Raw genomic sequence first — 111,437 nt, forward strand, 5'->3', positions numbered from 1 at the left:
TTCATCAAAATTTGCATAATTTCTATCACAAAATCAATTAAATTTTTATCTAAAATATTTTCTTAGTGAATTCTCAATTAACAACTCATTTACATATTATCAATTTAGATGTGACAAGCATAACTTATCATAGGATTTCACTTGTGTGACATTTTGGTGGGAATATAACATAAAATTACCCAACCACAATGTGGCACGTGGATTTCTCATTTTTAAATAAAATAAAAAGGTCTCGTGAATGAGAGAAGAAAGCAAAGAAACCTATGTGTCACATTGTAGTACGGCAATGTCATGTGACATTTCCACCACAATGTCACACAAATGGGATCCCTTGTCACGCTGTCAAAATCCTATCTTGAAATATATAGATGGAAAAATCAATGATTTTAGAAATAAGGTGCTAAAATACTGAATTTATAAATAGATAGACCAAAATCGAAAATGAGATAAAATAGAGAACCAAAGTTACATTTTAAGAAATCATTTATTTATTATTTGTTAAAACAGTGGTTGATTGCATAACATTGCTCTTGGAGTCAGTCTTGTTTGTACCAAGTGGGCACCCAACTGACCATTACAATATTCCCTTTGACAATTGAATCTATTCAACAATCAACTTCTAAATCTGGTCATCTCATTGCTCATAATTGCATGGTTCCAAAATCATGCACGCCACTATATATAAATATAATATATGAAGAAGGACAAAATTTCATCATTTTAAGCTCCTAACTATTTTTATTATACTTCATTTGCACTCACAACTCCATAACAGATTCAAAAGCCCAAAACAGCACCTTGCATTAAGGTAAGTGTTTCTCCCCTCTTAAAACTTTGCCACCATATCATTCATACTTTCTTTTGTCTCAACTCTCCGATTCTATATAAAGAGGCTCTAGTAGTATCTATATAGTTCGTTAAAGTCTGGTTAAGAATTGTTCCGGTCAACATTCATAGTCTGTTTCTCTTTGTGCCTCATTGTTTTTATTTTTATGGGGTATCTATATGTGTTTCTTCTTTGCTTTTCTATATTGTTATATGTTACTTCTGCATTGAACTTTGAGGGTTTGGCTCTGTTGTCACTTTTGAGCCACTGGACTGTTGTGCCTGCTAACATAAGTTCCACATGGAATTCCTCTCATTCCACTCCATGTTCATGGAAAGGAGTGGAGTGTAGTGATGATTCCCTAAATGTAACATCTCTAAGCCTAAGTGATCATTCAATTTCAGGTCAATTAGGACCTGAAATTGGAAAGTTGATTCACCTTCAATTACTAGACTTGTCAATCAATGATCTCTCGGGTGAAATTCCTATAGAGTTAAGCAATTGTAATATGCTTCAGTACTTGGATCTTTCTGAAAACAATTTCAGTGGTGAAATTCCCTCAGAATTAAGCAATTGTAGCATGCTTCAGTACTTGTATCTTTCTGTAAACAGTTTCAGAGGTGAAATTCCTCAATCCTTGTTTCAAATTAATCCTTTGGAAGATTTGCGTCTCAATAACAATAGTTTAAATGGTTCAATTCCCGTTGGTATTGGAAACCTTGCTAACCTTTCTGTGATAAGTCTTGAGAGTAATCAGTTGTCAGGAACAATTCCCAAATCCATTGGAAATTGCAGTCAATTGAGTTACCTAATTTTGGACTCGAATCGATTGGAGGGAGTTCTACCGGAGAGTCTAAACAATCTAAAAGAACTTTATTATGTAAGTCTCAATCATAATAATCTTGGAGGGGCCATTCAATTAGGGTCGAGAAATTGCAAAAATTTAAATTATTTGAGTCTTTCATTCAATAATTTTACTGGTGGTATTCCATCAAGTTTAGGTAATTGTAGTGGTCTAACAGAGTTCTATGCTGCAATGAATAAATTAGATGGAAACATACCATCAACCTTTGGTTTGCTTCACAATCTTTCTATTCTGGAAATTCCAGAGAATCTTTTGTCTGGGAATATACCTCCACAGATTGGTAATTGCAAGTCATTGGAAATGTTACATTTGTATACCAATGAACTTGAGGGAGAAATTCCTAGTGAATTAGGAAAATTGAGTAAATTACGCGATCTTAGATTGTATGAAAACCTTCTGGTAGGGGAAATTCCACTTGGCATATGGAAAATTCGAAGCCTTGAACATGTTCTTGTGTATAATAATAGTCTCATGGGGGAGCTACCTGTGGAGATGACTGAGCTCAAAAATCTCAAGAACATTTCATTGTTTAACAACCAATTTTCTGGAGTTATACCTCAAACCTTAGGAATTAATAGCAGTTTGGTGCAGTTGGATTTCACGTCTAACAATTTTAATGGTACTCTCCCACCAAATCTTTGTTTTGGAAAGAAATTAGCGAAGCTGAATATGGGTGAAAATCAATTTATTGGAAGGATAACTTCGGATGTTGGAAGTTGTACAACTCTCACAAGGTTGAAACTTGAAGATAATTATTTTACTGGTCCTCTTCCTGATTTCGAAACGAATCCGAGTATCTCATACTTGAGCATTGGCAACAATAATATCAATGGAACAATTCCATCAAGTTTGAGTAACTGCACAAACCTCTCTCTTTTAGATTTGTCCATGAACAGCTTAACGGGTTTTGTACCCTTAGAGCTTGGAAACCTTCTGAATCTCCAGAGTTTGAAGCTTTCTTACAATAACTTAGAAGGTCCTTTGCCACATCAACTTTCAAAGTGTACCAAAATGAGTGTATTTGATGTGGGATTCAATTTCCTTAATGGTTCGTTTCCATCAAGTCTTCGGAGCTGGACAGCATTGACCAGTTTGACTCTCAGAGAGAATCGTTTTAGTGGGGGAATCCCGGATTTCTTGTCAGCATTTGAAAATCTCAACGAGTTAAAACTCGACGGAAATAATTTTGGAGGAAACATTCCTAAATCAATTGGACAATTGCAGAATTTGTTGTATGACTTAAATCTTAGTGCTAATGGACTAGTAGGTGAGCTTCCAAGGGAGATTGGAAACCTGAAGAGTTTGCTAAAAATGGATCTATCTTGGAACAATTTGACAGGAAGCATACAAGTTCTCGACGAGCTCGAATCATTATCCGAATTGAACATTTCATACAATTCTTTTGAAGGTCCTGTACCAGAACAACTGACGAAGTTATCAAATTCTTCTTCATCCTTTTTGGGCAATCCCGGCCTGTGTGTTAGCCTTTCATTACCCAGCAGCAATTTAAAACTATGCAATCACGATGGCACAAAATCAAAAGGCCACGGCAAAGTTGCAATTGTAATGATAGCACTTGGATCCTCAATACTTGTTGTGGTCTTGCTTGGACTAATTTATATATTTTTAGTTAGAAAGTCTAAGCAAGAAGCCGTTATCACTGAGGAAGATGGTTCTTCAGACCTTTTGAAGAAAGTGATGAAAGCTACAGCGAATCTAAATGATGAGTATATTATAGGAAGAGGAGCTGAAGGAGTTGTTTACAAAGCTGCAATAGGTCCAGACAATATTTTAGCAGTGAAGAAGCTTGTATTTGGTGAAAATGAACGAAAACGAGTAAGCATGTTAAGAGAAGTTGAAACACTTTCAAAGATTAGGCATAGAAATTTGGTCAGACTGGAAGGTGTTTGGCTAAGAGAAAATTATGGTCTAATCTCATACAGATTCATGCCAAATGGAAGCCTTTATGAAGTTTTGCATGAGAAGAATCCGCCGCAATCCTTAAAATGGAATGTCAGGAATAAGATAGCTGTTGGAATTGCTCAAGGATTGGTTTATCTTCATTATGACTGTGATCCTGTCATAGTTCACAGAGACATCAAAACAAGCAATATACTTTTAGATTCCGAAATGGAGCCTCATGTTGCTGACTTTGGTCTTTCTAAGATTTTGGATCAGTCTTCCAGTTCTTCCTCAACACAATCAGTAAATGTTTCTGGTACACTTGGTTACATTGCACCAGGTAATTCTTCTACACTATCAATAAGATGATTGCATCTTTTATTTGCAAATTCTTTTATCTTCATAATTATTATATGGACTAATGCTTAAATATTGTTATATGACAGAGAATGCATATACAACAGTAATGGGAAAGGAGTCTGATGTATACAGTTATGGAGTAGTTTTGCTTGAGTTGATATCAAGAAAGAAGGCAATAAATCCATCATTTATGGAAGGAATGGATATAGTTACTTGGGTGAGATCTTTGTGGGAGGAAACAGGAGTTGTTGATGAAATTGTTGATTCAGAACTTGCCAATGAGATATCTAACTATGATTCTAATAAAGTGATGAAAGAAGTAACCAATGTGCTTTTGGTGGCTTTGAGATGTACAGAAAGGGATCCACGCCGGAGACCTACAATGAGAGATGTTATAAAACATTTGTTGTAGTCTTGTAGATGATACACACACCAAATATATACACAGCTTGTAAATCACGGAAACATTTTATATAGTAAATGGTTTGTTTCTTATGAACAATTGTTTCTACTTTATCATACGAAGTTTTTGTATTATCGTACCAATGTTTGATTAGAAGTTATATTTTTAGATTTTTGTAAATAAGTTCATTAAATTTGTAAAAATGTCACCCTTTTTTTTTAGTGACATGTTAGTAATTAGTTGTTAGAATAGTTTTTTTCTCCTTTGTCCGGGTTTGTACCCAGGATTTCCAACTCGTGAACATAATAATGAAGATACTCGTGATACAAAAAAACCAAATTTAATGACTCGCACATAAGTGACCGCATCAAGTAATCAGTTCTGGAGAGATGGATTGCCTACATTATCAATATTGAACATGCAGATTTCTATCTAAAAGGTATATAGTAATAGTACACAACTACGTTGAGAACAACTTTTTTTTTTTTTTTTTTAGAATAAGCAGGACAAGTATTTCAAGTCTCCATTCCATACCCTCTAAAGATAAATAAATGTGGTTAGCAGGTAAGGGAATAACAATATGCCTAATTCATTCAATAACCTCGATTAAACATTTTCCTTTGGTTTATGATTTATTGTTCAATTTTTCAGCCTTATAAATATTCCACTGAAATTCCGTGACTGATGTCATTTGTGCAGTTACAGTGGCTGCTAAAGAAGACCAGGCTTCATCTGGCTGCTCATGAACCCAACACATGATGAAATATATCTTCCTTTCTTGGATTTTCTGATTTCACCTCCTTTTCTCCTTCATGAATCAGCCGACGCATGTCGCAAAGGGCACACACCATAGCAGGGTTTCCCAGTGAAGGTAGACTGCTCACATCATCGATAACACCTAAACCAAATTGCAGTCCCCCCATGTGTACTGTAAGGTGGAGAGCATACCTTCTCCAAGAAATGAGTGAGAGCTTCCAGTACAGTCTCTGGCTGACCACCTTGACTCAAAACTGAGGACAGACTCAATACAAACATGACTGACCCTATGGGATCTGACCTCCAATCACCATTGCAGAGGCAACGAGTGAAGCAGTAGCTGCATAATATATCCACTAGGTGAACAGTTAAAAGGGGTGATGGTTCCTAGAAACTAAGCTTACTTAGAGGAGGTAGCGGAACTTCAGGGCCGAGAGGAATTTCACTGAATTCGTTACTTCCAATTTCATCTACCGGTTCCTGCTCTGAAAGAGGTTGAAGAAGTTGAGTTCCTTCCTTACTGAGACGGATTTTTCTGGCGGAATGCTTTGACCACCATGGATCCCATGGTGAGACCATCTTGCTCAATTCCCCGGAAGCAATAGCTCTATGAAATCGTTTCTTCTCTTGAAGAGATAAATCGTCAAAATCGATTTCTTGTCCTGTAGGGAAATGAAAATAAAATCAGTCTCACCCAACCGTTGGATAGACAAAAATTTGTTTTACTTGTGGTGTCGGGGTAGAGTAGTTATAAGACACACTCAATAAAGGATATGTATTCAATAGGAACATACCAGACATTATGTTTTCCATCGTCTCCTCGGACAAAGCTGAATCTTCAAAAGCTGAGAAACAATCAGATAGAAATTTAGTACCCTTCTTTATTGGTATACTTGGGGATTAAAAATTATGACCTCAAAAACTCTTTCAACATAATCAAACACAAAACAATAAGAGTTCACTTATGATGTGATAATTTATTTACAAAATTACATCCGATAAGTGATTAACAATGCTAGGCAGCGGTGATTCTAAAATCTACATAGACTAAATGCTTCATTGACTGTACATCATTCAGCATTATGAAAACCATCTTCTAAAAAATTAACTTGTTTACAAAGTCACAAACATTTAGTGGTCCTATAACAAATAAAAAAGGCAAGCAGATGTTTTTCATTGACAGAATAAAATAAATAAAAAACAAACTGATGGCAACTCCCTTTAAATCGGTAGTGCAACGCTTTTTTTGTGGAATCCGCCTCTTGAAATTTACTACATTAGATCCATAATGAGTCTGACTGTTAGAATGGCACGAGGGTTCTCACGTGACATGGCAACCGCAACAGGTATACTGGGACAATGGGATGACAATGCCATGCTGAGAGAGGAGGGTAGCCCATCTTATTCATTTGGGGATATTTCAGATTTTTGTCAACCTAATATTGAAAATAATAAAAGGAAACCCTTATTCTATGAAAGGGTCGGATGAGCAGTGGGATAACACGCCTAAAAAACCTCAATTGATCTTCGCTCTCGAGTTTCTCTCTGTATCTCAGCCAGTTGCCCCTCTCTGTAAAACCCTACCCATCTTATGGGGATAACACAAAGGAAAATAGGCGTCATTGTAATAATTATCGGTCAAGTGCTTCTAATGATGCATGTTTCGTGTATGGTAGGAGTAAGTGAATCCTACTTCCTTAGTCCCTGTCACTGAACAGTGAGCACTGCTAACTGCAGTTCTTAGAGCTTTATAGACTAGCGTCTGGTAACTATGTCAGCTAGAAATAACCGACAAAGTGACAGTTACAAAATTAAATTCAGTTACAATCAAATTCTCTCTTTAACACTAATTCAGTTAAATTTTCAAATTCTCTCTTAATAAGGATGTTGTCAAGCAGATGATGCATGGGCATGAGGCCATATTTTCATTGTGAATTTTGATACTTCATGCTTCTTTGGGCTCCTTGTCTTGAAAACATGACATTTTGATTTCTCTTGGACAGTAGTCCAAGGTACGCTATGACATGTGAGTAGGAGGAGCTACAGAATGTTGATCTTCAGACAAAGAGGGAGATGGATAGTGATGTGGGCTTATGCTGCCAGTCCCACAGAGTCATAGGAAAATCAAACCAGAAACTGGACTCATCACGCAGCAAGAGAAACCTGTATTATATGTGTGTATGATTGGTGACATTGGCCACTCGTTCCACAAGACAGCTTTGATTACAACAAACTCTGAAATGAAGAAGAGAAGGGGGGGAGTCTGGATTTGGAGATTTGAGTGAGTTTTGCTGCGTTAAAAGTTATTGTTAGCCCATGATGTTCTATTCCTCTGTCACCACATTAGAAGTTATAGTGCCACCGAGGCATGTTCGCTATGTAACAAGCAATCTTGCCTGGACTAATTTGAATGACAGAAACATCTCTTTGGAACCTCAAGAGGGGATTCTCTTTCCATTGCAGGACTAATAGTACAGGGGCATAATCCTTCAAGTTCAGGGACCGATTTGGAGGTTTAGTCAAATGTTTCACTGAAATTTAGGTTTTAATAGAGCCCAATGCATTGAATAACGAACTCTACATTTTGGGATAAAGCTAGGAAGTTATTTAATTGAATGTCATTATCATAAGTAAAAAATATATGAGCTCACCAACCAAGTGATAATCAAGGGCTGCTCCGCCGCACTCAAACAATTGGTTAATGATACGAACCCAGCTGCTGCTCTTACACCTGAGTCTCTAGTATTCAGGGTTTAGTCTCAACCTAGGCCTACTTTGTAAGTTTTAGTACTTAAGTATTCAACGAATGACTTAAAACCTTCTACTTCTCAATCACTAATCATAAACCTGAATTTATACGATGCGTTTTAAAGCTTACCAAAGATATTACATCCCATTGACATGATATTCTCATAAGTCATGAATCTAAAGTACTAACACCAAAACTAGGTTCTTATCCAGCTACCATACATTCCAAAAATCACCAATTTAACAAAGAAGCAGTATATACTCATGGTACATAATCAAAAGTTTTTATCACAAGCAAAAATGGTCATATATTTTTCTGCCCAAATGCTAGAATTCACCAAGAAAGACTCCAATCCAAATAAAAAACAGACATGAGCATCAAAGGTTACTTTCATCATATATTAATCCAACATCAAAATAACATTTTACAAACATATCTTATATGCATACCGTGGACAAATTAGAAATACAAAAATAAGCCCTTATTCTTAGTTCTTATATGAGATCCAATGAATCACAAACTAACGAAGAGTGCAACACTTCTCTTCTCTCTTCCATTTCCAACAGGTTTCTCACTCCTTTCTTCTCTCTCTAGACATGTCATCATTTTATTTCTCTCTGTAGCAATTTGATCCCTACACTCATATCATGAATTCCTTTGAATCAAACAACCACCATGTTCTTCCCGATCCACCAAACCACCCCATCAAATCAAAATTCAAAAAACTCGCATTTCAAACAATCCCCTTATTGATCTTATTCACAGCAATCTTATTAGGTTTCACAACAACAAATTACTACAAAATTCTTTACTTTAAATTCTCCCTCAAATCAAAAACCCTTTTTACACCCCCAAAAACACTTTCCACACCCTCCCATTGTCTCCTATGGATGGCTCCCTTTCTTTCAGGTGGTGGGTATAGCTCAGAAGGTTGGTCTTACATTCTATCTCTTCATGGTCATACAAAAATTCAGTCTTTTAGGTTAGCAATTGAGCATCATGGTGATCTTGAATCTTTGGATTTTTGGGAGGGTTTGCCACAAGATATGAAGAATTTGGCTGTTGAATTGTATCAAACAAAGTGTAATATGAATGAGACTGTTGTGATTTGTCATAGTGAACCTGGTGCTTGGTACCCTCCATTGTTTGACACCTTTCCGTGTCCGCCGTCTTTTTACCGTCACTTTAAGGCTGTGATTGGTAGGACTATGTTTGAGACTGATAGAGTGAATGTTGAACATGTCGAGCGGTGTAATCGAATGGATTATGTTTGGGTTCCTACTGATTTTCATAAGGCTACATTTATTGAAAGTGGTGTTAATGCTTCCAAGGTGGTGAAGATTGTTCAACCTATTGATGTGAAATTCTTTGATCCTGATAAGTATAAGGCGTTGGATCTTGATTCGACGGGGAAACTGATTTTAGGTTCTGAAGTGAAGACGGGTTTTGTGTTTTTGAGTATCTTCAAGTGGGAGTATAGGAAAGGGTGGGATGTGTTGTTGAAATCATATTTGAAGGAATTTTCAAAAGACGATAGTGTTGTTTTGTATTTGTTAACAAATCCATATCATACGGAGAGGGATTTTGGGAACAAAATTTTGGATTTCGTTGAGAATTCTGGTTTTGAAGAACCGGTTAGTGGTTGGGCTTCGGTCTATGTTATTGATACACACATTGCACAAAGTGAATTGCCAAGGGTTTACAAGGCAGCAGATGCTTTCGTTCTTCCTTCACGAGGCGAAGGATGGGGAAGACCTCTGGTGGAAGCTATGTCAATGTCATTGCCGGTGATTGCTACGAATTGGTCAGGACCGACTGAATTTTTGACAGAAGATAACAGCTATCCATTGCCTGTAGATAGAATGAGTGAATTGATGGAAGGTCCATTCAAGGGACATCTTTGGGCTGAACCTTCTGAAGATAAACTTCAGGTTCTTATGAGGCAAGTGATGGATAATCCGGCTGAGGCTAAAGCCAAAGGTAGAAAGGCGAGGGAGGATATGATAAGACAGTTCTCACCTGAGATTGTGGCAGACATTGTTGCAGACCACATACAAAACATACTAGGAAGGTAAGAAGAACTAAAGAGTTTCTGGTTTTGTTTCGACCACAGCTTTTTTGCTCCGAGTCCAGACTGTTTTTATGATTCACTCATAAGGAGATTGAGCTTTTAAGAGGGACATAGTGTAGAGTGTAGACTTCTCAGGAATGATTGAGCTACAAGCAACTTTTAATCACTGAAAAATAGTTTAATCAATACTTAATTCTTTTTGTTTCTGACAATTTTTATGGAAATGGTGTATGCATTCTTGGACGAACATTAAACTGTTTCTCATCGATTATGTCAATCATTTTGTAACAATAAATGGCTATTTATAGCCCAAAGTTTCTAACTTGGTCTAAGTTTTGTATAATGATAACAATGTATTGTTCTTAAAGACTGATAATCTTTATGGCTGATTGTTGATGAATGACAGTACATGAATGTTGTGGCTGAATTTAATATGAAAGGCAACAAGTTGATCAAAAATGAATAATGGGTTTGTGAAGAGATTTGAAGATTCCTAATGAAGTTCAATCTATGACGACCGGAAGGCCTGTGTAAATCAAATGATTTTCCAAAGCCGTTCATAAATGGGCTACTGAGGAAACACAAAATTACTGAACTTCAAGTATTTACATAAATTTCCAGATTCTTCGAAAAGATACCGGTGACACCAAAGCTTATGTAGCCATATTTTAAAATCAACAAAAGAAAAATGATTTGAACGGTTGAAACATGAAATGGTTAAGGACACTATCATGCTTGAGGGCAAACATATTTGCTGAAAACCGCTCTCTTTCTAGCTGGATTAGGCTCCATATTGTTCCTAAATTTTTATTTAAAATTGTCAGCATTCCTGAAGAGAAAACAGATGTTGAAGTATATCAGATCCTTCATGAATCGCTCCGGGAAGTTATTTTTCCATCACTATGAATGAAGAGAATAGTTGTGACTAGCATAGTTTGGTACCAACTGGGATATGTTTTTTTATGATAAGTACCAGCTTGGATCTTGAATGTAGATTCAGAGCACCTGATCTTTACTAGCAGATTCTTTTGGGACTTAGTGCAGAGGGTTAGAATTTAATTTCTGTTTTGCTGTCTTTTATTATCTATTGTTAAACATAAGAAAGATAGTGAAGTATTCACCCATACTCTTATCTTATGTCTACACTAAATTTTTTCATTTATATAACCTGTTTGGGTATTGCTTTGATTTACAAAAACCAGTGTTGGAAAAAGTACAGTAGCGCTTGCTTGGAAACAATGGAGTTAAAGAAAGATATAACTGACTTGAAAAGATTGTGAATCAAAGAATACTTTATTTTCCAAAAAAATAATAATACTTTAGTTTGAGAGTAGAAACTCTCTTAAACAAATACTTTAAAAAAATACTGACATTGGTAAGTGAGACTATGATATTAACAAACACATAGGAAAACATTTCACTGCTTGTTGTATACTTTATAATCAGCAATTTCATGGACATATGAGAAGCTGAAATCTTAACTAATTCAGAGTGACAATTTGTTTTGTTGAAGTAGGATGCAAAGGGCACAAATATTAATAACTCGACCAATCAATCAAGATTTATCTCTGCCTTCAATTGAAATCAGATCAAAGTTGTTCAGCACTGTTTAAATAAATACTAACTTCATAGACATTTGTATACAAAGAAAGTCTACTGTAAAGCAATGATCAAAATCGTGTTATTGTGTTCCCAAAGGAACTTAAGATTTGTAGGCTAAGTCATCACAAATTCATTCTCATACACTTTCTGATACTTAACAATCGTGTATCACCTTTCTTCACAAAAACAAAAATGGACACATCCATGTAAATACAGTAAATATCCCCCTTATCTACCTGTCCGTAAAGCCAAGAGGAGAAAAGGAGAATATCTCTGTCTCGGTAATTATCTATGAATGTGATACATTATTTTAAAGCAACCCGCAGAATTATCAATGACGCCTCTCACTTGGAAGCTAAACATTTTTCAACAGAGATGAGATTATTGGAGATGTGGAGCAAACGATGCAAGGACTTCCTTGTAGACAGGCTTCTTGAAATCCACTGCCTGCACAGAGAAGGTAAACTAAGTCATGAGCTTATGTTGCATATGGTACCAAATCTTAACTGGTTTTGAGCAGGTATTAAAAATGTAATCATAATAACATATACTCACAAGCTTGAGTACTTGTTCTGGTGATATCCATGACCATTGCCCAAACTCAGGTTTCTCGGTACCATCGCCCAAAAGATTGATTTCTTGATCTTGCCCAGTGAACTTAAAAAGAAACCTGTGTATATCAGAGTGTAAAAAACATTATTAGGAAGGCGCAAACGAAATGTCCCTAATTATGCCTTTGCAATAACAAAAATACCCTTTCCCCCTGCATGAGTACACAGTTATACTGATTTCACATTATATAATTTAGTTGTGCTGTTTTTATGAGTTTTATTTCCTCTAGACTGAGCATATTTAAATGATTACCACTTTTGCGCCTGCCCCTTCCAATCAGTTCCCCACTGAAGATTTAATCTCTCCCTGACTTTTGGTGGGAAGTCATAAGTTAACCAGAAAGGTGCCTACAACAAAAAGCCATCAAGACGAACTTCTCTAAACAATGCAGAAAAGAAAAATGTTTTACTTTGGATTTTATGATGGATTGAATACTCATAGTACTAGTGAATGGATTAACTGACATTGGTAAATCAGACAAGTGAGACTATGATATTAACTGACATTGATAAATCAGACTAATGAGACTATGATATGATGTTATATTGATGTGTGGCAAAAAAATAAATATTGCAAATACCTAGGACAAGGTATCCTCCTGGAAAAAACTAGTAAATAACAAAACTTGAAGAAACTTTATATGCATATAATGAAATAACTACTTTAAACCACTCATAAAATTATCAATCAGAATTACAAAAGAGAACCCAAAAAAAGCACTCTCTAAATGAGATTAGATAACAAAAACACACTGAAAGACCTTTTATTCAAAGATTCATGCATCATACCCCAATGAAAACAAGCAAAGTTCCATACATATAACACCTTAAGAAGGCTTTATTTGCCTAGTTCAGTACCTTGCAAGCCTCTAAAAGTAACAAATAGTAACTAAGATAGGATGTAGCTAGGTATTAAACAAAGTGCTGATATGGGTATCCTAAAAGGTATGAGATACAAAAGTTTAACTAGATTTGTGTTAATCAATTGGAATCTGTCTATTCAACGAAAAGTCTTCTCCATGCAAAATTTTACATATCTGTACCCTACCATTTTTTTCCCCAAATCCATAGAAAGAGGACATGATCTTTATTTGAGGTGAAATATAATTTGACACTTTCAAAACCAGAAATATAAAATTTGTACCTCTGCAATGATTTCTGCTGAAGTAACACCAGTCTCTTCTCTCAGCTCCCTAATAGCTGCATTTCTCGGATCCTCACCTTCATCAATACCACCCTACATTAACATGATTACAAACTTATATACATCATCATTTTTTTTGCAAGAAAAAATATTCATAACTTAATCCATTTATTTCAATTAATTGTATAAAAATGAATCACCTGTGGCATTTGCCATGAATTCGGAATATCCAACCTTGAAGCCGAAAAAACCTGCATAACAAAAATCATCAATCATTAGCTGAAACACTATATGGACACCAGACACGACAGTGACACTGACATGTGACACACCAGTAGTAATTTAAATTAACAACGTAGCTGAATCTAATCACATGTGCTGTGTCGTGTCAGTGTCAATTTCTCTTTTGACACTGTTGTACATGGACACGTGTCCGACACGGGATACGCCTTCCATCAAAAGTGTTAGTAATGAGTTTATTAATGTTAGGCTTTTAGAGAGAGAGAGAGATTGAACCTTCTTTTGATTATTGATGAGACAGATTCCAACGTTCTTGCGGTAACCTTCGGGAGGAGCTTCCATCGTTGACGTTGAATAACGCCAGGCTGCAGAAAGTGGCAGCGAAGGTAATTTGGCGTATTTGGGAGGGTATTTCGGAAAAGATAAATGGCTTGCAGGAGAATAAGCGAATCGGCATAAAACCATTATTACTTACACAGCAAAGAAAAAAACAAGGTAACGACCAAACGTGAAAACGAAGCATTTTCATATGGGCTTATACCTTTTGGTCTTTCAAAATCTACTTTTGAGGTTTCTTTTTTACACCTACAATTTTAAAGTCTATGTGACCTTAAGGACATTGAATAAGAATTCTGCTCTTCAACCTGCACATTTTGCTCAGGCCCTGCAGGCATGTTCAAAATACCCATGCGTTAACTAGCGTAAGTGTAAATATATGTGTTAGTTAACTAACGTTACGCAACTTAACTAGCGCATGTGTAAAACACTGTGTGAGTTAACTTGCGCAGCCATTAGCACATGCGTGAGTTAACTTAACTCACGCACAGTCTGTGCATGAAACCAGAACAGGCAGAAACCTCTATTTTTTCCTAATTTTTCAATCCATCTTTCATACATTCATTTAAGAATAGACTTTTCATCATTCATTCAATAATACATTCAATCAAGCAACTCATAATTATATTAAGAAAAATAACGGAATAAAACAAAGGAATAAAATACAGGAATAAAATAACGAATAATGTCATAAAAACGCTAAAAAGCGCAAGTGTACTAGGATTACAACCAAATCCAACAAAATGTCAAACAAAAAAACCTACACAAGTCATATTGGTCCATCCCGTGGACTCCTACTCCTCCTCTACGGAGCCGGCACCTGCTTCAGCATGCTCCACTCAGATTGTATGTCCTGCATCAAGCGCATAACCTCCTCTGGATTCTGAAACACAACAGGATGTCCCATTGCACCGTCCACTCTGGCTCTGGTGTTGCTGATGAACTGGTATGGATCTGGAGGATGTCTGACCCACTGCTGCTCAACAATAACCTCCTCATAAGGAGGCACATGACAAGGAGGGGCAGCAACTGCATAGTCAGGAATGGCCGCAGGGGGTTCACAATAGGATGTGATACTCTAATGAACCATCTCATGTACCCCCTAGTATGAGTTCACGGCTGGTTATCCGAAACCGGATGACCCCTATCCTGATGGCTGATGACATGTATAGCAAATTCCGTGAAGGCCTGGGCCACCTCATTCGCCACAATAAGCTCAATGTCTGTAGGAGCCCTGGGAATAGTCTGGACATACTCGTACTGCCTAAGAACCCGCTCTGGCAAGTGACGGACCATCCTGTCGCTGCCGGCCATGATCCATCCGGAGTACCAGCATATGTCATGAAAGGGCGTGATGTGTCGTCGTCTCTCGTACGACCTCCAAGTGACATGTGAATGGTCCAACGAATCGATGGCAGCTCTGTAGTGTCAAGGATTAGAAAAGCCCTTGGAGGTTTCCATTGACTCACAAGCGGGGAAACAGCAGGGTCGTAGTGATGTGATCCTAAGATGTTCTCCCTTTACAAGAATAATAAATTCATTATGGAATAAAAGAATCAAATTATTTTTGGTTCAAATTGTTATTTTCGTAGGTCATTATGTATCTGTCTTGTATTCATCATATCTAGAGCTCTGGAACTCCGATTGAGGTGATCTTTGAAGCGTTGGAAAGGGTACAAATTCATCTACATTTCATATGCTGGACTCAGAAGCAAAATCGGCATATATCATGGTGTAAAATGGGATTAAACTGGAGGACGTGATTAAATGAAGGAGCTGAAGCAAAAGAGGTGAAACACAATTAATGTAGTTGAAGAGCATAAAGTGGATGAGAGAGGACGCTGAAAATTGTCCAAAAGTAACAGCCACCTAAATCAAAACCAATAAATTTGTAACATTTCCTTGCAATAATTAGCCACATAAGAGTTATTTCATTAATCTTGATATAATTGTAAGCTTTTCAGCATTCTAGCCTATTACCTATATAAAGGGGGCGAAAATAATGAATAGGAGGTAGAATTTTGATAAAAAAAAATACACTTTGTGTGTTGTGAAGCTTTGCTTCTTTGTGGTTCTGGATTGAACCATGCATTGATCTTATCAAGAAACCACGTTTCTTGTGGCGATCCTCTATCGAATTAAACATCTTCCTTGGATTGGGAATTTGTTTGGTTATCATTTCTGTCTATTTCCACCATTCTTCACTTTTTATTCAAATACGATTTTTTTTGTCATTCATCAAGTGGTATCAGAGCTCTAGATATGATGAATACAAGACAGATACATAATGACCTACGAAAATAACAATTTGAACCAAAAATAATTTGATTCTTTTATTCCATAATGAATTTATTATTCTTGTAAAGGGAGAACATCTTAGGATCACATCACGTAGGCATCATCATCAATCCTCAGAATGATGTTCGAGAAGTGCGCCAAAGTCCATCCCTGCAAAAAAAAGAAACAAATATTTATATCACCGCAAGAATTATACAAACAACTAAACATTTACGATCCAATAAGTAAAAAAGAAGGAAAAACAAATATTACCACAAGCAATGTCATGTAACCACCACAAGAGGCCATAGATGAGTCGCAGGTAAGAGATAACTGCTCATATAGGAAAGAAAGTCCCATCCCACCCCATGACCAGTTGTCCAACTCATCCATATCTTGCAGAGCAAGCAGCCAAAGAAGATTAATGTTTTTGTTGTTCTTCCTGAAAAAAATGGTCCAGCCAAGCAAGAGCAACATAAATGCCTTAATGCAGGCCAACCTAACTCCAGCTCGCTCGTCTTGCTCCTCCTGTGTGTCAGTCACAAGCAGCTGGTTACACCAAGAGCGCCTCGTAGCACCTCTTTAGTACACCAAAACTGACGTGAGCGGTGTAACGCCCTATTTCTATTAAAGCGATAAAACACGCGAATAATATAAATATTCAAGAAATAGACGCCACGTCATCAACAAAAACAAAATCAACAGGCATATATAAAAATTCTCAACAGTTGCAGCGGATATAAACCATACACCTCAATAGTATACATGTCATGAGATCAAAATACATCATCATAAAATTCTTCAAATCCCGACAAATGGGCAAATCTCCACAACATAAATAAATCCAAAATAAACAATCTAGAATAATCATAAGACAGACATCCTAGATCAGAGCCTACCCTGAGACTCTAAGGAAACGATAACGAAGATAGTTCCCGATATCCGAGCAATCACCAAAAGCAACTAATCATACACTTCGTCTACCCATCCATACAGACAGGTAGGCGGTCAAAACCACTAGGGGTAAGCTTTACATCAATCATAATCCACATAAACAATTTGACATGAATGAATCAAATCAAGTAGCAATTAATCATGAGCAATTAACTTCCATATACACATTCATGCAACAATTCCAAATATCCCAACTTGCGCAAGGGTAATTTGGACTATGCTGCAAGGCGCGAGCGAAAACTGCAGGGGGAGAGCAAAATTCATTGAATAATATACACATAGATTGGGGTTTAAATCTCATATATCTCATTCAGTTTCAAAATGTAATTTTTTGTAACTTTACTATTTGAAAAGAAAAAAAAGATTGCATGGGTAAAATGAGGAAAATGTATTTATGGGTAAAGGAAATGAAAAATAACAAAATAGATCATCACATCATACGTAAGGTTAGAGACAGTCACCAACCTTGTTGAAGATTTACAGTGAAATTTTTGTATAATCTATTGGTTGAGGAATTTTGAACTAAAACCCCAATCATAAAGCTAAATGTCAACCACGATTGATAAATAGGATCAAAGAAGGATGTTTGTGGTAGAGGATCCAAATCCTAACATGAAAACTTCACCAACACATCTACGTGGAATTCAAGGGCAGAGTCGGGAATTTAAAGCGAGAGGGACTAAGTATAAGGAATATAATTTGATTAAAAAATAATTGTTTAGTAGAGACTAAAATTATAATTATAATTTAATAGGGGCTAAAATTGAAAGCTCATGACTTTATAAGAATTAAAAACATTTATGTAGCTTTGAAATTTATTTCGCATAGAATTTGGAAATGAAAAGTATATTTTCATGGTCAAACAAAAACAACAATTGACTAGCGAAATAAATAAGCTCAAGTGGCTATAGAGTTTCACCAAAGGAAGAAATGTTTAAGAAAACATAAGTTCGATTCTTGAGTGGAACAAATGTGTATTAAACTTTACTTTCTCATTGTTGAACTCTGGATCACTGTGATCCATTTACCATGAGAACCAGAAGGTTAACACAAAAAATAAATGAGATATATCATTGTTGGTTCATTTTATTTAAAATGTGTTGTGGAGAGAATCATGTTGATATAATTTACGAAATATGATATATTTTAAATTAATATGAAATATAAAATTAATGATATTAACTGTCAATTGATTTAGTAACATGGTAAAAAAATATACAGTTTTTTGGTAGAAAAAAATAACATTTTAATTAGATTAATTTGGGGACTATATCCTAATATATACTCAAGGAAACATTTTAACATGGCTTTTTTTTTTTTTTTTTTGCAAGGGATAAAGGAAAGGAACAGGAAAAGAAAAGCTGAAACAAAAGAAAAAGAAAACTGCCTAAATAGGCAAACAAGTAATCCCTGAGGAAGAAGGTTCCTCAATCGTCATTCCTAAGCAGATTGCTCATTCCATCATACGCAGACAGGTGTATTGTCAAAGCAAAATCTGAAGAAGCTCCTAGTTTAAACAAAAAATCAACGCATTGGTTACCCCTCCCGCATGTGTGAAAGATTGAAGTATTGTTGATGGATAACATGTCCTTTTATGTCTTGGATGAAAGTAGCATAAATGTGATGATTCTTCGCTAGACCGATAATGAGATTTATGCAAAGAATGGAGTCAGTATAACACACGAATTTCGGAGTATCCATGTCTCGAGCCAGTAGTAAACCGTGGTATATTTCAGAGATCTCAGCTGATAATATGTTTTCTGAATTAGGGATGAACCCAGAGAAACCATAAAGGTAAAAACCTGCAAAATTTCTAATGAGGCTTCTGAAGTCAGCTCATTGCGGTGTTCCTAGCCAACCGTAAACATTGTTTAATTGTACTTCTTAAAATAAAATAAATGGTTTGATTGTAGTATATAAACAAATTTATTAAGAATGTGGGGGGACCACACCACAGCCACTGAGGTCTTTTATTGGTCCCGTTCTCTAAAGAGTTTTTCTTAAAAAAAAATCATTTTAAAATACCTTTTATTGCCTCAGCACCTGATAAAGGGATATGCTCCGAAAATTGGTCATTGTGATGTTATCACTGCTGAAATATGGGCAATGTTGCATGGTATCAATATAGCTTTGGGTGAAAGGATCACATACCTTATTGTGAAAAGTGATCTTAAAGCTTTCATACACATGGTTTGCTAAGACATTGTGGATGATCATTGATCACAATTTCAACTATTATTTTAAACGTTGCAATTTCATTGGGGTTTCCTTCCCCATAGTTGTTATAATTTATTGTTGGTTTTATTTTATTTTTCTCTTGGGGCTTTAAGTCCTCTTTTGTACAAAAAAGAACAAGTGCATTTAGTTTATTAATTTTTTTTGTTATAATTTTGTTTATTCATTTAATGCTTGTGTGTATTTTTTTTTCCTCTTTGTATAAAAAATGTGGTCTTACAAAATAAAATGTTGATTTTAAAAATTAGTTTTTGGGAAAAAAATATTTATTTATTCTAAAAGCCTTTTTTAGCAATTATGTGAATCAATGAGTCTTTGAACGAAAGTACATTTATTATTATTCATTTAGTAGGCAGATATAAATTAACATTTTGATCATCAAAATAAATGTTAATAAAACAATTAATTGGACTCAAATGATTTTTATTTTTTTTGAAAGAAGGACTCAAGTGATTAACAAGTTTCAATTTATGATAAATCGTTTGAGAGAACTTGAATTCGAATCTTGATTAAAAAAGTTCTTGATCTGTACAAAAAAAAAAAAAAAGTTCTTGATCAGACTTTACATACATTTCGGTTAAAATCTGAATTACAAGGGAGGGCCTTCCTAAGAAAAAAGAGGCTTAAGCCAAAAAAAAAAAAGAGTAAAATAGTCTTGAAGAACACACAATCACGTATGCGTCTCTACTACTAGTGTTTTTGCGTGTTACATTCAACTCACTCTTTCTTGAATGAACTGTGCAATGGATGACATGAACGATGACATTCATTTGAAGCCAGAAAATATTGAATTTTTGTTGCCCCGTGATATTTTTGATGAATTATTTGTTGAAAAACCAAGAGCAAAGTTATTCGAATCACTAAGTGTCAATGTCGACTTAGGATCTCAGGAGGAGATCACTGCTCAAGATGAAATTCTTTTGCATGATTCATTTTTGCAGGCTCGTGCTATTATTAATGAATTGTTTCTTGAAAAACCAACAGAAAGCCTACTCGAATCACTAAGAGGAACTGTCAACAAAGACATTTGGAAGGAAATCTTTGCTCAAGCTGTCAATTTTGCACAAGATTCATCAACTCACATCGTTCTTAATGATGAGGTTTTTCCATTTCTTTTTTCCTTCTTCTATTGGATTAACTTTTACTACCACAACAACATAACCCAAGAATTTTCTCACAAGATTTTTTCGATGGTGGGGAGAAGTAGTAGGGTGACTTCTAGCTAAATGTATTAAAAATTTAATTTAAAACGATTTTATGGAAAACTTCATTATTTCATATCTCACCATTGATTGAAACGAATGAAAGTATTTATTTATTTATTTTTAACGCCAAATATTCAGATCTGGATTTCTTCCATTCACGAAAGTTCATATTTGTTGCAATCATGTGATATATTCCGTTAGATCAAGATCGATCATCCCAACTGTCTTTGGTAAATTTGGTCAAATTGTCAAAGTTGAAATGATCTTACGATGATCAGACGGTTAAGATACACACTTGTGCGATTGCTTGTAACCAAAATCTGAAGTGTTCTCCCTTTTATCATTTACTTTTATTCTAGTCAATAACGAGTTAAAGGTAATATCAAGTTTTATATTTTTGACAAGTAATCTAAATTATAAGGAAAAACAATTACTAATGAATGTGAATGATATAAAATGTAGCAAAGTAAAATAGAGAAGTGGACGAGAAAATTTATCTTCTATTTTTTGGTTTGATAATGAAATGGTAGAGTAAAGAAAAATTACGGCGGTCCATTACAAAAATTTCTTTCCATTTTTTTTTTTGGTTACTCAAAATTTCTTTCCATGTTGGTGAGGATGAAAAACTACAAGAAGATAATCTGATACAAAATACTAAAATATCCCCACTCTTGTGCTTCTTATCTTCGGTTAATCTTGTAGAATCTTAGTCATTTGATTAGTTTAATATTCATTTTCTTAAATTATAAGTTGTTTTAATAATTTCACACAAAATTAAGAAATGTAATTAGTTTTGCAGGGTTGAAGAACGATTGAAAAACAATATCTTGTAGTTAGGGTTTATGTTATTAAAAAAAAAAAGGGTCTATGTTCTTCAAGAAGTTTTTTTTTTTTTAATTGTTCATGTCCACAATTCTTTGTTTGCTATTATTTGAAAACTCGTGTTTTGGGGGACCAAGTGGTAATAATAGTTTATATATTTATGATTTGCAGATCCGTGAGAAAAATGAAGAGCATGTTGTGCCAAAATCAACTTGGGCGGAGATTGTTAAAGGAGAGCCTAGAAACTTCAATGTGAATTCAATTGGATATGAGGCCTCCTTTCCTCCATTAACATCCTCCGTAAATGCTGAAAAGCTTGATAAGAAAGGAATACCCCCAATTATGAACATGCACCAAACATGTGAAGAAAACAAAAAATGTAAGTTTATATTCCCTTTAATATAAAGTTATCTATTCATCTTTTGGTGTTTTTGTAAGAATAAGATTGCTATTAGGCCATCTTCTACAGATATTATATCTTTTTATATATTACTCGAATTTTAATTATATGGTTTTGCATGGTTTGTTTTACTGTAGGCAAAAAGAACAATAAAGGTCACCAGATGTCGGTTGGAAAATTTTCGTCAAAAAAAAGAAGAGATGTCAGTTGGAAATGAGAGTATGCAGAAGTAAAAGAAATCTCAATCCCAATAGCCAACATGAGATGTCATTACCCAATAAAGGTCGATAAAGGTCACCAATGTATTTTTTTTTTGTTGTTGATAGGAGTAAGTTGGGACCCGGATTCTCTGCTGCCGCATGACGGTGCTGCGTGATCTAGACCATCAATTTCATTCAACTATAAACAATCAACAACACAAGTTAATTGATGGATGGTTCAGATCAAGAGCAGGACAAAAGGCATAAGAGAGAGGCAGGAGAGGATCTGCTTCCGTAAGGTTGTAAACTTTTTATTGTAATTTGTAATGTTTTAATGCAAACAAAAATTCCAAACTCCATTTGCGGTTATTGTGATAGAAGCAAGGGTGCAAATATGTTTTATTGAAATTTGAAATGATAAACTTACTTCTTTTTTTCTTTTCTTTTTTTTTTCATTTTTTTCATTGCATGTTTATGATGTTCTATTTGTGGTTTTGATCCTCTATTTTTAAAATCAAATTTTTGATCCTTTAATTTTAACTTTTCTTTAGTTTGGGTGCTCCACTTCGTTTTGAAATCAATTTTGTTGATGTGTCCTTATCACTAATGACGTGGTGGTGCCGGATAAATATATTATACATGTCATTATTAATTTGTTTGATTAAATAATTCCTTTCTAAAAATGATACACAATCAATTTTTCACCATCATCATCTTTATCATCATATTCATCAATAAACTCAATTTTTAAAATCACCTACGTCAAAATCATATTCAATAAACCTAAAACATCTTCAAAATTCCAAAATTCTTAATACACCATAAATTTACTAAATCTAGAAAAATTCCTAAACTCAATCTCTGTTTTCAATTCAATTCCACCACACCTCCATCAATTGTGACGGAACCCAAATTACCCTTTGAAACATTGTTTTTACAATAAACTCAAAATCTCAATGATGATTTGAAAGAACAAAAAAACAACCCTTCATGACTTTTGCAATTGTGACGGAACTTAATGAACTTAAACACCAACTGTCTAGTCTTCGTTAACAACAGAGAGCGATTGAAGACCACCCAAATTTCTCCGTTAGCGGAAAGAATAAGACGAACAAGAAGTGTCACTTGTGGATTACACTTCCTAATCAGACAACGACATTCCATAATCAACTAAAGAAGGCTGAAACGAAAAATAAGAACTCCAACTCCATTCACCGCAACCTCCTCCATAGACCCGACAATTCCTTGATTATACTTCTTCTTCTTCTTCTTCTTCTTCTTTTTAACTCATTCATTTTCTTAAGGATAATTTGAGTTATATCATAATTGATGAAGATGCGGAGGACATTCAACTCCAAAGATTTGGTCCAATGACTTTGAACTTGGAGTTTGTGGGTTTGGCCTCACTAGTAGATATATTCAAATTTAAACTGATCCAAATAAAATTGTAAAATGATCCAAAAAAATTGAAAACCGCACAAAATTAAGTATTATTAAACATGTTTGGTTGTCCTTCAGTAAAAACCGATCATATCAAGTTTTGAATTAACCACATACATGTATTTTGATATTCTTTTTTGACAAGACATATATTTTGATACTTATATTTCTTTATTAATATAAGATATTATATTAATCTATTATTCTTTGGTTTTCAGTTTTTTAAATACTACTTTGTTTAATTTGTTTTAAATACAACTTATTAGTTTAATTTACTAATTTTTTTACAATTGCATATTTTTCATCACAGTCGATAATTTCTTTTAAAGAAACACAATCAATCATTGTCATTTCGTAATATTAGTTATTAATACTTCATCCGTTTTATAATACTTGTCCATTTTGAAGAATGATTTTGTTTTACAATACTTGTCACTTTCAAGTTTCAATGCAACATTAATTATTGTCTTGTCAATGATACCTTGCATATTTATTGCAGAGATAGAAAAAATATAATGAAATACTCCCTCCGTCCCTCAATACTTGACCTACTTGACCATTTCACACAGATTAAGAAAAGTGTAAAGATGAAAGAAAGAGAATGATATTTTTACTGAATTGCCCTTGTTATTATTTTGAAACTTTTACTTTTAAGTAATGATTACTTTCTTTGTTCTACTACAAACTTTTACATGGAGACCACAAAGAGTATTTATAAGGGGTAAATTTATCAAATTCTGCTTAAAAATATGAGAATGTCAAGTATTGTGGGACAAATATTTTTTTCAAATAGGTCAAGTATTGAGGTACGGAGGGAGTAATAAATGGTTAATGGTATTATAGAAAACACATATATAATTTATCAAAAATAACAAAATTTATTATCCTTTGGGGGCCGTTTAATTCTTCTAAAGTTTGTCCTGACCTCGGTTCCTGTCTATGCGCTTTCTTTTTTCAAAGCTCTGTCAGGTATCATTTCTCTCATTGAATCTATTTTTAACAAAATTTTTTGGGCAGGGTGTGAGGTTAACAGGAAAATTTCCTGAATTGCTTGGAGCTCTATTTGTCTTCAAAAGGAGGATGGAGGGTTAGGGGTGAGGTAGTTGAAGGAATTCAATATTGCCTTGTTAGGCAAGTTGTGTTGGAGGATGTTGGTGGATAGAGACGGGTTGTGGTATAGAGTTTTGGTGGCGAGATATGGAGATGAGGCAGAGAGGTTGGAGGTTGGGGGCCGGACTGTTTCATCTTGGTGGAGAGAGATAGCGAAGATTAGGGATGGAGTGGGTGAGACTGATGGGGGCTGGTTTGTAGAGAGGGTATCGAAAGTTTTAGGGGATGGAGGGAATGCTTTATTTTGGTTGGATAGATGGGTAGGAGATGTCCCCTTGTGTAGGAGGTTCGCTCGCTTATTTGATCTTACAACAAATAAGTTGAGCACGGTGGCAGATATGTGTGCTCTTGGTTGGGAGGAAGGTGGTGATGCGTGGAGTTGGAGGAGACGTTTGTGGGCGTGGGAGGAGGAGTTAGTAGATGAGAGTAGAATTTTATTGATTAATGTTGTTGTGCAGTCTAATGTTTCTGATAGGTGGCAATGGGAGCTAGACAAGCATGCCGGATCACAGTCAGGGATGCTTATCATGCTCTAACATCCATGGCAGCCCCCACTCTTGACGCGTCAGCGAACCTTGTCTGGCATAAGCAGGTTCCTTTAAAAGTTTCCATTGTTGCGTGGCAGTTGCTGAAAGACAGGTTACCAACTAAATTCAATCTTCAAAGGCGCGGTGTTGCTCAGGTCACAGACATTATGTGTGTTTCAGGGTGTGGTAAAGAGGAGTCGACATCCCATTCGTTCTTTCATTGCAAAGCGTTTGGTTCTCTTTGGCAGCAGATTATATTGTGGATTGGAGTGTTGGGTGTCGACACTGACAATGCCCGTGATCATTTTTATCAATTTATCCATTATTCAGGTTATTCAAAGGCTCATCGATCTTTTTTACAATTATTATGGCTTCTTTGTGTGTGGATGGTGTGGAACGAACGAAACAACAAACTGTTCAAAAACACTGAAACACCTATTGAGCAACTATTATATAAAGTTAAATTCCATTTGTTGTGGTGGCTTAAAGCCAATAATACCATTTTTGTGTACAGTTCTCAAAGTTGGTGGTCAAACCATCTACATTGTTTAGGTGTCGAGTGACCTTTATTTTATAATTATACGTTGTGATTGTTTGTTTGTCGGGTTGGATCCTTAGTACACCTTGTACTAATGTGATTTCATCACTGTTGGCAATATATTCCATTTTGATTTCTTAAAAAAAAAAAGATTTATTTGGTTTCTTGGTTACTGCGATTTTTCCAAAATGGACATATATTTTGCAACACTGAAAATTTATATTATATTTTATTGCAACCGTATTATTTTACTATATTTTCAGATTGGTATTTAAACACCCATATACCAATGTAAACTAACAAGTCAAAACAAAAATGAATTGAACAACATTAAATTTTTGCATTTTTATCCATATCATCATTAACAAAAAAAGTTAATGATGTTTTACCTCATGTAAATTTTTTTTTTTTGAAATATCCCTTAATAGGTCATAAAAAAAAGAAATTTTTTGTTTTTTTATGACCTATTAAAGAAGTATTCCAAAAAAAATAATTTACAAGAGGATAAATAATAATAATAAAAAATTACAGATAAACAACTGAAATGACATATATTACAAGATAAAACACCTTAACCCAAAGATTAATTTCTATTATTATCTAAAGAAAAGAAGAAGAAAAATCCTAACAACATTGAAAAGAAAAAAAAAACAAGACACTCTGTCAAAGGAAAGAAAGACAGGAAGTTTTGTGTTGTATCTACCAAATCCTTAAACTAGTGCGGGACCCACTGTTCTAACATTCTAACATCATACACAACTGCTACCAAATTCAATAACTTGCGATTTTGTTCATCTTTGTCTGAAACAACTACAAAGAAGAAGAAGAAGAAGATGGGTATAGCAATGGGTGGTACTGATTCACTGAGCGTAAAAGCAGCTATGATGAGAGAGTCTCTTCAAAAAAGCCAAACAATTACAGACAACGTTGTCACCATTCTTGGTTCCTTTGACCACCGTCTTTCTGCTCTTGAAACCGCCATGCGTCCAACTCAGGTCAATTTCACCTTTCTTCTTTAAAAATTTGATTTTTGGATTTGGGTTTTTGTTGAATTGACTTGTGTTTGACTTGGTCAAGTAGTAATTGAATTTTTGGGATCTGAAGGGTGTTTTGTGGATTTGTGGTTTTTGAAAGTTGGATTTTTTTGATCTGGGTGTTGCAGATTAGGACACATTCTATTAGGAAAGCTCATGAGAATATTGATAAGACTTTGAAGGCTGCTGAGATTATATTGTCTCACTTTGATCAATATCGTCAGGTTAGTTTTATCATGATTATGGTTTTACTGGTTTCTATGCTGATTTATGCTGTATATGATTCAATTTAACTTCCATGATCTGTTTCTTACAAAATAGGTTTTTGTTTGTTTACATTTAATTTGTTCTTGTTGATAGATTTAAAGTGAAAGATAAAATTCTATGTTCATTGCCAATCACTAAAGGATGCATAGTATTGTAAATGTTAGTTCAGGTTAAAGCAATTATCTTTTACCAACCTAGTGTTGAGACTTGAGAGAGTTGGTAATGTGACTCTCTCTGAGGAAAAGAACCCATGTTCTATTTCTAAATGAGTTTGCTCTGTTGGAAGACATCCCAATATCGTTTGAAAAGCCAGATATCTCGATGCCAACTCGGGAACTAGTCCCGCGGCAGGCCCAAAGGGTCTAAACTGTGGGGATACCTTGAGAGACCTAGTAGAGGTCGAAGATTCTAATTACAGCGGTTTAATATAAAAATGGAGAGGAAGAAAATGGTCATAACTATTGTTAAGAGCTCAACCAAAACCGACCAGGAAGTTGAGGATTGCACTCACTAATAAACTTGTGTTCAGACCATCTCTCATCCAATGCGGGGCTCTTACCTGCTCGCCCATGCCCTGAATTGGACATATGGAGCGTGACCCGAGTGGTCCGATAATGGAAACCGGATAGCAGCTGCCCCACTCAATGGATCTTTAATAGGCTCTGATACCATCTTAGAATTTTGGGTTGGGCATAACCCAACCTTACAAAACCAAACAGTTGCTCTATGCGCCCCTTGGATTGCCCAACCCCTGGAATAAGCAGATCGGAAGATTGCTTCCGGTGCCAAAAAAGCCGATCGGATCTCCTGATAGGTTTTGTGCGATTGGAAGTTACATTTCGATAAATAAAGGGGATTTTGAGCAAAATTGTGGGGTCCATATAGCGATTTCCACAAAACCGACTTGTAAGTTGAGGGCTTCCCACGTTTTGTAAACACTACACAGGCCATATCGCTAGGCAATATGGGACTGAATCCATCCCTTCACACCCAACACAATGAAGGTGTTGGAAGCTGTAATGAAGGCAACCCAACTGCCGCAATAGGGGGCCAGTGGTGGACCACAATGAAGGCGGAACTTCCAACAACTTTTTTAAGTGCACAACTCAAATATTTTGTTCCTGCTGTGCTGATTACTATCATTTTAGCTTTATTTCCAGGTTTGTCTTTTACGGGAATCATGCATGTTACTTGTATTTTTTAACCAATTGCAATTTGTAAATTTGAAGGCCTGACTCTAGTCTCATTTGATCAGCTTGACTGGTTTTTGCATGATGTAATTTAGTTTTGTCTGGAAGAAAACTAAATCATTTTTCTTTATCTGATTCATTATTTGGAATTTTTTCATCAGAAGTTTTACATGTCAATAATTTATAATCAGCATCTTTAATTCCTAACCCATGTCATTTTGTAATATGCTGCCACATGCTTTCATTATTTCATCATTAAAACAGTGATTGGGGCCATTGTTACCATTTAATGATAAAAAAATGCATACATCAGATATCCAGTCTAGAGCGTGAAAGGGTTTGTTGAGATCCCACATATACTAGATATATGGCCAATTTAGTCCTTACAGGCTGGGACAATCTTTACATCTTGATCTAGTTTTTGGGTTGAGTTAAGCCTAGATAACACCCAACTTCCAAGGATTTTGCGAGATTTTATGCAATTTTGTGTTGGTTTTATGTTTTAGTTGATCCAAATTCCTGCAAAGTGGTGTAGTGGCCCACCCGAAAATTTAAATAGTTCAATTATAGGTCTATTTTGCGAGATTTTATACAATTTTATGTCGGTTTTAGGTTTTGGTTGATCCAAATTCCCGCAAATTGGTGTAGTGGCCCACCCGAAAAATTTAAATAATTCAATTATAGGTCTAATTTGCGAGACTTTAAACAATTTTTCAATAGTTAATTTTAGTGGCCCACCCTGACATTTTTTTCTGGCTCCGCCACTGATTTTCTTCATTACAATTACATTGCCTTTCGTCCCTTCCTTTTTCAATCTTCACTCCAAAGCCACATGCTTTCTTTCCTACCTTAATTAGTATGGTAGTTACCAAGTGGTTTAAATGATTCTGGTGAGCTAAACATCATACTTTAGCTTCGTATGATTTTATTCAGCTTAACTTCATCATCTAGCTCCAGATGATTTCGTTAAACTATACTTCATGCTATAGGGGCAGAAAATTTTTCCTGTCCATATTCTTCCAAAAAATCTGTTACTGGATGACAATTTGAGGGCACATCTTCTTGTTTTTGTAGGACATTCATATTTCATACATATATATGTTATCTTTTTTATCTATCTCCTTACGCCCCCCCTCACTCCTACAGACATACAATTACATTGTTTGATGGTTTCATTGATCCTTCAACAGGCAGAGGCAAAAATACTTAAAGGGCCACACGAAGACCTGGAAAACTATCTTGAAGCAATTGCTAAGTTGAGAAGCAACATTCAATTTTTTGGCAGTAAGAGCAGTTTTAAGAATAGTGATGGTGTTGTCAGTCATGCCAGTAGTTTGTTAACTAAAGCTATTTCTAAGCTACAAGATGAATTTAATCAGCTATTATTATCGTACAGGTTTGTATTTTGTGCTTAGTGGTGTTCATCTATTCGTCTGTTGGATGAAGTTCATTTGTTTGCATAAACTCAAAAATTAATCGGGCCCTCAAATTTCTTTTGTCCCACGTGACTACAGCAAACCTGTGGAACCCGAGCGCCTCTTTGATTGCCTTCCAAACTCGATGCGACCTTCTTCAGGATCACCTGGTAATGAGGGTGAACATAGTGGCAAGTCCAACCACCATTCTGACAACAATAACGCTGATGCTGTTGTATACACACCTCCCACTCTTATACCACCAAGAATTTTGCCACTTCTACATGATTTAGCTCGGCAAATGATTGAAGCTGGTCACCGACCACAGTTACTCACAATATACAGGTAATGCTTTGTTTAGTTGACTGTTGCATTGTAAAAGGAAAAAGTAAGATTTTCTTGCTGTAAAACTCTACAACAACAACCAAGCCTTATCCCACTAAGTGGGGTTGGCTACATGGATCAAATTACGCCATAGTTTTCTATCATAAACCATATTTTGGTCCAACTCATTGATGTAGAAATCTACATTTTAAAAAATTATAAATGTAACAAGTATGAAATTTAAATATTTAACATGTATAAGGATGTGAAGAATGTAGGAAATTATTAAGAAAAATCTTGTGAGTTAAGGAAGTGTCAACCCTAATTGGATGGGGATTGTTTGATCCCTAGTGATTAGTTGAGGAGCCTTTTTAGAGTTATAAAATTGTTAAAAAACCTAAATTAAGGTGTGACTTCTTTGAGGTATAAGTTGAATAAATTTGTCTGTAATGAATATTGTTATAGATTAGACACAATGTGTATCAACCTACAACAGTTTATATAGTCTCTGCCTGAAATCATGTAAGTAGCTCTAGGTACACAGGATCAGAATCATACAAGACACAATGTGTTTCTTATATCTAATATCACGATGAGAGTAAGAAATTAATGAGACATATGCTGAACCATGGGTTTTAACTACTCACAAGGATCGGCACACACATACCATGGGTTTTAACTAAAATTATTTGGGTTGACATGACATTGACTGCGGTACAATAATGAACATAGACACCTAACAGTAAAGTGAATTAAAGTGCTCCTATTATACACGTTTCCAACAATGAGAAATATTTTGTCTTCAACTTAATTAGCATTATCATCATTATTATCATGCAGGGAAGCCCGTTCTAACGTATTGGAAGAAAGCCTCCAAAAACTTGGAGTTGAGAAACTCAACAAAGACGATGTTCAAAAGCTACAATGGGAGATTTTGGAAGCCAAAATCGGAAACTGGATTCATTTTATGCGAATAGCAGTAAGTAGATTGTAAAATGGTACTTTGTTTGTTTTCTTCTCGTTAATTTTTAAATTGTGTTCAAATATGTAATTATGATTAGGGTAATGCTGATTGTGACGAAATAGTAAAATACGAATGGCAAGAATGAATATGCTTCATTGATTTTATACACACCCACCACATGAGTTCCATTAAACAAGGAGATAAACGTTTTTAGCTCTTTACAACAAACAACCCACATGTATATTCTTGCGTTTCTTGTCCGTTTTCACTCATAACAAATAGCATTTCTTTTATAATTATATTTATGTTAGAATATTATAAAATATATTATAATATCTTCTATATTCATCTATAGTATATCTTAGGATCAGTTTTTATATTACTTATCATTATTTTGATTTGTTCTTGATTTAGGATTGAGTCCGTGTATCGCTATAAATAGGGATTAGAATTGAGTTTTTTGTATCAAGCTACTATTCAGCCAGTATCAATAACATTCCGAGGTTCTTATTATTTTCTCTATTCCTTTTATCTAAAACCTCTCAACTTCAACAATATGAACAGGTGAAATTGTTGTTTGCTGGTGAGAGGAAAGTTTGTGATCAGATATTTGAAGGCTTTGATTCACTTTCTGAACAGTGTTTTGCCGAGGTGACTACAAACAGTGTTTCTATGCTACTAAGCTTTGGAGAAGCAATAGCCAAAAGCAAGAGATCCCCAGAAAAATTATTTGTACTTTTGGACATGTATGAAATAATGCAAGAGCTGCATTCAGAGGTATGACTTTTGACTTATGAAATCATAAATCTCAATGCAATATCACTTCTGCATTGTTCTCGTAAATTCCATAACCTCAATGGAATTTTTTAATTTTATATTTAATAGTCAATGCTGACTTTCTATTTTTGACAACTTGCAGATTGAAACACTTTTTAAAGGCAAAGCTTGCACTGCAATAAGAGACGCGGCAATGGCTTTGACAAAAAAACTTGCACAAACAGCGCAGGAGACCTTTGGAGATTTTGAAGAAGCGGTTGAAAAAGATGCTACAAAGACTGCAGTAACAGATGGAACTGTTCATCCTCTGACTAGCTATGTTATTAACTATGTCAAGTTTTTGTTTGAGTAAGTTTTTGTTTGTCATCTAATCCCAATTTCATAGCCACATCATGAGATTAATTCTAGCATTTCTTGCCGTGTGCACTCATTACAGAGATGTTTGTCATTATTTATTATTTCTGCATACACAATTAGATTAATTTTTTTTAAAAAATATTTTATAGTTCTGTGGTGTTCTGCTCATGGACATTTTTCAATGCTCATTTTATATTCAGATTAAGGAATATCCATATTTTTATTTCATATTTTTATACGGGTCTTGTTAACGAGTGCCCCCGGGGCACTCTTTAAGCTATCCAAAAATTAGCAATTATTCTTTAAAAAAGTCAAACATTTCGATTTCCTAGACATTGATTACATGCATTTTCATAATATACCTTACTAACTATGGTCCTTAAACATTACCCTTTTTATATTTAGGAGAAATTACATATTAATATTCAGTTTCTCTAACTTGCATAAGAAGGGTGCCTAAGCTCGTATACTCACCTGCACGTGTGTTGATAATTTTTTTGGGATCTTCATCGTGGTTCTTCACATATTGGACCTGATCAGAATTCTTTAAATTTTTGCAGCTACCGATCCACCTTGAAGCAACTCTTCCAAGAATTTGAAGGTGGAAATGATTCTTCCCAGCTAGCTACTGTAACTATGCGAATAATGCAAGCTTTGCAAATCAATCTAGATGGTAAATCAAAGCAGTATAAAGACCTTGCGTTGACACATCTTTTTCTCATGAACAATATTCACTATATTGTCAGATCTGTTCGAAGGTATGTCTTCAACATATGTTGGTTATTAATTTCTTCGAATCAATAGTTTTATTCTGCGCTGCATTGGTTCAAAGTTATTACTCTCCAAATCATTTCTATTTCAGGTCTGAAGCCAAGGATTTGCTTGGGGATGATTGGGTACAAAGACATAGGAGGATTGTGCAGCAGCATGCAAATCAATACAAAAGAAATGCTTGGGCAAAGGTGTTTTTCTAATGACACTTAATTACTACAGTACTACTACATGTCTTGCAGGTTTTTTAGATGTTTAGACCGATATTTTGCTAGTAGTAATACAGCAGGTGGTTGGGTAGATTTATTCATCTTATAATTTGGGTTGGGGGTGACAGGGTTGACTTATTCCCACATTGCTTAGAGATATGGCCGAAGTACTGCTTATAAAACCTGGACAATCCTCACCTTACAAGTTGGTTTTGTAAGGTTGAGTTAGGCCCAATCCAAATTTAAGATGGTATCAAAGTCTATCCTTGATCTGTTGTTGGGCTTCTCGCATCGTTCACGCTTCACACCCATTGGGCCTAGGTGTGAGGGTGTGTGCCGAAAATTATGCCTTAATTGCGCTATGCCACTAGCCGCCTAATTGTGGCATTTGGGCTGCCTTCGTTGCAGCCTCCTACACCGTCATTCATTTGTGTTGGGTGTGAAGTGAATGGGTGGATTTAGTCTCGCATTTACTTAGAGATATGACCTAAGTAGTGTTTATAAAGTTTGGATCGTCCTCACCTTACAAGCTGGTTGCATACGCGTAACTGTATAAATTTGTTACAGTATTTACATACTGTAGCGAATTCCGTACCCAAACTCAGAACTCAATGATTGAATGAGATCTGGTGATGAAGAGTAAATTTAGAAATATTAAGAGAGTTTTCAAGGAGATCATAAGTTTTGTGAAAATATGAGTTGTTTTCATTCAAGATCCTTAGGCTAGCTATATAGCTAAGGAATTTACGAAGTGATACATTGGAATATTCTAGAATCCTTTCCATTCACAACTTGGCAACTCAGCACATAAAACTAGATGAAAAATCAAATGAAAATACAAAATACTTGCAGTATTTAACAGAATTATACAAAAAGAACCTGTGTGTGTCTCCTTTCTATTAATTTTATTTGTTAAGTAATGTCTTCCTATTTAGTACATATTGATGTATCTGTGTTTCTTGTTTTGATCTTTGTTATAATTGCTGATATTTTATTCTTTTGCTTGGCAGATTCTTCAATGCTTATCTATTCAAGGACTTGCTTCATCAGGTGGTGGGAGTACTAATGCTGGTGGTGATGGTGGAACTGGAAGTAGCAGTGGTGCTTCAAGAGCACTAGTTAAAGAGAGGTAACCTTTCATTGCTTCTTTATGAACTTTTGATGAGGGAAAGTATTCGTCCTTTTGACATACTTTTTTGTATCATGTTGTCAGGTTTAAGCAATTCAATATTATGTTTGAGGAACTCCATCAGAAACAATCACAATGGACAGTTCCGGACAGCGAGTTGCGAGAGTCTCTTAGGCTTGCAGTTGCTGAAGTCTTGTTGCCTGCCTATAGATCATTCGTGAAACGTTTTGGGTTCGTTCTCATTTTAATCCACTTCCAATATTACTATGACATTGCTATTTATTAATATTGTATGATATATATATATTATTTAACAATGATGTGTAATTACAGTCCTCTAGTGGAGACTGGAAAGAATCCTCAGAAGTACATCAAATACACAGCAGAAGATCTAGATCGAATGTTGGGCGAATTTTTTGAAGGAAAAAACATGAGTGAAACCAAGCGATAATCGACAAGGAATGGTATTATTATATCTCTTGAGCATTGATTTAATAAGAGGGCTGAATGTTTTTTCTCCCTTAGATTATCTGTATAGTTCATTTGATTGTATACTAGTGATTGTAATTTTATGAATTTTTTTTTACTAGTCTTGAGGGCCAATGTGAATGTAACAAAATTTTAATCCGGGTTTTATTTCCACTTTTTTTTTTAGGGGTTTTAAACTTGATTTAAAGTTTGTGTTGCATATCATTTTTAACTGCCAAACTGTAAACCATGATAAATATATTTAAGTCGTCTGCACTAGCATTCCTTCCCCAAGCGTGTGAAAGTAATCTTATTTGAATTGCATTCATTTATTTTCTACGTTTAATCCTTGAATTAGAAATATAAAAAAAGAAAAATTTTAAACAAAGTCGTATTTTTATAAATTTAACTCAAAATAATGTGATCTTAAAAAAATACTATTTGCATTAAAACAAAAGTTTAGTTGTAAAATTGACTTTTGAATAATATAATATGATTTGAGCAAACGAATTAGAGTCGAATTTTGAGACAAAGAATACAGTCATAATCACATGTAATGAAGCTGAGTCGTGCCGTTTTATTTGAATTGAATTGATGAGTGCTGTATTCGAGAGATGGAGGCATGGCCACGTTGAAGGCCATGGCGCCACCAACACAACACAACACAACACATTCCTTTTCTTTCTCTTCCCGCGGTTCATGTTTTTTTCTTCTTATTAATTTAATAATAATTAACCCGTAAATCAAAATATATAAATGTACCACGTGACACGTTTTAGACACATCACTCCCTCAACTTCTCTCTTTCTTTCCAGAAAATTTGCAATGGATGCTGGTAAGGAGTTTCTAATTTCTTATGATTTTAATCATGATTATCATGATTCTCACAATTTCCGTTTTCTTGAATTTGAAGGAAAAGAGACTAGTTACAAAGAAGCATTTGATTCCACTGCCAAAAAGTCTATTGCTGATGGAATCATTCCTCACATTCTTCATCTGTAAGCACTCTCAATTCTCCACAAAAGTTAACGGATTGTATCTGTATCATATTCTTTGCAACACTATGATTATAATCTTTATGTAACACCAGGCCGAGGCAGACATATGGTTACATTTAATTACTTTCATTTTAATCAAATTATTATTGATATCTAATTGTTAGTTAGTGTCATGACTCAATGTCTTAGGTTTGATCCCCCTTGCCAATTTCGGTGGGCTAGTCCATTAAACGGCTCCCTCAAGTAGACTGTGAGATTGAACCCCTCAGATTAGTCAGTCTTTGGCCCCTGAGTTTTCAAAACAAACAAAAGACGTGTTAGTGTCATGTCCATGTCCTTGTCTTTACCGGTGCTTCATAAGCTATAATCAAATTCAAGTATAAGAATGAATTGTATTTTATTTATTTACTTTTTTTTTTTACGGGAATGGATTGTATTTTTAGTGTTTCTTAATAAGAAGTTCGTGAGAAGTTTATTTCCATAATGTAGCAAATTCCTGGTGTGCTATGTCTTATGGTTTGGATCATGCTAGGTTTTCAAGACTTGCCTTGTACTGCTTATAAATTCATACTGCTTATCGACTTTATTTTCAACTACTGTTGTATTCTTATTGTATGGACGTTGGTGTGGTATTTCAGATATGGATCATGTGCCACTGCTCGCGATTTTGAAATCTATGCCCCAGATGCTTCCTTTGAGGACCCCCTTATGCGTGCACAAGGGTATATGCATTTCTTTCTTTCCCTCTTTAATTTTCCCAAAACCGTCAAGACAAAATATAATGAATATTCTTGTACTTGTATGATGTTATATATCTGGTATGATGTTAAACAATGGGAATGGTTAAGCTTGTTGTTTCAAGTGTACCCACTGGAAAGCTTAATTACGAAATAAATTGGTTTTTTAAATAGCTTTGTCATTGAGATCTAATTTAGAGATAACTGCTCTGTGTCTGTACTAAAGATTTTCATGGAATCTTAATCACAAAAAAGGTTTGCTTGTTGTCTATGCTTCTTGATGGTGAAATCATGGGATAAATGCAGTCATATGTTAGAATATGAAATTGAAACAAAGTCTTTTTCTTTTACAGTGCTAACCTTGGCATGATATTAATGTTACAATCTGATTTACCATGATAAAGACTTATAGCCCCTAACCAAATCTAGGAGATTTTTTGTACAACCAAATTTTGATGTCCCAATGTGCATATAATGGTACTACAGAATGATAAAGAATAGGGAGGAACAAGTTGTCAATTTCTTGCCTAAAAAGAAAAAGTTATCAATTTCCATTCCCCTTTTCTTGTAAAAAATTTGCCAATATTTGGCATACTTCCCTTTTCCCTTATATGTATGTAACCCGTGTTTGCAATGAACCTGTCAAGGCCTATTTTTACATTCAGCAAGCCTAAGTTTTGGTGTCAATATGAAGCCTATTCTACACTCGTATACATTTGATCCCTATACCAGCATACTTGTGGCCTTCTGCAATAATATAAACCTATTGACGATAGCAGATAGCTCTTTTGTACTACTATTTTGAGCATGGTTCCAACTATTAGATCATTCAAATTCTGTTTTATTTATGGATAAACTGTCTAGCTTCCTTGTTTTTTGAATTTCCTGTACTCACCCATTCATGGAAGCAACGAAAATTGCTAAGTAGAAGGGTAGACTGACTTATATATTTAAAAAAAATGATACTGCAGGGTGAAGCAGATCAAATCAGCATTCTACTCTCTTCCTAAGGTTTTCATTACCTCTTGTTGATCACTATTTTGTCTCTTTCTTCATGTTGATCTTCATTTTGCTTTCAACTTGTTAGATTTCGTTTTCGATCTGCATCTAAATAGAACCCATCGCCATGGAATAATAAAAGTCTTGAGATGTAAATAGTTGTAACAAAACATGAATGACTGCCTTAAATCAGAAAGTTGATGTATATTTTCTTACACAAACAATTGTTCCATAATGACTTATTTAATGCGTGATAAAATTATCTTCTAAACAGTTTCATCATTTTCTTCTGAATATTTACATATTGCAAACGTCCTTTTATCTCCTTGTTTCTTAGCTGTTTAGTGAGTCAAAGATTGTGGAATACAGTGTTGAAGAAAATATAGTTTCACCAGGAAAAGGAGAGGTTAGTAAATCTGCTGTCAGTTAATGTAGTCTGCAAATCTTTTGTTCTTCACAAAGTACAAGTGCTTGCTTGATCTCTTAGTGGAAGATCCAAATTCATATTTCATGATTTTATGCAGATATTAATTGACAATAAACAACACTATAAAATCTTGGGGAAGGATATAGATATGGTATCGCTAATCAAGTTGTCTGTTGAGGAGGGTAAAGTTGTTCGCCACGAGGACTGGTATGTATTATTAATCCCCTTAACCTTCTGTTCTTTTTTGGAAAATGTAAGGGAAGAGTTAGAAAGACATGGAATAAAACCTTCAAAGGAAAATTTTTTGCTAAACTATTGTGTTGGGATGTCACTAGCTTTTGAATTTAATCTGAACTATTCCCACGAAGTATGCATTATAGATCATTCTAGGCACTATAAGCATAAGTAAATGTATATAAGTAAATATTTCATAAATTCTTACAACAACAAAAAAATGCTCTAGAATTGGTTACTATAATTCCTCATGGCTTAGGTATATATTTCGTCTATGGACAAAAAAGTAAATATTTCATCAATTCTTACAACAACAAAAAAATGTAAACAATAATAATTCCTCATGGGTGACTAAGTTTTGTATTTATATCAAATAGGTGGGACAAAAAACCAATTTCTAATCGAGAAACCGTAAAGCTGCCATTGCTTGGCCGAGTTGCAGAAATGACTCGGAGGGGATCTATGCTAGCAACTCACGTGTTTATGAGGTTCGGGAAGGATCCAACTGTTTGAATAACTAGGATTCATCAAAAATATCTTGAGCTTTATTATACACCGATCTGTACATGAGACTAGATACTTGGCGTTACCGGCAAAGTGGTGTGTTGTTTATTTGTTTTTGTAGTGTTAATGAATGCTGAACTTTTCTGTGGAACTTAACTTGTGGAATAAGTTTCAAATCCCAGATAAGTATCGATATAGTTATCTCCTATATGTATTTAGAATTCAAAGCATATTAATAATATTCTCTCTGTATATGGTGTCCTTTTTAGGCAAAGACCTGTTTGTGTTTACTTCTTGTACTTTGTTCTATAACTTTTGGCAATAATGGAGATGGGAGTGAAGTTTTGAAGGTTGATATAATGGAGATGGGAGTGAAAATGGATTTCCATCGTCATATTGTATGTTAAAGTATAAAAAGTCACTTTCAATTTACTTTAATGTTATAGGGATTGGTGAGGATGAATGAAGTCATGCTTTTAACATGTTCACACATATTTATAAAGTGATTTGCACTTATTGAACAAGCATAGTCTACATTGTCACCTCGAGGAAAATCTTGATTGAGCAGTTAAGAAGATCGATATTTAATATAGGGTATGTTTGTTTAGTTATTTTAGAAAAAAGTGATTTTTAGATTGTGCAAGAAAGTTACATTTCAGAAAACTGAATATTGCCTGAAAAAAGAAAATGAGTATCGATTATTTTAATAGTTTGATGCCTGAAAAATGTTTATCCTTATCTGAAGAAATCTTAATAGTAATTAATAAAAGTCACACAGATGCTATTTTTTTATTTGGACTTTCCTATGCCTATGTACCTTGCTAATTTTTATTTTTACTTGCTGCACAAGCAAACCAGAGTTTTAATTGTTCAATTTTTCAACTAAAACATTCCTCTAAAAAATTGTTCTACTAAAACATTCAATAATTGTGCAATTTTTCGACTACAAAATTGTTCAACTAAAACAGTCATGCTTTTATCATTACCATATTTGTTCTCCTGCCTGATCTTATCTGAATAGTTAATTATATGGAACTATGTCAAAATTTAAAACTAATCGTACGGCGTATGCACACTAGGGGTACATTTTGATGGAGAGTTTAGATGGGAAGGAGAGGAGAGAATTTACTTTTCTTTAACCATAAAATGTGCTTTTGCCCCCACCCCAAACCTTTCTTTTTGCTTTCTTAGTTTAACTTCATATTTATATTTTTTCTTTGTCTCGTTTTTTTATTTTATTTTTTAAAACATAAAATATGTTCCAAAATATAGACAAAACTCGCCCCTACAAATACCTAAAATAACTCCCAAACACACTCTAAAGAATCATACACACTCCTATTTAGATGTGTATGAAGAAGATAAGAGAGAATATGTTAATTGCTAAGTCACATTACTGTATAAGAAACTGCTAAATTAGATGTTGAAATTTCAAGACTCGTTTAACAAACACAACAAATTGAGTAGAATAAAATAAACTCTATGCGAGATGTGTATTTTTATATTGAATAATGTTATAATTAAATTGTAAATTGTATCGTATCAATGTGAATATTTTTCGGATGGTAAAATGATGCAGAAATATTTGATATATTGCTAAGCGAATTCGAACCCGTAATTCTCCACATCTCTCCATTTCAAGTGTGTGATTTTTGCCACTAAACTTTTTGAAAACATAAAATTAAATTGAATTGAATAATCAAAAGCGTCTAATTTAAATATAGTAGGATATATGTACTTTTTTAATTCTGGGGTGGCAATCGAGTTGGATTTTCTTCTTGCAGCTCAGGTTAATTCAATTGGTTTGTCCATCTTCTCATCTACACTCCTTGTTTACCTCCAAAATCTTTTTTTCTTTGTTTTGAAGGGACCTCCAAAATCTTAGAGCAACTTGGTGATATCTCTATATCTCATGTGATGAGAAAGGCCAATAAGGTGGCGGATATTCTCACAAGCTAGGAGTTTACACTCTTCAAATTGCTACATCGTCTAAGTCAGTAGTTCTTCTTTTGGTTGTATTAATTTTGAATCTATCAATAAATTCTAACTCAATTGATAAAAATCCTAAAATCAATAGTCGAGCGCCATAATCAAAATTTTAACTCGACTTCTTCACTTGTACGTGTTAGTTTCTAATGTTTATTATCATTTTGGCTATCTAAAAAAACTTTAAATCTTGATGGGGTATCAACCTATTGATAGTTTTTTTTTTTTTTTTCTGTCTCGTGGGCTTTAGCACCTTGAAACCACCCAAAAAATATATTGATAACAAAAATATGTTAAAAATCAGATGAACTGCTAAAGTATATTATTTAACAAATAGTTTCCTCTTGTCAAAAAAAAAAAAGTTTCCCACTTGTAATAATTAAATAGGTTAAATTTGTATGAGTCAATATAGTTAATCAAATTCCATAATTTAAATATGTCTTATTATTATTTTTAATACATATATTTAAAGGAAAAATGCTAATTAGGGTACTTGTAAAAAATCAAATATAGTAATAACATTTTGGATGTTGTGTAATCAACTATTTAAAAGTCTAAAAAAATAATAATAATCTTTTTTTCAATACAAAAGTTCCCTTCTTTTTTTTCATTCCTTAACATGACTTATATTTAAATTGTGAAATTTAATTAGATGTAAATTTGTTAAACTATTTTACAACGTACAATCACTTTATCAAATGAATTAGAAACTGTGTAGTTGGAGTAAATTTTGTTGGTTGGTATGCTAATATCATGAAATGCATTAAATAAAAAGAATAATCACAAAAAAGAGAAAGGAAAATATAATTAGTTTTACCTATAACTTCTCAAAGTCTTATATTTTTGTCATATTCTAAGAAACCCAAAATAAGAAAGGACCATAAATGTGTATGATATCATGGTAAACTTTATTTTCCACCCATTCTTGTTAACTTCCATGACAAATTCCTTTTTGACTGGTCATCTCTAATGTCTCAGCCTTTACAACAGAGACCATTCCATTCCAACACAACAACCTCTCCCACTATGTTGAAGGATCCGAGGTCACTAAGTAATGCTCTGAATGTGTCTGTGCCCTAAATTATACACTGATTATTGGGAGTTATAGATCCGAGAAATCCCTTACTTTCATGCAAAAAAATAATTCACTTGTAATAGAAAAGAAGAGAGAAACTGAAAAGAGGATATGGCCTTCTACACATAAAGGCAAAAGCCATATTCAAGCTTTGCTTTATTATTTTTTGTTTTCTCTCTTTCCTAAAGACTGCAAAAGCTTCATTGTGTGGAAACTTTGTCTCCATGCCAATCTCATATGCCACTATCTATCTCACTTGCCTCAAAAGTTTGAGGTGTGTTATGGGCCATCCATCTTGTAACTAGGGTTAGAAAAAGAACATGATCAATATTTCAAAGAAAAGAGAAAAAAAAGATGTATTGCCTTTGAAAAGGATCAACATTTTGAATGCTTTAGAGCGTTAATATGACCCCTAAAAAGAATACAATTAGTGGGGTCATGCTTTTGATCAAATTCTCTTTATCTTTACCTTTTTTCGATTGTAATGATTTTTAGATCATGTTTGTAAGATTTTTAAGTGTCCACAACGACTGATGCACAATATCTTGGTTTTTAAAGAACCTTTTGGCCGTTGGGATGTGTATGTGTAGTACAATGTACAATCATATCTTAAATTCTAAATTAACAATCATAAGATAAATATACAAATTTGAATAAAATGGTGTTGTTGTAGTAACATTTTTTTTTTTTACTAAAATAGATATATTTATTTAAATTTGTAGGATACTGTACATTGCAAGCAACATAAATGTAAATGATACATTTAACTCCCTAAAACTAAGAACATGTTTGAATGAGAGAATTTTTCGAGTTAAAGTAATTTTAGAGGATAGTTGAATCTTTTATGTATAAATTTTATTGTTTCGATGATAAATTAAAGAATTTTAAAAATGAAGATATTTTATAAAATAATTTGTCATAGACAAATTTGGCAAATTTCAAAAACTATCTAAACAATTAATAATTTAAATTTTTTTTTTATTGGATAAAATGTGAATCTCAAATTGATTCTTATAATTCGTTGAAGTTATGCAAATTGGATCCTATATGCTTTAAAAATTTACATATTAGACCCTATTTATTTTTTAATTTCGAAAATTGGTAAGATTCAATTATTTTAAGTCTTCTTTGTATGTTGCTTTTAAGTCTTCTAGCTTAGCATTCCTTGTGCTTGCTAAGATTCTTTGTGTTTTAAATAAATTTCATTTTAGCTTCTTCAAAAAGAAAAAAAAAATCGAAAATTGGTCCATATATATTAAAAACGGAAATTGATCCCTATAAATTTTAAAAATTGCAAATTGGTCCATATACAGTTTAAAAATATTACAATTGGTCCTCAAATTTTAAGTTTTGTAAATTGGTCTCTATTTGTCATATTTTGAAACTGTTTTATCAACTTATTGAAATTTCAAATTTGACCAAAATGTTTTAAAATCTTCAATTTTATCACTTTTCATTATATATTTATATACTTTTATTCCAAAACTTTTACAATTCATAAAAATAGCGCAATAAATTTTAAACATGAACTTTTTTATTACTCTTCCTTAAACAAAAAACTTAGAAATGAATAGAATTCAATTGAAGCATTTGAGTTATCTAAAATTTTCAATTACGTTATTTAAACTAACATTTGATTCCTTAATTTCCCCATAATTTGGTTTCACCTTCATGTATTCTCCTAATTCCGGACCTATAAGCTTATCCAACCACACCCGTTGTGCTAGCCAATAATGTATCCTTCTAAATTATGGATATACTAAATAATTCATAATAAACACTATACATGATTTGCTTCATGAGAATTCCTTGTTCTAGCACGTTCTTGATAATTTAGTATATTTTAAATTTTATGAAACAGAAACGGCAGACTATAGTGGACTACATGCTTCATAAAAACAACATTTGATCATAAACATATTTTTTATTTAATTTTCACTTGGTTGATCCTATAAAGATTGCATTGCAGTCCAGAAAAGTTTCTTTCTTCTGTCGGCTTGTGGAGATTAATTCAATCCTTTGTCCCTCCTTAGCAAAGCAATCCTATAATCATATATAAAATAGCACCACTAATGGTAAGTAGAAAATTAAGGAGACTCACGTATAGTTTATTTTAGAATGATGTTTATTTCATTTTTTTATTTCATCAGTCTAGTCTAGTGTAGTATACAAAATAATATTGTAGATATGGACAAACTAAAGGTGTATGAAAACGATTTTTGCATGTTTAAAAACTATAAACGTAAGATTTTCTATTTGACAAAGGAAACTAAAAATTGTAATCTTGATCAATGGGTACTGTGCTCGAGGACTTGTCTTAATGGAGTGTGTGAGTTAGTGGTGACAATAGTTTGCAACGTTACCACTTTTTTGTTAATATAGAACAATTAAAAGTTTGCATGAGAATCGATATATAATAACAACCCAAATATATTCTGGCTTCCGATGAGTATGAAATATATATTCAATATTCCTTACAAAAACAAACATGAAGTTAAAAGCTTCTGGTGATGTATTAATTAATATGGGATGTGATTTTAGTGATGTTTGGAAGGTTTATTAGACAATATGTTTGGTTAAGTTTATCGAGTTGTTTAGTGCTTCTATATATCAGTTGAGTTGGAACCCTCTTAATTTAATGAAATATGTCATTTGGAAAGAGAATATATATTCAATGAGTCTCTCTTCAAATGGCACTTTCCATTAAATGAAAGTATCCTAACTCATAATTAATTGTTCCTATTTTATTAAAAAAAAGCTATATATAATTCATGTATGTCTTAATTAATGATATGATGATGTGTTCCCATGAGCATATTTTTTATTTTTATTTTTTAAAGCCAAAATTGAAAATAAATTAGAAAATGAACCAGGAAGTACAACTGGGGGACATGTACCTGACCCAGTACACCATAAAAACAACCTAAAACGGATGATACAACGATTCAGTACATGAGTGGTATAAAAAGAGAAAACCTTAGACAATCTCTACCACGGACAATGCAGCGAACCCACGTGTAGACACGAAACCGAATCGCAAAAAGAAAAACGCAGAGTGAACATTCGAGGTATTGGGTAGGCGTATGAATCGTCTGCCAACATAGAAACGATCCAAGTTCCACAACTCCCTTCTAGATGAAGCAAGTAAAACACCCTTTCAGGCTAATCCAACCAGATACGAACCGAAGCATGGAGTCGCATCGGTCTTGAAACTTTAGCCGTAACCATTAGCTTAATTAATAATTTGATGAAGTGTTGCCGTGTGTTTAAGTCGGTTGGTACGGACATTGTATAATATATGTAAGACCCGGAGTTTGAACCTCGTACACTCCACTTATTTCTCTTAAGAGGTGAATTTCTAACTTAGTAGATTACTTGGAGAGAAAAAAATCTGAGGATGTAATAGTAAAAAATCTTGATTGAAGTATACATTGGCTTTCTAAAACATTAAAAGTATTGAAACCACTCAAGTTTTGGTTTTGAAATCTAACAATTAACTAACACGTACCTCTTTGAAAAAATAACTAATATTTTGGGAGGGAAAGAGTAACGATGAAGTAAATAGTTTCAATCTATTATTGATTGATGATGCTATTTTATGATTGAGAGTCGGTTAAGATTGGTGACCTTGAAAACATTGAAAAGAAAAGTAACTCTATCTTTTCAAAAGGCCCTAGGTTTCTTGTAAGTTAGGGAAAGCACATAGATTTAGATTTAGATTAGTTCACACATTTTTGTTTTTGCTAAAGAAAGGTCAATTTAATTTTTGTCCCCTTCTTTGCATCTTTTAGAGCATGAAGAATCAACTTATACGCATCATCTTTAAGCTTTTGACACTTTGTTTACCAATACTTGGTTGATCACTTGAGTTTCGTTAACTTTTGTTTTACCTAGCCACTTTCAAGAGAAAGGAAAATAAAAAAAGAAAAAGAAAAGAGAATAACGAACGAGTTCTTTAATTTTATGCTATTTATATTTATTAATTGCTTAAAGGATGCTAATAATGTTTAAAAGAGTTTAAGAAAAGAGACGTGTTTTATTCTGCTATATGTGGTGGGTAGTTTTATTTCTTCACACCTTGTTGGTAGTTACATAAATCTACCATTAGAATGGTAAAAAATTACAAGTATATTTGATATGTTGAAGCGCAAGTTTGAATATACGAATAATTAATCACTTATCGATATATAGTGTATAATTTTTTCCGCTAAACTTTTTTGACAAAAGAAACTTTAATTTCATTCATATTTTAGTGGTTAGTTAGTAATGAGCGTGACAATCACAAAGAAATCAAATTATAGGACATTCCAGTTATATGGATATAGTTTCCAAACATGACATTGGAATGTATGTGCTTATTCCAATTAGCATGCTCCTTCTTAATGATATTCATGTGCTTGATTCTACTACCATTCATGATAAAATGATTTTGAAACAATTCCTGTAAAGACAATGCATAATATATAAATGATTCAGTGTTTGAATCCCAAGGTCTGAACCTCAGATACCATACAAAAAGGGTTTTGAAACGAATAGCTTTGAACAACTTATAATAATATTTCTTTGCATAATGCTTACACTATGAATAATTCTTTCATCAACCTTTGAACATCTTTAATTAACTAGTAATGATATTCAAACACTCATTTTTTTTCCTACACCTGTAATACTGGCTAATCATATTAAAAAATGTGATTATTTCAATTGAGTGCATGATTAATTCAATTTACTATTAAAATTATGGTTAATTCAATTACAAGTATTTCACAATTTTCAACAAGATCTAATTAATTATTGTATTATTATTGACACACATTATGCTTTGGGTAGTTTTTCATCAATATAGTTTTTTCTCCCTTGAACTCTATATTTATAGTTCCTAATAAAATGCTTTTAAACTGTATATCTCTAGATTACAATATGTTACTTAATTAGGTGATTTTTTTTTTTTCTTTCTTGAGAGGTTAATTAGGTGAATTATTATACACATAAAGCTCACGTTGTTTGCAGAAACCAGTCATCCTTAACAATAGATTAGATAAACATTTCTAGTAAGCATCATGAATTCTTAATATGCTCCCTTCAAAAAAGAAATTTGAATTCTTAATATAAAGTGATGTGACAATATATTCCTGGAGATTTTATTTTTGTTTGTTCCTCTTCTCTGTTTGTTAGTATGTTGACCCTACATACTTGCACTTTTCATGTTTTTTTAGTACCATTGACACTTTTTTTTTTTTAAAATAAAAATTTGAGGATGCAAAATTATCATTAATAATATGACATCGGTGACCATTATTTAAACTTCGTCTCTTAAAGTTACAAAATCAAATTCTTACTACTGAACTGACATCTTAAGAACAAATACAGTGACACTAATGATATTTTTATATCTCTAGATTACAAATTCTGAGTACCATTGACATATTTCACTTGTACAGCAAAACTATATACTTTTTTTATCAACAGTGAAGAGTGCAGCCAATGTTATACCACAGGACCAAGTAAAGTGGAAACAATAGTACACTGTTCTGACAAATAATTGTATGAAATGCCTGCCAAGCATTTGAGTTTGAGAGTTTTACTTTTAATTTATTTGTTTCAGAGAATTTTGGATAGTGACATCCACATGTGCTTTTCTTGTTCTGCCAATGTGATTAAGATATTGTTACCAGTTAAACAAGTGAATTATTTGTTGCATATTTGTGTTAAACTATAAATATAATATATTTAAAATTTTAAAGAGTAGGAAAATATAAGTTCACTATTGAAAATATACCATTAATTTTATTCCAAAAAAAAAATATATACCATTAATTTTAATCAATTAAAATTTGTTTACTAAATTACATTTATAATATGATTATATTTCACTAAGTTCTTTCATGAATTAAAATTCAGTAATTTGCCATAATACATTAGTTAAAACAAACCAAATCTCACTCAAATAATTGGAGTAAAGTTAAAAATATATACAAGCTTATCATATACCATCTCCATCCAAGATTAAAAAATACATGCATATCAACTTGAATTATCAAACTATATATCTAAAAGTTTGCATTCATGTCTTTTTTTTTTTCTTTCCCCACTAATAACTATAGCTGAAAAACAAACAAGTTGAGAGAAAAAAAAGTAAAAAAAAAAAAAAAAAGAGTTACACCCAAATTTAACACATATAGAACATTTTTTTTCCCTTTCCTATTACAAATTAAAACTAAATTTCTTGTCAACTAACTCAAGAATACCAATGTCAGCATTATCATGATCTTCAATGGCTATATTCAGATCCAAAGAGAGGTTTAGATTACTTTGATGATCCTCTATCATGGTCTCTTTCCCTTTGTTTTCAGCACATGATGATTGTGATGACTTTGACACTGAACTGAAGCTTTCACTACTGAAAATGACAATGGCATCCTTGAGAGGAACAGATTCACCACCAGGAATTGTTATACTTCCACATTCAATTGCTTTCTTGATACCCTTTTGAGTAAAGTGATCAACTTCCTCCTCCAAATCTTCCATGAAGAACACTCTATGAGGATTCTCATTCACTGCCTCACAAAATCTCTGCAAATAAGTGCTTCCCAACTCAGCTCTTGGTCTTTTCCTTTTGGATTTTTCATCACTTGAGGAATCATCATTTCCTAGGGAAGAGAAAGTGCTCATGCCAATTGTCATAAAGTTGTTACAAGATCCAAAAACAACTTTAGCTAGCTCCTTTGAGATATTCTCTCTGGCTTGAGAATCATCACCAAGAAAAAACATCCATGTTTCTTGCTTATGATTTTCTCTTTTGAAGAAGTTGTTCCCTCTTTTTCTCATTCCTGATCTACAAAAAAGGACAGTACTTGCAATCTCTTGAATGATTTCTTTATGTTGTGGAAACTTGTTCTCCAAGGCATCACAGAGAATCTTGAGATTCTCTTCATTATGTTCATTGAACAATTCAGTACTTTCTAAACCATCCACTGCTTCACTTGAAGAAGCTGAGTTTGGACTTGAGTTAGGATTTGACAAAAGATCTGGTTTTGGAACATTTCTCTGTGGCATGAACATGATCAAGTTACCATCATAGCAACCATCATCATCACCACCAGCACTTTCAGTGTATAATAACTCACATTCTTTTGGTACTTTTTCTTGTTCAGAAATTATAGGCCAATTTAGTTGGCTATGTTGGAAGTTAGACTTTTTTTCAAGTGAGGAAAATGAAGTTGGTGATGAAGGGGAAGATGATAAAACAAACAAATCTTGTTTGTCAAGAATGGAAGGTTGTCTGTGTATTGAATTGCATATTGAGTTCCATTTCTTGCAGAGATCCTTAAGTCTTGCATTTTCCTATTTCACAAAGACAGAAAATGATAAGAAAATAGAAAAAAGGACTATTTTTTTTTGCATATATATAGTTAAAGACTAATTCATATACACTGTCACCGTAAAAAAAAATCACACTGAATCAGTCGTAAATTCGTAACTTAACTGTTAGATTAAATCATTAAAGATATTTAACTTTTATCATAAACACCATTAAATTATGAGACAAACCTGATCTTCCACTGTGTAACTTCTTTCTTCCTTGCAATTTTGAAGCCATGTTGGCAAGCTTGAACTGCATGCTTTCTTGCTTATATTGTTAGTCAAACTCAGAGCTTCATTTTCAAATTTTATTGAACAATCTCTGCAGCAAGTTAGTTGCTTTCCAACACCTACTTTATCTTCAAAAGTCAAGTCATTGAATAATACCATACTTCTCTCCTTAGCTTGAAAATCACTGTAAATAATGTATAACATAAAAAATGTTAATTATAAAAACACTCAATAGTAGAAGTAAGAACAAGAATTTCAAAAGAAAAAAATAATCTTAAATTTACCTGTCAAAGTTCAAACTTAGGCTTAGGCTGCCAACAGGAATTGTAAAAGGATGAAGCTCCCAAATAGTTTCTAGGGAAGGGTGAGATATTTTACACTTCATGTATGTTTTAAAATTTGCAATCCCCATAAGCCATAATCTACTACTCTCACCACTTCCACTAACCAATTTTTTAATCTCCATCACCATATGTTCAACAGAACAATAGTAGTTCCTTTTTTGTTCACAGTAACTTGACCAAAACTCAAACAACCATTTTAAATCACCTAAATAAAGAATAACCCCTCTTCCCATATAGCTTTTCACAAGGCTTCTAACTTCCACAAATTTCTTTTCAACTTCCTCTTTACTAATATTCCTAAAACATATTAGAGGAAGACTCACAAATTGTACATACCTTAACTCCATAGGAACATCACCTATCTCAAACCTTTCCATCACTCCCTTAGCTACTCCCTCAGCATTAGAAACACTCTCTCCTACAATAACAGTGTTTCTTCTCCTCTTTACTAATTCACTCAAGACACTTGTTACATCATCATTGTTAACACAATCTATAGGTTTGGTGTATGAACCACCAAGGCTAAGAACTTGAGGCTTAAGGCTAAGTTCTTTGGACTGGTTTTTATGATATTCAGAAGAAACTTTTGTTGAAGAAACTTCAATTGGAAGAGCTTGTTCAACTTCAACTCTTGATTTAACAAGAGTGCTAGAGAAACCAGCTTCTCTCATAACTCTACTAACACTTGGATCATCAAGTATAGAGATTATGAGCTGTTCAACTTCAATTTTCAAAGCAAGAATATGCTGCTGTTGCTGATTCTCGATCGTTCCACGTCGTTGGTGAGCCTGAGCACGTTTGAAAGCTGCAACCAAAGCATTAGAAAGTGAAGGAGTGGTTGAATATTGAGGACCTAATAGTGGACTTTGTGTTGATGCAGGTAAACGGTTGAGTGCAACATTGAAACAAAGCTCAAGAGCTTTGCATTGAAGAGGGTGAGAGTGACATTGAAGACAAGCTTTTCTTAAAATTCCTGTTGAAGTTGCAAGCATAGCACTAGCAACATGAAGAGGTGTCACTTGTGCATGACCTCTTCTTGTTGCTAGATTCACTGCTTGTTTAACAACAGTTGCAGCTTCTTGTGTAAGTGCTTGAAGCTGTATACTACAAATTCCTCCTCTCATGATCTTCGAAAAAAATATTAGTTATTTGGTTTGAAAAAAGAGAGAGAGAGTAGAAAACAAAGGCTAACTAGTTGGTTTGGTACAATTAGAGCAAGATGTGGAAGATATAGATATAATGTGAGAATTTTGTGCCTTTCTTGTCAGGGAGGTAAATTTTGGCTTTTTATATGAAACTTTCTCTTTCTTTCTTGTACATGCAAAGGTATATGGATTAACAAAAGCTTCTGTTCATGTTATTGAGGGAAGTGTAAAATATATATATATAGAAAAAGTAAGTAAATAGTGACTATATAGCTTTAAACATTATGAATGGAAGGAATAAACCACTTTTGTTAAGAATAAGCTGAACTAAAAACATGAAAAAAAGAAAGTAAGAAAAAGAGAAAGTGGATAAAAGGGGTATTAAGCAAACAAAGAGGAAAAAGAAATAGAGGACTGTCTGTCTGTTTGAATAGACAGGAAACTACAGTAGTGGTGTGGGTATAGGCTTTAGCTTTTATCTTTTTTTGAGGAGAAGAGGGAATAATAATGCTTTGAATGATTGATGGAATAATGAATGGATCACAAACTACAAATAAAACAGATTGCATGAAAAAACTATTTCTTTTGTTTGTTCTTAAAATATATATTGTCACTTTGTCTCTTATAATTCATTACAAAAAGTTTGCTTTCTTCACCATTTTAATGAGTCTAAATCATGGTTTTCTGTTTGCCTCAACTATTTTTAGAAATAAGATGACATAATATAATAAATAGATCAAGAAAAGGATGATCATATACTACATGGATTTTCTTTTGGAATTTAGAACAGTGAATGGAAAATATTAAAGTTTTATGGTGTCCTCCGAACTGAAAATTCATTGCATCATTGGCAATCTATAGTTTTATTTCTTTTAATTGTTGATTTTGCTTTTAAAATAAAATTAATCTAATGGTACACTTTTTCTACGAGTAGGAATTGAACTCTGATACCTCGGGTTTACAACACTCACAAACATTACAGACCAACCAAGCATTAGATTTCGATGATTAATTAACGAAGAAAAACATACACTATACTTACATCTTTTATGTACAACTAAACTTATGCAGTTTTTATAAATATAACTCTTTCTTAGTTCTTAATTAACAATGCATCCGGTCTTTTTTATCTAATTTTTTCATCTAATTGAATGTAGAAGAGTTTAGAAAAATAACAATAAAAATTAATTTGATTCTTTAATATATACTATAATCTACTGTCTGAATTTAAATGTATGATCTCTTTAAAAAAAAAAATTATATATACCCAATTGTGCTTGTGCATGATAAAAACAGTTTTGTAAACTATGAACACAATGTATCAAGAATAAACCATGAGTTATCAATGAAGAGAATTTCTTAACCCCTCTGTTCTTCTCGCTCGCTCTTCAAATTTTTAATTTTGCCTCCTTTTGTTATACAATCCAAAACGAGATAATTCATTCTCGGTAGTGGCCTTGAGAGTGTGCAGAAGGTGCGTCCACACATGCATGTTAGTTATGAAAAACAATTATTCACCAATTTTATGTTTCACACATGACACTCAAAACAACATTAACCACCTTGTTCATTATTTTTATGTAGTGAGGCAAAGGTGTTTTTTTTTATTACATTGAATTTGTAGGGGGTAGAAGGGATTGGTGGGGGTATAGAGATGATTTTTCAAAAAATAAACGGTTAGCATTCTAAATTCTAAGCCCAACCCACTTTCTTTTGAAGAAAAAAACACGTTTTATTTAACAACTAAAACCCTAACTAACAACAAAACTCTTGGAATCAAAAACACCCGAAAAAGATGAAAGTTACAAACACCCGAGAAAGGAACAACAGGGACAAAAATCTAGTTGAAACACAAGATGAAGAACATGTTGATTTACAAGACCGAATTGGTGAGTTCATGGATATTGTACTTTGTACAAGTATAAAACTGGAACTTTATTTTCTGCTTATTTATTGAATATGTATTTTAGTTTTTCCATCATTGTCTTTACTCTGTCTTGGCAACTAAGTTGTTGTTAGATTGAATTATTTGAGCTTATTTACTGGCATAAGCACTTTTGAGATTGATTGGTGGAACTTATCAAAACAGCTTATGACTTTATTTCATATATTTTCTAGTTAATTGATTCCATTGTTGTATTATTATTTATGAAATACCATGCCTTAAGTCATGCATTCATTTTCCTCATGGAATTAATCCTTGTTTTGTAGGTAGGTCAAAAGAATCTTAGAAGAAAAGAAGAAAGGAGGTTCGGAAATCACCAGAAAAGACCCAACAAGATCATCAGAATGAATTTCATATTATTTCCTCTGGAGATGATGACTGCTTAATTGGAATGAAAAGTATGAATTGCTTCTTCTTTTTTGTAATGTCAGCATTAATACAAATTTTGAGGTTATTGACACAATTTACAATAGTACTTGCCAATATCCACCTTACCTCCTGAGTGTGAGCATGTAGAATATCATTTAACATTATTCTTTTGACCTGTTGAAAATTGGATTGTGGTGCACCCATGTACTTTGTGGATATTTATATGTTAGTGTCTATTTATCGTCTTACATGGTATATTTTCTGACTGGGGAATACTCAAACTACAGAATGGATCATGGAATGCCATCAAAGTAGACCAAGGTTGGAGGCATTGCAAAATCAAATTGACGACTTTGTAACTTCTTACGAGGAAAAATTGGAAGAGGTATAGGTTTTGACTTTTGAGTAACTTCCTTTAAACGAAAACATAGGTTGGATATTCTTGCCAGACATTGTTTCAAAATGTTGTTTATTTATGCAGACTTATTCCTGGTAATAGCTAGTCAGATAACCCTTATTTCAGTGGGGATAATATATTGAAATTATTCAGTTTCTATTCATAGAGTAGATAGATGAATTCATTCATATATATGTAAAGCCATAGACACAGAATTAGAAGTTCCTTTTTGTTTTGATGTTCTTGCATATCATTTCAATATGCTTTTTAACTTATGGTTTTGTTCTTGGCCTAGGCAGCATAAAAAGTGACTTTCTTTAGACATTATGTCAGTGTCATGAGCACAATACAACTCCTCATCAGGAACGAAAGAAAGAATTCAATTGAAATGCGCTAATTTATGAGAAAGAACATGGAATATCTCCCGTGATTACAGAGCAATAATGCAGAACCTTTGAGGGCCTGCAACCTCCTTAAACATTGGCCCCTGTATCTTCTAAAATGAGTCAATGACTAGAAATCATTCCCTCTCAACTGTCCTTTTATTTTTAGGCAACATGCCTTCTTTCTTCTACTATCTCAGCTCAACTGTCCTATAACTTACTAAGAAACTCTCTGACCAACAGTCCTCATGGACACTTAACAATACTCCCGCAAAACTTCTATCTAATATTTGTTGGAAGAGTTTAATTTTTATATGCCGTCAGTGTAATTTTTTTACACATGCATCTAATAATGTGGCAAAATATCATTCAATGCTTGTGAAAACTTATTTACACTTACTGTGTATTTATGTTAAATCCTTTGCTGAAAACATTATTCCAGCAGAGCCCCAATCTTTGATGCATGATTAACCAAAATACAGATGAGAGCCAATAATGGCCTCTGGAGTCCACGGACCTTCAATGCTCACAACAATAGCTCAATGAATACTTATAGCAGTGACATCTATTTTGTCGTTTATGTTTCCAAAGAATTCTATAAAGTGTCTGTCCTTTTCTCTTAGCCATAACTGCAGCAACAGTGGCATATTTTCAGCAAGATTTAGAATTACTTTCCAGGAGAACCTTGATCATTGTAGCTGAAATTAAATCTCCAAAATGGGTACCGTAATGAGCCATGAAGCATCCAACATAAAGGGCAATGCCCTAAAAGTTCTAACCCCTTTCTTTTCCTTAAGTTGGACTTCACCTTTCAAAATAATTTCCTTAAGTATCCTATAGCTATCTAATAGTTCGGGCTTGGCCTATTAGGCCAAAAAGTTTGTTCAACTTCAGTTCTCTCCTTTTATTCTTCTTATTCACGCTCCGGCCTGTCTCACATCTTTTCTTTCCTTACCATTAGCTTGTTTGAGTTTTCTTCTGCTTCCATCATCTTAGTTCTCCTCAACCACCATAAGCACCATTGCCTACACAAATTGTTATTTCTTGCTCCGGCTATATTTCCCCGTCACTTTGTTTGGCTGCTCACTTTCAGATTCAATTTGTATCCCTCTTTGGATCCAAAGGCGATCCTCCCTGATATCTCTTCCCCATCTTGCAATCTTCTTTTCTCTTTTTGTTGAGAATTTTGAGAATTACTTTCTCCTTGCTGAAAATTGAACAGCTTTTGAATTCCTCAACATCCACATCCTCAATATTGGAGCTTTGATGCCAGTTGATAGGAACTGGATCAGATTATAGAAAAATGCTGTTTATTGATAGAAAACAGCAGTGCTCTATGTATTTGAGAGGCCCGGTACTCTCCCAAAACACCGCCCTTTACAAAACTTAATATCATCCCTTTAGTCTCTCCTTTCCATTATTTCTATATAGTCTCTCATCTCACACACCCAACTGACTTATTAACTCACTTTTTAACCCTCATTTGTTACTTATTTTGGTTTCCATGCAATTGTTTTTTGGTCAATGCAGGAAAGAAAAACAAAAGAAGCCCTTGCCGCAGAAGGGGGATGGACAGTGGCTGCATACCACAAGGGTAGGAAGAAAACAACAGACTCTGAAAGTGGTATTGCCGTGGGATCAGTTGCCCAAGCCGCTGTGGAGAATAAATTGGACAAAAAGAAACCTAAAGAAGTTGGTTTAGATTTCTACTGTTTTAAAAAAAGAGAAGCTCAGAGAAACGGTATAGCTTATTTTTCATAATGTTTTGCCATATTTTTATATCCCAGGTAATGCTTAACCATTTTTTATCATAAAAGTTGTTTATTTTTGTTAAAACAATAGTTTTTGAATTTAAACCAATGATGTTGGTTTAAAATAAAAGAAAAGCATAGTATTAATTAGTGGGGGTTCTATCAAAATTTGCACCGACATGGAAAAGATCTTATAGCTGATGTTATTTGTGTTTCTTTTAGAAATACATCAACAAGTGATAAACCTAATTAAAGGTATAGATAGATATTGAAGAATAATGAATCTGATTAAAAGAAACATCAAACAAAGACATCAACAATTCAGTCAGTTTGCAGAACAAGTGTCAATCAGTTGCATTACTTGTTCTGCAAACTGACTGAATTGTTAGTTCTGCAACTGATTGACAGCTCAGTGTAGTTAGTTATACAGCTCCGCATAGTTGGTTAGTTGACTTGTAACGAACTTTTCAGCTCATAATGATTGTAATCTAGCTAGATGGTAGTTACATAGATTAGATTCATTGTTGTATATAAGTTTTATCAATGTACTCTTTGCAACTTAACAAGTTCATTTTCCACATTATTTGCTTGTTCATTTTCTATTCTTAGTTTCTTCATAATAGTTATGTGCATTAGGGTATCCTATCTGTTCTGTGGTATTCCTCGCTTCTCTTTCTAGTCTTTACACAGGCAAGTAAGGTTTAAGATGTTCATGAATCCTAGGAACTGATTCACAACCTGTCATCCAGTAAATTAAGATGTTTCGCTCAAAAACACTAGCAAGTAAGGTTTCTGGATGTTCATGAAATGATTGTTATCTGGTTCGTTGGAACACCGTCAAAATTTTATGATTTTATGTGAGACTCGTGCTTTACCCTTTTTCTTTTTCCTCAAACAATAGATGCTTTCTTAAACTAGTGCTTGTCAACATTCAAAATCGACTTTGATTGATGATCAAACTGAAATAAACCATTCATGCTTTGCTTGCAGAAATAATGGAATTGCAGGGAAAATTTGAGGAGGATAAAAAACGTCTTCAACAGTTGAGAGCTGCCAGAAAATTTAGACCTTATTAAATTATGTTCATAGCAGCCAAGGTTGACGGTTCTTTTCTTTGGGTGAAGATTATATTTCTGAAGTCCTGCAGTTGAAAATACTATAGTCCTGAAAATTTTAGCTTATTTATCATTCCAATTTTGTGGCAAATATTTGTAAATGCAAAATTTAATTTGAAAATATTTGAAAAACTTGGAGGATGTAGTTATTTTAATGAGTCAATAATATGTCCTAATCCTTAACTATGGAGGAAGTAGTTATTGAATCCTTAAGGTAAAGTAATTCCAGGTGTGGTGATTTTATATCACAAATACACAATATTTAAGCACGATAACGTTACACAATGACGTGAAGGTTCAGTCACCTCTGCTTAATTGTAAAATTAATAAAGCACCACATTTTGAGTTGAACAACACACACATTGCGCTGAGGTTTCCTGCGTGATGACCAATGAACCATAGGTTAAGGTTTGAATTATGTATTGGCGATTTCATTCAAGATTTTGCTTCACTTAATACTTATACTGTTATACTGCACACGTAGGTTTGGGAACCAGATCCTCTCAAAGTTCATCGCTAGACTCTCACAATTGCGTGAATGTTAAAATGTTCAGAGTGAAAATTGTGTGTTCAACAAATTAAAACGTTAAAATGCAATTTTTTGTCCTTTTTTCAATCGTTAATGAGTACCCTAAAGTTTGATGCTTAAAATTAATGACAGGCATTATTTCCCCAGCTTGAAGCCTACACGCTACAGTCAAGTAGAGGTCTCATGGAGGCCGGCCGAGGTAAGGTTCAATCTATTAATATTCCTGCCACAAGATGAACTTGACATGACTCTAAGAAGAAAAGAATGATCATGGAGTAATGCGAATCACTCTATATTCTTTATAAAATCGACAAGGTGTGAAAACTCACTTCAATTTCTAAAAGTGAAATGAGGTGTTGCCACATCAATCATCTATAGGTAAAATGTTCCAACTCAAGTCTAGGCATTTTGAGGTAGAGCAATGATATTTGAACAACCATTTGATACAACCTTTTTGACAATAATTTTTTTCTCTCTTTTCATTGGTCAAAAACAATGGAGAGAGAAAAAGGAAGAGAGAGAGTAAGAATATAATGTGAGTATGAGAGAGAAAGTTGTCACAAAATGGTTGTACAAATATCATTTCTCTTTAAGGTATTGTCCAACTTTAAGTTTTGTCATGAGTTATTGCAATTTTGTCGTTTTTAAAAAGATACATTGCTAAAAAGAATGGATGTTGTTTATATTTAGTACATATTTTAAACAATATGGAACTTTTTGATGTACCAGAGCACAACCCTTAAACAAATTGTACATATTTTACTCCAACGTGATAAAATTTAAGCAACACTAAAATATCTCAAACTTTAATATTAAAATACCTCAAATTTAAGACATATCTTCTTTTTTTTTTTTTTTTGTAAATTGATTATCTTTTTGTTAGTTATCACAAAATGTAACTTTTATTTTTTGAAAAATGTATAAATGATGGATGAAACTAAATGTAGTTTATAAACTACATTCATTTTCTTTTTAACGATATGTTTTTTCAAACAACAAAATTATGATAACTCACACAAAACTTAGAGTGTTCACGGATTGGATTGGGTTGATTGCTCATGAATGAAGAATAATACATAACTACAATAATGATGTTTGTTGTGTTAGAGGGCTCTAAGATTTGCGACTCAATCATTTTTCTATTTTAAAAAGGAGAAGATGAATGAGGTGAGTTTGATGCGAGTCATCAATAACATAATGCACGTCATCCATTCAAGTGTCACTTGTTTGTTTTTGTAATGGAAGATGTACAACATAAGTTTGTAAACAAAATAAAACATTTAGGATTCATATTCCATATTTCGAATATCAATCCAAGTTCAAAGACATGTAATTTTATTTTAATTTTTTTTATCAAGAATTTTATTTTAGTTAGAACCACTTCCAAAATCACACATCTAATTCCTTATGATTTAGAGACAGGGTGAGATAAAGAGTTAATTTTCTGACCACTTGTTTAAGGGATCTAAATTCATTATCACTTCCGCTCAACTATTGTTCGTTGATAAAAAATTTATGTATATAAAAAAAAATGACAATAGACACTTGAGAACTCACACGCAAGCAGAGAAGACATGTTCGAACCTCGATTATAAACGTTTGATCTGACATTTATGATATTTTTCCTTATTAAGCTAGAATTTACTGAGTGATTATTTATTGTTAAAAAATAATAATAATTATTTTATTTTTGAGGTAGTAATAATAATAATTACTTGTTTTTCCCCTCAAAAAATAAAAAATAAAATCCTTTAAAAAAACAAATAATTATAAAAATGTGAGCAAAGGAGGGAGTTAATAAGAATTCAAAAAGAGGTTTGGAACAACAACGCCGTTAGTAGCACAAAATTCAATCTTCATCGTTTCATTTCCCTCCGTGTTTCGAATCGTCACAGCAATGGAAGGTGCTTCCATCTTCCACGACTCCGATCTTCAACCTCCCGTCGCTGAAACTGGACCAGGTATCATTCTTCTTCACTTTCAATTCCCAATCCTTCATTTCCATAACTCCGAGGGTTTTCTCAATCCTCTTCCGTCACTTCCGATTAGGGTTTTCCTGTTCAAATCCTGGATTTCAGTTCCGTTTCGAATTCTTAATTAAGCGTTTGTTTTAACTTCAGTTAACTGATTACATAGCTATTAGATCTAACTGAGACTCCAAAATTGAAAGGTTAATCTATACATGCACAAATTTAGGTTTTTTAGGGTTTCATGTAGTAATTGAAAAAATGGGTTTCATTTGCTTGCAGGTCAACAACCGAAAAGAGGTAAAGGTAAATTTTTCAAGGGTGATTCTGTTTCTGTTGTTGGAGCTGCTCAGAAGAAAATTCTGGCTGATATAACCAACAAGGGCCAACCAAAGCACCACCCTGCACCAGTACTTCCTCCACCTTCAACTGATGTCTCCTTTGACCTCATTCTCAATGTATATATACATAATAATGTTATATTATTATTATTGATTGATTGATTGAATGATGATTATCACTACACTCATGGATATTTTGAATTTGTTTCTCAGGAAAATGAAATGATGAGGAAGCTCTTAGGTCAAAGAAAGTAATTTTTTATCTTCATTTTGTGTCTAATTTTATGCTTTTTTATCTGCAATCAATGTAGAAATAGTTTTTGTTTACTTTGGTTTGTTCTGTTTATAGTGTGGTAATAGAATCATATAAAGCAGAGCTTCAGAAGTGTCAAAGCAATTTTCAGAAACTTCGGAAGCAAAATGCAGAACTTGCACTTGCAAATACTCAAATGACGCGGGTACTACCGACTATATGTGTTTTAACTGTTGCTTATTATTATAATTTGTTTGCTATTGTTGATTGTTGATATTCAAATAAAAAATTTATGATCTTTTTATATGCAATGCAGGAGATTAGTGCAAGCAGACAAATGGTGAGTCTTGAAAACCAATGGTGCATTGACACCTGCTGCTTTTATTTCTTATTTTTAGTTATGTTTAGTGACATTCAATTTGTTGTCATCCAGGTGAGGGAACTTCAGCTTGAATTAGCATGCAAAAATGGTATACTCAAAGCTATGAAATTAACATCGATGGTTAGTTTAACTCATCTCCAACCTGATGAATTTGTAAATGAGCAATTCAAAGAGCCTTGCTTTAGTTTTTGATGGTTATGTCTTTTGATTCGTAGGAAAATGATCACAACAGAGCAAAACTGATCCATGACATTGTTGCAGATGAGGTAATATATATATATATATATATATATATATATATATATATATATATATATATTTTCCTTTATTGGCTTCTTCTGCTTGTTGGTCTTTGCTTCCAGCTCACTTGCACTTAATCAATTTTTCCTTTTCTTAGAGTAAGCAGTCAGATCAAAAGTTTGAAGAAGAAAACAAGGGAGAAGAACAAAACAAAGGAGAAGCGAAAAGGAAGAGGATGTCCAAATCTCAATGTAATTAGCATGCCGAACCCACTCTGTCTACTAAATTTAATTTATATATCTTTTAAGTAGGTATTTTTCTCATGCAGCTTCTGCACCTGCTGTTAAACAAGTCAAATCAGAAAAGGTTGACAGTCAAAGGTATGAACTTGGATTTACCTTTTACACATGATTAATGTTGAATTCCAAAGTTGGACACCGGGATACTTAGGAACAAGGCAGCTTATATGTCTCCTTCAAATATGCAAACAGGTGTTCTTCGAGAAGGAAATCTGCAGCGTTGAAAGCTGGAAAATCAGGATCAACAGAAGAAGTATTTGAAATAAAATATGATGCCTCACATCCTCTTGAAAGTTTGGCAAATGAGAACGAATCAACATCATTAGGATCCAAAGTTCACGATGTGGCCGGACAAGATACTGAATGTAATTGCATGCCATTTATCTTGTTTTTTTTCCTTTTTCTTTTGTTTCTCTCCTTCAACATAATTTTTTGCTTGCAGCCTCAGGACCTGCTAACACTGAACAAGTTCTTGCTAAAAGGAATGTTGAAAATAAGAGGTATACTATTATATATGAATTCCACTTTCTGAATGGATTCGAACGACTGAAATAGGAAAATGTGATTAATTTAGATAATTGAATGCCTGTTTCATGTCTTCACGAAAAATTTACAGGCATAGTTTGAGAAGGCAATCTGCCCTGTTCAGACCCGAGAAACCAGAACCAGCTGAAGACTTCTTTGATACAGAGGATCCAAAATTTGAAGTTTCCAATTTATGCGATGATATGTCAGAAAGTCTTCCTACAGCATCAAGTGAGACTTCAGAAAACAATGCCTGTACACTTGATCCTCAGGTAACACGAAGATCGTCTATTGGCCGGCCTTCGCGTCGATCAGCTGTGAAGGTTGTTTCGTACAGGGAAGTTCCAATTAATCTGAAAATGCGTAGGGATAAGTGAGTCAGTTTTATATAAGGTTTGCACCAAAGTGTCAATTGTAGAGAAGAGTGAAGTGAAAATCTGAAAGCCTTATGATATGTCCTACTTCTTGATGCCACAATGCATGGTGGCAGGGATTATTTTGATTCGTTGAATAGCTTCTTGTTTAGGACTCTGCATAATTGAAAACTGATGTATGTTCTATGATAATCAATTATAGATGATAGTATGTGATCGACTCAAGTCATTTCTTTGTCTCCTGCCCTTCCCTCTTTGTCACATTGTAAAATAAAAGTTATGGTGCTGACCAGGTTATTCTTTGTTTTTCAAATGCAAATGGAGAGTTCAAAACAAAAAAACAAGGTAGTTTAATTGTAATTGCAAACTTCATTGTGCTTGAACTTGATTCTCCTAAGATTGATTTTGTTGAGAAGTGAGTTTGTATTTTGTGAATATAATTATTCATGTTTATTAGTTTTTTATCTGGAAAATTATTTTAGCCAAGGCATTGAGTTTTGTTGGTAACACCAAATCATACTTTTAACTCTAAAGCATGTTAATTCCATGTGTAATTAGTTGTTTTTTTTTCTTATTTTTGAGTCCGGAGTAATAATCTACATATTAATTATAGTAGGCTTATGCATGCTAATATTTGTGTATAACTACCATACACATACTCGGTACTGATATGTATACGGTAAGAGGACTCCTCCATTTTAAGAGTACTCATAGAGATTGTCTCTGTCCTGCAATCGAAGAAGAAAGTGAAAATCTGTAAGCCTGATGATATGCCCTACACTCCATGCCATAATGTATGGGGGTAGGGATTATTTTGATTTGTTGAATAGCTTCTTGTTTAGGACTCTGCATAACTGAAAACTGGTGGGTGTTCTATGATAATCAATTGTGGAGTATGAGGGTCTGAACCTTGCTTGCTTCTCATGTGGGACGTATGGGCACATGATGAAAAGAGGATGGTAAGTAATATCTGATGAGGAAGCTCATAGCTCCCCTCACTTCTGCATTTTCCTTGCACATCATGTCTTTGGGTATGCACGACACGCATTTAAGCTTTACTTTCCTAATAAACAACAGATCAAAAAAATAAAAACTAGAGAAATGCTAATGTGCATGACACAAGTGTCGTGCAAATCACACGACTCGGCAATTTCTACCCCTTTTTAACCAAAATGCCTAGTTTATACTCCATTATTAAATGTGTCGTCCCCATCGTTCCGGTGGCACAAGAGTTCGAGGATAGTCAAATAATCTCGTCACAACCTCTAGGTGTTAGAGCTGTCAAAACGGGCGGCCTAGCACTAAACGGGCCGGCCCTAGCGGGCTTCGGGCTTTAGTGGGCCGGGTCAAAAAGCCCGGTTGATAAAACGGGCTTGAAATATACTACCCGAGCCCAGCCCTACACGGGCCGCGGGCTAAACGGGCCGGCCCGTATTAAAAATTATATATTTTTTTATTTTAAAAAAGTACTATAAAACATTGCTATAATTTTTTTATAAATAATATTTTTAATATGTTTAAATAATGTCTAGCACAAAAGTAAATTGTAAATATTTTCGTATAAACGTCGTAAACTAAAACGACGAGGAAAATGATTTTAAATAAATTAGATATGTTATGGTTATAGATATTTATATATTCGATCTTTAAAACTATAAATAACGAAATGAATAAATATAATTTTATATTACATTTATATTTGTGTTAATTCATTGAATTTTCACTTTTGTTTTTTACTTTGATAATCAACTAAGTAAATAATTATTTGAAAAATATATATAATTTATAGAATTTTTTTTGTTATGCGGGCTAACGGGCTACCCGCGGCCCATTCGGGCTAGCCCTAATGGGTACCGGGCTTTTAAGGGCCGGGCTAAAAAGCTCTATTAAAATTCGGGCTCAATATTTTAGGCCCAAACCCTATATTTATTCGGGTTAAACGGGCCGGCCCATACGGGCCGGCCCGTTTTGACAGCTCTACTAGGTGTGGTGTCCTTGCAGCACCTCTTGACATCTTGGAATTAAATGGAATGATGAACATGGAATTTTTATGAATTTAGAATGGTTGCAGTGCTGGTTATGGCATCAACCAAATAGTGGTTTTATGGCAACAAATGAAGACAATAACGGTGGCGGTGACAGCGACGGCAAGCAAAGTCGAAGGCAACCACAAAAACGACAGTAATGTCAACAACAACTGCAGTGATAGACGGTAAATCGGTTCACGGTGGTTGCAGCTTATTGATGTGTTGTTGTAGACGTAGTACAGGCCTTTAATACCAACGATCACAAAAGACGAGCTTGTGCTTGGGCTGCTGGTGGACAGGGTCACTGTGGAACGTTCTCTTTTGCATCTTATGCATTTTCTGATTTTTGTTTATTAGTTTTTAGGAAAATGTTTGTTCAAACGAATTGGCTATCCACGAAAACCACGACTTGCTATCTGAATCTGAATCAGAGTTATACACAAAAAAAAAATAGCATGAAAATGCATTAAAATCACGACTTGGTATACACAAAGAAAATAAAAAATCAATCATAGCATCACATTAAGGTGAGAAATACCTCTCCTTTAGGTTGTTTTTTCTCACATCTACTCTATCATTTCTCTTTTTTTTTTTTTTCTTCATAAAAATAAAATACACAAATGAATTAAAATCACGCTGACTTTTCCGCCACTAAAATTATGAATCGATCTTTCATCAAGAGGTGTGAGATTTGTAGATCCCTAAAACAAGTTGTTAGATGTTAGTATGTTACTACATCATCTCCAACATTATTGTAGGTTGTGTGGGCCTGCGATGTATTGCTTCGCACGTGCAAAAGAAGATCAAATATTATCTGTTTCACTAACATTCTTAACTTCAATTTTCATTTGCTTATAGACGTGTGTTAATATTTTTGACAATATATGTATTTAATTTTAAATTTTAATATAATAAGATAAATTAACAGTATTAATTACAATTAGTGTTATGTATAAAAAAATAAGCACGTCTAGCGACAATTTGTTTCCAATCAATACATATAACCAGAGACGATGGGAGTAAAAGATAAAAATAAAAAATGTAAATATAATGATATTCATAGAGTTTGGTGGTATATATATCCCTCATCTAGTCATTTAGTATTATATCATATTTTTATTGGAGTCTAATTTTTTTTTAAAAAAAAAAGTATTTTATTATCCAACGATGAAAGCCACCGTCACTTTCCATGCACGGTGAGAGCCACCATCACATTTTTCTAGCTCAAAAGTTGTTCATATTTGGGTGGCGTTTGAAACTTTGAATTGTGGATAGAGTGGAACATAAATAATCCGTTATACTCTTTTGTTTTCATGTATCAATATTCAATTTGGTGTTAAATCAAATTGTTATTTCTTATATTTTATTAGATTCTTTATATTGAGTCAAACTCATCCTTACAAATCGGTTTATAAGATGATGATGTTATTCTTTGTAAAACCTTAATTTGACTTTATCTTTATACACGTGAGATTTGAATTGTTTTCAATGCACCTCCTCACACTCAATATTTTAAACTTGATGTGTTTTTTTTTTCTTTTCTTTTTTATCAATAACTTGGTGTGTGAGCATAGATAGTGAGTGACCTGAAACAATAAATTATAATACCATATTAGATTTTTTATAATGGATCTAACTCATTGTATCCAAAACGGTTTATAGGTATAACAATTGTCTCTCTTTATTTATTTATTTAAAAGAAATCGACTCTCTTTATTATGAAGTCTAACTAAACCTTATTTCAATGTTGGGTTTTCCTCAATATATTACATAAAATATAGAATTATAGATTTCTCATTTCTATGTGTTTTGTTTTATTCTCACGTAACGTATTGATTAAATCAAGGGACAAGTAGAGTCTCCCCCTCAAATGAAGTGGAGAGCTATATGAATAAGAGTATATGTTGAGAATTTTCATACAAATTGCAGAAATTCCGGATATTGAAGTAAAAATTATGAACTAGTTCCCATAAATAATCCTTAAATATCAATATTTAATTTTATAAATAACGGAAAATACCATTTAATGCATTCATAGAAAAATGTGATTATTTTTTTCAAAAAAGTGAACAACAACATTTGTCCATATGTTAACAATCTTCATCATTCTACTTTGGTGCATGGACATTAGGAAACCAAGAAGAGTGTGAAGAGGGTAAGGACCCACACGGTTTCAATGAGATCTATGTCAATATTTTCTTAAGAAAACAGTTAGGTGTATCATTAGCCGTTATTCTTTTTCTTCCATTTTATCTAAAATGATTCAACTTTATTATGCAAAAGATATGCTACATAAAGGACCCACTATTATCTCAATTTCTCCTTTTGTTTTTAGGTATAAACATATGTGATGTAGGAGATCACAAAATTCTCATAATCTCCCTAAAAAAAAAAAATCAACCATTGGCATCCTAAAAATATATCTTGATAATTTGAAGTTCGATCAAGAGATAAAGAAAAAATTTAAAAAAGAATTGTTGCAAACGATTCAAATTTGAGATAAATTATTTAATTTTAATCTCTCAAATTTTCTCAAATAAACATGTTGATTGTTTTAGAATGGTAAGTGATTAGCACTTCTCATATCATTTTGAGATGTAATCCTAAAATCATTTTCAGATGTGTAATGATATTTACATCACTTTACTTCCAATCAGCACATAGTAAGAGGTTAACTCCAAAATTGGCTAGAGATTTGAGTTAAAAATAAAGTTGATGTGTCATTGTCATTTGACAAGAGAAGCATACAACATTGCATTATAGCCATTTGAGTGAGAACATGGAAATGATGGAGGGAATGAAAATAATTTAGGAGGGAAAGGGAACAACAATATAAATACATATATGCTTTATTTAGTGTACTATGGTATGGTATATGGCGTGATATATAATAACCAATAAAGCCATCACAAAATCCTCTTTTTAGTCAAAAAGAAATCCAAAGCATATACTCACAAAAGTAAAAGGAATTACGATCGCATGCCTTTAATCATTTCTCAAACTAGACTCTGTTTTTTTTTTTTTTTTTTTTTTAATTAGTCTTGACTTCATTTTGATAATGGCATTAGTTCCATGCCCTTATATACATCAACTTAGCAAGAACACTTATTTTTTTCCTTTCTGATAAATGAAAGTATTAATGAGAAACAAAAACTAAACAAGGATTCCACACGGTACGGTAAAAATGTTATATTAACCGGTGTCCTTGGAGCAAGTAACTTTTAAAATGAAATTAACACTTTTTATGTTTTTGAGAAGTCAACAGAAATTTCAATATAATACTTACTATATTTGATTATCTGACCAGTGTCCTAGAACACCCGCTAACATTTATGTAGATAAACCAAAACCAAATGGAACAAATTAGAATTAGAGCAATGATATTTGAACAACCATTTGCTAACAACTTTTATGACAACCTTCTTTTTCTCTCTTCTCATTGGTCAAAATGAATGTGGAGAGAAAAAAGAAGAAAGATAGTAAGAATATAATGTAAGTATAAGAGAGAAAGTTGTCTAAAAATTATCAAAAAAAGGTTGTACAAATATCATTTCTCCTAGAATTAATACTTCTCACATACTCAAATTTACTTTCAGTTTTACATGTACAAAGTAAAGTACATACACACACACACACGTGCCATACGCCGCTACCTAAAAAGGTTTAATATGAAGAGGAAGAGGATTAGGGTACAAGTTGGACCTATGAAATGAAATCACATTCCCTATCCCCACCGAATTATAGTCCTTGTGCGTGGAGACATGGTGGATATATTTGTAAAAAGTTAAATGCACTTCACTTACCATTTGGCCTTTGTGCTTTAATTTTTTTGGCCTTTTGTGTCTTATTTTTCAACTCATTGTCCCATGAAATAAAGTTAAGGCAAGAATATAAGGAGAGTAGGCCACCATGATATACTCTACTCTACTGCAATATTATTCATCACTTGAAGAGTATTTTTCTTCCATCTCTTACTAAATCCAAATGGAATATGAATGTAGCCCTCTTACCTGGGAATTCTATAACCATGATGAGGTATTTATTTTCATGGAAATTTCCTTTGTGTTTTTTATTCACTTATTTGATTAATTTTGTTGTTTTCATTCATATTTGAAATTGCAGGGATTGTTAGAGGACTTGAAGCATTCACTTCTTTACACTACTTTGGAGCTAGAAGCAACTATTGTTTCAGCTAAGGAAGAGATTACAAGAAAAGAATGTGAATTGATTCATGCCAATGATCTTTTGAGCAAAGTTATCAAAGAAAGAGATGAAGCTAGAGCAAAATGCCAGAATCTAATGCTTGAAAAACAAGAGTTTCAAATAGACAACAAATCAGGAAGTGAAAATGAGTATTCAACACAAAATGCTTCTTCTGATTGTGAAGAAAATAGTTCAACCACACTTCCAACACCATTTCAAGCAGTGTTAGAATTAGCAGAAAAGAAACCATTGCCAGAGAAAGGGAAACTTTTGAAGGCAGTGGTAGAAGCTGGACCATTGTTGCAGACTCTTCTTCTAGCTGGACCATTGCCACAGTGGCAACATCCACCTCCACAACTCAACTCTATTGAGATTCCTCCAGTTTCAATTTCATCTCCAAATTCTTCCTCTTTAAGCAAGAAAAGGGATCTTGTATTCTCTTCAGGTTCTGATTTTCCTGTTTCAAAGTGTAGAAAAGTTGTTCACCACTCACCAATAACACCTACCACTGCCTCAAATCATTTCCTACCACATCCATCATTTTCATAAAGTAGTGTTAGAAAACTTACTTTAACACTCTTTTTCTAATACTCTCTCGGTGAAATTCAATGATGAAAACCTACTTGAATTTCAATTTTTGAAGTTTGATTTGTTAATGTAATTGTTTTATGGAGTTACAAATCTGTATTGGAAAATCTCAAATCAATGATAAAGATAGTTACCATTAATTTATCGATTGTGTAACATTAATCAGTTGATCATAAATGAGTGGTCAAGCTTGACTACGTTACCTACCACATGTAACTGTATGATAATTTTATGGTACAAAATCTAAATCGTTGAATTTTACTAAAGAAAAAAGAGTGTTGAAAAGAAAAATGTTAAACGAAGTGTCACTATTACTTTCCTTTTCGTAATGTTTTTATCCGCAAAGCAAATTAGGATGAAACATGTGGCCTATGTGTATCACCTCAACTTTGTCACCGTATTAACAAACCTTGACCTACTTCTATGTAGTATGCTTCAAAAGTGTGAATCAATTGTTGACGTTTAATGTTTCCTTAATTAATCTCATCTCTCTATGTATATATTTGGTCAAATGAGGTTGAATTCTTAGAAAAATAATTGTTAGGAATTGAAAAATCTCATTTTAAAGTTTTGATGTGGTGTGGTATAGGAGGGTGGGGTAACCCCTAACCAGGCTTCAAATGGCATGGGTTTTAATTTAAGATTATTGTTGTGCTCGTGTTATTTTTCCAAAAGTTGTTTGCTTTCACATGAAGCACACTTTATTTAATGGTAGTCTCTGCCTGCCATTGAAGAGTACATTTAATTAGACTCCCCATAATGAAGACTAAGAACCAGTTCTATGGTAATGACTAATGATATTGTGGTTATTGTCTTATTGAATTGTTTGCAAATAACTTTTCTAATAAGTATATTATCAAGCTATCCACATATCAAAGTAAATTAACTATCTCTCCAAAGGTTCTTTTATTATGTGCAAATTTACATATATTTTTATAATAAACATTTACCTTGCATCACTTATATAAAAATGACACATGTTACATTATAATTGCTTTAAATAATAAGAGATGATGATTTAATAAAATTGGATTGATTAATATGTAAAATTGTAGTTGAAAGGAAAATAGTTATGCAATTTTTTTTAAGGAAATAGTTACGCTAAATTGTAGTTGTAAAAAGGATCGTAGAAGAAAAAAAAAAAATCTTATATAGAGGTCTTTTCTAAAAAGAATCGTAGAAGAAAAAAAAAAATCCTCATTTAGAGGTCTACCTTAAAAAGGATCGTAGAAGCAAAAAAAAATCCTCATATAGAGGTGTTCCCTAAAAGGGTCGTAGAAGAGAAAGAAAAAAAAAAACCTCATATATATAGAGGTCTTCCCTAAAAAGGGCCGTAGAAGAAAAAAAAAATCCTCATATAGAGGTAATCCCTAAAAAGGGTCGTAGAAGAAAAAGAAAAAAAAAAAAAAAAACTCATATAGAGGTCTTCCCTAAAAAGTTTCGTAGAAGAAAAAAAAAATCCTCATAAAGAGGTGTTCCCTAAAACGGGCCGTAGAAGAAAAAAAAAAAACCTCATATAGAGGTCTTCCCTAAAAAGGGTCGTACAAGAAAAGCCCCTCCCATAAAAAAGGGAGAAATAACTGAGGAAGAAGTTAACAACAAAATTACGAAGTACAACAAACTTTAGAAGAAAAAAGAAGAGAAATTCGAAACACTAAAGCAAATTAGAATAAAAACTGCATTGTCTCAAACAATAAATATTTCAACAGGAATTTAGAACGCGATGAGGGCGCCTTGAAGGGCTTGCCCTATTAAGGTTACATCAGAATTAGATCAACAAAGAACCACATTCATGACAAAAAATAAAGTTAAGCTACGGACAAGAGTATTAGGGTGCCATGAAAAGATCGCTCGATAAAAACATCAAAATAACAAAGGATAAGGCGCCATTAAAAGACATTGCCACACTCTATGATCAAGCCATCAATATGGACCATCAATTTCATAATTAATCACTTCGCTTTGTCCCAGACTCGTGCTTGGGGGTGGTGGGCTGTGGAACGACAACTTCTCAATTCATCACTTCGCCTTGTCCCAAGACTCATGCTTGGGGGGCTGTGGACCGTCAATCTATCCTTAAGGGCACAGATGCCCTCCAGAAAGGCTCGGGCGCCCTCTATAAGGGCCCTGAAGTCCTAGGAATGTCCCCCTAAGGGCGATGCCTTGCCTTATCAAGCTTCTAGAACGCTCTAAAGTGACTTAGGGCCCAAGTTATTTGGGGCTTAAGTCACAGAATTACATGTCAATGAAATGCTATAAATACCCCTCTTGAGAACATTCTCAAACCATGACCTAAACAGTTCTGACCCTAGTTTCAGATATTGTACTCACTGCAAGTACAATTAATTTATAAAGAAACAAATTATCTCATACTTGACATGGTTATACACGCTAGTTAAGAAGTTCAAAATAGTAAATTTATTTTAAAATTTGTGCATTTTATATTAAACTAGATCCTGACCCGCACGACATGCGGGTGTTGTTATATTTTGTTTATATATTTGTATTTATAATTTTTGCATATAGATACAAAAGAAATAACAACTAATTTTTCACATATATATAATATAGTGACTAACAAAAAAGTTAGAGTGCAAAACAACTCGTATGGGAAAAAATTATTGTTAAGAGATTTACGTGGAAGAAAAGGTGAAAAAGAAATGATAAAAATAGCAAGCCTAGAGGAACTGTTATATAAAACAAGCTTGTAAATAAAATAACTAAAGACTTGACCATTAAAATAAAACAACTAAAAATAAGGGAGTTAATGGTTTTTAATTTTTTTTTGGTACAAATGGTTTTTGAAATTTTAATTCTCTAATTATTAAAAATTATAGATGTCATTGTACCAAAAAAATTTATAGATGTCATCTAAAGCACAAGATTGATCCAATCGTCCACAACGAATGAAAGGTAGAACGACTTTGACACTTAAATTTTAAAAATAATATTATTTTGTTGTACATCCTTTGAACATATTTATAAACAACCATTATATTTTCATATTCATTGAATAACTGATGTATTTTGACAATATTATATGTCAGACACATTAATTATTCAATTCAATAAATTTTAAAAAAAGAACAATATTTGTTTATAAATGTGATTGAATAAACTATATATTCAATCACATTTATAAACAAATATTTGTTTAAAAAAAAACAAATATTGAATAAACTACATATCTATATCTATCTGATTTCAGAACTCTCATGTTGAGTTCATCAGAAGATAAGTAAATAGGGTAGCTTACGAGTTAATTCAGGCAGCCCTGTCTAATCCTAACCCCCACGTTATTGATGATGTACATACATGTATTTGACATATTTTAGCTAATGAAATGTAATGATTTTCTTCCTTAAAAAAAAAAATCAATATTTATCTATTGTAAAAAAAAAAAAAACTATATATCTATCTCTAAATAGAAGTGTGAATTAAATTGAGAGGATCTAGACCTCAAAATGTTTTTTTTAAGTCTTGACCTCAAAATCTTAAAGAGAAATGATATTTATACATTCATTTTATGACAATTTTTTGACAACCTTCTCTCTCATACTCACATTATACTCTTATTCTCTCTCTTCCTTTTTCTCTCTCCATTGTTTTTGACCAATGAAAAGAGAGAGAAAAGAAGTTGTCACAAAAGTTGTCTCAAATGGATGTTCAAATATCACTACTCAATCTTAAACAATTCAGGTCTCTTGTATCGGGGATGGGAGATGATTAATGGAATTTCTTAAAGGTCTACTAAAGTTTAAGATGTTGAATGCATCATTTTTTGGATAATTTTTTTTAAAAAAAATTATCAAATATTTTAAAAACGCATGTTAGCAATTTTTTTAGGTAACATGAATCCAACTTGGAGCAATGTGTAATTACTCTTGTAATTTGTTGGTGCGTTTTATCTACAAAAAGTAAATATTGCCCAGTCAGTACCAGAAATAACAACATATGATAAATTTTTATGGTATTGAATAACTTTTGTTTTTATAGAATTTTGGGTATGCAAAATGTTATTTTGGTATTTTAGACAACTTATATATGTGATAAAAAGTTGTGTTGTGGTTTGATGAGGGAGAAGAATTTTGTTTTTGTCATATCTTTTTGCCTTCAATTTGTCCTGCCGCCGGAACAGTTTTACAAATCAAACATTGTAAAATTTGAATTGTCATATCATATACTTCATTTTTTAATAAATCAAACACACCCTAAATATTTCCAACATACATCTATGATCATTATTATAAATAAAAATTAACATTTTAAATTCATTCAATAAATAATACTCCTATTAAACATCTTTAATATACACCTCCTTCTAGTATACTACTAGTACTTTATTGTTAAAAAAACTTGCATTTAAAATGCACGCACTGAATAAGTCTGACACTTTTTATTGGCAAATGAATTAGTCTGGCATGTTCTTTAAAGAAATTAGCCGACAAGCACATGGATCAAGGCTTAAGCTCCATTGACAGGGTAAGCCGTCAAAAGAAAAGACTACCAGTTTGTGAATAGAAATTAGAATTTTCAATTTCAACGGGTTTCTATTCGGTTTTTATTATAAGAAAATTATAAAAAAAAAAAATACAATGTCACAATTTTTAAAGAGCGTCATAACACAATGGTTGTTTATAATACAATGTCATAATTTATAAAATACAACTTCAATGTCATAATACAATGTCATTAATTAATAAAGTTGTTATAACCGGTCTAACTTTGATCTAGCTTATAGTCATACTTTTGAACCTTTAAATTTTAATCTATAACCGAGTCGGTTCAATTATCTGAGCATTGTCATAGCCTTATTTTTTTTTATCAGCCAAAATAATAGATTAAGAAGACTCCCTTTGAAGCACGAAGTGTGCCAAAAGGGTTAAAAAAAAAAAAACACAAACAAATCTCGTGATTGTCCTTGCTTATTTAAGATAAGCTTTTGTCCACTCTATTGTAATATAAAAAAAAAAAATCAAAGGATAAGTGCTCTATATACTTTGTAATGGAGATTGTAGTTGAAGAAGATATTGTGATTGTGGGAGCTGGAATTGCTGGCCTCACAACATCCTTGGCACTTCACAGGTATTCTCTTTATTCCCCTAAATTTATCCTATTTCTATATATTGAACATCTATATTTTTCTTTTGATAATCATCTTCTTGATGCTAAGTATTTACATATTTCTTAATGGTGACATAATCTCTATGGAAAACTTCATAGTTAGAGTTGTCAAAATAAATATTATCTACTGGATCGATCCATCTACATATCAATCATCTATATTTTTCTTTTGATAATCATATTCTTGATGTGAAGTATTACATATTTTTTTAATGAAGAATTAATCTCTATGAAAATCTTTACTGTTGTTGCTTTTTAAAGAGAAATGATATTTGTACAACCATTTTGTGACAACTTCTCCACAACTTTCTCTCTCATACTCACTTTATGTTTTTATTTTCTCTCTTCCTTTTTCTCTCTCTATTGTTTTTGACCAATAAATAAAGAAAAAAAATTATCATAAAAATTGTATGAAATAGTTGTTCAAATATCATCATTACTCATTTTTAAAATAAGTTTTATCAAAGAGATCGACTTATCGAAATGGTTGTAAAAAAACATGAAAAAAGGATTGTATTTTTTTGGCCCACCCACTGAATCTATATTTAATATGGTTGGCCCTCCAGACTTTGGTCCGACCTATTTAAAGTATAAAAACAATTTTATGTTTTGGATTGATATGCTTAAATAATAAATGGCGCAAACTAAAAAAAATCTAAGTCCCTTTTTTATTCTCTCACTCAACAATTGATCATGTGAGTGTGCGGCCCTCAACTCTTTTTGTTTGTACGAGTGAAATCAATCATTGACAGTGATGTATTGTAGATTGGGTGTAGAAAGTTTGGTATTAGAATCTTCAGATAGTTTGCGAGTCGGTGGATTTGCTTTAACGTTATGGGAAAATGCTTGGAAGGCCTTGGATGTTGTAGGTGTTGGAAATATCCTCCGCCACCAACATCTACAACTTCATCGGTAAGTAGAAACTACTACATCTCTTTCTTATTTTAGTTTTATATGTAAATGATGCTTTCTTTGTCTCTATTTATAAAAATCTTTTGTAAAAAAAAGTTGTCACTAAATATAAACCCATATACAAATTATTAGGTGGTGTTTTTTTTTTTAAAAAATATAACCCTAATTAATACTACTAACTTATAATGAAATATGAAAAGTCAAATTAAATACACATTTAAACAAAGAATAATTTAGTAATATTCATATATGTCCCCGTCATATTAGCTCGGCTGGTAAGGACAATGCATAATATATGCAAGGTCCGGGGTTCGAATCTCGACCACCACAAAAAAAAAAAGTAATATCCATATATAGAACGGACAAATTAACTATTTACCAAATTTTTCTAATATACGTGAAATTGATCGGATAATAAAGTACGGATGGAGTATTTTGACATTATAATTCAACAATAGATTAGATGATTAAAATAATTTAAATATGGGAAATGCTAACTTGTGCTCTTAAAGTACAAGTTAAGCATGCCACAACAACCCGAACGATCTCCATTTTTTTGCACGCCTCATGACAATTGAGTTTGATATCCCTCTTAAGGATATTTTCAACCAATATAAGTTGTTTCAGTATGTCGAGTATCCGTTTGAAAATGATTATTAGGGCAATCTTCAACATTACTAGTAAACTTTTGGACGATGGTTGTGTGATTATCCGGTATCTGAAAAAATTTCTCGAAGACTTTTTTGTCCCGCCACTTCCATAAATGGTTAGAAGTTGTCACGAAAGTTATATTACACTTAGAGTTGGGCACTCAGTTCTGATGCTTGTTGAGGTTGGCAAACACCCATTTGCTCCAATCAAAGGAAAAAAAATGACATTTATACAATTAGAAGGTATAAAATTGGTTCATACCTAAGTTGCATAAGTGCTGTCTCCGGACACATGAAGGGTAGTCTCATCCTCAATCCCACAACAAGGATAAGTTGGGGATATGTCCACACTACTTCGATAATAATTAGTTAAAATAAGATCACGAGAAACAAACCTAATGAATGCTTGAATACGATTATGACCCTTCCAATTTCACAAAAATTTTCATTTCCCTCTAGTATTAGCACAATTCTCGTCTTTCATGTCATAAACAATTTTGATCGAGAATCTTCGTGTACTCTCCTCAGCCAAAAATATTAGTGCAAATTTTCCTTTCTCAAATAAATATAATAAGAGTTTTTTTTTTCTTTTTTTTTTTTTTTTTTTTTAAGGAATAAGAGTTTATTTATTGTACACTAACCGTGTAAATGTATTTTAAACATACATCAAGTGATATGTTGTCACGTTAATTAATAAATATCAAAATTCATGAGTTTTTTTTTTAAAGAAAAAACTCATGTGTTTTTATATTCATTAATTTATGTAACAACACATAATTGAATACATGTGTAAAATATTATATACTTTACGATGTATATTAATTAAATTCATATAATAAAGTGTCGCAACTGTTCAAACATCGGTGCCTTGTTGTAATTTGAAATGTTTTATTTGATAGGTTTCAATTTAATAATTTGGTCCGACATATACATCCCTGCCCTGTTGAAATATGAAATGTATTGACTTTTTTCTTTTAGGAAAGCTGTATTGTTTGATAAGTTATAATTTAATAATTTGATCCGACATATATAGATCAGCCTTGTTGCAATTTGAAATATAAATTTGATAAGTTGCAATTTAACAATTTGATCTGACTTATGTATTAAAAAAGAGGTTGTACATTAAATTAGTTTTTTTTTATTAATAATTTGATCTTACCTATGTATTAAAAAAGAGGCTGTACATTAAATTAGTTTTTATTATTTTTTGATAAATAAATAAAATAGTACTACCTCCGTCCCTAATTATAGGGCCCTTTTGAAAAAATAACGGGAATTAAGAAAGTGAATATTTGTATTAAATATGTTTGTAATTAGTATTGTTTTTACAATTTTATCCTTTAAGAGAGAGATGATTTATGTTTTCAACATGTTATTTATTGCTGATTGAAGAAAAAGATGTATAATTAATAGGAGCATGTATGTAAAGAAATAATTAATGTAGTTGAAAATAGCAAAGGGGTCTTATAAAAATGGACAAAAAAAAGATCTTATAATTAGAGACGGAGTTAAATGACTATTAAAATTCAGACATATAAATAGATGAATCAGGGTTTGACTCCAATTATAATATTTGACCTAATAATTTCGGGTAATTTAATATATGATATATATTAAATTATTTTTTAGGTTAAAACCAATCGATAACTACCACTTGAATCAATTTTGGTGTATATTATTAAATTAGCCTTTGTGTGTATAAATGATTCGAAACATTTATTTATTCAATAAATCAACATGTTGGTTCTTTAAACAAGTCCGTCAATTTTTTGACCGAATCCAACAATTTAGTTCTTTCCTTCAAAAAAAGAAAAATGTTCTTCAAATTCGAAAATGTTCTTTCAAATCAAAATCGAAAATGGCCAATAATGTAGTTTTTCTACCCTCTTAAAAAAAACTTAGATTGTTTTTGGTATAATAGAATTTTTTTTTCTTTTACAGAACAACTTAGCTACTATTAATATTTAGGAAAATTTATAACAATTAATGTCTAAGATATTTATAATTTAATATATATATATATCTTTTTGGTTGTTAACCCTTTGATTTTTAGGAAAAAAGGTTATAGTAATCCGAAGTTAGATCGAAAGATAAGTAATGTCAAATTGAAAATCATTTTACATAGGAATCAAACTCGAATTGTCGAGAATATATAATTCATTCTTGATAAAACTCACTAACCATTTGAGATCAATCATTTAATTATAATTTATATCAAGATATAAATTATTTGTTAATATTAAATTACTTTTATTAGGATCAACATAGTATAACACATTATATTTAAAATAATGAAGGTAGAAATAGAGAAAAACAATACACCATATGCTTGAACCCCATCAGAGGTATCATCTTAAAAATGTTATAAACTCATGACAGATGCTATAAACTCGTAATCATAAGCATCGTAATTTTATCCACTGCATTACTTGAAAAAAAAAAAAAAAAGTCTTGCTAACCATTAAGGATTCTCCATGTTTAATTTAGTTTCCACTAGATATTTTTTAAGAATTCTTAATAAAGAAATTATAATTTAAAAAAATTAAAGATTTAATTTCCAATACAATAAATACACAAATTTTTATAAAATATTATCACTTTACGTGTTCAAAGAATGCTCAAGATACATTCGTTAACGTTTTTAAAAAAAAAAAAGTTGGCTAATAGCATGCTTGGTATGAATGAAATTGTGAACACATTCGTTACCTCTCTTGTGCCAAACACACACCATCACAATTTTGCTCTAGTTATTCTTAACCTCAATTCTCTCTTATCATCTTTCTCATGACAAATCATACCCTAAGTGACCGAAACTAAAAACTTGAATTGAAGTGCAGGCTTGTCACTACTACTTTGATTACAGGGCAACAAACTTCAACCACGTCTTTCAAGGACAGAAAATTAGCAAAGCAGTAAGTACATCGTATGTTATATTTTATTTTATATAATAATGTTAACATTCACACCATACCTTTATAAAAGTGTTACAAATTTTGTAAATATCCTGCTCAAACTCTATTATTCTTACTATATATCATGTGTTTTTAATTTATGTCATGCAGTGGACCCTATGAAGTTCGTTGTGTTAGAAGGCAGTTATTGTTGGAAGCCCTTGCTAGTGAGCTTCCAAGTGGCACTATTAGGTACTTGTCAAAGGTTGTTGCTATTCAGGAATCTGGTTTCTTTAAGATACTCCATCTTGCCGATGGAACAACCATCAAAACCAAGGTAAACAATATTATGTGTGACATAGTAACATATACAATATTCTTTGTTGTATTTTGTGCTCACAAATATCACATAGTATGTATATACATGGATGCTTGCAATTTAAAAGGTATTGATCGGGTGTGATGGAGTTAACTCTTTGGTAGCAAAGTGGCTAGGCTTCAAGGAGGCCTCTTACACAGGGAGATATGCAGCCAGGGGCTATTCAGAGTGCGAGACCAATCATGAGTTGGAACCAATGTTCATGCAATACTTTGGTAAAGGTTTTAGAGCTGGAGCTCTTCCATGTAATGAGAAGGGTGTTTACTGGTTTTTTACATGGACTCCTACAAGCCAAGGTGAATGAATACTCTCTTCAATCTTATTTCTAAATGAGCATGAATCTCACTCTCTCAAAAGCTAGCTAACACTTTGTTTGGTTGCGAAAATAAATTGAGAGGAATTATAGTGAAAGGAAAGCTAACTCATAAGATGATGGTACTTGAGCGCTTACTTATACGACATCCTAAGAATCTTGACAATTTGAGACTCCAATACCTAGCTTCATGCCCAATGTGGGTCCTATGTGTCTGATTTCCATATTGTCGTCTTAAATTTGAGGGTGTCCTACCACATATATAAATAATACGATCTGAAAACCTAGACAATGTTAATTAGACTCTGATACAACTTCAATAGTCATGCTCACCTATGTGAATCATTGATCCAATTATCATATTATCATCATTAACCCGACTTTGATATAAATGAATCTGGATCTCACTCTCAAAAGTTAGATCTAAGAATGAGGATACCCTTATATATATGTATCATCTTGATAATAGGAGACTCCAACATAGAACTTTTATACTTATATATAAGGAAAAAAGACTAGTTCACACGTTATAAAATTTGTTAATCTGATTTAATTTTATTAATATACTAAACAAAGTAATTATAGTCTTCTAATTGCCCCTCATGGGAATTTTACCTATGAGAATAAAAGGATGATTGGAAAATCAAATTGAAATTAATTGAAAGGTAATTTAAAACTAATAACATTAAATATGGATTTTTTACTCAATATTAAATATTGTTGAAATAGTTAACATTTGTTTATATTTTAGATCACTAAACATATCTTTAATGTTGCTTGTATTCAAGAATATGGATGGAGCACCCTTTTCTTTTGCATATCCAAATTAAATTATTTGTTTCAACCCATAAAATGAAATATATATTTGACTTGTCTTACAGAAAAAGAGCTACTACAAGACCCGGCTAAACTGAAAGAATATGTATTAAAGAAGTTAGAGAAAATGCCAAGTGATGTTAGATCTTTCATAGAAAACACTGAGATAGATGCTTTCCATTCAGCTCCATTGAGATATAGAAATCCATGGGAGCTCATAATGGGAAATATTAGCAAAGGAAATGTTTGTGTTGTTGGTGATGCTTTACACTCTATGGCACCTGATCTTGCCCAAGGGGGGTGTTCTGCTTTAGAAGATGGGGTGGTATTAGCAAGGTGCTTAGCTGAGATATTTTCCAAGAGATTGAAGGAAGAAGATGAATACAAAAGGATTGAGGAAGGTTTGAAGAAATATGCAAAGGAGAGAAGATGGAGATCCATTGATCTCATTGGTAGATCTTATGTTGTGGGTTCTATTCAGCAAGGTGGTTCAAAATTGGTCAACTTCTTTAGAGATAAAATTTTGGCTACATTCTTAGCCCATCAGTTGTTGAAGAAGTCTGATTTTGATTGTGGAAAACTAAGAGAGCCCTAATTAGTGACACAATCAATAATAATTAGTGACACAATCATCTTACAATAATAATAATTAGTGACACAATCATCTTCCAATGATTATGAACCTATGTTATTTACTTTTGAAGATATTACTTTTCCTTTTCAGCATGGTTTATGTTGATTAGAGAATAACACATCAAACTCCATTGATATGTTGTAATGAATGACGGTAATAAGCAAACCGTGAAAGAATAAATCAGAAGCTTCTCATGAATGCCAAGACACCTAAATCAATTTTTTGGTATCATATATTAGATTAATATATTGGTTTTTGGTTTTAATGTTTTAATAATAGGCTTAATTGCACTTTTGGACCCCTATATTTCCAAAAGTTGCGGTTATGGCCCCTAACTAATTTAAATACAAAACAGCCCCTTATGTTTTATAATACTTATAGTTTAATTTTAGTATTTTATTTATATTTCATGTGTTTCATACATGATTTTTTTTTAAAGGCTAAGCAAATATGTCTTCGTGAGTTTAACTCAGTTGGTAAAGATAATGCATAATATATGCAAGACATATGATTCAAACCTCGACCACCACAAAAAAAAAATTTAAGCAAATATATTAAAACCAACAACCGCTCCTTTAGTACAAAGCATACTAAATTAAACAAAAAGATTCAGAGATATACAAGCAAACCTACACTCCATGTCCCTAATGTTAATTTTTTGTATATTATATGTTGCATCAAACCTACACTCCATGTCCCTAATTATAATTTGTAGTCTCATAAACTATGTTTGATTGTGAAGAGAAAAATAATGCGAAAAAGAATGTTCATAGAGAGAAGTTTTTTTTTTTTTGAAAGGTTCATAGAGAGAAGTTGAAAAAGACAAGAATGTCCTCAAACTCAAAAACATTATCTAAAAACAAAAATAGAAAATAAACATGTTTATTGACAACAAGGTTTTGGTCACTCCAATTGCATCTCTCTCCTGCATTTCTCTTTACAACCAAAGGAGAAAGCCACTCTCTCTCTAATACGTCATTAAGATGAGTGTTATGAACACTCTCTTTCTAAGGCCATGTGTTTCATATTTTAAAAAAGGTCATGCTAACTTGTGCCTAAGGCACAAATGATCTAAAAAAGGAATTAAAACATAATTTTTGTATTAAAAAAATAAATTTTTAAACTTTTAAGATATTGAATGCACAATTTTCAAAATTAAGTTTTTACATTTGGCATTTGTCTTGTGTTTTAAGGGCACAAGTTAGCATTTCCTTTTTGAAAATGGAAATCTTAACGAGTGCCTCCGAAAAACTATTTAAGGACCATAAGTAAGTATTTAAGAAAATGTGTGTAATCAATGCATTGAAATTCAAAATATTTGACTTTTTCGAAATATTTCCCTTTCAGATTTATTAAACAAATTGTGTATATAGACCAAATATATGATCTGTTGAATAAATTTGAAAAAATAATCTTCTTTTATAATTAATTCAAAACTATAGGAAATAATTTAAATTTATTACGTAATCCTCAAACACAATAATGAGAACCCGAAACAAAACCCCACGGGAAAATGATTGGAGGGAAACACAAAGTAAAGAAATGAATGTGATTGATTAAAAACTTTGTATTTTTATTAAGAAAAAAGCAAAAAGAGAGCAGAAAGTGACAAAATCACAGTAAAGCGTGACAGTGGCAGCTCAATTAGGCTATAGCTACACTTCTCTTCCCAAAACCAAAGTCTTGTTCTTTTCACTTCACCACTTTTTCTTCCAAATGGGTCATCTCCATTTCCTTCATTTTCTCCTCTAATACCATAAATATTTCATCTTTCTTCTTTTTCTTTTACTGGGTTGGTGTTCTTTTTCATCCATAGAAGAAAAATAACATGTTTTCTAGGTTGATACGTCCTCATGACCATGAAGGAAGTGTTGTTGTTGTTCAGGAAGATTCAAATCATCATCTTCACACTCACCTTGCTGCTTCTGACCCTTGTCTTGTTCTCACTTCTGATCCAAAACCTCGTCTTCGTTGGACTACTGACCTTCACCAACGCTTTGTTGATGCTGTCACTCAACTTGGTGGTCCTACCAGTAACTAATTCATTTCTCTTTTTCTTCTTAAATTTTGTTACTTTTCTGGTTTTGATGCAACCCATTTGGTTAATTTATTCATTTTTTTTTTTTTTTGCCATTTTTAGTTTGCCATTGACAGAGAAGAATGGTTTTTGTTTAGTAGTTGAAATTATTGAAGCTAGGAAAGGAATGAACTTTATAGATTTTTTTTTTTTTTTTTTAAATTGTGAGATTTGTGGCAAATTGCTGTTTGTTTGGGCTTTATTTTCATTAATTTGTAATTATTTTTATTTCGTGTTGTAGCATTTACAAAATCACCATGCTCATTGTGATTCTGACAAATCTATGTGATACCAAAGATGCACTTAACAAGGTGTTAAATTCATATATTGTGAATGTTGTATAAACCACCAGTAATAAGTACAACACACAATTAGAATGTGGGGAGTTTTGAGGTGTTAAACTTGTATCATGTGAAACTCTTATGTTTGTCTTCAATTTCATGTTTGTACAATGCTTTGCATCATTCTTGTACTTTGTCACCATGTGAATAATTATGTATGTCATTATAATTTATGCTTACTATCCATGGACATATGGTACTGTCCTTTCTTAGATAGATTTATTTGTACTTCTGGTCTCTCTATGGTAGCTAATGAGTGATTTTGGTCCCCATTATTTTACTTTTTTGTGAATTTATCTCTCAATTTTTATTTGTTACAATTTAGTCTCTCTACAGCCGACCCCACTTAGTGGGATAAAAATTGATTGTTGTTGTTGTTGTTAGTATCTCTATAATTTAGTCTCAAGGTTTACCCTTTTCAAATTCTAATGTCACTTCATACAAAATCATTCAAATTATATTGGTTTTCCTCTAAAATTGGTCGAACAGCTTTGCTAGACAGACTTTCTTGACTCAAAAAATATAACTAAGGGACCAAATCAGGCATAATCGAAAGTCCAAATTAGGGTTTATAAGTGCTCCATTGGTATTTGCTTAGCATGATACCATGGTCTACGATTGAGCTGAGGAGAATGCTTTTAGTATTCGACACCTTGACCTTATTTAGTCCGTTGTGGGAGAAGGGTTCTTCATTTGTATGCCTTCAGCATTTTTCTGAAGATCATTGAATTTCATTATAGGGTTTCAGTCCTCATGGCTTTCTTGGTTGAGCTTCTTTTTGTTTAACATTGTCTTTTATTTGTGATGGTGGTTTTACGCTTTTATTTTCTCACTTTGTAGTGGGGGTATGTTATGAATTATGATTTTGTGAATATTTCTAGGAATTCTTATAAAAACTAATAATATTATCATGCGAATAATACAGGCCTCTCTAACTCTAATTATTGGGCATTTCTCCATCTGATAAACTCTTCTAATGCATCTATTGGTTTTCTCACATTTATTATAATCTGAAAATATCATTTGCAGAAGCCACACCAAAAGCGATCATGAGGACCATGAATGTCAAGGGTTTGACACTCTATCATTTAAAGAGTCATCTTCAGGTTCATTTGTGTATCATTGTTGCAACAGTTATAATATTTAGTGCAATAGAAACTTCATGACGTTTTCTTTTTTCATTTACACTATTTTTTATGCATTGCAGAAGTATAGACTCGGTAAGCAAGCTGGAAAAGATTTTGACGAGGGATGCAAAGATGGTACATTTATCGATTTGAATTATATGGCACTTATTTGACATTATTAATATGATTTTTATTTAATTATGTATCACAATTAGAATCCTTTTCAATAGATTGGTTGCATTACATCTTTAGTGTTTATCCATGTTTGTAATTTTAACCTGTTGGTTACTGTTTATGGCTCTATGCTTTAACTAATTGATTTTTTATTTTTTTGGAAGGGTCATATCTTCTAGAAAGCCCTGGTACTGAAAACTCATCCCCAAAGTTACCAGCTTCTGATGCAAACGAGTAAGAATTTCATTGTTTCTCTGGAAACAATTTACTTCTCCCTTTATGTGTGAATGACACTTGATGACCGAACTGAGAATTGCAATGTCATGTCATATATAGGGGCCATGAAGTCAAGGAGGCATTAAGAGCACAAATGGAAGTGCAAAGTAAGCTACATTTACTAGTGGAGGTAAATTTCTTTTTCATTGTGTACAGTGTATTATTTTGTTTTGTTTATATTTGTTTTAGACCATTTTGATTGGTATCTCAAATTCTAGACGAGACATGTTTATGAGCAATAGCAATATAACATTATAGAGTTAGGGTAGCACCTATTGTAAAAAAATGATCGAATCTCAACTTAGGTGGTTTGGACCATGTGTGGAGGAGTTATATAGATTCTGTAGTATGGAATGTAGATCAGAGAAGGAGCCCAATCGCCAAAGACAGAAAAAGGCAAAAGAAAAAAACTATAAGCAAGTGAAACTGTGGAGAGTTAGAGGTTAATGGCATATGCTGTAGACATGATTAATTATGAAATAGTATGGTGTTGTTTGATCTGTGTATCTGGCCCATCAAGTGGATAATGCTTGGCTGTTTTTGTTGATTGGTATTGTAAGTAGATTGTGAGCCTGATTGAACAGCAATGATTGATTTTTTTTTTTTTTACTGTAGTTTGTGGCTTAGACGTCATCAATGTTAAAAACTGAGAATGATTAATAGAAGTTAAGAATTATTTTGTTGGTAACTGGCGGCGATTGAATTTTCTTATTATGTCTTGTAGAAGTTAAGAATTATTATGGAATTGCAGGCAGAGAAGCACTTGCAAATTCGCCAAGATGCAGAACGGAGATATATGGCCATGCTTGAGAGAGCATGTAAGATGTTGGCTGATCAATTTATCGGTGATACAACTATAGACACAGACATCCAAAAATTTCAAGAACTACCAAGTACTGAGCTAGGTGGAAATGGAATGCATATTTCAGAAGTACCATATATTCTCCAGCCTCAAGGGGCTAACTGCTCCACAGAAAGTTGCCTAACATCACTTGAGAGTCTCAGAGGATTGACACTAGAAGGATCACCTAGTGGGACAAAAAGGATGTTGGGCTTGGACTCCATGGTATCGCCTTTGATCTGGAGTGAAACTAACATGAGAACTCAAGGCATTCACTTAGCCCAAGTCAATCCTCAAGGAATAGCAAGGTATGGAATGTAGGTAGGACATTGTAAAGAGGGAACATTCTGTTTCACTCCTAGTTTGTAGGATTAATTAAATGCTTAAATCTTGTCTATTCCTGTCTTTTATCTAAGCTGATGGGAATGTAACTGGAATCAACTTGTCTAATTTTGTACATTGAAAATGCTTAGTAGCTTAATTTGGAACATTGCAACGTTTACAATCACTGCTGTGTTTTTTACGGGTTCCTTAATTACACGCCGCAATGCTTTGCAATCTCTTTTTAGATCGGCTAGCAGTTGATATTTGGATCCATTTAGATGTGAACAACTGCATCTTTTTAAAAGAAAAAAGGCCAAAATATTGTAAAAGCACTACCAAGAAACATAAGACATACAGAGGTTGGAAAAACTTATCAAACATAGGATCTTAGAAGAGTTATAACCTACGTCGTACCCCTTTCATCCCTTCCCAGATCAACATTTCAAAGATGACCAATTCTATGGTGCACAAATGAAATTAGTTTTTAATCATGTACAAATTAGTTTTTACAATTAGATAAATAAATATCACCATTAGACCAAACGAGATACGACAAGACTTGTTGATCTACTAAAACAAAATCTACTATAGATAATGAATAAAGAAGTGCGACTAATATTTTACAAAACATATTTTCTCATTGTATACTCTACAATTTGGAGGAACAAAAAAAAGTGTCTAATAAGGCATCTCAGAAGCAGTGATGGAGAAGAATTCATTGATTTTATCAATAAAAAATATAATTAACTGAGGGAGGGGTATGCTGCACAGATGTATGAATAAGCTCTTTTTTTTACTCTACCACCATGGAGATATGCTAAGCTCACCCATGCGCCTTGAAACTATTGAATGACAGCATATTTTCATTGGGGAAAAGCAAGAACAATAGCAAATAGCTTCTTAAAAAAATAAATAGAAAATAACTATTGGTTCTGAATTATTAGTATTAGTATTGATTTCATAAGCAGAGCTGCTTTTTAGTAGCAGACTCCCAAAAATTATTTTTTTCCCTATCTATCAGCGTTTCCTTTTCAAGATTTGGACACCAAGAAGGAAAAAAAAAAATCAATTTTAAGGAAATCAAAACTAAGATTCCAGAAAGTTTGGCTTCCTTCATTCATCAACAATATTTAAACTCCAGACAAACAAATCAGAACAACTGTCAAGTGCTCCATCCATTTTCTTTTTTGTTTGAAAATTGAGTATCTCGCTCAATGACCGACTAATCTGGAAGACCAATCCCACCTTTCACTAGCAGGGCTCCATTTAAAGTCAAGGCAATGTTATGTTCAGATTAGTCCTATAAATTGGTATCGGAATGATTGGAATTGAGACCTTGAGAGGAGCACACTCGAATGTCTCAAACATTCACCATCAAACCAACCCATATGGGTTCAACTGCTCCACTCATAATAATAAGTAAATAACTTATCCCAATCTTGCAATTTTTTCACACACAATATGATAAACTATGATTCCACAACACAATGTAAAGATACAAATTCCACAGAGTAAGTCTATGCACAAATCTTAAACTACACACACACACACACGCTTCAAACGAAGAACCAATCTCACCATTCCACCATCCTTTATTTATTATTCCACAACAGCATGCAAGTAGTAGTTCAATTTGCACGGTAAGTTGACCAAGAGTTTGTTGAATCACAATATAAGCCTTTGTTCAGAACAAGCCACAATAGATAAATTCCAATAGCTCACTGAAAAGGGTATTTTGCGTAATTAAATTACTGAAAAGACAAAGAAAGAAAGCAAACATCCAAAAAATGAGGAAACTGAGTACTCACCATGTTGTGCAGTGATGGAAATATATTCTACTGAAGATTAGTTTTAACCACTAGACAATTGGGTGGGATGTTATGCGCCTCAGCATTGATATCCATTGGCATGTTTGTTAACTTCAACTCAAGCAGAGTGTTGACATGCTTTAGTCCGTCAGGAAGCATTATTAGGTGAGGACATGATCTGATTTCGAGTTGTCTGAGACACGGGAGTGCTCCTGGCTCTATAGTCCATTCATCAAAATGCTGCAGATTCCAAAATTTTAATACATGAAGCTGAGGAAAGATTTGAGATTGGCAAAACATGGTTTGTCCTATGTAAGAGTCTGCCAGCAGAGATAGTATCCGAAGATTTGATAATTCTTTCAAAAGTTGCATGGGGTCCTCCTCTAGTTTGGAATGTGACAGGGTAAGCTCAACAAGGCTTTTCGGAAATTGGGACAGGATAGATGAACTGCTAAATCTTCCTAGTAAATACATGTCAGTGAGATTTACATTATTCTTGAAGGACTGCAAGTATAAAATCCAAGGTTTCCCTTCTTCATCCCTTGATTTTAGTCTCAGTGATTGAAGGTGTTCTAGTTTCGCAATCCAATCAGCCACAGCCACAAGTTGTGTTATCATTGCCGCTGGCTGTAATGACATTGATTGGCATGCTAATCCCAATTTTGTGATATTGATCAATGTGTCCAAGCCATCCTTCACCGGAGTCTCCTCATCTACAAACAGTCCCCAGAGTGTTTGGAGATCATACAGGAAATTATCTCTTAGCTGAGGTAGAAGAAATCTGAAGTGGGACAAATGATCTTTTTGTTGTGGTGGAAATCTGCTGTGGAAAGTCTCGCTCAAGAACAAGTGTCTTAGTTCCATCTCCCAAATGGAGTGTGGTAGAGCATGTATGTAAGTATGTTTAAGATCAAGTGTCTGCAGCTTCAACAACTTACTTATAAATGACGGAAGTGATTCTAAGTAAGTCCATCTTAAACCAAGGTACCTCAGCTGCGATAGTCTTGCTATGCTTTTAGGCAATTTGGGCTTGTAAACACGTTCAAGATCAAGAACCCGCAGGAGTAAGAAGCAATCACTTGAAATAGATTCCTTCATGAAGTATCCTATCTCTTGGCCAGGTTTACTTCCCTCTCGTGTATCGAAGGACAAAAGTGAGAGAACATCTTTGTAGTAGGCTCTCAGGGACGATGAATTAGTCCTACTAGTGCTTTCAGTCTCACCATGAATATGATCGTACCAGATATGATCGGTATTAAGATGATCTGTCACCCAGCGTATGATGCAGTTTTTTGGGTCTGCGTTGGAATCGGTGGAAGCACTTTGGGATTTAAGAAATATGGAGTCGTTAGCTTTTGTCCACCAGAGTTGTCGCAAAGCATAGGGGAGGCGACATGTTTTGACGTTGCCATTGCGCTTTCTCTCAGCAATTTGAACGAGGTTCTGATCTATCAACTCTGTCAAGTACCGCTTTGCTACTTGCTCTGGGGGCTCTTGATGTTCCCCGTGATGTACACGTTCCTCTGCTACCAACAAAGCAACGAGTCTTCTAACAGGAATCCCAAATTCAACAGGGAATAACCCAAAGTAAAATAGGCATCCCCTTAGATACATAGGTAAGTGATTCTTGATTGCTTTAAGCGTCTCAGACCAGATTTGTATTTGATCTTCCTTGAGCACAGTTGACCACTCCTAATGTGTGGTGTGTTCTTTATGTGAAAGTAACCGACTCATTTTTAATATTTGGGATGGCAGGCCACCACATTTTATCACAATTTCTCTTCCAATCTTGATTAGCTCCGGGGTACTGTCCACCTTCAAATATCTTGTAAAAAGAACCCAACTACTTTCATCATCTAATAACTGTAGTGGGTGAACAAATGTTATAGTACCACCAGCTTTATGGTGGGCTGCATTAGCATTGCGAGTGGTAAGAAGAAGTCTGCTGCCGGTTGACATATCGGGTATGGCCTCTTTCAAAGCATCCAACAAGTACACTTGTGAAGTTTCTTTTATGCCATCAACAACTATGAGATACTTTGTGCGCGCCAAGGTTTCTAGCACGGTGGGATCACTCGACGAGTTTCCCTTTATTTTCTTGGTAGCCTCCTTGGCAACTTCTTCAAGAAGTTGTTGTGCCGTACAATTTGAGTTAGAGTTTGATGGTAGCGACACCCATAGGCGACACTCAAAATGACTTATAACAGTGTTGTCTTGAAATATCAACTTGGCTAGCGTTGTCTTGCCCGTGCCTTTGATTCCAACAATCCAAGTAATGCAGCGACGTCTCTCATCTGACAGTAACTGAGCCATCAGAACTTGTGCATCATCATCAAATCCAACAACATCGGATTCCTTAGCAACGAGAGACAATTGTGTGGTTCCGCGTAGTATGTGAACGGTGGACGATGAGGACTCTATTGACTTGCCCAAACCATATGCCCTTCTTCTTCTGGAAGCATCTTCAATTTTGTTTCTAATAGCATTGATCTTGTTACTAATAACATGTCGGGTCCAGTACTTGAAGGTGTAAACGAGAATCGACCTATGCTTCAATTTGGTATCATAGTCGCGAATGACAGATGCAATTTCATCGGCAATACCTTGCATTTGGTCCACCCAGATTCTAGATCTTCTATCTATTTCACTCCTGTCTCGTATATCTTGATGCAGTGCATCCATCAATTCCATTTCCCTTCTGATTGATTGGACTTCCTGTTTGAGCCCTGTGACAGGTCGATATGAGGAGGACGAGGCAGCTGGTTCTGGATGTTCCTCAGAACGTACAAGCTCTTGTTGTGTTGCTCCTTGAATAATATTTGCAATGCTATAAGTAGTCTTCCTGTGTGAGATATTAAGAATCTCTTCCAACAAGCAGTTGATGTCCTTGGCAAACTTAGTTTTTCTGCTCCAACAACCACCATTACCAGCAGCATCAACAAGGGAGCGACCATTTTGAGCCACAACTCTCAGTTGGTCAACCCATACTCTCTGTCTATCATTCATGCTTTCTGCACTTTCAGCAGTGTCCCTAAGAAACACGTGCATTAGATCTAAATCTCTTTGCAAACACTGCAAATTATTATCCATGGACCTGCACAACTTCACAATCCAGACAATAACTTGATACAGCGGGGAACTCAATTGGAATAGGAGTGCTATCTGGTACGGGATAAAAAATAACAAGATGAAAATCACTAAAAGAATTAAAGAGTAAGTGAAGAAGCTCGAGGTCAGCAGCCTTAATATTGCTCCTTTTTTTTGATTCAGTTTACGTGCTCTTACTGGTCCTCGTATTGAAACAATTCCGAAAGCTTGAGATATTACTACAATTAAGATGACCCCTGCCAAGCCAACACTTTTACTACTAATATGACTCAGAAGAAACAATTCAGCAGTATAAGCAATAGAGAAAGGGATGAGTTCTGATATTATCAAAATCTCCATTGACAAGTCTTGAACGGGTGTTGATCTTTTTGTTCTTTCATTCATGTCTCCCACTCCCACAACTTCATAAGTCAAACTTCTGCCAAGTGCATCTCCAATTTGAATACTAACATGCTTCATCTGCTTCTTAAATTCCCATGAGGAAGTATCGTGATAAAGGACCTTCCTCATAAGACTAAGACGACGACTACTCATTTGGAACCATTTTTCTCTTCTTGCAATGAAATCTTCAGCAACTTCTGCCATGTAATCACAAACTTCGTTCACCTGTTCCAACCACACAATTTCTCTTTCATTTGTTGACTTCAATTTAGACACAGTATTTTGCAGGTCTTTGAGCCCATCTTTTACTTCCTCCACCATCTTGATCACCTTATTACTGGTTATTAAATTTTGACATCTCAGAATGTGATCAAGCTTCTCCATAGCTACTACTACTATGATGGCAGAATTGGAAGGTGTTGGTGCTTCTCCTCCTACAACTGGAGTTTCAACGGAGATACTAACATCCAAATTTAAGTTCATTATTTTCTGAGAGATATCTCTCATCCTCTTTCGGATCTTCTCCAGCTCTTTTCCAACCTTGTATTTGTCATACCAATGCAAAACTCCCCACCTCCTCCTCTTCACTGATTTTATCACAAACGTATCTATCACGTCCTTTGCATCCAAAGCAACATCTTTCAACTTCTCTGCCCATTCTCGCAACGCTTGTTCCTGTTCGCCTTCCCCGCGTTGTTCAATCTGCTCTAACAATCCCATCATTGACCTCAGCTCTTTCTCAATCCATTCTACGTGTCTCGCTGCATCCCCCAACACCGCATACTCTTCAATCAGGATTTTAGCAACCCCTGATACCACCCAATCTACTGCAAAGCTAGCCATGCAACCTCAGCTCTGCCTAATTAACTAATATTTTTTATTTGTTTTTCCAAATATAGTAAGGAATGTACTCTTGCTCTGCTTCCAACCCTCCTTTGGGAATGTCATTTGAAGTTGCACACTTTTTTTAATGAATGAAAGTAAGTAAATTGGTTTGGTTTGTTTCTTTGATTGGACTTGGAAGAGGATGAGTATTTTTTAATCTGCAGGAGTTGGAAGAAGATATTTTGGGTGATGGTATAATTGACAAATGACAAGAACAACCACTTGATAAAACATGTCGGTCCAACTAATAAAACAGTCCACAAATCATATGGACGTAGTTTTGTTTCATGTAATATGAATTTCTACTGTTTGCACTTTTTGTTAATGGACGGAGATATTTGTGGGTGGTGTCTGTATATTATACCAATTATACCAATACTGCTACTTCTTCTTTTTTTTTTTTTTGAGGGGGCCAGTACTGCTACTTGCTAAATAACATTTCTATCATATTAATAACACAGTCTACAAATCAAATAATTTGGAACATTTGGCTTTTTCATTAATGAGATGGCATGACATTTTGTGTTATATTTTTTCAAAATTACATATTACATTTTTGTTATGACATATTAAATATAAAATTTTAAAAGTGACGATATTGATGTATGTACGAAGCTGGCAACAGAACTACTTCAATAAGACAGGAAACCTTAAGTATTGCTCTGTCAGGCATTAACAAGTCACTTTTAAAATTATGTCTTCCCATTGATTTCCACTATTTCCTAATCATATAGTTGTGGCATTGCTTGAAATTTATGTCTTCCCATTGATTTCCACTATATATGTCTTCATGTGTAAATTGAACTACTGCTTATATCATCGATGTGGATGAATAAAAAGATGGTAACTTTTGGTTTTTAGTCCAAGGTTATATAGTGCAAAGTTTGTTTCCTGATCACATTTAAATACATACTTGTTTTCTGCACAGAACGAGTACCTGGACATGTTATTTTCCTTCAATTTGTTGTGGAATTCACATATAGTTTGTAACACTAACAGTAATTAGTTTTGGGACAAGTTATTTTCCTCTATTGTGTTGTATTGTGTAATCGAAAACTTGAGTACTAACAGGAGCATGATAGTTTTTCTGATTTCTATGTCTGGAATTTATATCCTGATCATTTGGGGTGTGGTGTGGTGTGGTGAGTGAAGGACTAATAGCATAGGGGTGTGGAAAGAATATGGAGGCTGGGCGTGCAAGGAGACAAGAGGGCATTGCTTTCATGATGGATACATGCAAGGAGACATATATGTTACTCGACCAAAAAAAACTGACATATATGTGATCATGGCTGCTGCAAAAGGAGGGTTGAAGTGGAGCTTGGGAGAATTGGTTAGATAATATTTCAAATATTTCTCTTACGGCTAATAACTCAATACTGCCGACATGGACTTCAATGTCTGAATTCACAATTTTGAAGTCTTTCAAGTGTAACATAAACCCTCCCAAATATAATATCATCAAGGAAGTTTTATGGCACCTCATTATTAATTGGATTAAATATAACTGTGATGGTGCATCTCTTATTAATCCTGGCATATCTCCTTATGGAGGGATTTTTAGAAACAATAATGCTCAATTTGGAGGATGTTTTGCTAAAGGTCTGGGCGTTGGTAATTCTTTGAGTGCTTAACTGATTGGTGCCATGAGAGCTATGGAGATAGCGAAGGACCGAAATTGGAGCAATTTCTAGTTAGAGACAGATTCAATGCTAGTGGTTTTGGCATTCAAATCATCCTAGGGGGTGCCTTGGAAATTAATGAATAGATGGTACAATTGGTTAGATTTGATTTCTTCTATTAATTTTTTGATTTCTCATGTATTTAGAGAAGGGAATACATGTACTGATAAGTTAGCTAATATTGGTTTAACTTTTAACTGAAGAGGTCTTGGTGGTATCCCTTAGATGTTAGAGCAGCTTATGTGCATAACAGGCTAGGTATGCCTAGTTATAGGCTTTCTTTCAACTGAAGAGGTCTTGATGGTATCCCCCTCTTTTTTTTGTAACAATTTTCTTTTAGTTGAATATATTTTGGATGAGCAAGCCTCTGTTGCTCCCTAGTTTAAAAAAAAGTTTTAAGTTTTTATATTCGTCAATAACATGGGTTTATAAAGTTTTACATTACTTTGATATCATTAAGTCAAAAACATGAAGTCTATAGAGTTTTAAATAGCATTGATATCAATGAGTCCAAAATTTATATTTTTTAAAAATGCAGAGTTGTAAAGTTTTATATTACCCAGCCATGAATTAAAAAATTTCTTTTTTGGTTATTGTTAACATTTGAGGATATGTTCAGAAGGATTTGCACATCACTAAGAAGAACATTAGAAATAACTTGACCGACAAGCAATTTTACCCCACTAAAACACCTCAAAATGCGCAGCTTGAAATTGATACAACTCACAAAAATGATTCAAATGTTGAGAGGCTGGAAACTGATAATGTGATAGTGAACTTGGAGCAGGAAGGAGCCAAGGATGATGAGGCTGGAACAAAAATCATACAAGATCTATCTCAAGATCCTACCTTGGTTCTGCATAACTCATTCACTTTTCTTCATGATGAGAATAATATCCCTTATGGGGAGTGTTAGCTTATTTCCAATTGGCTGTACTGGAACACCTAGTGAAAAAAAGGTCCTTAACAGATGGTTGCATCAAAAGTCTTCAAATTTTAAGTGCTTCAAACAACTCAGATGTGGATCCTTTGGTTTCTATATATGCAAGTGAATAATTCTAGTATGATACAGGACAGACCCTTAGTTGTGCCTATTACTAGTGTGGATGAAGAATTAAGTCTGGATAAGAGAGTCATAGGTGGAAAGTCTTGTGACACTAGTAACCACTCAGCAGGCAGCCTTAAAAGTGTGAAGATATTGAAGAAATTTTGGGGTGATGTTGAGGATGATGACTTTGCCTCAGACATTAACACTGATATGGAGCATGCAGCTGACATATACTTAGCCAGGCATACTAACACCAAGTCTGGTAGGAAGACTAAGAAGCAGAAGAGACATATGACTCACAATGGCAAAGGTTCTGATGGCATCACAGGTAGTGAGCATATCCAAACTCATTCTAAAAAGGGCGTAATCAAAAGCAATCCCAAATATGTTTGACTATTATGCGATGTTTCTTAATATGTGCTAGTATCTAGTTTCTTTGGTTTAAGATTTAGCTAATTGATCGTAGTTTTTCTGCTTATATGTTGTAATATGGTTTAGGCCTACTTCTGCTTTGCATTTTAAATTTTCTAGCTTTGATAGAAAAAAATGTTATTTAATTTTAGGGTTAATAATGTTTTTCACCCCTGTAATATATGTCATTTTCGGTTTTCGCCCCTATAAAATTTTCGGTGTGATTTGCACCCTCGTAAAATTTTTATTTTCCGGAAAACACCCTTAATAGGCCATTTTCAAAAAAAAATTTTAAGAAATTTTGGTTTTTGAATGGCCTATTAAGGGTGTTTTCCGAAAAATAAAAATTTTACGAGGGTGCAAATCAAACCGAAAATTTTATAGGGGCGAAAATCGGAAATAACATATATTACAGGGGTGAAAAACACTATTAACCCTTAATTTTATATATAAATTATTAAATATAAAGTTTCCTTTGTGTAATTTATGATCATCCCCGTCCCTCGAAAAAAAGAAAGATACCTCTTCTCCCACATTCATACATCTCCACTTTATTCAACAGGGGTCCTCCTACCTTTCTTTTGTAAGGCTAATCAAACAACAATTCACGTAGACGTCTAATATGTATTGTTACTAACTGCACATAGTTTGGTTTCGCGTAACATGGGGTAGTACTTGGGTGACATAGTATTTAGTGACATTAGTCAACCACAAAGTTATAAATGTTAAATGAAAAAACTTTGTGAAAAGAGAGAAGAAAGTCATTGTGATATTGTGGATGACCAATATCATCAAATGTTATATCACCCAAATGCTCTCCATATACATGCACCGTAAATTCCGACCTTTTGCACTTTTTGCTAATGGCATACATGACATGACAATAGACACTTTTTTTTGTTGTTGAGGGAGACATGAAAATTGACATGATTTGGAAATAAGTGGACGTAGATATTTGCGGGTGGTATGGATGAGGTAATATGGGACCCATTTAATGTAAATAAGAGCGTGATTTTATACAATCATTTTTTAACTATTATCTTGTTTATTTTTATTCTATCTCTTTTTTTTTTCTTTCTCTCTGTTATATTTGATCAATCAAAAGAAAGAAAGAAAATGTCATGATTCTACAAATATTATTACTCTAATAATGTTGGTCATTTTTCCACTCATGTAGTGTAAGTGACACCCATAGCATCCACAATCGAGAGAGATATTTTTAGATATTTAAATTGATCACACGTGTGCACATTGCTCGTTTATAATTTTGTGTTTAACTCAGTTGGTAGGGATATTGCATATTATATGCAGGGGATGGGGTTCGAACCCCGGGCACTCCACTGAGCTCTAGCCACTAGGCTACTTGACAAAAAAAAATAAAAAAATAATAGTACTTAATAAAACATTCAATCCCTTCGATCCACCATCCCACACAAAATTCTCAAACGAAACTTGTTAATCATCTATCAATAACTTTATATCATTGCATTTTAATATTCTAATATTAAAAGAAGATGACTCTTACTGAAAATTAGAATGCTTAAGTGAGAACTTTGTCCAATACTCAAAATAATTTTTGATCAATAGGGACACATTATAGATATCAAATCTTAAATAGTCGGATCCTCTCATTTGGACGGTCTTATAGATTCCAAAGGTTAAAATATCTCCTACCTTAGTCCCTTTCCAACCAAGTTCCAAAGAAAGCAAATTAAAATTGAAAAGGAAGAGTAATTCCAAAGGTTTGATTGCTTGATGAGTGGCTTTAGTACTAACGGAGCAAAATCAAGGGGACGAAAATGTGAGTTTTATGATTTATCGGATCAAAATGTAAACTGCAAATTATTTAGGGGACCATTTATGAAATTAAACCTAAATTTTATAAGTAAAGTCAAACTCGTGAGTAGATTCGTACTCATGAATTTACGAGTTTAAAAGGTAAAAAATGTTATAGAATCGTTTTTGTGGTAGATTTGTACATACTCACATAAACAAAATTTTAAAAAAATAAATATAAAATCCTCATTTCTTTTTGGTTCTCACTCTCAATTTAAAAACACATTCATTGTAACATTTACTATTCTACTATTCTGCACCTGCGCAACGCGCGGACCTCAATCTAGTTTTAGTTAATTTAGCAATAGTGATACTCGTATAATTTTATTTTTGTCATCTTCTACGAGACAAGAGAAAGTACTTTACTTTGATTTTTGGACTATGTTGATATTAATAATTAGGAGGACATACACGTTTTGTCCTCTTCTTCCTAACTTCTTCATATTCCAAAGTATTTCCTTATGGTTATTATCATACAAAAAAGTGTGTGCAAATAAAATTCAAAAAGGAGGGTTGGAAGCATGAAGAGTAGTTCCTTAATCATTTGGAAAACGAAAACCAAAAGATAAACAAATTAATTAAGCAGAGCTAGCAGAGAAGACTTCACATGGCTGCTGGCGTTGCAGTCGATGTTGTGGTATCAGTGGTTGCAAAATTCCTGGTTGAAGAGTATGCAGTTTTGGGGCTACAGCGAGGCACGTAGAATGGATTGAGAAAGAGCTGAGGTCAATGCGGGGATTGTTAGAACAGGTTGAGCAGCGCGGGGATGGAGAACAGGAACAAGAGTTGAAAGAATGGGCGGAGAAGTTGAAGGATGTTGCTCTAGATGCAAAGAATGTGATAGAAACGTTCGTCATCAAATCAGTCAAGAGGAGGAGGTGGGGTGTTTTGCATTGGTATGATAAATACAAAGTTGGAAAAGAGCTGGAGGAGATCCGAAAGAGGATGAGAGACATCTCTCAGAAAATAATGAATTTAAACTTGGATGTTAGTGTCTCTGTTGAAACTCCCGTTGTAAGAGGAGAAGCACTGCCACCTTCCTGTTCCACCATCGTAGAAGTAGCTATGGAGAAGCTTGATCAAATTCGGAGTCGTCAAAATTTAATAACCAGTAATAAGGTGATTGAGATGGTGGAAGAAGTAAAAGATGGGCTCAAAGACCTGAAAAACATTGTGTCTAAATTGAAGTCAACAAATCAAAGAGAAACTGTGTGGTTGGAAGAGGTGAACGAAGTCTGTAATTACTCGGAAAAAGTTGCTGGAAATTTCATTTCAACAAGAGAAAAATGGTTGAAAATGTATGGTTGGAAGAAGGTCCTTTATCTTTATGAAGGATATGCTTCAGTATGGGAGTTTAAGAGTCAGATGAGGTATATTAGGAGTTGTGAAATTGGAGATACACTTCAAAGAGGGATAACTTATGGAGTTGTGGGAGACACTCATGAAATAAAAACACAAAGATCAACTGTACCCGTTCCAAACTTGTCCGTGGAGAGCTTGATAGTATGGGAACTCATTCCTTTCGCTATTTCTTTTGCTGCTTCTTTTTTGGTTCCTGATAATAGTGGCAACACATGGAACTTCTTGTATGTATTTCTCTCTCAAACTTTCGAAGTTGTTGCAGAACAAGGAGCAAGAGAGTGTAACATTACCAAAACAAGGCGTAAACTGGAGAAGACCAATGAGAAGACGGGGAGAAAAGGAAGAGCAATACTAAGAAGGCTGATCCGGAGCATCATCTATTACACTTATATTAATTTACCGGTTCTCATACTGTCCCTGTATCTCCCTCTTCAGGTAGTACTCATATTCCAATTGTATTTTCCACTTCGTGATGTTATTGTCTGGATTGTGAAGTTGTGGAGGTCTATGGACAATAATTTGAAGTGCACCCAAAGAGATTTAGCTTTAATGCATGCATTTCTTAGGGATATTGCTGCTGAGAGTGAACAAGTCCCAATGAATGAAAGACAGAAAGTATGGGTTGAACAACTGAGAATCGTGGCTCAAAATGGCAAGTCCCTTCTTGATGCTGCTGCTAAGGGTGGTTGTTGGAGGAGAAGAATTATGTTTCCGAAGGACATCAATTGCTTCTTGGATGAGATTCTTAATCTCTCACACAGGAAGACCGTATATGGTATTTCAAATATTATTATTCAACAAGGAACACAGCAAAACACCGTTGTCCGTTCATGCCCAAGCATAAACAACACTGTTGTCCGTTTGTGCCAAAGCATAAACATGCACGAAGAGAGAGTGATTCAAAGGATTGTTGAACAACACGGTTACATTTCTAGAGATATGGAGGGCAATCCAGCACCAGAACCAGCAGCCTCTTCCTCGTACCGACCTGTCACGGGGCTCAAACAGGAAGTCCAATCAATCAGAGAGGAAGAGGAATTGATGTTTGCACTGTTTCAAGATGTACTAGAAATGAGAGACCTGGATAGAAGATCTACAATTTGGGTGGAGCAAATGCATGGTATTGTCAATGAAATTGAATCTGTCATTCAACGTTATGATGCTAAATTGAAGTATAAGTCAATTCTGTTATACACTCTCAAGTTTTGGACCCGACATGTTATTAGCGAAGAGATCAATGCTATCAGAAACAAAATTGAAGATGCCTCCAGAAGAAGAAGGGCATATGGTTTGGGCAAGACAATTGAGTCGTCAATGTCCTCCACAGTTCATATACTTCGCGGAACGGCGCAATTGTCTCTCGTTGCTAAAGAATCAAATGTCGTTGGATTTGATGACGACGCACAAGTTCTGATGGCTCAGTTACTGTCAGATGAGAAAAGTCACTGCATTACATGGATTGTTGGAATCGGAGGCACAGGGAAGACAACACTGGCAAGGTTGATATTTAAAGACAAGGCTGTTGGAGATCATTTTGAGTGTTGCCTATGGGTGTCAGTATCTTCAACTTCAGAATCAAACTCACATTTAAATTCAAATTGTACGGCACAACAACTTTTTGAAGAAATTGCCAAGGAGGCCTCCAAGCAAATTGAGGGAGCAGACTCGCCAAGTGAACCCATGCTCAAAACCTTGGCACGTAAAAGGTATCTGATAGTTGTTGATGGCATAGAAGAAACTTCCCAAGTTTACTTGTTGGATACCTTGAAAGATGTCCTACCCGATATGTCAACGGGCAGCAGACTTCTTCTTACTGCTCGCAATGCAAATATAGCCCGACATGCTGCTGGTACTATAACAACCTTTGTTCACCCGTTACAGTTATTAGATGACGACAGTAGTTGGGTGCTGTTTACAAGACATTTGAAGGTTGATATTCCCAAAGAAGAACTCAAGAAGGTTAGACGAGAAATTGTCAAGTGTGGGGGCCTGCCATCAGAGATACTGAAACTAAGTAATTTGCTTTCACATGAAGAGGAGTGGTCAAGCATGCTCAATCAAGAACAAATACAAAGTCAAATACAGGCTTGGTCTGAAACGGTTAATGAAATCAACAAACACTTACCTCTCTATCTAAGGGGATGTCTATTTTACTTTGGCCTATTCCCTGCTGAATTTGGGATCCCTATTAGAAGATTGGTAGCTTTGTTGGTTGCAGAGGAGCGGGTGCATCATGGAGAAGACCAAGAGCCCCCAGAGCAAGTAGCAGAAGGGTACTTGACAAAGTTGATAGATCAGAACCTCGTTCAAATTGCCAAGAGAAAGCGCAATGGCAAGGTCAAAACATGCCGTCTCCCATATGCTTTGCGACAACTCTGGTGGACAAAAGCTAATGAATCCATATTTCTTAAATCCAAAAGTACTTCCACAGATTCCAATGCAGACCCAAATAACTCCATCATACGGTGGGTGACAGATCATCTTAATACCGATCATATTTGGTACGATCATATTCATGGTGATACTCACAATACTAGGAATAAATCAGTTAATCTGAGAACCTACTACCATGATGTTCGTTCCTTTCTATCCTTCGATACTAGGGAGGGAAGTAAACCTGGCCAAGAAGTAGGCTACTTCTTGAGGGAGTGTATTTTGGGTGATTGTTTTTTACTCCTGCGGGTTCTTGATCTTGAACGTGTTTACAAGCCCAAATTGCCTAAAAGCATAGCAAGACTTTCACAGCTGAGGTACCTTGGTTTAAGATGGACATACTTGGAGTCACTTCCATCATTTATAAGCAGGCTGTTGAAATTACAAACTCTTGATCTCAAATATACTTACATACACACTCTTCCTACCTCCATTTGGGAGATGGACCTAAGACACTTGTTCTTGAGCGACACTTTCCACAGCAGATTCCCAGCTAAACAAAAGGATCCTTTTTCTGCCATCAGATTTCTTCTACCTCAGGTAAGAGATAATTTCCTATATGATCTCCAGACATTATGGGGTCTTTTTGTAGATGAGGAGACTCCAGTGAAGGATGGCTTGGACACATTGGTCAATATCACAAAATTGGGATTAGCATGCCAACAAATGTCATTAGAAGAAGAGGCAATGCCAAAACAACTTGAGGTAGTGGCCGACTGGATTGCGAAACTAGAACACCTTCAATCGCTGAGACTAAAATCAAGAGATGAAGAAGGGAAACCTTGGATTTTACCTTTGAAGTCCTTCGAGAAAAATGAAAATCTCACTGACATGTATTTACTAGGGAGTTTGAGTAGGTCATCTATTGTGTCCCAATTTCCGAAAAGCCTCGTTGAACTTACCCTGTCACATTCAAAACTAAAGGAAGACCCCATGAAACTTTTGAAATACTTTTCAGAGCTTCGGATACTGTGTTTACTCGCAGACTCTTACATGGGACATACTATGGTTTGCGAATCTCAAAGCTTTCCTAAGCTTCATGCGTTAAAATTTTGGGTGCTGAAGCAATTAGAGGAATGGAAAATAGAGCAAGGAGCACTTCCCTGTCTGAGACAACTGGAAATCAGATTGTGTCCAAACCTGAAAATGCTTCCTAATGGACTAAAGCATGTCAACACTCTGCTAGAATTGAAGTTAACAGACATGCCAAGGGAAATCAATGATGAGGCGCAGAACATCCCAACATTCCTACCCAATTGTCGAGTCGTCTAAACTAATTTTCAGTAGAAGATATTTCCATCACTGCACAACATGGCGAGTCACTCAGTTTCCTAATTTTTTTTAAGATGTTTTCTTGCTTTCTTTCTTTGTCTTTTCAGTAGTTTAATTACGCAAAATACCCTTTACAGTGAGCTACTGGAATTTATCTACTGTGGCTTGTTCTGAATGAAGGCTTATATGGGGATTCAACAATCTCCTTTTACAGTGCAAATCGAACTGCTACTCGCATGTTGCTGTGGAATAATAAATAAAGAATGGTGGAGTGGTGAGTTTGGTTCTTGGTTTGAAGAGTGTGTATGTACAATGTATGCATGTGTGTGTGTGTGTGTGTGTATGAATAAATGAAGTTTAAGATGTGTGTATATACTTATTTGCTAATTTGTAACTTGACGTTGTGTTGTGGAAACATAATTCATAATATTGTGTGTGCAAAGTATTAGTAATGGGACAAGTTATTTTCCTAGGCTGTATGTTATGAATGGAGTAGCTGTTCTGATTTGTTTGTTTGGAATTCATCAAATACTGATGGATGAATGTAATTTTTTTTACAAGCAATTGAATTGTCAAATAATTTGTTCTAAATTGGAAAGTATTTTTATACAATTTTATAAGTTTCAAATTGATTGTGAACCAACTTTAAATTAATTATTGCTTTGTTCATGTGAGCATAACTCGGTTGGCATGGATATTGCAATATACAAGTCAGAGTTCGAATCTAGGATTCCTCATTTATTCACCTTTGGAAGATGAAATTATGACAACTAAGTTACTTAACAATTTGCACGCGAAGCCCTACAACTAAGTTAGAAATAAGTTAGATTGACTAAGCTGTGTTTGGTAACAGAAATAAGATAGCTTATAGCTTATCAAACTAGCTTATAAGCTTGTTTTGGATAGGTAATACATGTTTGCTAACACAAAAAAGCTTTTTTCACTAGCTTATCAAGGATGAAGATGAAAGAGTAGGATTAGGGAATTGATGAAGGGATATTCAAAACTGGGGTTCTACGAATTGAAAAGGTATCCAGAAATGTTTTTCTTTCATTTTGTCCCTAATGCCACATCATGTGTTACTTGTTAGCCAAAAAAATGTCAGTTCTGTTTTTGTTTGGAGTTAACAGTCAAATCTAACGCCAGGGATCAAAGTGGCTAATGGATTTTGGGTTGAGGGACTGTTTCACATTTTTCTTTGAGTCCGGGACCAACAACGGATGCACAAGGACCAAAATGGTTGTTTCCCCTTCTTCCATCTACACAAAGACAAGAAGAGAAATGAAACAAACTGGAGCCGATTCTATAATTCATAAGAACAATTTAGCAATACAAATTCCAAGTAATGAATAAATATAAAATTCAATTTCCCAAATTTATCGTTGATTTTACCTCTTCTTTTTATGTATTTAACCTGTTCTTAGGCCACGTTTGGATTGATGAGATGAGATGAGATGGAATGGAATGGTAATTAGATTCCATTGTTTAGATTTGCATAAAATGAATGGAATGGAATACAATGCAACACAGTCCATTGTTTAGTTTTGAAGAAGCTAAGATTTTAGTAAAACTAGATTTTACACGATAATAGTTTTTAAAATTAAGGGTAAAAATGGAATAAAAAAGTTATAATTTGTTCCGCTCCATCCACTTTCCAAACAATGCGGTGGAAACATTATTCTGTCACGTCATAAAATATCTATGACGTGACAGAATCTCTATTCCATTCCGTTCCATTTCATTGAGTTCCATTCCGCTCCAATCTATTACGTTTCATCAATCCAAACAGAGCTTAACCTTTTTTTGAGGGGAACCTTTTCTTAATCTTGACTCTGATTAGTTAAAACCTTTTATGAAATGCACATAAGGGATTCAGATAGCAATTTGTTACCAAAAAGATAACTATTTGTTCACATCCTTAATTTTATTAGAAGATGATTTTATCTTTTCTGAAAGTTTACTATAAGGGATTATTTTTTTGAATACAGAAATCATAATTATCTAGGTCACCTTTGAAAAAAATGTATATTCCTTAAGCACTAAAATTAAAATTTAGACAAGGCTTTATACTATTTTCCAAAGGCAACCTAGAATTTTAGTGAAGATGGATTTTTCTTGGTGTTCCCTCTGGTTTGATGTGAAAATCTCTTTCAAACTTACAATTTGGAGTAAATGCCGAAAAATTTGAATGCTGGTTTATACTGAAATGGTTACTCTGTGGTTTGTTTGATTCTGTACAAAGAGTAGATATATGTGTTCTTTGTGTTTGTCTGCCTTCTCGTATGTTTACCAACCACAACTGACAACTCATGTTTTTATTTTTACTTTTGGAAACTTGATTTCTAATCTTTTTTTTTAAGCATTAATCCAATATCTGTGATGTAACACGTTCTTGAGTATACTGATTTTAATCGTAATATGTTATCGGACTTAACTACTCTGATAGATACATAGATACATTCATAAAATGTAACACTCCTATGCTTTGTAATTTGCGACACTGTAAAAAAACATTTGTTTGAGTTAGAGAAAAAGCGCAAGAAATCAATAGAGCACGCTAACGATGGAAGTACTAGGAACTCTTAACTAATGCTGTACCGAACATTTTATAAGAACGTCAACTTTGCCCTTACATGACCTTTAGAAATCTGAAATTGTTCGGTTATACCTAAATGAGCCATCAAAAGCTAGACATGGGTAAGAAACTCGCCACCCTGGCTAAGCTGCTTAGCATGATGAAGTCCTCTACATTGGCTAGCTGCATGACACAACATCTCCACCCAAACATGACTTATCATTTCCCATTTCTGTTCTTTAGACCAATTCTCTTGGGGGGTGTGGTATGGACTTGCTTCTATCACCTTTCTTTAATCCCTACACATGTGTCTTCAAATCTGATCTGTCATATTCATTCGGCAAATCTGTCACGAATATCGGGGCCTAGCTCATCCTTACAGAACCGGCTTTTGCTGTGAGGAGTGTCTCCTCTTTATAAACTCTTCTCAAGAATCCTATCTATCCGATGTGGGACTAAATCCACCCATTGAGTGTTGGCTGCTAACAAAATCCACTTTTACAATTTGTAGGTTTTGATTATACAATTGATTTTAGTCTTAAATTCATTGTCAAATCTACTTTTACACAAATACGTCCAAACATAAATCACTTTACATTCAACTTGCTCTTATCCAAAATCAATTTTACAGAATCAATTCACTCAAAATCAATTCTGCTCAACATCAAAACCACTAGACCAAATTGTAGACTGTGTCAATTACACTTCATTAAGTGCATTTAACCATTGCATATTTCCAAAGTTATATTTTGGAAATTCTCCGACAACATTTACTCGCATGTGACATGTGTTGAACCCAACTTAAGGGAATGCAATCGCATCCTCTTCCAATCAAAGCTGTACCTGCAACCGAGTTCTAAGTTCCCCAATTTGTCACACTTGATCTTGTGCACATATATATTTTAGCCTGTTCTTGCAATTGAACATTTGCAAACCAATAGCAAGGAAATCAATTGTTCATAATTCAGACCTTAAATCAACCAGTTCATAAAATATATAGTAGATTCTAACCAGGTAAGGCAGTAGTAACGTTCATCATTTTAAAGTCGGTAGTCACAAACAGTTCATCATTTTAAAGTGTCTTACACAACCAGGTTTTACATATGCAACAAACTACTAACCAAATTTCAATATTACATCATCACATTAGTTAAAGCCAAAATGGGAAGGCACACAAAAAAGACATAAGTAACAAGAACGCTTAATTACTCACCAAACACTTTATGAGAGCTTCAACTTTGCCCTTACATGACCCTTAGAAATCTGGAATTGTTCAGTTATGCCTAAATGAGCCATCAAAAGCCAGACATGGGTAAGCAACTCACCACCCTGGCTAAGTTGCCTAGCATGATGAAGCCCTCTACATTGACTTGCTGCATGACACAGCATCTCCACCCAAACATGACTTATCATTTCCCATTTCTGTTCTTTAGACCAATTCTCCTCTGTTTCTAAAGATTGCAATGATTTAGCAAGCCTACATGCATCAAACAGCACAGACTTGCTTCTGTCACCTTTAACCTCTGATGGCGGAATAGATGTATTCACTCTAAGTATCATCTTGCAAACTTGACTTCTTTCTTTTATGTATTTTCTCTCTTTCAAAAGTTCACCCACCTCCGCACATGTGTCTTCAAATCTGATCTGTCCTATTCCATTGGGCAACAAAAAAGGACATATAACAAGAAGATATATCATATAATCTGACAACAATTGACTTGTATAGCGACTTTGGAGAGTAGCGGGGTTTAAGTTTTGAGGCTCATTATCATCGGAAGAATTACAAAGATCTGTAGCAATATGCCAAAGGAGAATGCTCTGGTCAAACTCTACCTCTCTAATGCTCCGGTTAATGTCTTGAACATGACAGTTCCATTTGTCAAGAACTTGATCACCCTTTTGAGAGCATAACTTTTTACATGCTCTAACATCTGTTGCTTCCTTAGACTTCTCCATTAGTTGGTCAAAAATGAGTTTTCTCAATTCGGGACAGACCTCATGTGTTTTTTTGTAGTAAAACTTCTCGAAGAAGTTATAGATGCGAAGGAATTTCTGGATTTCAATACATTTGACTGGCTCGTCTTTCAAGCAAAATCTAACGAGGTTGAATTGTGACATAAGATTAGACCACGTGACAGTGTGTGAAAGTTTAAAAAAAATTGAAAGCATGAGATGAATTTGTAGAGAAGATGAATTCTCCGACTATTATGGTTGCTGAACCAAAACATTGCCCGACTTGAAGAAAGTAAAACAATGACTGCATATATCTCCAAAATAATAGCCCCAGTAAAAAGCAAAATGGTGATAATGTGGTCATAATTTAAGTGTAGGTCATGTTGGTTTACGTCTCCTTTATATATCAGAAAAGAAAAGCTAATCAGTGCAAAGAGCGTACAGAAAAAGCTCACAGATTTAAGGAAGATTCCGCGTTTGGAGTATGTTAACACTGCCTTTGTATATAGCATATCATACACCAATCCTAGCTCAACTGCAATTACTTCAAAAGCATGTTCCCAATCCATGTTCTGAAAAAATAATTGGCTGGTTTTGTGGTCTTGAAAACTAAGGATGAGATCTGCAAATAGGCACTCAGGAATTTTGTAGAATTTTAATCCATCGTGTAAAGCTCGCGCATGTGGAATATTTGGATTTGGAATTTTGGTTTCCCCTTGATAATTATGTTCCAATAATGAGGGAGTAGTTTCATCAACTTCTTCTAATGTAACATGATATCCTTCATCTTTTTTAGCAGTGTAATCGTCCATGAACTTGGCATAATTTGGTCCTGGGTCCGGAGGAGGTAGAATGGATTCCCTGAATCCTTTGCTGCTTCCAGACCACAAAGACCAACTCCTTTCACCATATTTGACTATTCCGGCCACAAAAATTGGAATGTTGACATAATTAAGGGGGCTTCCGTTCCATGACCGGTAAACAACATAAACTGCAACTGTTAGCTGGGAGAGTAACACAAGCATATGTCGATACCAAAGCTCATTGTCCTCAAGAGAGTAGGCGGTAATTGTGTCAGGACCACCAAGATGCACAAGGAGAAATGGTGCCCAAATGGCCATAATTACGAAGTTAGGGTCTGTCTTATGATCTTTGGAAAGAACTCCTAGAGCAAGGGTAGCAGTCCAATCAGCTGACAAATAGGTGAGCCAGTTCAACAATTGCAGCCATATATTAGCTATATACTTCCTTCTGTTACCCAAAAAGATGAGTACTATTTGCATGTAGAGACTAAGGGCAACCAGAATCCGAACTTCCAATACGTTCCACACTTTTGCAAGACTTGGAGTATTCTGAATCTGATTATCTGTTACTGTTTCTCTTGAATATACAATCAAACTAGCAACACCTGAAGAAAACAAAAAACATATGTATGTCAATTGTTTGCTTAGAAAGGAAAGGAGGACCAATATTGAAATGAATAAATAAATACTGAAACAAACATCTGTCTTACCAGCGAGTAACATTGCTTGATTTTGTGCTTCTACTTGATTGCTATTTAGTTTTGAGCAATGCCAAAACTATATGATTAATTAGGAAATAGTGACATTAATTTAAAAGTGACTTGTTAATGCCTGACAGAGCAATACCTTCAGGCTTTGAAAGATAGGATTGTTTTGACTATGTTACCCTACCCAAGGTGAACTTTATGCCTGCATCTTTTGTTATGTTCACAACAAAGAAGTAACATATCATATGTTAAAAGTAAAAAATCAATAATAAGAATTTAAAAGTCACTTTCTTTTATTTTGTAATACTTATCTGGTCTTTCCATAAAGTAAGTCAAATGCTTAGTGGAAAAAATATGAATCACTTATCTGGTCTTTCCAGTAATATTCGTACGTTATTTAAAATTTTATATTTGTGTAAGGTGTTAAAACTAGTAATATGCAAACACCACCCACAAATATCTCCGTCCACTTATTCCCAAATCATGTCAATTGTCAGGTCATGCCATTAACAAAAAGTGCAGAAATTATAGTAGACGAAACAAAACGACGTTCATATGATTTGTAGACTGTCTCATTAGTAGGACAAACGTCTTCAATAATAGAGATAATATAAATCCTCCCTCTCCAACAAGCCGGCCCTAGTTTTCTCTCTCTAGGTTTTCTCTTACAATTTCTTCATTGAGGGGTGGTTTTGGGTCAATTCTTGACCTAAAATCACTCATCTTCATCTTTTTCTATTTATTTCAATCTAAATAAGTGATTTTCACGTAGATCTAGGTTTTTTTTCTTTGTAATTTCATCATCTAAGTGTGTTGGGGGGGCGTTGTTTGATTTCCCGTCTTCGTGCGGTGTTTATTTGATTCATATTGAAAGATCGATCGATTGTTCAATCAAAGATTTGGGCGTCAACGTTGCAGATCCGGAGGCAATGGATATTCTGGTCACTATAATTTCATCATATATTTTTGTAGGCATTATGTCGTTATATGCTATTATCTTGGATGTTGTGAGTTTTGTTCGCAGATTCATCCTTTACGTTTTTAGCGGTGTTGAATGTTAATCTCTCGATTTGAATGAATGAATATCATTTTTATGTTTTTGTCAAAATAATAATAATAATAGAGATAATATCGGCACATGCTAAAACAATACATCACAAAACAAACTAAGAGGGGATAAGTTTTCAAGATATTGAACAATTTTTCGTCGGTTATGATTTTGAGGGATAAAATATTGGAGAAAACTTAGTTACAATTCCTTAGCTGCTTTTCGTGTGGTTCTTAACTAAAAATACATATTTTTTTTTTATATAACAAACTTTGAGAAAATTATGGATTTGAGGAAATCATGGTGAATTTAGTTAAAAATCATACGAAAAGCACCTAAGGAATTGTACCTAAGTTTTCTCCTAAAATATTAATTTTGCATTTTAAATAACTTGTATTCAGGACAAAATGTTTGAGTTTCCCTAAAAAAAAGAACAACATGTTTGAGTGAAGAACATGAATTTCAGTTTTTGTCATGTTTTTGCCCCTCTCCCCATTTGTCGTGTTCCTGATACAATTTTATAATCAATTAGAGTTGTTATGTCCGTTATTTTTAAGTACATTTCAAATACGCTTTCATACTTTTCTTAATGATTAAGCCTCTGGTTTTCTTTAGTTTCCCTTCACTTGTAAGTTGTAACTATGATACTGTCCTCTATATAGTTTATGGGTGAGGTTTAGTATGGGAAATGAAAGTTGTTTCTTATGATGGGAAAGTTTATGCATGATATATTCATTTTATATGAGATTGGTTACTTGTCAACTGCAATATATTTTTTATGGCATTTATCAAACAAAAATAATGACCCCATCACAAGATTATATAACCTTATCTCATTTCTATGAAGTGCTCATTTTACCCTCACACACTAAACTCTTTCAATTTTTCATTTTTCATATTTTTTTTTGGAAAATTTTCTAATAACATTATGTGTTTAATATTCGTTTACCTGAAAATGGAAAACACTTTTTTTTTTCCGATAGAATTTAGAGGATAGAAAACACTTTTCTCATATTTATTTATTCATAATTTTAACTTTAGTAACAATACTAAACAAATAAAAAAATAAAGGAAAACACTTCATTTTATTAGTATCTCCGTTGCCTTCTCTTTCCATGCTTCTTCCACCTACCCAAAAACTCACCCACGTTTCTTCTTCATTTCTCATATACAACCTTAATCATGGCTGCAAATACCCCATGCACCATCAAAGAAGATTCAATTGTTCTTTCAATTTTTAATTCTTTATTTTCCTAAATCCAATTTCTCACTCAGATCCAAACATTTATCACCATTCAATTTGATTCATACTCTCCAATTTTAAATTTTCGGATTATTATCAAGTTTTGGATTTTTTGATGTTGTGATTTGTTTTTTGTGTGTACCTGAGAAGCGTTGGAATCAATTGATATTGATATGTTGTTCGTTTTCCTTCTCTCTAAAAGGTACAAAAATGGTGGTTATGAAGAATGTGCTTGATCACCATTCTCATGAACAATAGTAGCATAGGTTAAAGCTTTTTTTTTCCCTTTACTGAGTACCGTTTGGCCAGGCTTTTTTACCGTTTAAAAGCTCCTTTAAAACAAAGTTCAAATAAAGCTCTTTAAGAAAGAAGCTAAAGTTGTTTGGTTTCGTTATTGTACAAAATTTACTTCTCGACAATTTATTTCACAAGCACATCTCTTCAAATCACGCTGGTAACCTTAAACAACATAGAACAATCACCTTAAACAACATAGGAGTACTTGAAATGGATTAGAAAGGGGAGGTACACTAGTAAAAGTGAGGTACGTTAAAGACAAATAATATTAAAAAATAAAAGCCAAATTGTTTTTTGTTTGGCCACATCAAGTTTAACAACCGCCACCTGTCCTGAAAAATGGGACTTTCCCATGATAGGAAAAACTCTCATTTCCTAGGCTAAACGCCACCTAATTTCTGTTCTTTACTAGTACTTTCTCCACATATGCTCGTACCATTTAAGACATGTGGGGTTTAGTATGGGTAAGTTGAGTTTTTTCCCACCATGGGAAAGTTTATTTTGGATCATTAGATTAAAAAGGAGCATAGATGTTTTCATAGTCTGCCTACACTGTATCTTCTTCCACTTTGTCTTCAACCTATCTTCCTCCTTTCACCACTACCGGTAAACTCAAGTCTTTGTTGCCACCAACACTCCAATAGACCCACCTTATTACACCTCCAAAAAAACTCTAATGGGCATGCATTGCTTAGAAGCTTCAGTTGTCATAATCGCTTGTCCATATTCAATCAGTTCAAACAGACTAATTGCATAAAGACAAGATAATTAACCCATACAAAAACCCATAACTAAATCACACCAAAGAAGAACATAAAAATTTTTGGATCGGAAATTTCTTAAATGGTGGATTTTAGTTTTGAGAACATATTCACCAAAGAAGAACATATTAAATCGTTTGTCCATATTCACCGTGATGTCATGGTTATTGATACTGAAACAACCTTTTTCAACATTAATGGTAGATTTTAGTTTTTTCATGTCTAAATATTGAAAATTGGTTTTCATTTTGGAACCTGTTACAATCGTAAGAAATGGATGGTGTATGGAGAGAGTAGTATAAGAATGTGTTCCACATTTAATCTAATGGACATTATCAACTTTCCCATGGTGAAAAAAAAACTCCACTAACCCATGCTAAATGCCACCTTTAGGACAAGACTTTATCATCTTTTTCCAGTAAGTTATGCTACAACTTCACTCCTAATCTTTTCTTGTATTATATGACCACTCGTTCATCCATCGTGGCACATCTCTACAAAATTAAGTTTGTTATATTATTAGCTAAGTAAATCATCAAATTGTTCTCTGTCTTTGTAAGTGATTCTCAAATTAGTTCTTAATTCTATTAATATTTCAAAATGGTACATGTCTTTGTTAAAAGTTTCTCAATTAAGTCCCTCGTCATGTGAAAAAAACATAGAAACATGAGTCTAATTAAGAAACTTTTGACAAAGACAATGACTATTTTGAAATATTGTCAAAAGTTTATCAATTA

At 33.7% G+C, this 111,437-nt stretch overlaps 14 protein-coding genes and 1 pseudogene across 18 annotated transcripts; 10 read left to right on the top strand and 5 right to left on the bottom strand.

The window, feature by feature from the left end:
- The first annotated feature begins 676 nt into the window (after nt 1-676).
- Nucleotides 677-4,495, top strand: LOC11415181 (leucine-rich repeat receptor-like protein kinase PEPR1). Its single transcript, XM_003591633.4, has 2 exons — nt 677-3,933; nt 4,040-4,495. The coding sequence occupies exons 1-2, from the start codon at nt 993-995 to the stop codon at nt 4,363-4,365; spliced, it is 3,267 nt and encodes a 1,088-aa protein (XP_003591681.1). The 5' UTR covers nt 677-992; the 3' UTR covers nt 4,366-4,495.
- Nucleotides 4,496-4,870: 375 nt separating this feature from the next.
- On the bottom strand, nt 4,871-5,796 carry LOC11422935 (zinc finger HIT domain-containing protein 2-like; annotated as a pseudogene).
- Nucleotides 5,797-8,168: 2,372 nt separating this feature from the next.
- LOC11406933 (uncharacterized) lies at nt 8,169-11,130 on the top strand. The gene is made up of 2 exons (XM_013613805.3): nt 8,169-9,932; nt 10,339-11,130. Exons 1-2 carry the CDS (start codon nt 8,509-8,511, stop codon nt 10,343-10,345), a joined length of 1,431 nt encoding a protein of 476 aa, XP_013469259.1. The 5' UTR covers nt 8,169-8,508; the 3' UTR covers nt 10,346-11,130.
- A 410-nt stretch (nt 11,131-11,540) lies between these two features.
- LOC11408474 (nudix hydrolase 26, chloroplastic) lies at nt 11,541-14,038 on the bottom strand. Its single transcript, XM_003591636.4, has 6 exons — nt 13,806-14,038; nt 13,490-13,540; nt 13,290-13,382; nt 12,399-12,493; nt 12,090-12,204; nt 11,541-11,981 (listed from the first exon to the last, which is right to left on the bottom strand). The coding sequence occupies exons 1-6, from the start codon at nt 13,992-13,994 to the stop codon at nt 11,916-11,918; spliced, it is 609 nt and encodes a 202-aa protein (XP_003591684.1). The 5' UTR covers nt 13,995-14,038; the 3' UTR covers nt 11,541-11,915.
- Nucleotides 14,039-26,221: 12,183 nt separating this feature from the next.
- LOC11411749 (exocyst complex component EXO70A1) lies at nt 26,222-34,772 on the top strand. The gene is made up of 12 exons (XM_003591640.4): nt 26,222-26,568; nt 26,736-26,831; nt 29,255-29,460; nt 29,579-29,824; nt 30,644-30,782; nt 31,332-31,544; nt 31,687-31,892; nt 32,462-32,659; nt 32,764-32,863; nt 33,892-34,010; nt 34,095-34,241; nt 34,344-34,772. Exons 1-12 carry the CDS (start codon nt 26,407-26,409, stop codon nt 34,459-34,461), a joined length of 1,950 nt encoding a protein of 649 aa, XP_003591688.1. The 5' UTR covers nt 26,222-26,406; the 3' UTR covers nt 34,462-34,772.
- Nucleotides 34,773-35,159: 387 nt separating this feature from the next.
- On the top strand, nt 35,160-38,737 carry LOC11422936 (uncharacterized). The gene is made up of 7 exons (XM_003591641.4): nt 35,160-35,313; nt 35,392-35,476; nt 36,115-36,198; nt 37,185-37,224; nt 37,550-37,618; nt 37,737-37,846; nt 38,251-38,737. The coding sequence occupies exons 1-7, from the start codon at nt 35,235-35,237 to the stop codon at nt 38,384-38,386; spliced, it is 603 nt and encodes a 200-aa protein (XP_003591689.2). The 5' UTR covers nt 35,160-35,234; the 3' UTR covers nt 38,387-38,737.
- An 8,658-nt stretch (nt 38,738-47,395) lies between these two features.
- On the bottom strand, nt 47,396-50,844 carry LOC11415182 (protein SMAX1-LIKE 3). Its single transcript, XM_003591642.4, has 3 exons — nt 49,316-50,844; nt 48,990-49,215; nt 47,396-48,782 (listed from the first exon to the last, which is right to left on the bottom strand). Exons 1-3 carry the CDS (start codon nt 50,497-50,499, stop codon nt 47,643-47,645), a joined length of 2,550 nt encoding a protein of 849 aa, XP_003591690.1. The 5' UTR covers nt 50,500-50,844; the 3' UTR covers nt 47,396-47,642.
- A 1,414-nt stretch (nt 50,845-52,258) lies between these two features.
- LOC11422352 (ribosomal RNA-processing protein 7 homolog A) lies at nt 52,259-57,106 on the top strand. 4 transcript variants are annotated; one of them, XM_024784393.2, is made up of 5 exons: nt 52,259-52,409; nt 52,732-52,863; nt 53,122-53,219; nt 55,145-55,355; nt 56,356-56,773. In XM_024784393.2, the coding sequence occupies exons 2-5, from the start codon at nt 52,857-52,859 to the stop codon at nt 56,439-56,441; spliced, it is 402 nt and encodes a 133-aa protein (XP_024640161.1). In that variant the 5' UTR covers nt 52,259-52,409; nt 52,732-52,856; the 3' UTR covers nt 56,442-56,773. The 4 variants fall into 4 exon arrangements, 2 of the variants coding, with proteins under 2 accessions (XP_024640161.1, XP_024640163.1); XM_024784395.2 differs by having other exon boundaries at nt 52,273-52,409; nt 52,736-52,863; XR_003012377.2 differs by lacking the exon at nt 53,122-53,219 and having other exon boundaries at nt 55,145-56,222; nt 56,356-57,106.
- A 1,697-nt stretch (nt 57,107-58,803) lies between these two features.
- On the top strand, nt 58,804-61,805 carry LOC25484809 (SHUGOSHIN 1). 2 transcript variants are annotated; one of them, XM_013613807.3, is made up of 12 exons: nt 58,804-58,970; nt 59,259-59,434; nt 59,531-59,568; nt 59,667-59,775; nt 59,887-59,910; nt 60,004-60,072; nt 60,168-60,218; nt 60,350-60,443; nt 60,521-60,572; nt 60,684-60,856; nt 60,934-60,991; nt 61,108-61,805. In XM_013613807.3, the coding sequence occupies exons 1-12, from the start codon at nt 58,907-58,909 to the stop codon at nt 61,391-61,393; spliced, it is 1,194 nt and encodes a 397-aa protein (XP_013469261.1). In that variant the 5' UTR covers nt 58,804-58,906; the 3' UTR covers nt 61,394-61,805. The 2 variants fall into 2 exon arrangements, with proteins under 2 accessions (XP_013469261.1, XP_013469260.1); XM_013613806.3 differs by having other exon boundaries at nt 59,259-59,386.
- A 5,376-nt stretch (nt 61,806-67,181) lies between these two features.
- LOC25484810 (uncharacterized) lies at nt 67,182-68,344 on the top strand. The gene is made up of 2 exons (XM_013613808.3): nt 67,182-67,452; nt 67,540-68,344. Exons 1-2 carry the CDS (start codon nt 67,402-67,404, stop codon nt 68,167-68,169), a joined length of 681 nt encoding a protein of 226 aa, XP_013469262.1. The 5' UTR covers nt 67,182-67,401; the 3' UTR covers nt 68,170-68,344.
- A 4,688-nt stretch (nt 68,345-73,032) lies between these two features.
- Nucleotides 73,033-80,131, top strand: LOC25484811 (monooxygenase 2). Its single transcript, XM_013613809.3, has 6 exons — nt 73,033-73,293; nt 74,098-74,244; nt 77,732-77,806; nt 77,957-78,122; nt 78,232-78,460; nt 79,359-80,131. The coding sequence occupies exons 1-6, from the start codon at nt 73,214-73,216 to the stop codon at nt 79,886-79,888; spliced, it is 1,227 nt and encodes a 408-aa protein (XP_013469263.1). The 5' UTR covers nt 73,033-73,213; the 3' UTR covers nt 79,889-80,131.
- A 1,434-nt stretch (nt 80,132-81,565) lies between these two features.
- On the top strand, nt 81,566-85,271 carry LOC25484812 (protein PHR1-LIKE 3). The gene is made up of 6 exons (XM_013613811.3): nt 81,566-81,960; nt 83,375-83,451; nt 83,553-83,607; nt 83,811-83,880; nt 83,983-84,052; nt 84,674-85,271. The coding sequence occupies exons 1-6, from the start codon at nt 81,756-81,758 to the stop codon at nt 85,082-85,084; spliced, it is 888 nt and encodes a 295-aa protein (XP_013469265.1). The 5' UTR covers nt 81,566-81,755; the 3' UTR covers nt 85,085-85,271.
- A 1,501-nt stretch (nt 85,272-86,772) lies between these two features.
- LOC25484813 (putative disease resistance RPP13-like protein 2) lies at nt 86,773-91,579 on the bottom strand. The gene is given in 2 exon segments (XM_024784431.2): nt 86,773-86,808; nt 86,896-91,579. A coding segment is annotated over 1 exon segment (4,305 nt). The 5' UTR covers nt 91,228-91,579; the 3' UTR covers nt 86,773-86,808; nt 86,896-86,922.
- Nucleotides 91,580-96,643: 5,064 nt separating this feature from the next.
- LOC25484814 (putative disease resistance RPP13-like protein 3) lies at nt 96,644-101,877 on the top strand. Its single transcript, XM_013613813.3, has 2 exons — nt 96,644-101,355; nt 101,451-101,877. Exon 1 carries the CDS (start codon nt 96,976-96,978, stop codon nt 101,311-101,313), a length of 4,338 nt encoding a protein of 1,445 aa, XP_013469267.2. The 5' UTR covers nt 96,644-96,975; the 3' UTR covers nt 101,314-101,355; nt 101,451-101,877.
- A 3,026-nt stretch (nt 101,878-104,903) lies between these two features.
- LOC25484815 (uncharacterized) lies at nt 104,904-107,567 on the bottom strand. Its single transcript, XM_013613814.3, is given in 3 exon segments — nt 104,904-105,975; nt 105,978-107,249; nt 107,355-107,567. Coding segments are annotated over 3 exon segments (2,151 nt in total). The 5' UTR covers nt 107,368-107,567; the 3' UTR covers nt 104,904-105,109.
- Between the last annotated feature and the right edge of the window lie 3,870 nt (nt 107,568-111,437).

This window comes from Medicago truncatula, chromosome 1 (assembly GCF_003473485.1).
Source record: "Medicago truncatula cultivar Jemalong A17 chromosome 1, MtrunA17r5.0-ANR, whole genome shotgun sequence".
Taxonomy (NCBI): domain Eukaryota; kingdom Viridiplantae; phylum Streptophyta; class Magnoliopsida; order Fabales; family Fabaceae; genus Medicago; species Medicago truncatula.

Bases quoted from the DNA above. Each gene is read 5' to 3' on its own strand.
- LOC11415181 (XM_003591633.4), top strand. From the start codon at position 993: ATGGGGTATCTATATGTGTTTCTTCTTTGCTTTTCTATATTGTTATAT. The intron at 3,934-4,039 runs GTAATTCTTCTA...GTTATATGACAG, and splicing joins ACTTGGTTACATTGCACCAG to AGAATGCATATACAACAGTA.
- LOC11406933 (XM_013613805.3), top strand. From the start codon at position 8,509: ATGAATTCCTTTGAATCAAACAACCACCATGTTCTTCCCGATCCACCA.
- LOC11408474 (XM_003591636.4), bottom strand. From the start codon at position 13,994: ATGGTTTTATGCCGATTCGCTTATTCTCCTGCAAGCCATTTATCTTTT. The intron at 13,383-13,489 runs GTGATTCATTTT...ATGTTAATGTAG, and splicing joins ATTCATGGCAAATGCCACAG to GGTGGTATTGATGAAGGTGA. The intron at 12,205-12,398 runs GTAATCATTTAA...TGATATACACAG, and splicing joins AAGGGGCAGGCGCAAAAGTG to GTTTCTTTTTAAGTTCACTG.
- LOC11411749 (XM_003591640.4), top strand. From the start codon at position 26,407: ATGGGTATAGCAATGGGTGGTACTGATTCACTGAGCGTAAAAGCAGCT. The intron at 29,825-30,643 runs GTAATGCTTTGT...ATTATCATGCAG, and splicing joins CAGTTACTCACAATATACAG to GGAAGCCCGTTCTAACGTAT. The intron at 34,011-34,094 runs GTAACCTTTCAT...TCATGTTGTCAG, and splicing joins AGAGCACTAGTTAAAGAGAG to GTTTAAGCAATTCAATATTA.
- LOC11422936 (XM_003591641.4), top strand. From the start codon at position 35,235: ATGTACCACGTGACACGTTTTAGACACATCACTCCCTCAACTTCTCTC. The intron at 37,225-37,549 runs GTTTTCATTACC...CTTGTTTCTTAG, and splicing joins CATTCTACTCTCTTCCTAAG to CTGTTTAGTGAGTCAAAGAT. The intron at 37,847-38,250 runs GTATGTATTATT...TATATCAAATAG, and splicing joins GTTGTTCGCCACGAGGACTG to GTGGGACAAAAAACCAATTT.
- LOC11415182 (XM_003591642.4), bottom strand. From the start codon at position 50,499: ATGAGAGGAGGAATTTGTAGTATACAGCTTCAAGCACTTACACAAGAA. The intron at 49,216-49,315 runs GTAAATTTAAGA...CATTATTTACAG, and splicing joins CTAAGTTTGAACTTTGACAG to TGATTTTCAAGCTAAGGAGA. The intron at 48,783-48,989 runs GTTTGTCTCATA...TTTGTGAAATAG, and splicing joins GTTACACAGTGGAAGATCAG to GAAAATGCAAGACTTAAGGA.
- LOC11422352 (XM_024784393.2), top strand. The intron at 53,220-55,144 runs GTATAGGTTTTG...TGGTCAATGCAG, and splicing joins ACGAGGAAAAATTGGAAGAG to GAAAGAAAAACAAAAGAAGC. The intron at 55,356-56,355 runs GTATAGCTTATT...CTTTGCTTGCAG, and splicing joins AAGAGAAGCTCAGAGAAACG to AAATAATGGAATTGCAGGGA.
- LOC25484809 (XM_013613807.3), top strand. From the start codon at position 58,907: ATGGAAGGTGCTTCCATCTTCCACGACTCCGATCTTCAACCTCCCGTC. The intron at 59,776-59,886 runs GTACTACCGACT...TATGCAATGCAG, and splicing joins CAAATACTCAAATGACGCGG to GAGATTAGTGCAAGCAGACA. The intron at 59,911-60,003 runs GTGAGTCTTGAA...GTTGTCATCCAG, and splicing joins TTAGTGCAAGCAGACAAATG to GTGAGGGAACTTCAGCTTGA.
- LOC25484810 (XM_013613808.3), top strand. From the start codon at position 67,402: ATGGAATATGAATGTAGCCCTCTTACCTGGGAATTCTATAACCATGAT. The intron at 67,453-67,539 runs GTATTTATTTTC...TTGAAATTGCAG, and splicing joins AATTCTATAACCATGATGAG to GGATTGTTAGAGGACTTGAA.
- LOC25484811 (XM_013613809.3), top strand. From the start codon at position 73,214: ATGGAGATTGTAGTTGAAGAAGATATTGTGATTGTGGGAGCTGGAATT. The intron at 73,294-74,097 runs GTATTCTCTTTA...GATGTATTGTAG, and splicing joins ACATCCTTGGCACTTCACAG to ATTGGGTGTAGAAAGTTTGG. The intron at 78,461-79,358 runs GTGAATGAATAC...CTTGTCTTACAG, and splicing joins ATGGACTCCTACAAGCCAAG to AAAAAGAGCTACTACAAGAC.
- LOC25484812 (XM_013613811.3), top strand. From the start codon at position 81,756: ATGTTTTCTAGGTTGATACGTCCTCATGACCATGAAGGAAGTGTTGTT. The intron at 81,961-83,374 runs GTAACTAATTCA...TATCATTTGCAG, and splicing joins TCAACTTGGTGGTCCTACCA to AAGCCACACCAAAAGCGATC. The intron at 84,053-84,673 runs GTAAATTTCTTT...ATGGAATTGCAG, and splicing joins AGCTACATTTACTAGTGGAG to GCAGAGAAGCACTTGCAAAT.
- LOC25484814 (XM_013613813.3), top strand. From the start codon at position 96,976: ATGCGGGGATTGTTAGAACAGGTTGAGCAGCGCGGGGATGGAGAACAG.